The 122,020-nt window shown below is 55.2% G+C and overlaps 10 protein-coding genes across 13 annotated transcripts; 5 read left to right on the top strand and 5 right to left on the bottom strand.

Annotated features, from left to right (window-relative positions):
• The first annotated feature begins 523 nt into the window (after positions 1-523).
• On the top strand, positions 524-5,289 carry FAM219B (family with sequence similarity 219 member B). Its single transcript, XM_059824079.1, has 6 exons — positions 524-613; positions 2,933-3,035; positions 3,313-3,403; positions 3,821-3,898; positions 4,180-4,228; positions 4,784-5,289. The coding sequence occupies exons 1-6, from the start codon at positions 524-526 to the stop codon at positions 4,940-4,942; spliced, it is 570 nt and encodes a 189-aa protein (XP_059680062.1). The 3' UTR covers positions 4,943-5,289.
• A 1,089-nt stretch (positions 5,290-6,378) lies between these two features.
• MPI (mannose phosphate isomerase) lies at positions 6,379-9,949 on the bottom strand. Of its 2 annotated transcripts, XM_059824055.1 has the most exons (8): positions 9,934-9,949; positions 9,347-9,474; positions 8,834-9,034; positions 8,609-8,750; positions 8,260-8,442; positions 7,964-8,137; positions 7,609-7,817; positions 6,379-7,165 (listed from the first exon to the last, which is right to left on the bottom strand). In XM_059824055.1, the coding sequence occupies exons 1-8, from the start codon at positions 9,947-9,949 to the stop codon at positions 6,947-6,949; spliced, it is 1,272 nt and encodes a 423-aa protein (XP_059680038.1). In that variant the 3' UTR covers positions 6,379-6,946. The 2 variants fall into 2 exon arrangements, with proteins under 2 accessions (XP_059680038.1, XP_059680039.1); XM_059824056.1 differs by lacking the exons at positions 8,260-8,442; positions 9,934-9,949 and having other exon boundaries at positions 9,347-9,424.
• A 663-nt stretch (positions 9,950-10,612) lies between these two features.
• Positions 10,613-23,271, top strand: SCAMP2 (secretory carrier membrane protein 2). The gene is made up of 9 exons (XM_059823654.1): positions 10,613-10,677; positions 15,988-16,068; positions 16,742-16,831; positions 17,828-17,945; positions 18,694-18,822; positions 19,356-19,515; positions 20,021-20,122; positions 21,877-21,994; positions 23,063-23,271. Exons 1-9 carry the CDS (start codon positions 10,621-10,623, stop codon positions 23,207-23,209), a joined length of 1,002 nt encoding a protein of 333 aa, XP_059679637.1. The 5' UTR covers positions 10,613-10,620; the 3' UTR covers positions 23,210-23,271.
• A 1,480-nt stretch (positions 23,272-24,751) lies between these two features.
• ULK3 (unc-51 like kinase 3) lies at positions 24,752-29,195 on the top strand. Its single transcript, XM_059823907.1, has 16 exons — positions 24,752-24,853; positions 25,108-25,248; positions 25,458-25,578; positions 25,690-25,794; positions 25,882-26,025; positions 26,110-26,192; positions 26,291-26,446; positions 26,523-26,628; positions 26,762-26,802; positions 26,929-27,031; positions 27,150-27,214; positions 27,338-27,416; positions 27,503-27,543; positions 27,615-27,662; positions 27,762-27,816; positions 28,086-29,195. Exons 1-16 carry the CDS (start codon positions 24,752-24,754, stop codon positions 28,100-28,102), a joined length of 1,407 nt encoding a protein of 468 aa, XP_059679890.1. The 3' UTR covers positions 28,103-29,195.
• A 4,341-nt stretch (positions 29,196-33,536) lies between these two features.
• Positions 33,537-35,774, bottom strand: CPLX3 (complexin 3). Its single transcript, XM_059824160.1, has 3 exons — positions 35,614-35,774; positions 35,166-35,253; positions 33,537-33,761 (listed from the first exon to the last, which is right to left on the bottom strand). Exons 1-3 carry the CDS (start codon positions 35,772-35,774, stop codon positions 33,537-33,539), a joined length of 474 nt encoding a protein of 157 aa, XP_059680143.1.
• An 8,191-nt stretch (positions 35,775-43,965) lies between these two features.
• CSK (C-terminal Src kinase) lies at positions 43,966-54,712 on the bottom strand. Of its 2 annotated transcripts, XM_059823871.1 has the most exons (14): positions 54,663-54,712; positions 48,768-48,846; positions 48,277-48,390; positions 47,557-47,669; positions 46,633-46,852; positions 46,061-46,154; positions 45,915-45,980; positions 45,675-45,774; positions 45,436-45,526; positions 45,102-45,175; positions 44,891-44,990; positions 44,795-44,848; positions 44,495-44,581; positions 43,966-44,370 (listed from the first exon to the last, which is right to left on the bottom strand). In XM_059823871.1, the coding sequence occupies exons 2-14, from the start codon at positions 48,780-48,782 to the stop codon at positions 44,188-44,190; spliced, it is 1,311 nt and encodes a 436-aa protein (XP_059679854.1). In that variant the 5' UTR covers positions 48,783-48,846; positions 54,663-54,712; the 3' UTR covers positions 43,966-44,187. The 2 variants fall into 2 exon arrangements, with proteins under 2 accessions (XP_059679854.1, XP_059679853.1); XM_059823870.1 differs by having other exon boundaries at positions 44,795-44,990.
• Positions 54,713-64,346: 9,634 nt separating this feature from the next.
• On the bottom strand, positions 64,347-67,663 carry LOC104263214 (cytochrome P450 1A5-like). Its single transcript, XM_009819830.2, has 6 exons — positions 66,806-67,663; positions 66,231-66,357; positions 65,579-65,668; positions 65,367-65,490; positions 64,881-64,967; positions 64,347-64,653 (listed from the first exon to the last, which is right to left on the bottom strand). The coding sequence occupies exons 1-6, from the start codon at positions 67,661-67,663 to the stop codon at positions 64,347-64,349; spliced, it is 1,593 nt and encodes a 530-aa protein (XP_009818132.2).
• A 5,983-nt stretch (positions 67,664-73,646) lies between these two features.
• Positions 73,647-77,533, top strand: LOC104261339 (cytochrome P450 1A4-like). Its single transcript, XM_009817323.2, has 6 exons — positions 73,647-74,504; positions 74,734-74,860; positions 75,127-75,216; positions 75,305-75,428; positions 75,916-76,002; positions 77,227-77,533. The coding sequence occupies exons 1-6, from the start codon at positions 73,647-73,649 to the stop codon at positions 77,531-77,533; spliced, it is 1,593 nt and encodes a 530-aa protein (XP_009815625.2).
• A 6,541-nt stretch (positions 77,534-84,074) lies between these two features.
• On the top strand, positions 84,075-107,769 carry EDC3 (enhancer of mRNA decapping 3). Its single transcript, XM_009813216.2, has 6 exons — positions 84,075-84,277; positions 85,744-86,057; positions 94,837-95,172; positions 103,962-104,115; positions 105,735-105,952; positions 107,056-107,769. The coding sequence occupies exons 1-6, from the start codon at positions 84,114-84,116 to the stop codon at positions 107,388-107,390; spliced, it is 1,521 nt and encodes a 506-aa protein (XP_009811518.1). The 5' UTR covers positions 84,075-84,113; the 3' UTR covers positions 107,391-107,769.
• Positions 107,770-111,082: 3,313 nt separating this feature from the next.
• On the bottom strand, positions 111,083-121,340 carry CLK3 (CDC like kinase 3). Of its 2 annotated transcripts, XM_059823647.1 has the most exons (13): positions 121,309-121,340; positions 120,552-120,700; positions 117,896-118,103; positions 115,587-115,680; positions 115,246-115,312; positions 114,341-114,457; positions 113,673-113,839; positions 113,405-113,499; positions 112,906-113,035; positions 112,376-112,458; positions 111,961-112,040; positions 111,787-111,877; positions 111,083-111,461 (listed from the first exon to the last, which is right to left on the bottom strand). In XM_059823647.1, exons 2-13 carry the CDS (start codon positions 120,698-120,700, stop codon positions 111,276-111,278), a joined length of 1,467 nt encoding a protein of 488 aa, XP_059679630.1. In that variant the 5' UTR covers positions 121,309-121,340; the 3' UTR covers positions 111,083-111,275. The 2 variants fall into 2 exon arrangements, with proteins under 2 accessions (XP_059679630.1, XP_059679629.1); XM_059823646.1 differs by lacking the exon at positions 121,309-121,340 and having other exon boundaries at positions 115,246-115,680; positions 120,552-120,580.
• Between the last annotated feature and the right edge of the window lie 680 nt (positions 121,341-122,020).

The following is a 122,020-nucleotide window of genomic DNA, read 5'->3' as shown; positions in this document are numbered from 1 at the left end:
CCTCGGAGGAGTAATTTCCCTCTGATGAGGCCGGGGCCTAACGAAGCCTCTGAGGGGGGTGGGAGGCTCCTGTTTGCCTTGGGGCTGGGAATCTCTTCTGGGACTTCTGGAGCCGGTTTTACACCTCGGCTCCAGCGTGGGCAGGGGTTTCAGCAAAAAAAAAAAGGGGGGGAAGCAAAACTCCTGTATTTTAGTAGGTTTTTTCCCTCAGAAAATTGGAATTTTTCAGGAAAAACCATGAATTCGGCCAGGGAAGATGTCCCGCTGTCCCGCTGTCCCGCTGTCCCGCTGTCCCGCTGTCCCGCTGTCCCGCTGTCCCGCTGTCCCGCTGTCCCGCTGTCCCGCTGTCCCGCTGTCCCGCTGTCCCGCTGTCCCGCTGTCCCGCTGTCCCGCTGTCCCGCTGTCCCGCTCCGCATGCGCGGCGGAGGGGCGCGCCACCTCCCCGCCTCCCATTGGCTGGGCGCCCCCGCCGCGCGCTGCCATTGGCGGGCGGCGCGGAAGGGGGGCGGAGCGGCGGGAGGCCATGGCGACGGGCGGCGGCGGAGCCGGGGCTGGGCCCGGGCCCGGGCCCCTTCCCGCTGCCAGCGGACCCGGCGGGCGGCGGGGACCGGGGGTACGTGAGGGGCTGGGGGGAGCGCGTGGGGGGTGTAGGGCTGGGGTATGGGCACGGGGGGCAGTATGGGGTAGATGCATGGGGCGGTAGAGGGTATGTGCCTGAGGGGCGGTGTAGGGTTGGGGTATGTGTATGGGGCAGTGTAGGGTATACGCACGGGGGGTGGTATGGGGCAGTATGGGGTATGTGCACGGGGGTGGTATAGGGCTGGGGTACATGCATAGGGGGTATAGGGCTGGGGTATGTGCACAGGGGCAGTATGGGGCACGTGCATCATGGGTATAGGGCTGGGGTACGTGCATAGGGGCAGTATGGGGTATGTGCATCATGGGTATAGGGCTGGGGTACATGCATAGGGCTGGGGTACATGCACAGGGGCAGTATGGGGCACGTGCATCATGGGTATAGGGCTGGGGTACATGCACAGGGGCAGTATGGGGCATGTGCATCATGGGTATAGGGCTGGGGTACGTGCATAGGGGCAGTATGGGGTATGTGCATCATGGGTATAGGGCTGGGGTACGTGCATAGGGGCAGTATGGGGTATGTGCGTCATGGGTATAGGGCTGGGGTACATGCATAGGGGGTATAGGGCTGGGGTACATGCATGGGGCAGTATGGGGTATGTGTGTGGGGGTGGTATAGGGCTGGGGTACGTGCATAGGGGCAGTATGGGGTATGTGCATCATGGGTATAGGGCTGGGGTACATGCACAGGGGCAGTATGGGGTATGTGCATCATGGGTATAGGGCTGGGGTACATGCATAGGGGGTGTAGGGCTGGGGTACATGCACAGGGGCAGTATGGGGCATGTGCGTCATGGGTATAGGGCTGGGGTATGTGTGTGGGGGTGGTATAGGGCTGGGGTACGTGCATAGGGGCAGTATGGGGTATGTGCATCATGGGTATAGGGCTGGGGTACATGCATAGGGGCAGTATGGGGCATGAGCATCATGGGTATAGGGCTGGGGTACATGCATAGGGGGTATAGGGCTGGGGTACATGCATAGGGGCAGTATGGGGTATGTGCATCATGGGTATAGGGCTGGGGTACATGCATAGGGGCAGTATGGGGTATGTGCATCATGGGTATAGGGCTGGGGTACATGCATAGGGGGTATAGGGCTGGGGTACATGCATAGGGGCAGTATGGGGTATGTGCATCATGGGTATAGGGCTGGGGTACATGCATAGGGGCAGTATGGGGTATGTGCATCATGGGTATAGGGCTGGGGTACGTGCATAGGGGCAGTATGGGGTATGTGCATCATGGGTATAGGGCTGGGGTATGTGCATGGGGCAGCATATGGCTGGGGCATATGCACAGAGGAGCAATATAAGGGTAGCACGTGTGCATTTGGCTGGGGGGGGTATATGTTTGGAGGCACAGTGTAGGGTAGAGGCAGCGTAGAAGCCAAGCATGTGCCGGGGGGCTGTATAGGGAGGGGTATAGCACATACAGAGGGATACGGGGGCGCGGGCAGAAGTTTGCCGCCTGCCCGGTTAATCCCGCGGGCTCGGGAGGCCCCAGCTCCCTGCGCGGGGAGTTATTCCCGCGGGGAAGGCTCTGCCCTGCTAATATCGGCTTGAGACACTGAGGCTAATCCTGGCTGTGCTGCTCCATCACCACCTCGGGTCGTCTGCTTCGTTTCGTCGTTAACCGATTCCTCTAATTCCCCATCCCTCCTGCACCGACTCTCGGCTCATTTTTTGACCGTTCCTCTATTTTATTAGTTATTATATTTGTAGAACTTTTTTTCTGCCTGTTGTCATTTAGCAGTGCCGCTCTCCTTGACGATAAATACCTTACGGACGGGGGAGGCTTCTCCTTAAAGCCCTGACTCTCAGATGTGATTATATGACACTGCTTTCATTTTAATGATGTGGTTTTATTATTGCACGGGGAGAAGCTTGAAAGGCTCAAAACCTGCAGAGAAATCAAAATAAAGTATCCTTATATTTTATTTGATGAACCTGCTAGTTAAATCTCCTCCATCACGTCATCTCCCGAGTATTATTGGAGTTAGGCTCGTAAAGAAACTCCCGGTCACCACGTGCGCTTTTAATTTAGCATCACCATTCCCAAATAATCCCTTCGTCTGCGAATAGATCTGCTTATTCCTTTTCCTCTCCCTCCTCCAGCCGCAGCACAGGGCTGGGGAGGAGGAGCTGTTCCCTCCCAGCTCGCCCCAGCCGACGTGGTGGCAGATTTCCCCGCTGACCTTGAGTTCCCAAGAATGACCAGATGCTCTCTGAGATGACTCCGGTTTACTTCATCCCCATAGACAGGTGCTACTAAATTTGCTTCTTTTCTTTCAGCTGATTCGGGCCGAAAGCAAGAGGCTGACCAAGCCAACGGATGCGGTGGAGAAAAGGGGACCATACATCATGAGCAAGCCTCCCTCCATTCACACCAAGCTCCGTAAGTGATGCTCGGTGTTGTCCCAGGGACTTTGCCGGGATTCGGGGAGACATCTGCGCCTCTCGCCGAGGGCAGGAGTGTCCAAAAGCCTTTTTATTCTTTGGTGGGATAAAACCATTAAAAAACCCCCATAAAACCCCATAGGTGCTGCCTATGGAAAGCACTGCAATGCCCCCCGTGCTCTCCCTAGGACCCACCTGCAATGACCCCCCAAAAATAAATGACCCTTGGGGAGCGCTTGGCTATTTTTAGCTCTGCCCCTGTGCTTGGCTTTCAGAGAGGCAGCGCGAGCTGGCGAAGGCAGCACTGCGAAGGCAGGGGCTGCTGGGGGGACCCGCGCCGCTCCAGCCGAAGCCGGCGGCTAAAAGGTTTGATCCCGTTTTTCTTTTCCCCTGCTGTATTTGTCACATTCCTTGGGGAGACTGGGAAAACTCGGAGGATTTAAAAAATGAGTTTGGGACTTTAGTCTGCTGGCTCTTTTGTGGCCAGCAAGCATCCGATAGAATAAAAGATAGCACTTTTCCTGTAAAGTTAGGAGTTGCTCTAGCAGGGGCCACGCTCCTTCTTCTCTTTGTTTTGGGGATGGTTTGGTGTTAAGGATTTAATCGGGTAGCCTAGAGCTTAGGTGGAGTTTATTCTTAGCTGGTGGTGGCCCTGGACAATACCTGGGTGGGAAGGGACATTCAGGACCGGGATTCCTGCCATGGCTCCTCGGTCCGTCAGCTCTGTGGCTGCCATTTCCACACCAAAATGTCTTATGGGCTCGTTCCTCTGCTTTCCGGCAGGTCGGTGAAGTTTAACAAGGGCTACATGGCGCTCAGCCAGACGGCAGATGAAAACCTGGTCTCCCTCGATTCGGACAGGTGGGGACTGGGTGAATATCCCAGGATTTTGGAGGGGGGGGGGGTGTTGCAGGCTCAGAGCTGGCTTTTTTTTGGGATTGATTTTCCTTGTCACTTGTAGAGCATCCCCAATTGCACTGGACACTTCTCAGCAGCAAAACATTCCCGTTGTCCCAAATTTAACAAATCCCTTGCTGTTACGCTGCCGGCTCCCTCTTTCCCCCCACCCAGATTCTCTTGTCTGTATCCCAAGCAAAGACGCTGCTTCCCAGCTGGCTCTGACTGTTTCCTTCTTCCCTTAGTGACGGGGAGCTGGGATCCAGATGTTCCTCGGGCTACTCCTCTGCCGAGGCAAGTCCAGGGGTTTGACCCTGACGGCGCGGTCCCTGCGGGTTCCCTTGTCCCCATTACACCTCGGGGTCTGTATAGGGGCTGAAATGAAGCATCACCCTATGGGTTGTGTACGTGTGTGTCCATCCCGCAGAGCTCTGCTTTGCAAACCGCTGCCTCTGCTGCCCGATGCGTTTAAGCCATGCATAAATCTCCCTTTTGCAAGCCCCAGCTGGCTGTCACTGCTTCACCCTTTGCACCTAAAGCATCGTCTACCCCCAGACCCTGCAGCGGGGCAGCTGAAGAGCTCCATCATACAAGGGTGTCGCAGCCTGTGGGGTGTTTTGGGGTGCACAGGGTGTGTGTCGGGGTGCTGTAGCCCAGGAAAAGCTCTTTGGTCTGTTGCTTTCATCTTCTCCGCTCTGGTTGTGCTGCTTCTCCCCAGGCAAAGGCACTGGAGGAAGGACGCGATGCCCTTCTTGCTCGCAGCCCTACCCTTCGCAAGCCCTGGGACCTAATTTTTAACTAAACTGGGATTAATTTTAACCAGCTCTGCCTCCTTCGTTCTTCCCCCAGCAGGTGAACCAGGACCTGAGCCGGCAGCTGCTGCAGGACGGGTACCACCTCGACGAGGTCCCCGATGATGAAGATCTGGATCTCATACCCCCGAAACCCGTTGCCTCCTCTTCTTGCCCCTGTTGTTTCGGAGAAAATCTCTCCTGCGTGATCCAGTAGACGCCGCTCGGCCAGGGCTGTGCAAGAACAGGTCAAAAGCCAGCACTTTCTTTGTCCTGCGGGGATGGCTGTTGGTGGCCGTGTCCCGCGCTGGGACGGTGACACAAGGTCTGAACGACACTGCGATGCTGCTCGTGGTGAGCAGCAGCAGCCAACTGACCCCAAAGGACTTTTCCTTACACTCAGCAATATCAGGGAGAGGTGGCACGGTGATGTTTAGGTGGCCTGGATGGGACCTGTCGCCTGGCTGGGGTGGGGAGGGCGGAGAGGCAGAGCCCGGGCACCTCCATGGGGGTATAAACGGAAGGAATTGGGAGGTGCAGCAGCACATGCTCTTCGGTTTGTCTGACCTCCTCTTTTCCTCCTTTAATTGGCCACGTCGAGGATTGGGGCCTGGCCCCAGCCCTCCCTAATGAAGAGGTGGGGTCGAACTGCTGGGGTGTGGGACCTGGCTGGGAAGCCCTGAGACCCCTTTTCTATTTATTTTCGCTTTAGTCACCCCTCTGCCCTGACAGGCTGAGGCCAAGCCAGCAAGGTTTGGGGTCGGCTGGCAGAGAGCTGCTTCGTTTACCTATCTCGTGCTGCTTGCAATTAATTGCTGCTGGGTTTCTTCCTCCCAAAGCCTGGGCTGGCCTGAACCAAAGATTGCTGCTCCAGCGGAGAAGATAAGACGGGGAGAAACCCACCGGAGCGGATTTGGGCAGGCTGCTGAGCTTTAAGCATCTGCATTTGTTATATCCACCAGCAGCTACCGCTCGGGCTGGGACCTCCCCGCTTTCCGCCTCTCGAGGGACCTGTTAAGCTCTGGGTTAGGAGCTAACGGCTTGTTCCCGTTCTCCCCAAAGCTGCTTTGATGCAGGCGAGGGGCAGCGCAGACCCCCCGTGCCGGCTCTGCACAGGTCCCTCTGGGTGTGGATTTGGGGTGGCTGGGGAGTCTACCTGCTGTGAACCTTAAAAGCTGCCTTAAATCATGGTCCTGCTCTACTACATAGAAGACAATCGGCTTCTTATAGAGTAACCTCATTTAAATATTTCATGTCTAGAGAACTCAACTGGGTTTTTTTTTTTGTATTTTCCTTGTTGAAGGGAGCTCTCAATAAACTGGATCTCATTACTCGGAGCGTATATTGGTGCTGGGGGGGGCCTGAGCCCCAATCCCCCCAGCAGCCCCGCTTGGGAGGGCTCCTTCCCTGACCCTGGCGCATTTTCGGAGCGATCCTGTTTCCCTTGTCACATTTTACCCCAGTGTCCTGTTTCCCTGTGGAGCTGCCGTGTCGGCCGGGCTGATGCTGCCGCAGGGCGATGCGGGGAAGGTCGCAGCCGGCGCTGGGGGAATGCCGGAGCTGCCGCCAGCCTCCTTGTCCGGTCCCCGAGCCCTGCAAACACCACGGCTTCTCCCCGTCCTCCTCCTGCTCCCTACATCACGCTGGCCTGCACCAAGGACAAAGTCACCACTTTATTCACAGCACCGGAGGCTCTCCAGCTCCATCACCCTGCCAAGCAGCCCCCTTTTACAGCCGGGGAAGGGGTGACATGGCTCAGAGGACTGCCTGCCATCGGCCGGGCTCGGGAAGAGCCCACCCGGCACCCAGGAGCAGCAGAAAGCCTCAGCATCACATTCGCAGGAGGGAGCAGCAGCTCCTAGAAGCCGGGCAGAGATGCTCGAGACCCAGGGTGCAGACCTCGGGCCTCCCTGCTGCTTCTCAATGAGAAGGAAGGGGGAAAAAAAAAATAATAAAAGGAGTCACCGTATGGCACTGGCAGCACCCAGAGGGGATGATGCTACGGGGACGTGGCTCGTGAGCTGCGAGGGGAGATGCTCTTCCTCTGCCCGCGCCACGTCCAAGGAGTCGATTCGTGGAATTGCTCTCTACACATTGGGTGCGGGCTGTTTTGGGGCTTTAATAGATGGAGGGGAAACTTCCAAGCCAGATGACTTTGCCCAGGCCAGTTTCTATCTACTCAAATGTGGAGTGATGGGGGGGGAAGCATCTCGGGTCACACTCAGAGGAGGCAGCAGGCTCGGAAGAGCAGCATCCCATCCGGCGAGGAGAGGTGGAGGGAGATGCTCTCGTTGGCGGAGATGAAGAGCACGGAGCCGCGACGCAGAGTCATTTCGGAGGCTGCGGCTGTGGAGGTGCCCACGGCCGTCCCTTGGATCACCAGCAAGATGCTGGCAGAGTCCACGGCGGAGACGAGGTACAGCTTGATGGAGGGGGGGATCTGCAATGGAAGGGGTCACCGCGGCTCAGCTTTTCTTCTCTTCGGGGAGCTGGAAGGGGGTCATCCCCGTTCCCAGCCTGCAGCCACCTTTGCTGTACCCAGGCCACCCTGCGCCAAGGGACCTTGGCTTAGCTGGGGACACCTGAGCTGTACCCCTGAGACCTCCTCCTGGTCCTCCCTCTGCCCAGAGCTGCTGGAGAAGGTGAGCGAGCTCTAGGCAGGGGGAACAGGGGAGGAAGAGGAGCCTGCAGTGCTGCCGGGGGGTGACACCAGCATCCCCAAACATCCCTCCATCCTCCCTGGGGCAGTAGCCACAAGGGCGAGCAAACCCATGCTGAGAAAAACCCAGCCAACAAGTAGATGTCCTACCAAGAGCACAGCCAAGACGGGGGAAAGCTGGTGTGTATCCCCCGCGTGCCCAAAGCGGAGCCGTCACCGCTCACCTCTATCCTCATGATGGCAAAGTCTGGCACAGGCGGGTCGTAGAGGTAGACGCTGGGGTCGAGCTGGCTCTGCGCGGCCGGGAAGATCTTGGAGCTGCTGGGCGCCGGCGTGTAGTTCAGCATCTCGCACAAGGTGAGGACGTCGATGAATTTGGGGGTGAGCCCAGCACGCACCGTGTTATCCGAGCACGCCATGCACTCCACGCAGTCTGCGGGGACGAGGCGGCGCTGTCAGCCCACCCCAGCCCTCCAACGCGTCCCGGGTGGGGGTCCGACCTTGTGCAGGAGACTGTGGCCACCCTGGGGGACAGTCCCTGCGGGGTCCTGGGTTAGGAAAGCCCACCGCGATGCTCACCTCCATGCAGGTAGGCGTGGGGTTCGTTGGCTCCCAGGAACATGGCCTCCCCCGGCTCCAGCCTCACCAGGTTGAGGAAATAAATGGTGAAGCAGCCGATGTCACCCGGGTACTGGGAGTGCAGCTGCAGCAGCAGGTCCCCATTGCTCCCCGACGTGTCCTTCCCTTCCGCCGCTGCGGGGGAAGAGACCAGGCACAACGCTGAGGAGGGAGCTGGGGGGGTGCCCCGTCCCCTCCTCTAAACACAGTCCCCCCAAAACCGTTCCGGGGGGCCGTGGCAGGCAGAGAGGACCCACCTTCCTGGGAGATCCTCTTCACCAGCATGTTCAGCTGGTCGACGAAGAACTTCTTCTCGCTCTTCATCAGGCGGGTGAAGCAGACGCGGAGGGCGGCCGAGACGCCGCGGGGGTCGTCGCTCCCGCTGCGCTCCAGCTGCTCCGCCGCCACCTCCCCGATCAGCGCCCGCAGCTCGGGGACGGCTGCCAGGGTGGTCAACCCAAGTCATCCCCGGTGGCTGCCACCATGGGGGAGCCCAGCACCCCCATCCCAAGGCATCGCAGCCACCGTCCCCACCCCGAACCCACCACAGGGAGGGAAGGTGGCACGGGGTCCGACCTCGCGACCACCCTCCCTCGCCTTCCTTACTCTGGAGGAAGGAGACGATCTCCTCCACCGGCCGAAAGCCGCACAAGCCCTCGAACGGGGTGAGAGCGATGGCCATTTCGGGCTTGTGGTTGTCGTCAGGGTAGTGCTCAGGGAACTGAGCGTGCAGCTTCGCCGCCAGCTCCTGGAGAGGGGGGCAGAGGAGCTGGGTGAGCTCCCCGGGGCCGCGGGGTCCGGCCGGGGCTGCCCCCCCGGGGCTCTCCCTACCTTGTTGGGGTGCGCCTGGATGGAGAGGGCGGTGTTGACCGACAGCACTTTGAAGAGGAAGGGCAGGCGACCCTGGAAGGCGTCCTTCACCTTTGCCCCCAGGCAGGCAGGGTTGTCGGCGATCCACTGGCCCAGGGTTTTTTGGGGGATGCGGTTATCCCGGATGACAGCATCGCCCCGGGGGTGCGCACCCATCCAGAGCTGCGGGAGACAGACAGACAGACAGACGGACCCCTGAGCTGAGCAGCCAAGGGGATGACTTGGGCTTTTCTCGAGGCTGTTTGGCCCCGGAGGCGATCGATGCGGCCAAGGCAGCTCCCTCGGGGGCTGAGTCACGCCGGGCTTCTCCTCTCCTCCCCGGGGCAGCCCCGCAGGGCTATAGGTGACCGGGGACGGGCACGGGAGCCGCAGCCCTCCCAGAGCCAACCGGATGGCAAAAGCCGGGGCTGGTTGGGATGGACGCATGGTTGGGATGGACACACGGCCAGGCTGGATAGACGGACGGACACTCACCTCTGCGTAGGGCTGGTCGGGCTGGATCTGGACCAGGGGGTCGCTGCTGGCCAACAGCTTGGCCACCTCGCTCTCCAGCCCCACCTTACCCCAGGAGTAGCTCTGCACGGCGCAGGAGAGGGGGAACACTGTGGGAGAGAAGCCGGACATTATGGGGGGGGCAAAAAGAACCCTCTGCCCCCCCAAACCCTCCCAGGCACCCCACTGGTGGGGCCGTGAGCTGGGCAGCCCCAAGCCCTGCGGTGTGGGGCGAGAGGGGCCCAGGGCAGGGACCGAGGGCTTTGGGAGGGAGGGTGCATTTTGGGGGGAGAGGCAATTTTAAGCCATCACAGAGGGGGCTCGGGGGTCCCTGTCCCCGGGGCTGCGGGCAGCGGTCCCGGTGCCTCCGCCCCACCGCCCTGGGGGTCCCCGGGGGGGGGGGGTCTCCACCCCCGGGGGGGGTGACCTGCCCACCCAAGGGTCCCTATCCCCACGGGGGTGCCCGCCGCGCTGGGGACAGCCTGCGGGCCCCGGGGTCCCACATCCCCCGGGGGTGCCCCCCGCCCCGGGGGGCTCCCGCCCCCCGCCGCCCTCCGGGCCGCGCTCACCGCGGATCTCCGCCATGGCTCGGCCGGCACGGCGGGGCAGGGCAGGGCAGGGCAGGCCGGGAGCCGTAGTCCCGCGGCGGCGGCTCCGGCGGCGGCACCGCCTCCCCGGGCCGGGCTGGGCGGGGCAGGGCCCTACGCGCACCCTATAGCGGCCATAGGGGAGCGCGGTATGGGGCTGCGCGGCCGGCGGCGCCCGGCCCCCGCACCGGCACTGCCCGCCCGCACGAGCCTCTGCGAGGTCTAGGGGCCGCTATAGGGGATCCGCTATAGGGGATCCGCTATAGGGGATCCGCTATAGGGGATCCGCTATAGGGGCTGCTATAGGGGCCGCTATAGGGGATGTGCTATAGGGGACGCGCTATAGGGGACAGGCTACGGGCCCTATAGGAACACCCCCTGCAGGGCCTGCCCCCCCCCGCCCCATAGGTCCCTCTATAGGCGCCGCCCCGCCTATAGGGTTAACACCCCCCCCCCCCCCCGCGCTATAGGCGGTGGCCGCCGTTGTGACGTCACGCGTCCCCGCCCCGCGGGAGCCGCCCGTCCTGGCGGGGCCATAGCGCCTGCGCGTTGGACGGGTCAGGTCACGTGGCTGGCGGCGCAGGCGCCCCGGCTGCCCCGGAAGTGCCTGGCGCGGCGGCGGCGGCGGCGGCGGCGGGAGCACGGAGCGGAGCAGCGGGGACCGCGCCCATGTCGGGCTTCGACACCAACCCGTTCGCCGACCCGGTGGACATCAACCCCTTCCAGGTGAGCACCGGGCCCGGGTGGCCCCTTCCTCCCCCTGCCCGTCCCTCCCCTGCCCGCCGCCGGGACGTGGCACTGACTGAAGCGTCGCTGGCCAATGGCGGCGCCGCTTCTCCCCGCCGCGGCCAATCAGGGCCCGGGGGCGGGAGCAGGGGGGGCGTGCTGGGCGCGGGGCCGGGACCCCCCGCCGGGCCGTGCTGCGGGGCCGGGACCCCCGGGACCCCCCGGGGCCGTTCTGCCCCCCGCCTCCTTATCCCCCTGCGGCTCCTCCTCTGTCCGTGGCTGGGGGGCCCCGCCAGCCCCGGAGGTCCCCGTTCCCCCTCCCCAGCCCCCCGGGGGTGACGGTGCGGCCCAGGCCGGGTCCGCCCCGGCTCTGCCCGCTGGCGCTGGGAGCCCGTCCCGCCGTCGCTTGCTCGAAACCCACGTTCCTCCCTTCCTCCTTTCGAGGAGGGGTCTCGCCTCGTCCTGTGCTTCCAGCCCCAGTCGCCCCCCACCCCTGCGGGCTTTGGGGAGGGGGTTCAGCGCCAGCGGCCCGCCCCTGCCTCGGAGGGTGCTGAGACAGTCGCGGATGCCTAAATTGTAGAGGCTCTAGAAATAATCCAGCGTAAGACCTCTCTTGGCTGCGCGACACAGCTGCCTAACCGACTGCCGAGTCTCTTTGGGGTCTGTTTTTAATGTGCTGTGGCGTCAGCTCTTAAAACTGAGCCTAAAAGGCCGAACGCAGCCTTTGGCTGTGGTTTTCAAGGGCCAAAGCCTTTGAGGTTCTTCGAGACTTGGTCTGCTTTCACTGGGTTTCTCCTCTACGGGATTAACCTACGTGCTCTGAAACGTGGGGTTATTCACGCAGGGAAGTGGCCAGGAGCGGCCTCTCGGACCTGTCTCATGTGGCGGCGGTGTGAAAACGAGCGTCTGGGCTTTGACTTTCATCAGCGAGCGGCTGCGGATGCTGCCTTACCTTTGCTGTTCGGCTGGGATGTAATCTGCAGGAAGGGGTGATTTCCTGACCTCCGGTTTCATGGCCAAGGCAAAACGAAACTGTTTGTTGATGGATCTGAGTGTTTTGAGGAACCAAAGTGAAATCGGAAGGGAAAAAATCCTTTCTCTTTCTCACCTTCATTTTTAACGTGGTCCTGTGTGTCTCAGGAAGGGGTTGGATGACTGTGTTCCTGTAATATTCCTTCAGGCAGTGAATATAGGGTGGCTTACACATACAGTCACTGTTCTTGTAGGGATTTATTGCTTTGGCACCGAGGAAGTAAATATTCTGTTGCTTTACGCACGTTATAGCTGTCCCGGTATCTGACTGAACAGGGCTGTGCTCGCACTTTACTCACTGTTTAAACAAAAAAGATTGGATGGAATTTACAACAGGTAGCTCTGATGTCAGGCTCATTTTTTAATGAGGACAAACGTTCATCGCACCGTGGATGCTTCTACTGTTGTTTGACAGCTCTTTGCAGCTACAGCTGGTCTTTGTGGCAGGTTTTATATCCTCCTTTCGGGAGCGTGAGGTTTTGTGTTCACCTTTGTCCCTTTTTTTTAAAGAAAAATTTCCCCAGTCATCAGCAGCTGGACGCGAGGAATCTCCGACTGCTGCTGCCCGGAGCCTCGAAGTCCTGTCTCTCCGATTTGAAAATGGCATCTCACGACATAGGACAGTGCTGCCCCTGTCTAGTAAATCTGATGAAATGAGCCCATTCCCTGCCGGGGTTTGGATCCACGTGCTGGCTCGGTGCTGTGCAGGGCTGGGGGGGCGGTTTGCCTGCTCGGCAGGCGCTGACATCCCCTTCCACACGCTCCGGAGATCTTGCTGAAAGACTAGAAGCGTCTTCACCCTCCCAGCCTTGTCGTGCTGCTGAGTATCTCTTGGGCAGAGCACAAGGGTTGTCTTTCCTCGTTGCGGGTCCCAGTACAGCGCTTCGTACTCTGCGAATCCTGACGTAACTGGGGATCTTTGCCTTTTAAGGAGACTTTGTTCACAATGTTCAATAAGCTTAGTATAAAATAAGCTGGTTTGGTGCCATTAAACATATCTCTGGCTTGTCTTTCTGTGACTTATTCTAACTGGTTAACAAGAGATGATTAACTGCCTTTGTTTACTCAGTAACCTGCTATAAGTGGCAGCTACCTCCAAAACTTTGATGCAAGCTTCAGACAGGGCTGGAAACTTCCATCCTCTTTAGAGATATCGATAATAAAATCCACTGAGAGAAATCTCAATGCATCTCCCAGGCAGTGGCCGTGCTCTGAGGCCCCACGCTGGTGGCTGACTCTAGAACTGGTGATGTTTGGGGCAGTTACTGTGATGTTTAGACAACCATGTTAAGTTCCAGGCGAATCTCATCCGAGTTCTCTTGCCTTGATCTCATCTAGAGAGGTATCGCGTTTTGTTTTGTTTCTCTAACCTGTGGGAACAGAAAGAAATGGAAGAATATAACTTCTTGCACAAACCTGCTGTATCAAAATCTTCTGGCAGCTGGCACAGTGCGACAGCAACTTCATATTTGCATTAAACGTTGCGTTTGAAAACAGTTTTAATCTTCATGTCAGTGCAGTTTGGTCCAAACACGAAATTATCCCGCACTGGGAAATTTGAAGTCGTGAAAAATGACATCGTGTCTCCCTACCGCTTGAGGAATCGATGGTAGGAAGGGCAACAAAAGGGGATCTGCTCGCTGGCATTTTGCAGATCGATCTAATAATTGACTTGCGAGCACAAAGTTTGTGGCTGGACGTACTTATTAAATGAAACGGAATAGCTGGAGAAGTAAGAGAGCTTTCAGGTGCTCAGGTTCTTCCTTAGCTCTGAAGCAGGAAATAAGTTGAGAAGAATTGTTAGAGTTTAACTGGGGATCCTAACAACTAAACCCTCCGAAAGGAAAGGCACGTGGGGCCTTTGGAGCAGAGAGGAAGGTGCCGTTATTTCCTCGGAGGAGGGACAGCCGGGTGACATGGCTTCAAGCAGTTCAGTGGCTGAATTAAGTCCCTGTTTCACGGCGTAAGGAGTCAGGCTTGTGCTTGTTTCAAGAGGGTCAACTGTCTTTTAGCCTGTAGCTTGCAGAAAATAACTGTAAAGTGTGAAGTTTGTGGGCAGCTTCTCATTCACCTCCTCTGCGTTTCTTGTGCGTACTCACCCTTCGCGCTGTGTAGTCCAGGCTTGCGGAAGCTGGTGCCTTTATATCACCCTCTGTTTCACAGCTGCTGTTTTCCTTCCTGCCCTACCCAGGGCACAGAGACGCATGTCCAAACGCACTTCAGCTTTGCTGCAAATTCCCTGCTCTTTCTGTATCTATTTTAGACAACGCTTGCACAATAGCAAGCAAGTTAAGCTGAGCTGCCTTGCCTTGGTCATACTGCCTAATTAAGTAATTTTTTTTTTTTTAAGCTACGCAATAAGATGAGAGGTCGTCTCCCTTTGAAATCAAACTGTTCTGCAGCTGGAAGCAGGGAAACAGTGGTGCAGCTCTCCGTGCCCTGCTCAGGCCGTTGGCAGCCTGCCCTTTCGATAGCAGCGCTGCACTGCTGAGCCTCCACTTAATTCAGGGGCTTTCTTTTTGAATGGAAGTGAGCGACGGGAAGAAAGAAATGTGTGTTTCACTGCAGTATTCTAGTGTTTCTCCTTATTTCAGAGTGCTTTCCTCCCAGCCTGACCATTCAAGCCCTTGAAGTTGTTATGCAGCCTTTGCTTTCCTCTTCCTTTAAGGGAGTTTCTCTTCCTTGTGCAGTCGTCTTCTGCTGGACTTTAGTCAGGCTGGGACCTCGCCTGGTCTGGATTAAAGGGTATCGTGCCAGCACGCAGTAGCTATTGTGCATTAAGTGACTTGTAAACTTGCGTTGACGGCCCATGTGTCCGCAAAACTGGTTAAGCTAAAGCCTCCAGAGGAGTAAGTAGTGAAATAAAACCTGTGCCTTGAGTCTTTGCAGCCCTTATTTCCAGCACGGCGGTTCTGCTGGTGCTCCCCATTTTTTACAGTCCTGCCTGGTCGGGGAGTTGTACGTCATCAAGCAGCATCTGAAACCTCCTTGTCTGAGATCCCTCAGCCTGAGGTGATTCATAAACTAGAGCAACCTGTTGCGTAGGGAGTGCCTGCTATCGAGGAGATGTGTGAAGTTACTCATTAACTGTTCTGTACGCATCTTGCTCGGCAGAAGGCTGCGCTAAAACCCCGGGGAATGGCTCCAGTGCGTTGCAGACAAGCCAAATGACTTTTCTGCAGCACACGGACTTGGTCAGCCTCTGCACGCCTCGATTGCTCACTCTTACCTTGTTGCAGCCTCAATTGCTTCTCATCCCATTAACCACAAAATTAAAATGACTGTTCTTGAGACATGTGTTGCTGGGGGAGGGAGAGAGGAATAAAAAGCCACTTTTAAATTATTTTTACCCACGCCCAGCTATCAGGTTGCCAGGCTGTTCTCGCAGCAGGATTTCTGAGTTCAAAAAGCACCTTGTTTCTCCAATAACTGGGGAGAGAAACACTCCAGAGATCCAAGTCTGGCTATTAAAGAGGGATCTTTTATGGAAAGAGGTGTGTATAAAAGAAGAAATAAAAATAGCTAAGTGTGTTGCAGGTGAGGGAGGAAAGGCGTTTTTGGCAGAGGTGCCGAGAGCCTTTTTTTAAACAGTCAGACTGTTTGATGGAGAGAAGTACGAGATGCCGTGAATACGAGTGAATGCAGCTGTTATGCCGGCAGAATTAAAACCTCCAAAAGTAATCGCTGTCACACCTCCAGCTCCACTTCCCTGAGTGTTTTGCCTTTTCAGGGCAATCGTTGGCATTTTAGCTTGCTGGTCCAAATGGGCCCGGGTGGCAGCTGACACCCATCAGCCAGGACCAGTTGTACCTGGAAACTCATTTTGTGAGGCTCTGCTGTGCTTTGTGGAGCTTCGCTCACTTTGTGGTGCGGGTGAGGTTTGGGAGGTGGTCCTAGGTGTCCAGCAACTCTGACCGTGGGTGAATGAACGTGTGTCCCGCTTCAGGTCTCTGGAAATAAGGAATAACTCGCTGTAGGTAAGCGGTAGTAATCTGCACAAAGCGCTCCTGTGCCAAAAGCTTGTTGTAGTTCTTCAAGTACACCTCTTGGCTGAACAGGAGATTACTTCTGCCCGCAAATCTTGCCTTGCTGATAGTCATCTCCTTGGTTATTTAAATCCATGGCCAGCCGTGGCCATCTGCCTGTGGTGGGGATGCGTTTCACCCCATCCTGTTCGCAGTTAACAAGTGGATGGATCGCAGGCAGCGTGGATAACGTATAAGCTAATGATGACCTGTGTCCAATGCTGATTTGTCTTTGCTTTCTCTCTCCTTTCAGGATCCCTCGGTGACACAGCTCACAAATGCTAGCCAAAGTGGCTTGGATGAATTCAACCCCTTTTCTGAGAGCTCCCAGCTGGTACGTGCCGTGTGTCTTTGCGCTAGGTATCTTGGTGGTGGTTTTAGCAGTGTAGAAGGTCCCTTGGTAGGTGCAGTTTAAAAGAAAGAGAGTGAGGCATTCGCAGCCGATTTCCCCATGGACAGTAGTTCATTGCGTGCGTGGCAAGCTGCGAGCAACTGCTCCTGCGCTGGAGCACTAATAAACTCCCAGCTGGAGCTCTCCATTCGCATGGAACAGCTTCTCTCAAACTCGCTGCTGGCTCACAGTAAAGCTATATGAAGTGTGAAGGGGAAGATGTTTTGTGGCAGGACGCATCAATGTTTATTTGGTCTCTGGGTTGAGAGCTGCGCTGCTGTGGCGATATCATTGATGGGTTGCTGCAAGAGCTTCCTTCTTATTTCCTGGCTGCTGTCATGTGTGAGATGGGAAAAGGAGAACAGGAAAGCAGGGTAAAGCAATGTTTGCAGTTCAAACAACTGATCAAAATCCCTTTTTGTTTCTCCTTTGCCTAATACCTGTAATCCTCAGGTGCCGCCCTCCCAGTGCAGTAAGGAGCTAACGAACTTTTGAAAATGCAGAATTGTTTCCTGCTAGCGCTTTCTGGTTTGGTAGTGCTAAAACATGAGCTATCCTTTGCTAAAAGAAGCCATATGTAATGTTTTTGCCTTGTTGCTTGTGATTTTATCTGCAGACGAATGCAGCACGGACGACACCAGCCACACAGCCCTCTGGCCACTCGCAGCCTGCTGTTCTGCAGACATCTGTGGAGCCCACTCCCCAGGTATGGCAACCCCTCGCTGCCGCCTACCCAAGAGCTGGGCTGGAGAGTGTGAAGGAGCTCCCGTGGGCCTCTGGAGGCACGTGGGTACAGGAGGGGAAGGGGATTCCCTGGGGTTTGGTGCAGGAAGCTGCAGATGATCTTTTAAACTTGGATTTGTACCTGCCTTGTGAAGCAGATCTCTGTAGGGAATACATACACGCAATTCTTTTTATGCCTTTTCCGTGTCCTTCTGGTGGCAGAGCTCACTTTGCCTTGTATCCTGTTTGCTCTGGCTTCCCTCTGCAAACACTGAAATGTATCCTGCTAATGCTTTTAGCTTAGTTCTGGTGACTGGTCAGACACGCTCGGTTCCAGGGGTGTAAATGCAGTCTAGCTGTACGCTGCAGACGCTGCTTAGACCGGCTAGCAAGTACCTGACTGCCAGGACCACCAAAGAGCAGAGAAGCCGAGGCTGCTAGGAGAAGGGATCAGTTCTCAGAACAGCAAACAGGTAGAAGAGATGCTTAAGAGGTGTGGTAGACAGCTGTCTTGCCTTTCCTTTGAACCTCCTCTCCTAGCTGGGAAGGGAATTGTCCTGGGAAACTCGGGACTCCTGCTTGCTGCTCTGTTGCAAGGCACTTGGAGCAATGAGGCAAACTGGGAGGTAGAACAAGCTGCAAGAAAAGCATAGCTTTGCTGAAAGGGAAGGGCATAGAGGATGGGCAACAGTCTGGAGAGCCTTTTGAGGGCTCTTCCAGCCCCATCTTCCCATGGGATAAGAGAGGGAACATCTGGGTGGAGTTCTGCGTTGATCTTGATTTTAGTCCTCCAGCAGGTAAGGCAGAAAGCCTCAAGATGTTTCAGATCAGCCACGGGTATTCAGCTTTCAAACGGTCCTCAACCTTTGCTATTGAACTGCCTTTGCTTCCGTTCCAGTTTGGCATCTGGTGTGTTTGGTGGTGGTATTGCCGCTGCCTCGGTTAGGGAAGGGCTTACCTTTTTCTCCCCCTTCTTTAGGCTGTGGCTGCGGCAGCACAGGCTGGGCTGCTTCAGCAGCAGGCAGAATTAGAGAGGAAGGCAGCTGAGTTGGAGAAGAAGGAAAGGGAATTGCAGAGTAACGCAGCCAGCATTAATCGTGAGTAGTGCTTTCTGCCCTGCTCGCCATGAGCGTGATGCCCAGGGAAGCCTGGGTTGCTTGGTTTGTCAGGATTTGATGAAGGCCCAGCCTGTCTGAGTGTACGAACTTTTTCACAAGCCACATGTCTTTCCTCTAGTCCTTCACAGCTGTGGCGCAACCCTCTTGGAACTGTAGCTGTCATCCCGTAACTTACAAGGTGGGAAACGAGCTCAGAGATGAGATGCTGGAGACCAGCTCTGGTGGGTCTCTGCCCTCGAGCGTGCTCTCAGCATCTGCAGTTGACCACCTTAAGTCCTTCAAACGCCAGTTTCATATCTGTGTCTGAGCTGTTGTGTGATGCTTCCACGTTAAGGCTTTTCACCAAGAGCAATAAAGCTTTTTTTTTCCCAGTCTCGAGGCTCTCTTCACCACAGCAAACCAATATTTTCCTCTAATCTTAGTTTTAAATGGCTGAATCTGGACTTGTAGTGCTGAGAGGCAATGGTTGTGATGGCCCTTTGGCCGTTGCAGAGGAATTCCGCCTCCCACGGGGGAAAGCCCTTCAAACTGAGCTGGTTTGCCTCTCTGCCGCCAGCAGAGTTCATGCATCCCTGCTGTGCTGTCCGCTCTAACCTACCAAGATCTGGCCTCTTCCAAGTTCTTAATGTCAACGTGAATGAATGGCTACTTGCACATTACGGTGCGCGAATGAATCTTTCAACGAGAAAAAAGCAAGTGAAGAACTGCTCCTTTCTCCTTTCCACAGCGAGGCAAAACAACTGGCCACCCCTTCCCAAGAAGTGTCCGATCAAGCCGTGTTTTTATCAGGATTTTTCTGCAGACATCCCAGCTGACTACCAGCGGATATGCAAGATGCTGTATTACTTGTGGATGTGTAAGTAATAGCTTGAACCGCAATAAAAAAATCTTTCTAAGAAAATTCTATATCAAATGCTGAGCTTTGACCTGCAGTAAATTCTGTGAGTGGTGTCTGCAAAGGTAAAATAATGTCTCCTTTCCTTTTTTATGAAGGCAAAAGTAAAGTACTCCAAGTTTATGCTTTGGGAATAGCTCATTTGTGACAGTATTTTGATTGTTGTTTAATGGAGACTTTAACAACTCTCCTGAGGCTCTGTAAGGCAGTGGATAGCGCGCTCAGAGATCAAGTGCAAAACAGTCTCGACCGTATTTGTCAAGTTTGGTTCTCTGAAAAGATTTAAGCTTTGGTTGTAAGCAGCAGGATCAGATGAAGTTCTTAAGTTAAGCTCTGTTTTCCTTTCAAGGGAGGGAAGGCAATTAGATGGCCCAAAGGCTCCTTAATTTCTGCAGAGCTCCATGTGTTCGGCGAGAGATTAGGGATGCTTGGAGAGACTCCTGAGTTTTCCAAGAACCTACTGATGTTTTTTCTCTCTCTCCCATCCCAAACAGTGCATTCGATTACCCTGCTCCTAAACCTGCTTGCTTGCCTGGCATGGTTCACAGTCCAGACGGACAGAGGAGTAGACTTTGGTCTCTCGATCCTGTGGTTTATTTTATTCACCCCTTGTGCCTTTCTCTGTTGGTACCGACCAATTTACAAGGCTTTCAGGCAAGTGCTGTTTTCTTCTGTGATGGGCATGTATCTTTTAGTGGGAGGAGCTTTGGTTTTATCTGTTCCGATTGTATATTGCCCGCAGGATTTTTCCAGCTCTTGGCATCGTTAAATAGATCAAACCCACTTGTCCCTAAACACATTAGAAGTATCTAATAGAATTTGATTACCGTGGTCTTTTTTTGTCTTGAAATCCAAGCCTAGCCAATCATAGGGTCCTACCTTTTATTAATTTCTGAGAAACTATTCGGTGCGTTAATGTGTTGAGCTCACTGCGCACGTTAAGGAAGCTGCCTTCACCCCATCTTGCACTGGGCAGAGCGGTGGTTTTGCGCTACTCAGTGGACATATTGCTGCATAGGTTCCTCCTGAAATCACCTCCCCTTAGCAGCTTTCCCCTGGAGAAAGGAGTTCACTGAAATTGTTTCCCTCCCCTTAGTGGAGGGAGTCTGTGCAGGGCTCACGTCCCTGGGTTTCACTCCTGCTGCCATCTCTCCTGCAGGTCTGACAGCTCCTTCAGCTTCTTCATCTTCTTTTTCGTCTTCTTCTGCCAAATAGCAATCTACATCATCCAGGCTGTCGGCATTCCTGGCTGGGGAGACAGGTAAGCTTGGCTTCACGGGCTGCCGTGTCGCAGCCCTGCATGGATGCTTTTTCTCACCAGGGCTGTGACTGTCAGATGCTTTGGGGTCTGTTTCTGACAGCTGTCTGTTCTTTCTCCCGTGGTTTTCATCTCCCACCCGATACACAGCTTGGGCAGGTCCCAGCTGGGCTGCCTCTCTCCTCCGCTCTTCCCGTCCTAGTCCCGGCAAAGGCACGTACTTTTTCTGCTTCTGCTGCAGGCCAGCGCTGAAAGGAGTACGTGAAGTCTTCCACGCCTCCTCTGCTGCCTTCCCCCTCGCTTATTTTATATATACTACTTATTCCTTCTTGATGCTGAGCCTCTAGTGTTGACTGCATCTACTTTGTGTTAAAATGGAGCCTTCCCTGATAGAGGCTGTAGCGTGGGGGTGAGGGATCTCTGAACCCGGAGTCTGGGTACGGCTCAACTTGATACTGCTGCTAGCAGCCTGATTCTGCCCCCAAACTCCTTCTTGAATTTCTCTCGAGTGTGTTGTCGGTGGGCTGTGCTTCAAAAAATAAGCAGAGAGGGTTTTACCCTCACCCTTTCTTGGTGGCATTGTACAGAAGGGTAAGTTGGGGCTTCTGGAGTGGGTCCAGCAGGATCAGCAGTTGTCCCCTGCAGTGAAAGCACTGGCTTTCTTTCCTCCTTGCTGCGCTGGCCGCAGATCAGATTCCCGAGTTGCTGTGAATAGTGAAAAGGTTAACAGCTAGTGGTTTTCTCCTGAGAGGGAGCCTTCAGGTGATGAGTGCAGTGAAACTGCTGTCTATTTTTGCCCGCTGCCTGCGGAACGGCTCATGGGCAAAGCCGTCCTCGTGCTCTCTCCCCTGCTAGCTGGTGCTGCCTTAGTCACAGGGAGGGGGCAGTCTGTTTTTAGTCTGACTTTGGAGAGCGTGCGTTGAGCTTTCTGCTATGTTTCCTCAAGCTAGACAGTGCGTTTATTTTTGGCTGTAGTGCATGGTGTGCCTTTCTGCTTCCTTGTAACGAGCAAGAAGTTGTGCAGCACGTCAAATGGGACGGTTTGGCTCACTTGATTCCCTCTCTCCTGGTGGCACGTGGCTTGCTTGGTTTAGCAGTTGGAACGATTCCTTTCTCCAGCACCCAGGAGGGTGTTTTGAGTGAGGCATCTTGGTGTTTTTGCCCACAGCCAAGCACCGGTAACTCCCAGCATCCTTCCTGCCCCTTCCCTTCAACAACTGCCAGTTTCCTTCTTTCTGTAGCTCTTTACTTCATCCTTTCCTTCCTTTCCCTCCCCCTCCCAACACTCTCATCCCTGGCCCCTCAGAGCTGTCACGGTGGCATGTAGGTCTAGGCTCCAGATCTGCCAGCTGATCTCTTCCAATTTAGATGTACCAACCTATCTTTATGCTACTTGGCTGAATTTTGAGAAGGTGCTCGTGGAAGTGGCTCGATCTATGACGGCGCCGAGGGTATTGATTGCTGCTTAAGGGGGGTGGTCCAGGGGCCAGGGCTGTAACGCGGGTGGGGTGAGCACAATTCTCTTGTGTAGAGGTGGACTGCTTTTAAAAATTATAATGGACATTCTGGCCCCCAAACGAGTGTCTGGATGAGCTCTGGGTCCCTATCTCCACAGCTGTTACATTTGGGTTTGCTCTTCCCTGTGACCTTCCACCAAAGGCTCTTGTGCAAGTGTCAATGCCTCTCCTCCCTCTGCTACATCTCATCCTGTGACTCGAATGCTCGCTGAGCTCACCCCGCTCTCCTCTGTCTTGCAGCGGATGGATTGCAGCGCTGTCTGAGCTGCACGGAAACCTGGCCGTGGCTGTTATCATGATGGTGGTGGCAGGATTCTTCACACTCTGCGCAGTTCTCTCGCTCTTCCTCTTGAAGCAGGTGAGTGGCTCGGAGGCAAGGCAAGGTCTCGGCTGAATCGCAGATCCACAGGTCAGGCTGCTCCCAGGGTATCCCGGGGTTGCCACCTCCTCTCATCTGTCTGGGGATTAGCTTGCTTTTGAAGATGTAATCGAGGCAGTGTCAGGTCAAGAGCTTTAAATGAACGTATTCTTGCTTGTGCTTTCTGCATCGATGCCAAATTGCTTGAACGCTAAGGGGACTTGCAGGTGGGAAAGTAGCCTTTGGGGAGGGAACAAGAGGCACAGATGCTTCAGTAAGGCGTGCCGTTAACCATGCACCTTAGAATAAAGGAGGGTGTAGCAGGGCTTCCTGCGCTGGCTGATGTCCAGAGGAGGTGGCCAGCGAGGTCCCAAATGTCACCCTCATCAAGCAGAGACATCCAATTTCTTGCACCTCCCTTTAGCTTGAGTCTGTGCAGAGTTGGCTGAGCAGAGAAGGCTGTTGCTTTGTTCGGATATCTGGGGCTTTACAATCACTGCTACCACAGCGTTGTGGGACTTTTCAAAGCCTGGTGGGATCCAAACGAGTGCCTTCCCACTGGCTCCCAAATTCAAGCCCCCCCTTCCTCCTTCTGATTGACCACACGAGGGTTGCATTTCTGCAATTAACAGCAGAAATGTAGCTTTGGGGAAGGCAAGGACAGGCTGACTGTCCTGTTTCTATAGCTTCCTCCTCCCTTTCTCCTAAATTGTATCTTGAAGGAAATACCTGATGCTTGTAGTTGCAGGCACCTTCAGGTCCTGCCCTGCAAGTGTCTGTAAACGCAAGGGTTAAGTGTCCGTACCATCACGGTGCGGGGAGAGGAGTTTTTGGTCTGATACCCACCACGTTGCTGAGAGTACTGCATTTTACAGCAAATGAGGGTCTCCTGAAATCTGCAGCATCACGTCCTGGCTGAAATGGAGCCAATGTCTGCGGCACATCCTCTTTAGCTGCCAAGAGAGCGAGTTCGTGATGGGGCAGAGGAAAGGCCAGCCAGCAGGCAAGGTGTGTGCGGCCAGCCCACAACCGTGTGCTAATTCTTTTTCCTCTCCTCCTGTTTCCCAGGTGCATTCCCTGTATCGGCGCACGGGAGCCAGTTTCCAAAGGGCCCAGGAGGAGTTTTCCCAAGGCATCCTCACCAACAGGAGCTTCCAGAACGCAGCCGCTGGGGCGGCCTCCTCAGCTGCACAGAGTGCTTTCCGGGGAAACTAGCCCTTCCCGCGGCTGCCTCCCCCTCGCTTCCTCTGCCATCGTCACCCCAACCTCTTTTTTTTTTTTTTTTTTTTTGTTCTAAAGATGCACTTTTCGGGGTACCATGTTAGCTCTGTGATGCCGACTCCAGATGAGAAGAGGTCTGGGGTTTTTTTTTTTAGCTTCAGCTGGCCTACGTTTATGACGATTAGTTTTCCCTGTCTTGTTTTAGGGTGCGGGGAGATAGGGGAGACATTCTCTGAAGCAAATATATTTCTCTATCCAGGACATACTGAGTGTTTGTCTCGCTTCCTCCCCTCGCCCTGTTCATAGAGGGAAGGTGAGGGGAAGCAAGTTTTTGATTTTACTCTTTCTCTTCTATTGGCCTTTGCTATGAAGAATTTGGTTATCTGCTGTTTGGGGGAGTTTTGTAACTTGCATGTAGTTCATGTCGTTAATTTTAAGAGCAGAAACTGTACTTTTGGTTCATTACACTTACACGATGCTGCATTTCGACCCCTTAACTGCCTGGCTCCCTAAGAGTCGGGGTAACGTGGCACGAAGGAAAACCTGGGAGCAGGGGGCGGTTAGAGAGGAGGGGAAACGTCTTTCTCCTTTTCCCCCCGTGGCAGATCCCCCCTCCGCGAGGATCCTGCAGACAACAGCCCTGGGGGCTCCTGTGCCCTTTTGCCAGCACCCACGGCCCTCGACGGAGAAGGGGTCAGCAGCGGCTGTGTCTTTGCTGTGGCCTTAAACCAGGGGAGGGAGGGGAAAAGGGGTTTTTGTTTGACTCGCCAGCTCCGGTGTTCGGGAGCAGCCAGCTGGAACGCCACGCGGTGCCTGCGATGCCCTTCTCCAGCTCACCTCGAGAGCCTGCCAGCCGAGAGCATGAATGAATTTTTCTCCGGGGACAACTCCTCCCTGCCTTCATCTTCCCACGTATTAATTTTTTCAGCTGGGAAAGAACTGGTTTGATGTGTGTTTAGCTTCGAAAGCCGTGTCCTGAGGTGGGACACCCCTTTGGAGGTGGATGAGGTGCCGGCGTTGACGTGCGGGTTGTGGCAAGGTGCCATGGGGGGGCTGTTTGCTCCCCCCGCCCCGCCCTCCAGCCCTGTGTGGGTATCGATGCTGGAGTGGGGGGGTTACTTGGTGACTTCTGTGCTGTCCCTTGCTGTGTCCCCCCTGCCCAGGAGTGGGGCTGCATTTTGTGCCCCTATTTTGCTGGCAGAGCCTGTGCTGGGGGCTGGGGGGGTTGTGCCTGGTGCCCTCCCACCCTCCTCATCCACAAATCGGCGTTTTTACACCCCCTTCTTCCTGTATTATTTTTTTTTTCCCCGTCTGATCTTTTAATGTAAAAAAAAAAATTAAAAAATTAATAATAAAACGTGTATGTGCTCAAAACACCACCACCCCCCCGCCTGCGGGGGGCGTGGCCAAGGCCCGGCTGGGGGGCGTGGTCGGGGGCGTGGTCAGGGCCGGCTTGGGGGCGTGGCCGGAGGCGTGGCCAGGGCCGGGGGGTGCCGGGAAGGCGGAAGTGGGGCCGGGGCCGGGGCCGGGTCGGGCATGGCCGGGACCGGCTGGGCCCCGCCGCGCCTGGACGAGTTCATCCTCACCGAGCGGCTCGGCGCCGGCACCTACGCCACCGTCTACAAGGCCTACAGGAAGGTAGGGCCGGGGACGCCCTTTAACACCCCCCCAAATCCGGCCCCCTCCTCCCGTGGGCCCTCCATTGTCACAGCCCTCCATATGGGCCACCATCCCTATAGCCCCTATATGGGACCTGCTGCCCCCGGCCTGTCCCCTGGTACCCCATTGCCGGGGGCTCCTTCCCCCCCCGGGACCCCTCTGGTAGGCTGGGGAGGGACCCCCGGGGTGGCTCTTTGGGCGGGGGGGGCTCCCCGGTTGTGTCCCCTTGGCAGAGGGACACGCGCGAGGTGGTGGCCGTCAAGTGCGTGAACAAGAGGAGCCTCAACCGGGCGTCGGTGGAGAACCTGCTGACGGAGATCCAGATCCTGAAGACCATCCGCCATCCGCACATCGTGGAGCTCAAGGACTTCCAGGTGGGGCTGGGGGCTTCCCGGGGCGGGGGGACACGCTGAGCCAGCATCCCTCCAGCTCAGGTCCTGGGGTCCATCCTGGCTCCCCAAGGGCGTATCCGTGGGGCTCGGTGCCAGCGACCGGGCAAACCGGTCCAGGCGGACCCTGCGTGGGTGGGACGTGCGGCGGGACCGGCCGGGGCGGCGTGACGGGGGTCCGCTTTGCCTCGCAGTGGGACAGCGACCACATCTACCTGATCATGGAGTTCTGCGCCGGGGGGGATCTCTCTCGCTTCATCCGGATGCGCAGGATCCTCCCGGAGAAGGTGGCCCGCATCTTCCTGCAGCAGCTCGGTAAGGGCACCTAGCGCCTGTGTCAGCTCCGTCGGGCACCATCCCTGGGGATTTTGGGGTGGTGGGACTACAGCGGCATCCCGCCTGCCACGTGCCCATCTGTCCGCCCAGCCTGCGCCCTGAAGTTCCTCCACGACCGCAACATCTCCCACCTGGACCTCAAGCCGCAGAACATCCTCCTGAGCGCCCCGCAGAACCCCCAGCTGAAGCTGGCAGGTCAGGGCAGGTCCCCAGGGAGGGGCCGGGGGTTGGCAATTCCTTCTCCCCCTCTCCCACGAGCTCTCCTCGCCCCTTCTCCTGCAGACTTCGGATTTGCGCAGCACATGTCGCCGTGGGACGAGAAGCACGTTCTGCGGGGCTCCCCGCTCTACATGGCCCCCGAGATGGTGTGCCGCCAGCAGTACGACGCCCGGGTGGACCTGTGGTCAGTGGGCGTCATCCTTTACGGTGGGCTTTTGCTTTTATCCCCCCGCTCGGGGCTGGTTTCCCCCTCTCCGTCTCACCCCCCCGCTCCCTTTCTCCCCCCCGCAGAAGCGCTTTTTGGGAGGCCACCCTTCGCCTCCCGCTCCTTCGCCGAGCTGGAGGAGAAGATCCGCAGCGACCGGGCTGTCGAGGTAACACGGGATGGGACGGAGCTGGGTGGGATCTCGCAGCCCATCCCCGTGCCAGGGCTGCGGTGGGGCCGGTGGCCTCAGCTCCCCTCCCTCCCCAGCTGCCCAGCCGGCCCCTGCTCTCCCCGGAGTGCCGGGATCTCTTAGGACAGCTCTTGGAGAGGGACCCTTTGAAACGCATCTCCTTCGAGCGCTTCTTCGCCCACCCTTTCGTGGATATGGAGCACGTCCCTGGGCCCGAGAGCCTCTGCAAGGCGGTGAGTGGGGTGCTGGGGTGCTGGTCCCCGGGGACGTGGTGGGGCCAAGCCCTGAGCCCCCCCTCGTCTCCCCCAGACCGACCTGGTGGTGGAGGCGGTGAAGAAGGATCAGGAGGGGGACGCCTCCGCCGCCCTCTCCCTTTACTGCAAAGCCCTGGAGTATTTTGTGCCAGCTCTGCACTGTGAGTCCACCCTGGGGGGCTGCGTGGGTCCCGGGTTGTGCTGGGTGCCTTTGGGGGGGGGCAGCACCCCGGGGGAGGCCACTTTGCAACCCACACACCCCAGTATTCGATCGCTTCCCCCCCCCTCCCGCAGATGAAAGCGATGCTCGCCGGAAAGAAGCCATCCGGGCCAAGGTGAGCTAAAAATCTCTTGGGGAGGTGAAGGACAGCATCCCCCCCGGCTTAGCTCGGCACGATGCCCCCCCATCCTCTGTCCCCCGTGGCAGGGGTCCCCTCACCCCCCCACCCCGCTGTGGGCAGGTGGGGCAGTACATCTCCCGAGCGGAGGAGCTGAAGGCGTTGGTCACCTCCAGCAGCAAGAGCCTCCTGCAGCAAGGGAACCCGGCCAGAGAGATCCTTAAAGGTAGCGGGTTTTGGGGACCCCCTCCGGTGTGAGCGGGGTGGAAAGGGGGGACCCAGCGGGGTTTTGGGCTGAAGGATGCCTCCCCAGGGTGCTCCCCCATTTTGCTGTCCCCTTGCAGAGATGGCCAAGGACAAGCCTCAGCTCTGCGCTGCGCTGGAAATGGCTTCTGCCGCCATCGCTAAGGTGAGCCGTGGATTTGGGGGTCCCCTCTCCCCTCGAGTGGAAGGGGAAAGAGCAAACCCGGCTGGGGAGGGAGCCGGCAGATCCCCACCCCGGCTGCAGCCCGGCCCCCGGCGTCTTTTTCAGGAGGAAGAAGGCAAAGATGACGGTGACACCCTGGAGCTCTACCAGCAGAGCCTGGGGGAACTGCTGCTGCTCCTGGCCGGTGAGTTGTGGCTCCGGCGGGTGCTGCGGGGCAGGGGACGGATCCTGCACTCGCAGCTGATGGGCGCATCCCTCTTCCCTCCACAGCGGAGCCTGCGGGGAGGCGACGGGAGCTCCTCCATGAGGAGGTGAGTGCCAGCCGTGGGACAGCGGCGTGTCCCCGTTGGCATGGCTTTGAAGGGACTTTCCTCTCTGCCAGATCCAGACCCTGATGGCCCGAGCTGAGTACCTGAAAGATCAGATGAAGGTACAGCTGCTTGGGGGGGCTCCGGAGCGTGCTTGGGGGGGCTCCAGAGCATGCCTGGGGGGCATTTACAGGCTGGAGAACACTCCTCTCCCCTGGCAGATGCGAGAGGCACAGTCCATGGGCAAGGAGGCGCTGGCAGAGCCCGTCCGGAGCGGTGAGTCCCCATCTCCGTCCCCTCTCATCCCTCCGGAGGGGACTTGGTGAAAGGGGCCTGGGGAAGCGTACCCCCTCGTGGCTGCGGTCCTGCAGCGGGGAATATCCCTACGGCTGCTGCAGCCATGGGGATATTCCTGCCCGTGGGCAATCCCGACCCCGCACCCCCTCCTCTCCCCCCAGCACGGGGTCATCTGTGCCCGGGAGCCCATCCGGGCTGGGTGACAATATGTGCAGCCGAGTGACAGCCCTCTGTCCCCCCCGGCACAGCCTGTACCTTGCAGTGATGCCCAGGAGCCAGCCGGTGTGATGCTGCTCACCGCCCCGGCACTGCCCTGCAAAGAGATGCCGTTGGCGGGGTGGAGGAAAGACAAAGCTTTCGTCCCGACCGCATCGCGGTGACCACCTTGGGGGCTCACCCTTGGGCTTCCACCCCCGGAGGGTCCCACGGGTGGGTCCACAGGGCCATCTGCCCCTCTCCCCGGGCGCCGGCGTCAGCTCATTTCCCGGCAGGCGGAGTCCCCTCCCAGCCCTGCCTCGACCGTCTGCTGCCGCAGCCTCCCCTGGCCACGGCGGGCGGGTTATTCCACTCTAATTCCCTCCGCTGCCTGCGACGGGTTGGGTATTTTTATCCTGGCACCGGCCTCTGGCGGAATATCCCCCCTGCCAGTCGCGTACGTCTCTTGCCTTTTCGGCTGGATGTTTCTTCCACCTCCCGAATTCTTTTGGGGGAGCCCCGAGCGTCTGCGCAGCCCGGACCCACAAAACCCCGCCGGTAGCTGCAGGCTGTTGGTGACGGCAGCAGGCAGGGGGTCGGGAACGCCGCCTGCGCCTGCCCTCCGCTGTGCCTTTCTCACCCAGCAACTACCTCTCTGCGCCCACCGCCGCTCGCCCAGCCGCAAGCACCCGGTTGCACTGTCCCAGCCCAGCCGTACCTCCCTCTCGCTGCTGGAGCATCGGGGTCGAGGCTTTTGCTTCCTAAACCTGCCTGCACTGGAGTCTGGCGGGTACTGACTGCGTTCGTCATTTGTGTCATGAGGTGTTACCGGTGCTCAGCAGGGACTAATTGATGGCACGTGCTCCTCCGCGGGTATAGTCGTCGAATAAAACAGATGAGCAGAAATCAATCACCTTCAGGGAGAGAGTCGCGCGGCTGCAAACAGCGATACCTCCCCGAAGGCAGAGCCTGGGCCTCCTGCCTGCTCTGCTCCTCAGGGCTCTGACAACCCAAACATCCAAATTCTATTCCCAGCCCCGCAGAAGTCACTCACCGGGGTGGTGACGTCCGCCTGTCCTGCAAAGCGAGGGACTTTTCTCAAAATCTACTGTATTTCAAGGGAATGTAATTTATTGTCTTTAATAAACACTTATTTTGTGTTCTCCCATGAGTAACCCGGTCTGGGGTTTAAGACCCAAAAGAGGGGTCTCCAGCCAAGCCCAGGACCCAGAGGGAGCCGGCGGGAAGGGCTGGGGACCCCTCGTCTCTGTCCCCCTGCCCAGAACCGGAGCCGGGGTGGGGGTCCCCTCCTCTCCTCCAGCCAGCGCTGGCTGGGACTGCCCTACCTCCCCCTCCTCCCTGGGGCCACCGGGCAGCCAAAGCAAGGTTTGACCTTGTTTTCGCTTCAGTTATTTTCTTCTTGGTGTTTTTTTTTTTTTTTTTTTTGCAGTGCGCGTGTAAAACATCCAGCGGAACAGCATGAAAGATTACGTAAAATCACGTTTGCTCCGACAGATTTCTACGGCGGGTGAGAAACCGCTGGGCTGAGCAGGGAGGGGTGCAGGCAAGGCGGAGAGGCTGCAGCAAATGATGGGGTGATTTTTGGGGGGGACCCTGGGGCTGGGCTGAGTTGTGACCCCCCCCTCCAGCATAGCTCCTCCTGAGACTGCCCTATAACGTGGTTTCTTTAGTCCTTTGCCGGCTGCTCCGAGCCGCTGCTGGAGAGCTTCCCGGGCAGATGCGGCAAGGCATTTTTATGTCTTTTTTTATTATTATTATTATTCTGAGCAGCGATTATATCCCGAGGCTTTAAAGAGCTTTCAAACCCCCCATCCTCCCCCAGCCCGTGGCTAGCGCGGAGCCGCCGGGGATGGCTGAACCGGCTGGCTGCGGCAGCCGGTGCGGATAATCGCATCTGCCTTCACGCTCTGCCGAAGCCGCGGCCGAATTCCGGAGCCTTTTTCGAAGCGGGGAGAAGCTCCAGCCGCTTCCCCGGGGGGTGATGGAGCTCGGGGTGCCCCGGTTTTGGTGTCGGGGTGGATACGAGTCTTTTCTGCGTCGGGGCTCGCGAGGGGCTGCCCAAATGTCGCCGAAGGGAAGGAGGCACGAAGCGAGCAGTCCCCAGCGTGGGGCCGGCTCCGGCGGTGGCCTTTGTCACTCGGCGTGGCTTCAGCATCGCGGCAAAGCCTGTGACACCCTCCTTGCGCCGTCCAGCCCTTGCAAATGGCTTTTCCCACCCGGAGCCTCCCGCAGGGCGGCTCTTGGTTCCCAATTGTCACCTGGAGAGGGACACAGGGGTGGCAGGTGGGTTTATCGCCCTCCTGGTACCAGCCGGTGGGTTAGCGGGTGATGTGGGTTCAAACCCTTTTAAAGGAAAGAGAGGGTTGGGGGGAGCTGGGTCAGTGGGGGGAGCTGATCCCGCGCTCTCCTCCGTGCTCTTTAATCCGGATGAATCCCACTATCTGGCCCAGCAGCGTGGCGATGCCGCCGTGGGACGGATGGGGCCGTCCCTTCCCGCTCGCAGGGAGATTTAATTGCCTGCGAAAAGAAAAACGAAGCGTTCAGCGGGGATCCCCCGGCCCTCGACGGCGGTTCATTTGTTTCGGCGCTGTAACGATTGTTCATTTCATGCTTGGGCCGTTGGGGAAACCGCTCGCATCTTCCCGCGCTCACCAGCAGAAAGGAGGCCTGATCCTGCGGCCGGATGATGAGGATGATGAGGATGATGATGCACCATGTCTGGTGCGGGAGGGTAGGAGCTCTGCCCACCCGTGGGGCGTCTATTTATAAGCTCCGCCACTGGCGGAGATCCTCCAGCACCCGGTAAGGGCTCGCTCGGACAAATCCACCCCAAACCTGGCCCCATAGGTTAGGGAATTGCGTAGGGTTTTATAGTATAGAAGGGAAAAAATAGATTTGCTGCTTGAAGCCGCACTAATTCTTTAAGTTTTTTATTAGCCCGCGTGCGTCGATGCCCAGAGCGGTCGTACGGCAAGAGCGCGGGGGCTGGCGAGGGCGTGCAGGCAGCCGGAGCGCCCGGCTGCGGGGATGCTCGGCGAGCCAGCGGCGGGGAACGCTGGCAAACGGGATGCGCCTCGCGATGGGCAGGGGACAGGCAGGAGGAGGGCTGCTCCCCCCATCCCAAACTCTCCTCCCCGGTACGGGTACCGGGCCAGCGATGGGAGCAGGGCTGCGGGCTCGGAGCATCCTCGGAGCTCACGACGCTTTGCCGGGAACGTTTCGCTGAGGCTTAACACGTTGCGGAGCCAAGCGGGAGAGCGCGTGCTGCTTGCTTTTCACATGCCTGGGGGTCATGGTGCCTCCTAAAATAAACCCGCGGAGCTTCACGCGGCCTTTGCGTGGTGGCACGTGGGCTGGGAGCGAGCGTGGAGCCGAGCCGAAGGTCGGCGGCTGCGGGAGCGGGGAAGGGGGGAAAAATAAAAGCCGGGGGGGAGCGGGTCCAGGCTGTGTCCTGGTGGGGTTACAGCGGGTACGGGTGGGGATGAACCACAGGGCTGCATCCCCCAGCCCCGTCTCCCTCCCTCTGCTCCGGTGGGGAGCCCGCTCACCGGCGGGATGTTTCAGTGATCAAGCCTTGCCGTCAGCCGAGGATTCCAAAGCCGAGGCAGGCTGGAGGGCTCGGCTTGCTCAGCGCCTGCTCCCTGCTATCCCTTTCCTGGTGGGGGATTAGAGGAGCTTGGGCTGAGCCTCGTCAGGTACGATCGCCTTTCAGAGCTAAAGCTGCTCTGCCAATCTTCCCTCTCCTTTCTCACCGTGCCGGGCTGGGTTCGGGCTTTGCCGGAGGCAGACGTCCCCGGAGCTGCTGGTGGGTCCCTGGGGAGCAGCCTGGTCCCTGGGGCTGCTTGCTGCAATAATAATAATGATGATACTACTACTAATGATGATGATAATAGTAATAGCAGGTTCCCAGTATACTCCCCCTGCGTTTTCCTGGATGACTCAACCCCCCTGCAAAAGCAAATCGCAGTTAATCCGCTCCCTTGGGATTTGGAGCAGTAAATTCCCAGCCTGTGCCAAGTTTTTCCAGGAAGCCTCGTTGCAGGAGCACACCACCCGCCGGGATGCCGGCAGGCCGGAGCTGCTCCGGCTTGAGGTCACACCTGCACGTAGGACGGTCTTGTCCCCGCAGAGAAGCGTCCTTGCTGGGAGCAGCGCCACGGCCGTCCCGCAGCGCCCACGAGACTCTGGCAGGGAGCTGGTGTGAGTGATTGGAAGGCTTTGTACTAAAATAGCCAAAAATCTCCGAAATCGGGGTGGTTGGTTTGCTTTTAAACCCGCTGCTGACAGAGAGCCGCTCGTCCCATCCCTTCGGGGTGAAATATGGCAAACCACCCGACCGCAACCAGGCGTGAGGCTTTCTTCTGGACGACGCTGCAAGAGATTTCTCCCTCGCATTCCCATCCCCTGCCCCGTAAAGGGGATGCGCTTGGGCTCTCTACACCCCTCGTACTTTGGGGCACCCCAACACTTTTATCAGGAAAGCACCGCTCGAGGAGAGAAAGAAATGTATAGACATCTCCTGGTATTTATTCCACCGGTTATAAGAGTACCATGGCACGGGGACAGCATAGGAGGTGGAGAGACACTCAACCGAGCACAGCGCACAACTACAGCACGACAGAGGAGGAGGAGATTTTCCCTTATCTCTGTGTTCTTCTCCTGGAAGAAACAAGGACACGAGCGGATCCCGCCCTGGGAGAGGGAGGGTGTGCCGCCACCGCTCCGGGGAAGGGACGGTGTGGGTTCAGATGAGCACCGGGGAGGGATTTTATTCCTCTCTGGCATTAATTCAGGCTTCAGCCCTCTGGTCCTCAATATCCCCCTTCCCGCTGGGCTAAATGGGATCGTGTAGCAGGTCCTTCCCGGCTGGCTCCTTTGAGAGGGGCCCTCAAGGGCAAAGTGGTTGGTATTTCTTGCTCGGACGGGATGTTATTTCCCGTGCGATGGGTATGGGATGCGGGGAAGGGGTGTGGGAGGGGGACACGTTTCACATTGTGCCTCGTCCTTGCAAAACAAATTGGAGCCTCCCCGTCATTTCTAGGAGGCTCGGTGGAAATGTGCAGGCAGAGACGCGGCGGATGACCACCGCTTTGCTGGAAAACCTTTGCCTTCCCGTGCTGACGGGGTTCAATAACACTCCAAGGTCACTCGGGGCTTTGCTTCCCTGCAACCCCCCGGCTCTCGCTAAAGACACCCACTGCCACGGGCACAGGAGGAGGCGTTGGGGTACGGCGGGGGGACATGCTGGCTCTTCGCTCTAACCTCAGACCGGAGAACGAAACAAAAACCACACATCAGGGACATCTGGGTCAGGGACTCGAGGCGTCACACGGCTCGGAAGGAGGACCCGGCTCACACAAGGCAGGGGTGACAATATCGGGGGGGGTCCCCGCTGCAGGCAACCGCCACCGCCAGACCCTTCGCTGCGTCCCCTCCCTTCTCCCCCACCGTCACGTTGACGGGGAGGGGGGGGCTCGGCCGGGTCACATCACGGCGCACTTCTCAGCCGATTGCTTCAGGTCCTCTAGCGTGGCCGAAGCTTTGTCTTTCAAGGAATCAAGGTCCAGGTTCTGGATGTTGCTGAGCTGGCCGATAACCGAATTCTTCTCTTCCTCCTCCTCGTTGTCCTGCTCGATCATCTTGGCCAGCTCTTTGGGCAGCTCCACGTCACCTCCCACCAGTTGGATCTGGTTGTCATCCGTTTCGTTCTGAAACCGGCCGGGAGAAAGTCAGGCGTGGGATGCTGCAGGTGGGAAGGGGGGGGGCACACACGGGACGATTCTGGAGGCATTAAAGGCACGTGCGAGGTTCGCAGCGGCGTCTGCACGGCCTTTGGGCTGTCTTCCCACGTTAAGGTCGGTGGGGGTCCCTGGGGCTCCCAGCCACCCTCATGCTGTGGGTCGGACGCGGCCCCAGCGGGGACACGGCCGAGCAGAGTCCCGGCACGCACCCACGGCCACAACAGGGAGCTGAGACGATAACCCGAGCGTGCCAGCATCCGTCTAAACGGGCTTTCAACTGGCGTTGGAGTGGCTGGGGAGGTTTAGGCGCCCAATTAAGCTACGCGTATGCTTAACGACTGAGCCCACCGGCGACGGGGGTCAGCTCTGCGCCGGAGAGCCGCAGGGAGACTTTGCAAGAGGCAGCCCGGCTGCCAAGCGGGATCAGTAATGAGCAGAAGAAACTTGTTGGAAGATTAGAAGGGACGTCTCCAGCAGGAGAAAACAGCAAAAGGATCGGGGCGGGGGGGGCCGGATCCGAACAAATCCCCGTCTCCCCTGGAGAAAAAAAAAAAAGGCTCCAGCTCTCCTTTCGCTGCTTTTTCTCGCTTTCGGCAGGGGGAAAATAAATTCTCCAGCTGTTTATTTCCTGGCAATAAAAGGGGTGTGAGAAGCAGCGGGGTGTGCGTCCAGGTTGGCTGAACAACATCAAACGATCTGAACAATATCGCTTGGCTTTAGCTGACCTTTCTCAACTAAAATTAGCCGGGCTCCAATTTAGAGTATTCACCGCTGAGAGACTCTCGCTGAATAAAGGGTGGGTTTGGGGGGAGAAGAGCTTGTGGCAATTCCAAGAATGGCTGAATTATCCCTTGATTAAATTGTTTCTAGTGAATCATTCATCGGGCAGAAATTCCAAAATAGGAGTTTAGCTAGGAAATCTTTGCCAAATTCAATCCGGGGAGAGGAGCTGGCTAATCCAGCCGGGAAGGTGTAACTCCAGCTCTGCTCCCAGCCACGGGGCCGGGAGTCCGGGGTGAAGGCGGCTTTCCCTTGTCCAGCTGGATTTAGGGGGCAAAAGAGAGGAAGGGGGGGGATCAAACAAGGCAGAGGGTGCGTGTCGGGGGTCCCACTGTTTGTGGCTGCTGGCTTGCGGTGCTCGGGGCCGGCGGGAAGGGGCCAGGATTTGGGTGGAAGGATGGTTTTTAGGGGAACTGGTTTGTCCTGTGGGCTTTGTAACTTAAAACCCCCAGCCAGCCCAGGGGTCCCGCTGCCCCTTCCCCTCCCTGCGGAGCCGGGGTGCTGTCTGTCCCCCCGTGGCCCCATCCGCCGAGTCGCCCATGAGGGCTGCGACGGGGCTCGGCTCCCTGCGTGCCCCCGCCACCGCCGTACCTTGGGGAGCCTGTACTTGTCTCGGAAGTGGGACCTGAACGTGGCCCTCTCCGCCTTGCGCTGGGCAAACTGGGCATCTCTCTCCATCCTGCGAAGCACACGGGGCAGTTACCGGCAGCTGGTGCCCCCAGCCCCTGGGGTTGAGCGGCCCTATCCCGCCCCCCAACCCGGCTACCCCCCATCTCCTCTTCAAAGTCCCCATTCCCCACAATTTCCTCCCCCCCCAGCACAGCCTGAAAGGAGAAAACAATCCCATCTCCCGGGCGAGGAAGCGGATTAAAGGATTAGGGGGGGTTCATTAAACTCCCTCATGGCCGTGCCGCCCCCAGCGCTGTCTCCCCCCAGCCCTCCCGTGCACGGGACGGGGGGCTGCGGAGGGAGCGCCCCGTCCCCCGCCGGGACCCCGGGGGTCCAACCCGCCCCGGTACCCGGTGCCGATCGCACTCACTTTTCCTCCACCAGCTGCCGTTGATATTCCTCGTACTCCTCACGGGTCATGCCCTGCGCCTCGGCCGGAGACTTCTCGCCCTCGCTCTTCTCCTCGCCGCCCAGGCCGCCCGTCAGGTTCTTCAGCTGCCCCCCCACCATGCTCTTCACCATGAACGCCATGGTGGCGGTCCCAGGGGGATGGGGAGCTGGGGTGCTGGGGAGCCTGGGTGCCGGGGAGCTGGGGTGCTGGGGAGCTGGGGAGCCTGGGTGCCAGGGAGCCTGGGTGCCGGGGAGCTGGGGTGCTGGGGAGCTGGGGAGCTTGGGTGCTGGGGAGATGGGGTGTTGGGGAGCCGGGGAGCCTGGGTGCTGGGGAGCTTGGGTGCTGGGGAGCTGGGGAGCCTGGGTGTGGGGGAGCCTGGGTGCTGGGGAGATGGGGTGCTGGGGAGCTGGGGTGCTGGGGAGCTGGGGAGCCTGGGTGCTGGGGAGATGGGGTGCTGGGGAGCTGGGTCGCTGGGGAGCCGGGGAGCCTGGGTGCTGGGGAGCTGGGGTGCTGGGGAGCTGGGGAGCCTGGGTGCGGGGGAGCCTGGGTGCTGGGGAGATGGGGTGCTGGGGAGCCGGGGAGCCTGGGTGCTGGGGAGCCTGGGTGCCTGGGAGCTGGGGTGCCGGGGAGCCGGGGAGCTGGGGTGCGGAGTTACCACAGAGCCGGGGTGCTGGGAGAACTGGGATTAATGGGGAGACGGGGTTCTGGGGTGCTGGGCGGTGGGGAAGATGGGGATGCTGAGTTACGGGGGAGCCCGGGGAGCCGAGGTACAGTCGGTGCTGGGGTGCCGGGAGTAGGGAGTTACCGGGCAGCTGGGGTGCTGCAGGTACGAGTTCCCGGAGCAGCGGGTTATGGAGGAGCTGGGATCAGCGGAGCCGAGTTCCCGGGATGCCGGAGTACCGAGTTCCCGAGGAGCCGGGATGCTGCGGAGCTTGAGTTCCCGGGGCGCCGGAGTACCGAGTTCCCGGGATGCCGGAGCACCGAGTTCCCGGGATGCCGGAGCACCGAGTTCCCGGGATACCGGAGCACCGAGTTCCCGGGATGCCGGGGTGGAGCCGAGCCGCCTTCCCGGGATACCGGCGCAGCGGGGATGCTGTGCGGCCGAGCTCCCGGGGACCCGGGGATCAACGGGGCCGCGCCGCCGCGCCGCCCATGGCGGGGCCGGAGAGCGGAGCCGGAGCGGCGCGGAGCGACCGGTGCTGCAGCACCGGGGCACGGACAGCTCCGGTGTGCGCGCGGCGGGCGGCAGCAACGCCTCCCCCCCCCCCGCCCCGCCCGGTCCCCGCCCGGTCCCCGCCGCCCCCCGGCGGAGAGGCGGAGCCACCGCCTCCCCCCCCCGCTCCGGGGGCACGGAGGCTCCCACCGCCCCCCCCCCCCCCCCAGCCCCGGGGGGAGACCTCCCCGGGGAAGGAGCCCCCGGACCCCCCAGCCCCGCACTACCGGCCCCGGGGCAGCGGGGATGGGGGGGTGCCGTGAGCCCTGCCTGGCCCCCCCCTCCCCTCCGCCTCTTCGGGGACAGCGAGCGCTGGGGCCCGGCTGGTTTGTCCCCCCCGAGGGGCTGCGGTGGAGCAAATCCCCAGAAAAGTCCTTTTTCCCCCCTTTTTTTCCCCCATCCTTTGGGTCTGGCTGGCGGAAAAACCGGGGTTCAGCCCTCCGTAAGAGCCCCGCGTACCCCACAGGACTTGCAACTGTTGTTTGCTGGGAGATCTAAGGGCTGGCGTGCCCAAAATCTTCTTCTTCTCCTTCCTAGTGCTATTAACGATATTAATTAATACCAACGCTGCCATCAGTCCCCACCAGCATCGCCTCGCTGATGTACCGGAGCCAGCCCAGGGACCCCCGCGTTCATCGGTCGCCTAAACCGGGAGGCCGAGGCCAAGAGCAGGCATTGATTTCGTTGTGTCATTCCCTCGGCCCCTCCGGCTCTCTCATCCTACTTTCGCTCCCACTCCTGCTATTTCCCTCGACTGCAGCCGCCTCGCGGGCCTCGGGGAGCGAGCGCTTAACGGCATCAGCCACGCACCTCCCTTCCAGATGGCCAGCCCGGCTTTAACCTACGTTTCTCCCTTTTTTCTTCCCCGCTCGTGAAAAACGAGCGCGGCTCCGAACCCCAATCCCGGCTTGCGGGAAATGATTTCATTTCCGAAATTTAAAGACAATCTCCGCAGATTAAAATGATGGAACAGCTGCGAAGCGATAAAGGGAAAGAGGGAGGGGGGGATTGGCCCCGTCTCCTCCCTTCCCCCCTTGCCCAAGGTAGCACCAGGCAAAAAGTTGTCTTAAAAGGAAAATTTAAAAAAAAAAGATCGTGTGTTTTGCTTGGATAATAATCCGGGTGGCAGTTGGGCGCTGTCAGCTGCTGCTACAGAGCTTTTGGAAGTGACAAAGGGGATTTGCCCCGGTGAAGGCTCTGCGGGGCTACGGTTAAATCCCGCCGGAGCGGAGCCCCCCGAATGATGCCGACGCTTTCCCCTGCCTTCGCCTGAGCGTGCAAATTCCCTTTCCGCACAGCCACGAGGCTGAGGGAGGCCCATCCGAGGCACCCTTCGGCACAACCCCAGCGTCACCCGCAGCACCTCCCCTCCGCCCGGCTGCCCCTGCGGCAGCGTGAGCTGACTGCTCCTGGCTCCTACGGGCTCTTTGAAGCGATGACTTCCCTTTTCGCTGGGATCCGCAGCCCCTCTAAGCGTTTTCCCATGGACAGCCCACGGAGAATGAATTTTAACCCAGAGCGAGCTTTCACAGCCTGCTCAGAAATAGGCTGAGCGCCCCGGGCACTCCGCAGACCTCCCGTCGCCAACCGTGTGTTCAAGTTTGGGCTGTCAGTCGGAGAAGGAGCGGATGAAAAGAGGAGCAGAGAAGGAGGGAAAGCATCCCTGCTTGTGTCCCAGAGCCACTTTGCCCTTGGATGCCAGGGAGGTTTGAGCCTTGGGTGGCTTCAGAGCAGACTTCTGCTGCGGCTGGTCCTAGGAGCTTTGCTCAGTCCGGATTTCTATCTAAGCATCCACTAACAGTAAGAGACTTGAAGTCAGGACCGATTTTTTCCAGCTGGCTTAGATGGGTCAGCTACCACGTAGCCTCCCTGTCTGAGAAACGGAGAGAAAACAGCCTCTTGACGAGCAGAACCGCTCAGCCAAAGCGGCTCGGTGAAAATCGGCAGGCGATTACCGGCAGCGGCTGGGACTCAGTCGCTCGCGGCAGGGATGCCGCCTCACCAGGAGATGGATGTGCCCCATGGAGGGTGACCATGAGGTTGACATTTGCAGCCCAGGGGTGGTCGGGGAACTGGTTTTATAGGGCTGGAGCAAAAGGCAAGGTCTTGTGGCTGCCGGCAGCTCTCCCGTCCCTTCGGGTCTTTGGCCCCCGCTCTTTCCGGAGAGGCCAGCCCGGAGGCGGAAGGGAGAGGGCAATCAGAGGGTGCGGCGGGCTGGTGATGGGGCCCGCGGCGATGCTTCGAGGTGGTTGTTTTCCCATTTGCTTTGCTTTGGGCAGCTGAACTGTTCCTTAGCCCTGAAATATATTCAAGTAAGAATGACTCATCCTTCCTCCCAGGACTCTAACCTGCAGTAATGAGATGTAAATCCTTGCATGACCTATTATATTAGCTTATGCTATATCACACATCTCCGTGGATTAGACGGGAGGGAGATGAAACGTCCCCCGGTAGCAGCCAGCCTCAGACAAGCCGGTGGAAGTTAAGCGGATCCTCTCTCAGCATCGACACCTTGATTTGAATAGGACGCAAAGCGTTCCCTTCCCTTTGCCGTGGCGGGAGGGATCGTTTCAGCTTTTCTTTCCAGGTAACGGGAGAACGGGCTCCAAAGCCACACCTGGAAGCTCTCCCCTGCACCAGGGTTTCATAGGATGCTCCAGAGATCCCTGAAGGGGACCAGGAACGGCCGTGGTTTCCTGGAGCAGTTGGTTCTTGGAGTTATCCCGTAGATTGAGCAGGGGCGGGGAAGGGGCTGTGCCCTTGAGTGGCGATGCAAGAGCGATGAGGCTGTCAGAGGGCAGCGAGCCGCTCCTCGTCAGTCTGAAATCCGGGGGGACACGGAGGTTTCAACCTTTGAAGCCCCCGTGTAGGTGAGTTAATCCTGGAAAGACGCGCGTGTGCGTGTGCGCGCGCCGGAGACGCGACGGGAGGAAACGAGAAGGCGTTTCTAAATGAAGCAGGCAGCCTCTCTGCGGGGAGAAGTCACGCTTCCACCCGGCGGGTGATTGTCACTTCTTGTGCTGGGGACAGGCACTGCCAACACAGGGACCTCCGCGCTCAGCCCTGACCCCGGGGCTGCGCAGCAGCAGACATCACCTTTGCTCTTCCCACTTGTGGACGGGGATGCTCCAACGGGATGAGGACAGGGATACCCGGCTGTGCCCAGGGCAGCCGCCTGCTCTGGGCACGGGGATGAGGCACGGTGACTTTCGTCACAGAATCATTAAGGTTGGAAAAGACCTGTAAGGTCATCACGTCCAACCTTGTCCCTGCGCTCTTGAGCAAAACAGCGCTTCCAAGGGCAGCGAGTTCTCTGCTGCCCAGCGCTCGCCGGGGTAAAAGCGCCACCGTGACATTAACACAGGGACTGAAGGACGTTTATGGTACCGGCGTTGTAAATTATCAGATAAAATGACTTCCTTTCACATTACTTGAATGTCGTTAAATAAAGCTAAAAGCCTCTGGAGTTCGTCTTGGCCGAGGAAGACGAAACGCGAGGCGGCAGCCAGCTTGGTGCGGGAATGAAATCAAAGCTGCCTTTTCGTGACCTAGGAGGGCCATGTCAACGTAAAGCCTTCCTACTCCTGTAGAACCCAGCCTTTAACTTCCAAAAACCTGTCGGCATCGCCTAAGGAGGGAGAAATCCCACGGGGGGGAGTTATTACTGTTCTCATTTGATATTAAGCCTTAATTAGACTCCGAGAGAGCTATACATCACGTAGGCTGTATGTCACATGTCGCGTCACGTAATGAATTTTTATTTGTTTTAAAACCTTGTCTTTAATTGCATCCCGAGCTCTCGCGCCTTCGCGTGCCCGCAGAGCATCCCTCAGCGGGGACCTCGCCGCCTCCGCTCGTGGCTGTGCCGTCCATCTCCCTCCAACCTCTGTTACGGGTATGCACACGCGTATATACACGCACACGTATGTGCGCTCCAAATTATTCTGTTCAGATCCCGACAAGCTGAAGATTATCGGAGCCCTCGCTGCCTGGGGAGGTTTAATGCCAGCCCATGGGAAGGATCGGGCTCTCCCCGTCTGTTTCCCTTCCTTGCCCCGGCGGAGCATCCCCTGGGAAACCCCGAGGGGTATCTGGGAAGGGAAACCGGGAGCGGGGATGCTGCTGAGCTGTCCCCCCACTTTCCTCGGAACCTGCCTCATCTCATCACGGTGTCTGACTGAGCGCGGGGCTGCCCAGACTCAGAATTCCCGAGCGGATGATTTTGGGGCGGTTTGGGATGGGTGGGATGGGAATGGTCCTGCCGGAGCTGGGGATGGGTGGGGGACATAGACCCCCTGCACCGAGGGATGGAGGGGTTTGGGGACGCCGTGGGTGCGTTCTCAGAAGAGGAGGGTAAGCAGGCAGGGGAGCGGGTGGCACAGAGCGGGGTGGTTGTAACCCCTGCCAGCACCGGGGCTGGGAGGAGAGATGCTGCTGGGGGAGCGAGGAAGAAGAGGGAGGTGGTTGGGTGGGTGGGGGAGATCTCCCATGGCAGAGTCTGCACCCGAGCGGTGACACAAATAGACACGGACAGACACACAGAGCATGTAAACAGGCACATGGGGAGACCATGTGCTGCTTCGCTGCCGGCGGTGGAGAGCAAGCCCGGAGCAAAAAGGCGCACGCCAGCCGAAAACACACACACGGCCACACACACGCACAGTTTTCCCACGGGGGATCTTGCCAGCTTTGCCTTCGTTTCCTGGAGTGCTCGGAAGGAAAAGGCAGAGAAGCGGAGCTGGAGAGGTGAACGACACCAACCGGTGACGGGAATGGTTCTGCACATCACGCTAAAAATAGTCCCCGGGACAAAAGTCGATGGCGGAGGGGGAGGAGGAGGAGGCAGCGCACAGATGCCGGCGAGGTCTGCCAGGGGTTCGGAAACCCGCACGTCGAGGAGGGAGCAGAAGGAGCCTCGTCGGGCCGTAATTAGAGCTGGTAATTTGCTCCAAGCAGCAATGAGGGAACCAAGCGACGGGCAGATTGGGAGGGAGCCTGCCCGGGCACATTACTCCCCTTCCTCTTGGGATGGATGCTCTGGGACATGGGAAGCAGCATGGAATTGGGCTGGGAACAGCTGGGCACTCTGCTTTCCCTTGAGGCGAGGCTTGGTTTTGATTTGGTTGGAAGAGGAAGGCTCCCCGCATCTCTGGGGCGCGGGGGGTAAGGGGGAGAAGGCAGGCAGGGGCTGGGATATGGGGAAGGCGCTCGGAAAGAGGCAAAGCCGAGGGAAAGAACCCCGATGGAGAAGGGAGAGGACATTTGCAGGGAGCAGAGGGCAGCAGGGGAGGGACAGGCAGCACGGAGAGGGAGCCAGAGCCAGCGCTGGAAGAGATGCTCCGGCCGGGGTGAGCTCCGTGAGTCCGTTCCATGGGTGGAGGAGCCGGCAAGGCGACGGCTAGGGAAGGAAAAGCATGCTGATGGGTTCGCAGCTGATGGAAATGGCCCCCCAAATCCCTGGGGAGACATCACCTAGTGGGATACAGGCTGTTTGTGGCCGTGTACCTCCGGGCAGCGGCCCGGGACCCAGAGGCAGGAGGCAGGAGCAAACAGCTCTGTATGGGGGAAACTGAGGCACGGACAGTGGCGGCAGGAGGGGTTTGGCAGGGTTAAGTTCACCTCTTCGCAGTGAGGAATGGGTAGGGACCTTGCGTGGGGCGCAGGGAGCCGTTCCCCATGGGATTTCTTATGCCCATCCTCTCTCGGCATCCTTCAAACACATCCCGGAGGATGCTGAGGATGTCGGTACGGCACCAAACACCCCCAACGCATCCCCCCACCCATGGGACCGGGCACAGTCCCGGAGATGGGCAGCGTGGTGCCATTTCGAGGGAAACCAAAGGTCTGAATGAGTTTTGGATTAGGTTTTCCCCCCTTTTTTTGCACGCTGGCGGGGGTCCATCGGCCAGCGGTAACCCAGGGCGAGGGCACCAGAGGGGATGCGATGGGGGACCGGACCAAACCTCCTCCCCGCTCGCCGACATCTGCCGTCGCACGAAGAAGGTGCCGGGAATTTCTCGCCATTTCAAAAGCCACGTTACTTGCAGGCTTTGCCTGTAAATGACTTTAATCTTCATAAGCCCCAAAAAGTAAAGCTGCTTATACGGCTGGAGCCTGGCGGAGTACTAGGAGGAATGGGGGGGGCAGATGCGGACAAGAGGAGGGGGGGGTTAGTCCAGCAGAAACGAAACCCTACACTGCATCAAGCCCCATCACATCCCCAAGGTCCAGGGATCAGCCCCAAAATGCATCCCCAGATCTTCCCCAGCCTGGCCCAAGCAGCTCCAAGGGTGGAAGATAAAGCCTGGCTTAAAGGAGAGTGTTGCCGCTATTTGGCAGCTTCATCGCTGTCACAACCTCGCCAGTTCTCATGGGGAGGGGATGGAGCCAAGCGACGCCCAGGCTGCTCATCCCAACTATGTGGGGACCCTGGGCAGAGACGGGGGGACTGTCCCCACTTTGTACCCTGCCAGGGGATCCCAGGACCCCCAGGGCGCTGCGTCCCCCCCCCAGGGCTGCATCCCACGGGAGCAGAGCCGGAGACAGAGGGGAGTTGAGGCGCGATGTGCCGCGTCCGTATGGAATGGTTTTTTTTTTATTACAGTTTTAATCTCACAGTCGGTAGCATTACATGAGAATAAAGCACTGGACAGGACTGGAAAAAAAGGCCTCTGGAGACAGCATGCAAACATTGCAACGAGTTTAAAGCAAAACAACCCAAAAAAAAGCGTCTCGCGGGGACGCGGCCGCGCTCTCCCGACCGGGCGGCGAGTCCAGCGTCTCCCCTTTAACCATCACTTCTGTCGTTGGGGTTTCCTTTTCGTGTGTCCGTTTCATTGGCTTATTTATTTTATTATTATTCTTCTTTTATTAACCTTCTTCTCTTTCTTTTTTTTTCTTTTTTTTGTTTTTTTTTTTCTTCTTTTAATTACATTAAAAAATAAGATTCGTACTTTAGTAAAACGCCCAGCGCTCAGCTGGGTCCTGCTTGAAATAATAAAAAACAACCAAAAAAAAAAACCAACCAACAAAAAACCCCCCCAAAACTGAGAAAACAAAAAACCCCCACCCCAAAATCCACCCCACCCCCCCAAAAAAAAAAGCCTGGGAGACCCAAAAAAAACCCAAAACCTGACCAAAAAAAAAAAACAAACCAAAACTGATTTGGAAGTTTGGAAGCGACCGGGAGAACTGGGGGGTGTGTGGGGAGCACCCCCGGGGCTCCCTTCCAGCCGCTCCGGGTGCCGGGGCCGGACAGGGGGGGGCTGCCCACACCCCGGTGTCCCCCGTCCCGGTGTGGGTCCCCCCTCCGGTTACCGGGGTGGGTGAGCCCCCCACCCTCACAGGTAGAGCTCCTTCTCTTTGATATGCACTAGCTGTTCGCGGAGCTGGTGGAAGGACGGCCGGTGGCTGGGGTCCAGGGTCCAGCACTTCTTCATCACCTCGTAGACGACGGCGGGGCAACCGTCCGGAGCATCCATCTTATAGCCCTTCTCCACGCGGGGTACCACGTCCTTCAGGGGCTGCGGGTAGAGGGGATGGGTTTCAGGACGTGGGGGTGTGGGTTCCCCCCTCGAACGGGGGTTCAGCCCCACCCCCCCCCCCAAAAAAAAACCAGCCCTGAAGCAAAAGGTGGTCCTCACTTACGATTCTCGGGTAAGGCACTCGCCCGAAGGAGTAGATTTCCCAGAGGAGGATCCCGAAGCTCCACACGTCTGACTTGGTGGAGAATTTCTGGAAGGGGGGAGAGAGGCTCCGTGAGTGGATCAGGCAGGGATGGGGGGCAGCAGATCATCCCCACCCTCAGGGCAGCTGGTTCTTGGGGGTCAGACAGCAGGAACTGGGGCTCCATCTCCACGTAGGCAGCCCGGGATGTGCCCAAACCTGGGCTGTGTCCCCTTCCCCACAGCACGGAGAACCCCCCCTGCTCCCTGTCCGCTCCCCCACCTTTTCTCTAAGTGCTTCTGGCGCTGTCCACTTCACCGGCAGCTTCCCCGTGTCCTGCGTGGAGGAGGCTTCCTTGGTCAGCCCGAAATCGCTGACCTTGGCGATGTTGTCCTCCGAGACCAGGACGTTCCTCGCCGCCAGGTCCCGGTGGACAAAGTTGTTGGCTTCCAGGTACTCCATGGCTTCACAGACGTCTCTGGTTGGGGCGGGAGGAGAAGAGGGTTAGCGAGGTGGCCCCAAAAGGCCGGTGGGTGCAGGTCAGGGCGGTGGGCAAGGCCAACCCGTGGTGTCTTGCTGCCGTACTTACAAGGAGAACTTCAGCAGGCAGTCCGCACCGAGGACCGACCGCCCGCGCGACCGCAGGTAGTCTACTAGGCTGCCCTGGAGGGATGGAGAGGGACGGTGCCATCAGGCTCAGCATCCCACCCACTGTCCCCTCCCACGGGGGGGCAGGACCCGGGGGGTCCCTCGGAGCCAGCGATGTCACCCCCAAACACCGCGGTGGCCCCAGGGAGACGTCACCCAAGCTGAGATGACCCAGCTGGGGCTGCCGGGGTGAAGCCCCGGGACCCTGGGGGAATGCTGGGGTGGGGGCAAAGGGGACAGGGCGGGAGGGCAGGTGCCCAGGGTGGGAGTCTCACCTTGGCCATGTACTCGGTGACGATGTAAAGGCCGCTCTTCTCCTCCACGATCACCCCCAGGAGCTGCACCAGGTTGCTGTGTCGGAGCTGCCTGCGCGGCGCGGGAGGGCTCAGGGCAGGGTTTTGGGGAGAAGGGGTGCTCCCACGGTCCCCGCAGGGCACTGGGGACCACCCGCATCCACTCGTACGGAGGGAGGTGCCCCCTCCCTCGCGTTGCCCCCCACTCCGGTAACACTCACGTCATCACAGACGCCTCCGCCAGAAAGGCTTGCGCTGTGGCATCGTTTTTAATGCACTTCACGGCGACTTTGTTCCCCCGGTAATCCCCCAGCATCACGTCTGCGGGCCAGGAGAGACAGGCACGGGAGGAGCTGGGAAGCATCCCAGCCTCCCGGAGGCCCCCCCACCACCCCGGGGGGGCTGCAGAGGAGCCCCCCCTGCCCTTAGGGCCACTGCGGCGCTGGAGACACGGGGCTCACCTCCGAATTCCCCTTTGCCAATGATCTGTAGCAACTTGAGGTCCTTCATGTTGAGGGCCCAGCCGCCTGCGGGGAGGTAAAGGAAGAGTGAGGGGAGGTCTGGGGGGGGGGTCTCCAGGAGCCAGGGAAGGGCCACGGCCACTCACTGCGGGAGAACTCGTCCTGCGCTGCCACCGTCCCCTCCATCACCTTCGGTTTGATGAGGCGGGTGCAGAGCCCGTCCGCGTCCGTGGTGTAATGCTGGTGGTGGTGGTGGGAGACGCGGGTGAGCGGCAGACCCGCCGCGGGCGTGTGACGGGGTGGTGGTGTGGGTGACACCCTGGGGTGGGGGGGTCCCCGCCAAGGCGATGCCGGGCTCTGGGATCCCACCAGGTGGCAGCACGAGGCTGCAGATGGGACCGGTGGGGGCTTGGGGGGGGGGGTGGGTGTCCCTGTCCCTCCCCCTGGTCCCTCTGTCCCCTGCGCATCCTGCCTTGCCCATCCAGCCACCCCCTCCAGCCTGCCCCCGTCCCCCCACTTGCCCCAGGGGTCTGTCCCCAGCAGCCCCAACCCATGGGGTCGGCAGAGAAGGTCCCACCACCTCCCGGGCTCCAGACCTGCAGCCCTACAAGCTCTGACCCATACGTGTCTCCTCCCTCCCAACCTCAAACCTATGGTCCCCAGGCTGGCCGAGGGGGACAGGAGCGGTGGCAGCTCCCTTCGGCAGGTGAGACCTCACCTCCACCAGCTGCATGAGGTTTTCAAAGTAGACCTCCTCGTCGATGCTCAGCTTGCTGGAGGAGTAAATGATGCGGTAGTGCTCCACCTTCCCCTCGCAGCTGACGCACAAGGTGTAGTCCCCGGGGTAGTTGGTGCTTTCCCGCACCAAGAAAAGCCCCGTCTCGGGTGGGTACAGCAGCCGCTCCGCCTGCTCCCGCGTGATCTTCCCGTGAAACCACCTGTGACGGGGCACGTAGGGCAGGTCAAGGACCGGGGACACGCTGGCCGGACCCCTGTGGGGCTGGGTTTGGGGGTAACGGGGACGTGGAGCGGCCTTCATCCCCGCCTGCACGGGGCCAGCTTGCCCGTGCTCCTCCTTGCCGCCCCCATCCACCCCATGACACAGCTCCTTCCACGGCATCCTGCTCCCCTCCTCCTGGTCCCCAACCCGGGACTCAGCCCATCCGCACACCCTTGGGGGCTTCCTCCCCACGGCAGCCCCAGCTCCTCCAGACCGGGGGACACCGGTGGCTCTGGGATGCAGCAGGGACATCAAAACCATCCATCCATCCGCCTGCCTATCTCCTATCGCCCCCGTACAGACACCGTTGCAATCCCCCTTCTTTCTCCCAGCGACCTTTTTAACCACAACTTTGGGTAAAAGACCCATTTTGAGGCGCAATCCAACCGTCCATCATCTTCCTGGCTCTGCAGGCAGCTCCAAAGGTGCTCCGAGCTTTTCCCAGCAGCAGTGAGCGGGTCCCAGATCAACGCTGCCGGGAAAGCCCAAGCCCCTGCCCCTTCTGCCTTTCAACCTTGCTACGCCCTCCGAGGGATGGGACACGGGGTCAACCGGGTCTTTGGCCTGACACGGTGGGGATGCTCCAGACCAAGCCAGCTCCCCCCAAAATTCATCTCGGGAGAGTCCCCGGCGGATACTCACGGCATGAGGCTGAGCTTGATCCCAGCTTTTACTCCTTCCCGCTTCTGCACGTAGTTAGCGGGGATGATGCCCTCCCGGCCCACCTTGTTCTTCGCCTTGTACCAGTTGGGATCCTATGGGGACAGCAGAGACGTCACCACGAGCCTGAGGCCCCCGGAGATGGCAGCAGCCCACCAAAGGAGCCCACGGGGGTGTCAGCGCTGTCCCTCCGTTCCCAGGCTGCGTGTCCCCAAGCACCCCGGCACGCCCCGCGTGGCTGCGGGCAGGGTGGGGTGCGCAGGGGACAGTCACAAAGGTCGGGGTCGGTGCTGGGGCCAGCAAACCCCGATGCTGGTGGCCCTGCCGGGCTCACTGCCATCCACCTCCCGGGCCGCTGGGCATCCCGGAGCCCCTCTCTTTGTCTCCCCCGACGCCGAGCGCAGCATCGCTCCCCGATTGTGAGCCTCTCCCCTCCCTCCTCCACCTCCCGGGAGGCACTCGAGACACTTACATTTTGGAGAAATCTTAACTAACGAGGCCGTGAATTAATTAACCGAACGCGCGGCCCGATTCCTGCCCTGCTGCCTCTGCGGGACTTCCAGCGGGACAAGGGGATCCCACCGGCACGGCAAACGCCGTGTTGCAGGATACAGGGATGCTCCAGGCATCCTGTGGAAATCCCGGGATGGGGGGGCGGCAGCAGCAGCTGGGGGGGGGACCAGGGGGCGGCGATGGCCTTACCTTGGTGACAGCGACAATGGTAAGGACGTCTCCTTTGCTGAAGGGCAGGTCCTGCTCAGCGGTACCGTGGAAGTTGTACTTGGCGATACATTCCGTACCGGATGGCCAAACGGCCTGACCGGGGAGAGGGGGACAGCGTCAGAGCCCGCCTGAGCACGTCTCCCACCCCCGGCCCCCCCGACCCATGGGGACTCCCCCCGCCACGGGCACGCGGGGCTCCCGTTCCTCTGATGCAAACCCAAACGGGATCCACTTAAACCAGAAGCAGCTTTGGGCAGCCCTGGGAGCTCAGGGAAAGTTTTTCAGCTGGGATGATGATGGGGAAGGGGGGGGACACACCAAACTGCCGGTCCCCGGGGTGCTGGCTGTCTGCAGGGGCACGGGGACAAGTGTCCCCATGTCCCTCCTCAGCCCTGGGGCCACCTCCGAAGCAGATGGAGAGGCTGGAGAGCCCGCTCCATCCCGGCCTCTCCTCTCCGCCCGGCACTTACCTGCATCCCTGACATCTTCTCAGGAGGTTGCGGGGCGTGAATCTCACAGCGGGGACACGTCACTTGGTACCATGAGACCCTGCAGGGAGAAAGGACGACTGAGGACCAGGCACGGCGCGGAGGGCTCTATAAGGACGGCGCACAGGGAGCAGCCTCCCAGCAAAGGATGCTCCCAGGGCCATGCAAGCATCTCTTCTACCACCAAGAAGGGAACAGGTCCTGTCCGAGGCGCTGCTTCCAAAATGTCCCCAAACTGATGTAAAAGTGGGAGCTCTGGGTCTGCTCAGCCCCTCCCGCAGCCGGGGACCGGACCGGCGCGGAGCTGCTCACCCGGATTATAAGGTATTCGCGTGGACACAGCTTCTTAAGAGAGGAGGTTTTACGTGCTGCGTGGTCACCACAGCGTCTGCATCAACGATCCAAGGGAAAAAGTACGGCACAGAGGGAGGGAGATGCTCGGGAATGGGAAGGGAGCAGAGACGAACTCCAGGAGCGGCTGGAGCCCGTTCCCCAGCCCGGGATGGTTACTGCACGGCGGCGGCTGGCTGGGAACCAGCAGCGAGAAGCTTGAAACCCTCTGCCCGGCACGCGTACGACTGCCTCTGCCTTGCAAAATCCCCCCAGCCTCATCCTGCGAAGCCTCCGCTGCCCATCTCCAGGGGCTGCCAGCAAGGCGGTTCACCATCCCTGCAGCACCAAGGGGGAAACTGAGGCACGGGGCGGCGAGGGGATCCAGCCAGCGCGGAGCAGCTCCCCCGAGCCCCGTGCTCACGCCTTGGTGAGCGTCCCGGTCCCCTCCCTGGCAGCGCCGGCAGCCACTCAGTTGGAGCCCCACTCTCCCACGATGCCTGGTGACCCACAGATGGAAACATCCAGCCCTGGGAGCTTCCCAGGCCCGGGATCCAAAAGAAATAAAAGAAATCTACTCCCTGCAGGATAAAACCCATCGGCACTCCGGGACATGGGAGCTCCTGCCGGTTCCTAAATCCCAGGGAGATGCACGGAGCAGGGCTGCCGTGCTCCCCACCGGCAGTGCCCCGAGGCCCCAGGCTGGGTCGCATCCTGCCCCGGCGCGTGGGAGGGGAACAAACCCGGCTTTATTCTCCCCGCTTCGACCCCCGGGAAGAGATGAAGTCACCGGCCCCGGCATCAAACCCGGCTTTCTTGGGCTGGGGCACCGGGGTCGCGCCGGGCTGGGGGCACGGAGCGGGATGTGCGGGATGCAGGCAGGGCATCCCTGCCCGCGCGCCCCAAAATCACCCGGGGAATTATTAACTCATTGCGTTGATTCGGGGCCACCAGCGGCCACCACTCCCAAGCCTGCTGTCAGCAACTGTCAGCAGCTCAAAATATTTTGGGAAGGAGGAACTGAAACGAGGGGCAAGGCCGGCAGAGATAGGAGGAGGAAGAAGATAAGGGGCAGAACCGTGGGGAAGAAGAGAGCGGGTGCGAACGCTGCTCCATTTCCACGGCAGCCGTGCCCTGACCCCTGCGGAAAAGGCGTCACGCTGCCACCACCTCCCTCACCTTTCCCCCGAGCGGGGACACGCCACAAGTCGCTTTATTTTTGGCATCAGAGAGGAGAAATCGAGGCTCAGACACTCCCCCTAAGGACAGAGTTTGGGGACCCGAAGCTGAGCGCTGGGGTTTCCAGTGAAGCCCATCACCGCAGCGTCTGGGCCCCGTGCGTCGGGTCAGTTTTCTTCCCAGCCGTTCCTGGGGCTGTTGGTGAAGAAAAGCCCCTCGAGACGGCACCCAAACCCAACTCGATGGCATCCATGAGCCTGGGGATGCTGCCACGGAGGTGGCCGGGACCCAAGGGTGAGCAGCGCTGGGTGATACCGGACCCGGAGAGCACCAGCCAGGAAGGCAGCCCCCCAAAACGGCCCCGGCTCGAACTCTCTTCGTTTTCAAGCTGATTTTCGGTTACATCCTGAATTTACACCCAGTGCGGAGCAAAAATTTCAGCGCAGGGTCCGGATACCGCCAGTCCGAAACGCAGCCCAGGAAAAATAGGGAATAAACTACACATCAGTCCGTAGCGGGGTTCGGCTAAAGCCTGGAAGGAGCTGGTTTAAGAAGAGGTGCTCCTGCGGAATTTTCCATCGCCGGGGGTTTCGGCTCTGTTCTCCATCCGGCACCCCGTGGGGATGCTGAGCAGGAGCCGGCCCCGGGTGTTGCTCAAGGAGCCGCTCGTCTCCAAAACGCTGAGTCAGCGTTTCCCACTGGGCCAGGCACTCCAACGCCGCTATTTTAAAATAACCCAAGGAGAAAAAGCAGCAGGATGGAGGTTTCATCCGAGATGTGACTCCAGCCGGAAAATCCTGGCTGAGCTTTGCCCACCGGAGCCAGGTCGGGATGCTGGGAGGCATCACCTGGAAGGGATGCCCAAGGGTCCATCCCCAGAGCGCAGCCCTTCCGGAGGCTGGAAAAGCCATTTTCCACCCCACATGAGAGCCGGATCTTTCCAGTCCCGAAGGCCGGTTGTTTGGGCTTTCAGCTCACGAATGTCACCAGCATTTATGTTTTATAAATGCAGAGAGGATACAAAATTTATAGCCTGCCTTTGGGCTTTCGAGCCTTTATAAGGAGTATTTTTTTTTCTCTTTTAACGAGGAAACTGTCCCAGCAAACCCCACCAAGCGGAGCACGCTCCAGCCGGTCCCAGCATTTTTACCTTCCCGGACCACGGACATTCGTGGCATCAGACGGTGACATTGTTATAAATATAGCACAAGAAATTTGCTTATCAGTTTTACGGGGGAAGGCGGTTAACGGCACCGGGAACTGCCCTTCGCAGAGCCCCTGACGCCCCCTTCTATATTTCGGTGCAGACCTCCTTCCTCCCGAGGGTGACTTTTAAGCAGCAGCCTGATTATTTTGTTTTTTTTTTTTTCTTTAATCGTTACCTAATTTCTGCCTCAAAGCTGAGGCTTTCCACAGCGGAGGAAACCACACGCCCCCGAGAGCACCGAGCTCCGGGGCCGCTGCCAACCGGCCCCCCGAAGGCACCGCTGCCTGCGGTGGCCTCATGTGACAGCCGGCGGTTCCTGCCGAGCGCGTCACTCGCCGTCACCCAGGCTGGCCCCAACCTCGTGCCCGCGTTCGCTTCCGCCGTCCGGGCTCATCCCTGTGGGATGCCGGGTTGGGAAAAGGATGCGGCGATGCCGGCACGGATCCAGAGCCTACAGGCGGCATCCCCTGCCTTCCCCGCCGGAGAGCTCCGGGAAAACACCGGCATCGCCCCGTCTCTCCTAAAGCAGAGGTGCTTCCCCAAGGATGATGCGTAGCAGCAGAAGTCAGCTTGAAAAAAATAAATAATAATTAAAAAAAGTAGGCAGGGAGCAGCCCAACCAACTCGGTGGAGCCGAGCGCCGGGTTCGGCTCTTTCCAGCCCTGCCAGGCGAGGGTTTCGCTCCCTGTGGATACTCCCCATCCCCAAAGAGGGGCTCCAGAAAGCAGCCGGGCCGCACGGAGGAACCCACCAGCCTTTTCTCCGCCGAAAACCACCTCCGTTTCTTCCCCACCCTCCGCCTGTGCATCCTTCGAGCCGCTCCGCTCCGGCACCCCGGTGAGGAACCTCAGCCCCACGCTGCACCCCGAGAAGGGCCGGGGTATGTGCTGGTCCCCCACCAGCCCCACTCCTGGACTCCCCTCCGGGAAGGCCGGCTCGGCGGCCAAGAGCCGGGGAAGGCGGGCAGGGCTGGTACGGCAGGTACCTTTGCCGCCCTGATATTCCAAAGGGCAGCGGGGAAACGAGCCGAGGGAAACCTTTCCTCTCGTTAATCACCAGCATTTCCTCCTCCTGCCAAAATCGTGCTGTGCCAAACCCGCAGGCAGGCTGGGACCGGTGCCCGGCGGGGGAGAATTTGGGACCCCCGGACCGAAGAGCATCGCCACCGTGGGATGGGTTGGGGGAAAGATGCCGCGTTTGCATTTCAAATCCAATTAACCGGAGGGCAACGGGGAGCCGACCCTGCCCAGCGCCAGCTAAGGACGATTCTATTTTAAAGAAGAGTTTAGTCGTAGATGGTAGGAAAGCGTCATTCCCGTTGGAAATAGGTGTGTGGGTGCCATCCGCATCCAGCCCGCTCCGCTCATCCATCTCACCCTCACCGAAACATCTCCCAAGGCTCACCAACCCGACCTTCTTCCAACTTCAAACAAAAACAAAACCAACACACAACCCAAAAAACAGACAACATCCTCACTCTCTCCAAAAGATCTTATCGCCTGTTATTACAAGTAACACCTACGATTACTATAATCGAAAGAAAAACGTTCCTCCTTTATCTCATCAGCGAGCCGGCTGCGCTCGCAGGGAGGGTTTCGCTGCTGCTCCCCCGACCCAGCCTCGACTGGGTGCCCCGCCGGAGGAAAGCGGGGCGGGGGTGTCTTCCTTTTTCTCTTTTTTTTTTTCTTCTTTTCAAAAGAAAAAGAGAAGATGTTGCCGTTCAGACCGCAGAAGGTGCCTGGGGGATAGTCGGAGGCACGGGGAGGCCTGGAGAGATGCTCCCGGCCTCCCCATCGCGAGGGGCTTTTCCTGGTCCTCCTCTTTCCTACAAAAAACCTCATCAGGGTGATTTTTTTTTTCCCCGCCTCGTTACCCCACAAATGGCCCCAGCATCCCCTTCCTGGGTCTCGGAGGGTGTCGGGGCGTCCCCAGGGACGGGCACGTGGTGCGGAGAGGAGCGGCTGCCGGTGAAGCCGCCCCGGCGCGGGCTTGGGGCACGCCGGGATGCGGTTGAAAGGGTTTTTTGCAAACACCCAAACCCAAAAAGACGGGGTGGGGAGGGGGGGAGGCAGCGGTCGCAGGGCGAAGCGCACCCCAAAGTCTCCGGGTTCATGGGGATGGCACCCTGGGGGGGCTGATCCCGGTGCTGCTCCCCACCACGAGGCTTTGCTTCATCACCACCATCCCGCCGACGCCCAGCGAGGGCTGGGAGGACGTGGACCTCCCGGGGATGCTCCGGAAACCTCCTGCATCCCTCTGCCGCGCTTCCACGGATCTCTCCGGCCGCTCGCCGCCTTGCCAGGATCCGGTGGGAACAAACGCCATGGGAGCGTGGGGGGTGAGATCCCCTCTGTCCCGGGAGGAAGGCAGCCATCCTCCTCCTCCTCCCGCTCCCCGGTCCTCGCACCTTTGATTTTAATTTTAATTTTGTTTTTTTTTTTAGGGTTTTTTGTTGTTTTTTTTTCCGTGCGATGGCACAGCCCCTTTCGCTCTCGATAAACCTCCGAGCAACAGTCGCGGCTATAAATAACCCGTCACCGCCTTATTGACCGAAAAAATGAAATAAAGAAAAGAACGAACTAAAAAGCGCTACCAGCCCCTTTTGACGCCCGCACCCACCTCCCTCCTTCCGCCCCGACTGCTCCCAAAAACCCCACCGGCACTTCGGGGCTCGGCCTCACCGTACCCCGACGGCCCCGGGGCCTTTGTATGGGCCGGAGCGGGGGGAAGCGGTGGCAGCCCCGTTACCGGGTAGCGGGTTTGGGGGTGAGGCCACAGCCCCCCCCCCCCCGCCCTGCCCCAGGGGATGCTGCTGGGGTCCCTCTCCCCACCCGGCGGGAAGGATGCGGCCCCCCCCGGGTTGGGGCGGCGATGGGCTCCCCGGGGCGGCCCTCGACGGGGTCACCCCCCCCGCTCAGGCGGCACAGAGGCGGCCGTGTGTGTGTCCCCCCCCCCGCAGCCCCGGCCCGCCCCGCAGGCCCCATTGTCTGGGCTCCGCCGCCGCGCTGCCCGCCCCGCTCCCCCCGAACACCGGGGGGGATACCGGGGGGGGGGGGGGTGGGTGGGCGAGCACCCCCGCCATGTCCCCGTGTCCCCTCCCCGGGCAGCGCGGGGCGGGGGGGGGTCTCGGGCGCGGCGCGGGGCCGGGGAGCGGTACTCACCTCCCTCCGGGCAGGGGGCTCAGCCCGCCGCCGGCTGCTCCATGCGGCGCTGCCGGGGGCCTCCGGGCTCGGCTGGGCCGGCGGGGGGGCGCGGGGGGGGGGCGGAAGGGGCGGAGGAAGCCCGAGCCGCCGGAGCAGCCGCCGCCGCCGCCCGGCGGGGCCCGAGCCCCGGTGCGGCGGGAGAGGCGGCGCGGCGGGGTGCGGGGAGGGGGGGGGGGGGTGTGTAAGGGGGGGGGAGCGGCGCGTCCGCCGCCCACCTCGGGCCGGGCGAGGGGCGCGGGGTGCGCCCGGGGCGGCGGGGCCTGCTGGGAGGAAGCGGCGCCCGGAATCGGAGCGCCCCCAGCAGCGCGCCTGCGCCGGCTCGGCTCGGCTCGGCTCGGCTCGGCTCGGCTCGGCGGGGCACGGCGCGGCGCGGGGCCGCCACCTGCCGGGGGCCGCCGCGCCGCCACCCGCCCCGCGACCCGCGCCGGGACCCGCCCCGAGCCGTGCTGCCGGCCCGCAGCCCCCGGCCCGCGCTGTCCCCCGGGCCCCTGCGTGCGCCGGGGGTGGCTGCTCGGTGGGTGCTCGCCTGGGTGCCGAGCAGTACTCAAATAATGCTAAAACAATGCTAAAATGGTAAAAAAAACCCCAAACCCTTGCGAAATGATAGTAATCAACCGATAACAAAATGCGAAAATGGCAAAATTAGAATAGAATAGATGACGTAACAGAATGCAACAGAATGCAACATCATATCATACCATATCATAACATATCAACTCATAATACAATATATCATAATATAGCATATATCATGTCATAGATCGTATCATAATATAATATGATATATCATACCATAATATGTCAACTCATAATACAATATATCATAATATGTAATATAATATAATATAACATAATATAACATAATATAACATAACATAACATAATATAATATAATATAATATAATATAATATAATATAATATAATATAATATAATATATCATGTCATATATCGCATAATATAATAACATATCATAATATACCATAATATAATATATCAACTCATAATATAATATAATATAATATAATATAATATAATATAATATAATATATCATGTTATATATCGTATAATATCATATCATAATATAGTCTATCATACCATAATATAAAAACTCATAATACAATATATCATAATATATAATATAATATAATAAATATAATATCTCATAATACAATATATCATAATATATATCATATCATAATATAATATGTCATATATCATACCGTACCATACCGTACCATACTGTATCGTATCATATCATATCATATCATATCATATCATATCATATCATATCATGTCATATCATATCATATCATATCATATCTAGATGATCTTTAAGGTCCCTTCTAACCTGAACCGTTCTATGATTCTATGATTCTATAATATCAACAATAATGATGATGATGATGATGATGATGATGATGATGACGGTGATGACGGTGATGGGGGTGAGGGTGGGGGGGTCTGGCTGCAGCGAGGCAGGCGGAGAGCAGGGCTAGCCCCGGGCGGGACACCTCCCGGCCGTCTCCCACCCCGGCTGGCCGCAGCACCTCAGCATCTTCGGGGTGCGGGAGGGACAGCAGCACCCCGCCGCAGGCAGCTGCCCGGGCCCTGGGCTCTGCTGCCTGCCTGCAAACGCGGTTTTGGTGTCCGGCTCTGTTCCGGCAACTGAACAGGGTGGAAAGATGGATGGGAAAGAGGAAACGGCGTTTGGGCGCCCTGCCACGTTTCCCTATCTCCCGCCACGCTGGTCCCTATCTCCCGCCACGCTGGTCCCTTGGGATGGTTGGGTATCATCGGCTCAACCCCCAGCGCACCCGTACCCCGGGGAAGGGCTCAGGCTCATGGGTGCTGGGGCAGGGCAGCGCTGGCCCAGCAGCGGGGCCGGCGGGGACCGCAGGACCCCCCTGCTTTCCGCCCAGAGGCCTCGCTCGCCGTGGGCCGCCGGAACGCCGAAGCGCGATGGTGCCTCGCCGACACCGAGGTGGTTGTCACTTCCTGCCCGCGCGCTGCCGCGGCCATGTACGGCAAAGCAGGAAGCCCAGGCACTGGTCTCCCTCCGCTTTTTGGCTACCCCCTGGCTTCTCCCCATCCTTCGGCATCCCCCAGCCGAGGCACGGGTGACCAAAAACCAGCCGGGAGCGGGGACGCCGCCAGCAGCTCCGCTGGCCCCGGGAGGCTCTGAAGAACATCATTGCGTGGGAAGAGATTGGGGGCGACTTCCCTGCATTGAGCGCGATCCCCCCAAGGATGTTGGGGAGAGGGGGGGGCAGGAACCCTTCCCGCCCGCCTCCGCCCCGCTCCTGCTAGATAAGGGACTTCGAGGGCTCCGAAAACAAGCCTGAGCCCTGCATGGCTGCGAGGGGAGGATGCTCTCCCTGGGATGAGGGGACCAGGAAGACGGAGACGTCCGTGAAGGGGGCGAGGGGACCGCCGGGGGACAGGGAAGGATGCGATCCCAGTGGCCGAGGGAGCGGGTTGAAAAGCCCGGCTCGTTTTTAGGGAGCACATCCTTGCCCCTACAACAACGCGGGAAAGAGCCTGGGACCCACTGCTGGAGTCGGGCACCCCGGGGGTCTTCGCAGCCCCGAGCTTCCCCCGGGGCCTGGCGGGTTCGTTCAGCATCGGGGAGGTGGGGAACGGGCTCGTCCTCGCACGGCCCCCGAGCAGAGCGGTCCTGGGAGGAAACGAAACCGGCTGATGCTTCTGTTTGCACCAGAAACGCACCCGTAGGTGCAAGCCCAAACCCACCCATGCACGCATCAATGCACCCACCCGGGCTCGCACCCGTGCCAATGCACCCGCCTGCGCTCTCAAGCACAGGCGGGCGTGCAAGCGGGCGCAGCACCCAGTTGCATGCCCAGTGCGCCCAAACCCAGCATCGCTATCCTGGTCTCGGGGTCAAGACGTGGCCCACCAAGCTGCCTGCAGCTCAGGGTCAGGGTGCTGCCTGCTCCTGCCTGCCCTCTCCCTGCCAGATCTCAACCACCGGGACCGTGACACAGCCCCGCTGGCTATCCCCCCCACCCACGGCAGTGCAGACCCCCACCCGGGTGGGCTGCACCCAGGGGTGACACAGCCGCGGGGACCAGAGACTGAGGAGAAGGGGGGTGAGAGTCGGGTTTTTCCTTCTGGGTGTTCCCATCAGCGGGTGGGAATTGTGAGCGGGTTTTTTGTGTGACAGTAAATGGAAATCCAGGAAGACCCTTCCTCGAACCGCCGGATCCGGGAATCCCCCTTCCCCGGGGCCGGGGAGCCGCACGGGGCTGGTGGGTCTCAGCTCATGGATGAAAAGACCAGGCGTGAACCCGACCTGGTGAGGAATCGTGCCTGGTTCCAGGTTTTCCCAATCCATCAGACCTAGGGAGAGGGGAATACCCCAATGACTGCACGGCCACGAATGCTCAGAGCTGCCGTCGGGGTTTTTTTCTCCCCTCTGAAGGTCCACCCCTGAAAGCCCCGAGACCACCAGCATCCCCAGGGACGGCTGGACGGGTGACGCGGGTGATGGTGGCCGAGGGTGGGCCATGCAGGAGACCGGGAGGAGATTCCTCCTGGTGCAGCTCACTGCAATGTCCCGGCTGGGATTTTTTCCCAGGAAGGGTCTCGGCTTGTGGGTGAGCGATGCCCTGGCTGGAGGGCTGGGAAAGACGGATTTGGCCGGCTGGGATGAGACGTGGGCAGCCACCTCCTTGCCTTGCACAGGGAGAGGGGGCCCTTCAGCTGGTGGGAATCAGCAGGAAAAAGGAAAAGAAAAGGAACAAAAATTGCGACAGAGGAGGAGCTGAGAATAAAATCGCGACCGGACGATATTCCTTTGCCCGAGGGCGCAAAGCATGGGCGATCGCCCGCCCCCCGTCCACCTCCCTCTTCTCTGCATCCCTTGGGCTGGTTTAGTCCCTGTGGGGCAGCGGGTTTGGTGCCTCCGAGGGATTCAGGCAGCACAGGCTGGATGAGAAGTGGTGGGCAAGGGAAGGGGAGGGTTGCTGCCTTGGATGTAGTAGACAGCGGAGAATCCGCAGGCAGTGGCTGGGGACATCAGAAAGCTGGCGTGGGAGCTCCCAGCTCCTTCAACCCTGGAGAATTCACCTTCCAGCTGAAAAAAAACCCAAAGGGGACCAGGTTTGGCTGGTCCTGTGGCTCCCAGAGCTACGGGGCGTGATGATGGGGGATGTGGGATGCTCTGCAGGGGGGTCGGTACCCTATAGGTCCCTATAGGTCCCTATAGGTCCCCCTCCCCAAAGATGCCTCCCCCCAAAAACCCTGAGCAGGGGTAAAACCTCTCGCTCCTCTGTGCTCAACAGCGAAAGGCACTGGTGGAGCTGATGTGACAGATGCCACGGGAGGGCGTTCATGTCCCAAAGCCCAGCCAGAGGGGACAAAAATACTTCGGTGATTTAGGATCCTGTCCCCCCACCCCAGTGCTGGCAGTTGGCCCTGGCTCTCGGGGGGCTTCTCCCCCCCCGTGCCGGCCCCGAAAACCCTCTGTGGTGCGGAGGGCAGCCTCATTTCAAAGGCTCTCCTGGGGAGCCCTCGTTTCCAGGCTGGTTTTAATTAAAGCAGAAGGGGAGCTGGTTGGGGACGCTGGTTCGCAGCGGGTGGCTTTTCACCTCCAGCCTGGGATCAGGCTGGACCCCCCCTCTCTGCCCGTGTGCCCCCCGCCAGCGCCGGGGGGGTCAGCAGCAGCCCTGCTTTACCTACCCTGATGGGGTTCAGGGAGCTGATTTTTAGGGGTACGAGACCAGAGCGGTCAGCTGGGACCCCTTATTACTGGGTCAGTTTGGGGGGGGTATATGGGGGGAGATGAGAGCCCGTCCCCCTGTGTGACCCCCCCAGATCTACCCTTGCTCTGCGGCAGCCGGTGCTACCCTGCCACCCGCAGACCCAGCGCCAGCTTTGGGGACGTACAGGTGACTGCCAGCCCTGGATGCATCCCAACGGTCCGTCCCGCATCCTGCTGCTGAGGCTGGGTTGGGGGAGCACCCAAAATCCCACCCAAAATCGCCAGTCCTTGCGGGACCTGGCGGCCCCTGGCTCTGCAGGGACGTGTCTCCGGGGCTGCTCCCCATCACAAGCCCTGGAGTCCCCTGTCCCCCTCTTTTTCTTCCCCTCATGGAAAACTGTGCCCATGCCCGTGGCGGGTTTGAGCCGTTCCCTGGAGCCTGGAGCTTTTCTCCAGCAGCCCTTTGCGTGCAGGGAGCGGTTATCTCTGCGTCTCCGTTGTCCCCTTCTTAACCCGGGGACAAACTCCATCCTTACCCGCTTTCATGTTCTCTGATTAACAGGTACCTTGTACCTCTCATGACAATGGGCAATCGATCAGCCCAAACACCGTCTCCTTTCCAGAGGGAAGAGGGTGATGAAGGGTGAGATGGGGAGGAAGGGTTCATACTGATTTGGGAGCCCTCACAAAATAGGGGCAGAGCCACTTACCGGGTTTAACGTGTCCAGCCCCGTCGTCTCGAGCTCTCCTCCATCCACAGGTCCAGCCTGGGTCGAGCAGAGGACCCGCATCTTCTCCAACCCACCACAGAAGGAAACTTCACCAGAGGAAGCTCCCACCAGCTCCAGCACCCCAGAAGCTGCTCAGTGTTGGAGGCTGAGCAGAGATTTTCTCCCCCAAAAGGCAGAAACCAGCCGTTATCCCCCCTGCGAAGTGGCTGCTTCTGGGGTTCAAGGCATGGGAGAGCCCGGCTTTGTCCCGGGAGTGAAGCTGCCAGGAGAAAGATGGTGTTTGGGGGTTTCCTCCTCCATGGGAAGGAGCTCCCAAGGCCTGATGGTGCAGCGAGGCAAGCGGGTCGCTGGGGCAAAGCCCACCACGCTCAGAGGATCAGCTGCCGCCAGCACAGAAGGAGGTGTTCCCAAAACCACTGGCAGAAAGAGAGCACCCGTGGCTCAGAAATAGGGTTTACGGAGCGATTCAGAGCTTTATTTTAAGCTCTAGGGCATCAAGAGATGATATTTTTGATGTCAAGGAACTGTCACCGGTGTTGGGGACAAGCAGCAAAAGGAAGACACCCAAGAGTTAATCCCCGTGGGGAGATGATTCCTGATAACAGATCTCACGGGGAGAATAAACAAACAGCCAAAGGAAAGAAGTTAGAAATACAGGATGCGCTTTCAACAAGGAGGGTCATTAAGTGTTGGAGCAACTCCCCTCTTCCTTCCATCCGGGAGGAAGAGCCACAAGTAGTTCCTTTCGGGGCTGGGTACAGGCTTTTCCTGGCGAGGAGATGCCACCACCCTGAATGCCGGCACCAGGCAGGTGCCTCGGCTCGAGGGAGAAGGTGTGTGGCTGCCTGGACCTTTCCCTGCGGGAATGAGGGAGCGGGAAGCATCCCCTCCTTTGGAAGCTGCCGTGGTTGGTCTGCTGACTCATTTTAAAACCGACAATAAAAGCAGTCGGCCGTGGGGTGATAAAAGCTCCCCTGGCTTATCACCGCCCCGGTTCCAGTAACGAAATCATGGCACTTGCAAGCTGCCTGGGGAGTAATTGGAGGGCTTAATTGAGGAAGATCGTTAGGGGAAAGAGAAAGATAGGGGAGCTGGAGTCCCTTACCTACTGTGAGCAATTGGGGCTTGCATGAGAAGGATCGATGGATTTGTCTATCAGGAGGCAATGGGGAAGAGGAGGAGGTGGAGAGCTGAGATCCTGCACCCCCGAAGGGAGCAGGGTGCCCCCGTCCCTTCCTCGCAGGGGGTCCCTGGGTGGGGGGATTTGGGGGTGCAGCTCCAGGGCAAAGAGCAGTGCAGAACTGGGGTACCTTGTTTGGTGCTCGGGCCGCGCTCGCTGCTCTCCTCCCTGCGTGCTGGGGGCTGCCAAGACACCCGGCAGAGAAAACATCTGGTGAAGGAGCCCGCTCAGCTTTGGTGTTCCGACCGTATTGTCCAGGAGCAGGCAGGATGCCTGAGTTTGGGATCCGAGTGGCTGGGATTGACGGGCCAGTTTGGCTGCAGCATCCCCAGCAAGAAAAGTGGGACCTCACCTGGGGTCACCAGGCTGTTGAACGGGGCAGGATGTCCAAGGGGATGTGTGGGGCAGGGACATCACACCGAGGTCTCAGGGGGTCCTCCTGCCTCTGCAAGCTGCCCGGAAAGGTCTCTGCAGCTGCATGGGATGTCTCCTTGGGCATCAAAGGGAGGGAGAGATGGCAGATGAAGATGGGGCTTTATAAAGTGGGGCGTTTTGCCTCGGACACCGTGAAGAGAAGGGCTGCGTGGGGAAAGATACCTGGCCTGCCCATTTCTCTCCCCTCAAGCTTTTTCTCGCCCCCATCTCTATTGTGAACCTGGGGTGACTTTTTCTCCCAGACCTTTGGTCTCCAGGCTGTACCCGATGCAGACTGGCAGCAGCGTCCCCAGGAGAGGCAACCAGCCCTTGATAAATGCATCTCGAGGAGACCTTCCACCACCAAGGGGATGTTTCACCTCAGTAATGTTAATATTAATCTACTTATCTGCCCCGGGGCTATAAACCAGTCATCTCCAAAGGGAAAAAAAAAAAATTCCCACTGTTCTTTCTTTATATCTGCACTTGCTTATTGCGGGCCTTATCAGCAGACACAGACGGCCTTCGGGGCAGGAGAGTCACGCAATGGCTCCAGCAAACGGGGCCTCTGGTCCTACACCAGCATTGGCATGGCCTGTTCCCACTGCAGCTGGAGTCACCGGGCCAAGTCCATGAGAGCTTCTACACCCCACGGGGATGGCGTGACACGTTGCTGCCGAGCCCCTGGCTCTCCCGGTGCTCTTCTGAATCCCCGGCTTAGGTGCTGAGACACCCAGACCCACGTGCAGGATGATTCCACCTTCCCTGTGCAGTGGATTAATGCCGGCTTTGGGATGTCCCTTGTGGAAAGGTGGTTCATGACTCTACTGCCTTGACCTATGGCCCTTTTCGTAGGTAGCGGAGATGGTATTCGGCTGACGGACCTCACGGGTTGTCCTAAACCATCCTTCCACTTTTCCTCCAAGGCCTCTGACAGCCTGCAGCTCAAACCATCGTTTGGACCTCCCGGTCCTCACCCTTGCTTTTCCTGCAATGTTGGGATGATGACATTAAGCGGTGAAGGCAAAGCTGGTGTGAGACGGAGTGAAGCTGCTCGGGCTGGTTCGATGAATTCAGGTGGGTCTGAGGCTGTATCGTCTCAGTGTTTCATCACAAGTTGGTGACCAGGCAGGACCTGGACATCATACAGAGACAGAGTTACTCCTTTTCATTCAGGCTTGTTTAGCGGGTCTGAACACCTCCCTGCTCTATCTGGAATCTCCCTGAAGTCTTGGGCAATCGACTTCCCCATTTTCTTCCCCAACATGCTCTTTCGTTTCTGCCTCTTCTTGGAAGTTTTTGTGCAACGCGTGATGAGTGATTGGTATTCGGACCTGAAAGGAGCTCTCATTGGTCAGAGTCTGGGGCTATGGCTGAGCAGATGCCACCCTTGGGAACAGATTCAAGAGCAGTGCGTGTTGCACCGGATGGTTATACTTGTTCCTGTATCGTTGCTTGCCAGGTACTAGGTTGGCTAAGATGGCTTTGCGTGCAAGTTGAAGGAAAGGAGACATCTGGCTCTACAGGCGTGGGTTGACTGGCAGCCAACGTAAACTCTTGGGTTTGAGTTGGAGAAAGTCCTGTTCTCCTCCTCTGCCCCGTTGTGAAAACACCCTTGCTCCAGTCCAGAATACCAGCAGCTTGACTTTCTCAATATGGTGAATCTTTACGCTACAGTGAATGAGGCTTAAGTTGGCTGAAGTCCTCCAACACGCTGGTTCCTCCAGAGGGGCTTTGCTCCAGCCCAGTTCATTTGAAGGATCCCTCTCATTTTCCTGAAGAAAGTCATCTGAGCAGCAGGAGAACCCCTGGTGCAAGGTTGTCTGATAGATGCTCAAAGAGGCACTACAGTGCTTTGAGGTCCTCTATGAACAAAGATAAACCTCTCCTGAATGGGATCTTAGAGTGACATGACAAGTCAGCTAGGCAATTAAAAACACCGTGTAGAAACAAGGGACCAGGCTGTCCTTAGAGGACTTGGAGAAATATTAGCGTTTTTCCAAGATTTCCAAGGTTTTTCCCCTGCAGACACCTCTACAGTGAAGGTAAATTTCAACCAGTGAAAATTGGTCCCAATTAGGCCAGAAATAATGGTACTGGCTGGACCTCAATAAGATCATCATCCTCCTCTCCACCCAAGCTTTGGGCACCAGTTCAGCCAAGATCTTAGTCATCGATGGAGGCCGTGGGATTATGGCATGGGTTGGCTGTCCTTCAGCTATCAAAGAGCGATTCTGAAAGAATACGGCCCAATGGTATTCAGACGGTCTGGTTTTGGGTACATTCCCTTTCCCTCTAGCAAAAGACAGTTCACACACCCCATAAATGTGCTTTGTGGTACTAAGTAAGACTAGATGTGATGGAATAGCCAACATTTGATGGAATATCCAACCCTTGATGGAATATCCAACGCTAGAAATGCAGGAAAATGAAAAAGGTGAGAAATGCTACAAAGTGAACAAGATAAGACAGGAGTTTCAGTGGCTTCAGTTTATTATGTCATCCCCTAAAGTGGTACCAGACCCACCTTTGCCACAAGGACACCCAGGTCTTTGCCCCACCGGCGATGTCTGGGCAATGGATAAGCCCACTGCTCAGTTCATGCTCCTCATGGGGAAGCGCCGCTTGACCTGGAAGTGCTCGCATCTTTTGTGCTTCAGGGCCAGTCCATAGAGCGGCGTCATGTCCACCTTCTTGCCATCGCAGACGCTGAATTCCAGCTGCTGGAGCAAGGTGGACAGGAAGAGGAAGACCTGCCACCTGGCAATGGGTTCCCCAATGCACTTCCTTTTCCCCAGGCCGAAAAGCAGCACCTTCTCCCCCTCCGCTTTGTTCACTTCGGTCCCTTCAGCACTGAGGAAACGCTCCGGCTTGAAGGTCAGTGGATCCTTCCAAAGTTTCCTGGAAGGGAAAACATCAGATGCTGAGACGGTGTTTCCTGGCCATGGGTGTAGGGGGGACAATGGAAGGTGGGAGCTGTCGGTAAGAATATCCCTGAATTTAGTAGATACCTCACCTGCTCCCTTTTCTCTTAAAGCAGGTTGACCCCACTTCTGCCCAGGGAGATAACTGTGCAGGAGGGTCCTGTACGTCACTGCAGGAGGCCTTCTGCCTCAAAAGGTACTTACTCGTCATGATTCACTTGCCACTGATTGACAAACACGCAGCGGTCCTTTGGGATGTAGTAGCCATTCAGCACCGTGTCCCTGGTCGTGCTGGAGAGAGAAAAGCCTCTGAGAGCTGGGGAAGCAAAAAGGTTCTTCTGCATCCTCAGGGGGCTATTAGTTTGCTCCTGATGCTGCTGAAGTAAGGATGCAGCCCAAAGAGGTGGCTTTATGAGGGGCAGTTGCATTGTCCGTGAGCTGGATTAGGCAACCCCTACCCGAGCTGGGTGGAGTATCTTCAGTGAAGTCAGCAGAAGGCAAGAATTGCTCTGGGAGCTCCTACATTGCCCTGCGCAAGAGCTGTGAGCTCCCCGTGCCCATGATGAAGCCATCATTCTACAAGTCGATAATAATCTCCCTGCCTCTCACCACACCGCCGTCGATGCGGCTGTAACAAGATGCCTCAAGTCCACCTTATCCCTCCACCTCCTTTGCAACCTCAGCACTTGCCTGTGCGGGATGGTGAAGGGCAGGAAGGAGGAGTGCCTGAACGTCTCTAGGATAAAGGCTTCTGTGTAGGGCAGCGTGCCTCGGTCCGACAGCCTCGGTCTCCTCTCCCGGCCGATGGTCTGGTCTGCGGGAGGTCAAGAAGAGGGAGCAGGTTGGGGTCAGCCCTCGCCAGAGAGGTTTTGGCCCCAGAGGAAGCAGGTTCATGGACTCACCTAGTTCTTCCTGGATCCTCTTCTGGATGTCGGGGTACGTCACGAGATACATGAGGCTCCAGGACAGGCCAGTGGTCACGGTGTCAAAGCCTGGTCAAAGAGGAAGGCATGTAGATGAGGTCTGTCCAACACGCAGAGCACTGCCTTGGCTTGCTGCCTAACCGTCGCATGGAGCGGTCTTGGATGGCTAAGAAGGCAGAGGACATCCTGGGCACACAGTAAGACTTGTGTTTCTATCCTCTTGGAGAAAACTTTGCTAAAATATTCTGCTCTCATTCATCCTGATTCACCCTTGGGTTATGTCAGGTTTGTATAACTTATCCGGAATTGAGGGAGTTTCCACAGAGTAACTCAAAGATGAATCAGTCACTAGACATCTCCCTCAACCAGGAAAAGCCACCCTGGCTTGTGAAGCTTGACTGAGCTATAAGCCGTGCCCTTCGCTTTTCCCTGAAGCCTCTTTCCAGAGCTAATGTCCCGTGCTGGTCTCTAGGGGTGTCCCTGGAAGGTCCAGCAAGACCAGTGAGCAGGAGAACGAGTGCTTAGACCCAAACTGGCTGCCTGGTGTTGGACAAAGATGGGTCAGACAGAGCTATAACACGAGGAGCCTGAGACAACCTGCAGTAGCTGAGGGATCGGTGGGAAGAGATACCTGCTCCAAAGAGGTCATTCACAAGGTTGACGATCTTCTCCTTAGGGATCTGCGTGGCAGTATTTGCTTCCGCTTTTTTCTCCAGGCACTGCTCAATGAGGGAGTCAGTGATGTCTCGGATGTTGTTCTGAGAGGAAGAGAAGACAAGTCACGGCAGGAGAACCAGCAGAGGAATGGGTGTTACTGAGCAACAACCTGACGCTGGGGGAGCCCAGGGTCATACGAGCTCTGGAGAACTTCATCTTTTAGCCCCCATGGTCCCTACTGCTTTTGCAACCCACAAAAACAAGGAGATGGTTCTCCAGGGAACCTCTGGCACAGAGGAGATGTTTAGCCATCAAACTGGCCCTGTGACACAGGGCCATGGAGGAGAAGGAGGAGTGCAGGACTGGATTGCACATGGACACACTACAGGTTAGCGAGGCTACAGCTGGACTTGCTAAATGCAGCAATACCTGCAAGAACGTAGATGTCCATTGATGCTTGGCTGCAAGAAGAAAAACAACTCGCTAACAGGGAGGGGCAGGGAGCAGGGACGCATCTCTGGTGCAGGTGAGGGTCCTGCAAGCTCTTACCTTGTCATAGGTCTTGTAGTGCTCTTTGACAATCTTCTGCAGGAAATGGACGAATCGCTTGTTGAAATCTTTAAATAAACTCATGGTGCGGCTGGGAAGATACTGGAGCACGGGGATGAAGTCAGCGGGGTTGCCAGCAGCAGCCACCTCGCCAAATTCGTTGCTGAGGTTCATCAAGCTGAGCAGCTCTTGGTCGTTGTGGTCATAGCGCTTGCCAAAGCACATGGCACAGATGACGTTGGCCACGGAGACCACCAGGTACCGGGTCAGGTCAAAGCTCTTCTCCTCCTCCATCAGCTGCAGGAACTTGGTGACCAGGTAGTCGGCCTCCCTGGAGACGTGCTCCTCCAGGAGGCAGGTGGAAGAGGAGGTGGGGCTGGGGGCGACGGAGAAGGTCTTCAAGGCGTTCTGGGCCAGCTTTCTGCGGGCTTTCCACACCTCCCCTGCGTCGGGGCTGAAGGCCAGGCTCTGGCCATCCGCAACGTGGCGGAAGCTGTAGAGGTCAGGGCGCCCCATGAAGTCTTCTCCTTGCTTCACCAGGGCTTGCTTGATGGTGTCCAGCCCGCTCAGCACCAGGACGGGCCGCGTGCCGATCCTCACCTCCATCACGTCCCCGTACGTCTGACTCAGCCTGGTCAGGACCAGGTGCGGGTCCTTCCTCAGCTCCAGCGCGTTGCCGAGGATGGGGAAGCCTCTGGGTCCTGGGGGGCTCTTCAGCCCCGTGGGCACGTGCTGCCGGAGGGACTGGATGAGCAGGAAGACCAGGCAGAAGGTGGCAGCCGCGAGGAAGACCTCGGTGGCCGAGACAACGCCTTGGCTTCCCACCAGCCACATCGCAGCCTCCATCGCTGCCGGCATGTAGGAACCCTAAAGGAGTTAACCAGAAGTGTGGCGAAGAGCCAGGGTTAGCGAGAGGTTGAGTCCTGCAGATGCTCCTGACGCTGAGAAAGGGCACCAAACAGTTCAGGGTGGTGGAGCTGCCCCTGCAGCACTTTGGGGTTTTCAAGGGGCAATAGCTGGAGACCTATAGAGACTCCAAAAACACCCATCACTTAAGGGGGACCTCAGCCCCCCCGAGCCTGTAATGGCACACAGAAGACCCCAGCACCCACTGGTACAGCCATGGCTCCTGCCCAGGGGAGACGGTCTGTTTGCAACAAGGCACAGAAAACTGCAGCTCAAAAAAGCGCAGGGAGGCAGGGGGAGAGGAACAGCAACTCCTCAATGGAGCCAGCCCCATGTCCACCAAATCAGCGAGGATTTATAGCCAGGAGGCTGGATCTGCTGGGTGGCCGTGGGGGCACGGGGAGTGGGGATACCACGGGGCTGCCCTGCAGGAACACACGGCTCGTTGGGTGGGCAGGGGATGGAGGGGAGAGCCTGGTGCATGAATTTCTCCTTCAGACCCAAATATCACCTTCCCGGTCCTATACTCATGTTCAAAACCACACACACACACGCGTTGTCTCCTACCTGCAGGTCCTTGCGATAAAGAGGGCTGGTTTTACTGCTCGTGGCTCCCAGCGAAGATAGGCAGTGTCTGGCAGCTGCCTGCCCTGGGGAGCAGAAGGGATCCTCTCCTGCCGCCTGGACCTTCTTCTCCTGCCGCCTGGAAGGCCACGGCTTTATATGCGCTCGCCTCGTCGCACAGCCGGGTGCTTATCTCTGGGGGGTCACGGCACGAAAGCCCTGGGGAGTAGCTACCCATTAACAAACGGGGCAGAGCCTGGCTGGAGCCAACCCAAGAAGCCAGGGAAGGTATTTTCTCAGCTCCAACAAGTTCTGGGGGATGAATGGTGACTTCTTTACCTGCCCAGGGCACACGTCTGCCCTAGAGCCCAGGATGGGGATGCAGAAGGGGGTCCCTAGGACAGGGAGGCAGATGGGGGTCCCTAAGCCCTGGGGAGGATGGAGGACACGCTTTGGCACCGCTGCCCCGTGGGATGTGGGTGCCAGCATTTCCCCCAAAGACCTTTCCTGGGCTCGCACCAGACTGGTCCCAGCACACAGAGAGGACTGTCACCTCCATGGCCACTCTGGAGGTGCTGGGAGCTGCAGGCTCCGGCTGCTTTCATCAGCGAGGGGCTCTGTTTGCAGCAAGGCATCCGCGGCCACAGCCCTCTCCATCCCCGGGGAATCATCCGGCAGGTCCCCGTGGCCCGGGACTGGTGGTGGCAGGACCTTCTGGCCCAGCGACAGAGCTGGGCTCAGGTTAACGATTGCCCAGGTTCGCGTGAGAAGGCGGCTGGCTCGCTTCCCCCGGCTCCTCCGCGGCAAACAGGGAGTGAGGGAGAGGAGTGGCGGGGCAGAGGGGAGGAGGTGAGCCGGAGAGATAGGAGAGGTGAAAGGGGCAGCGCAGGGCAAGGCTGGGGCAGTTCATCCCTCCGAAAAAACAGCTTGCCACCCGGCAGGAGATGCGGGAGCGAGTGGGGCTGCTGCTCGAGCTGGGGCAAAATTCAGGGCTCTGGGAAGTGCAGCCGGGATGAGCTGGGAACTTTAATTAGCCGTAAGGAATGAGCCAGAGCTTTGGGGTTCGGCCCTGAGTTTCATTCAATCTTTGAAAACTACAGTGGGAATTTGGCCCAGGTAAAAGCTGAGCTAATATTTAATAAAGGCTTTCAACATCTGGTCTAATCAGGCTTATTAAGAGCAATGATGCCGTTCATTAACGCTTGGCAAGAGCAGTTACAAAACCCCGGCTGCTAATATTCATTCTGATAATTGCCAGGCACCTCACAGTCCTACCAGCCCCGGCTTCGCCAGGCGATGCCTCCCAGCGAGGAAGACGCTTGGGAACGCTTTTGGGGAGGCAGGCTGGGGTTGCACGGGAGCAGGGCAATGCGGGGCTTGCCTCGCAGGCTGGATCCGGCCATCGTCTCCCATCCCTGTGGATCCACCAGGCTCCACTGCATGGGGGTGGGCAGATTGACACCCCCCCCAGGCAGTATTTCGCACCTTGGTGCCCTGGCGCTGATGGAGAGCCCGCACCAGCCTCTCCTGATCCATCGTATCCCAAAGTGCTGGAGAAGCTGGGGAGGCTCCTGGGGCCACATCAGGAACCCCAGAGGGGTTCCCCAGGAGCCACCTGCCCCTCTTCCACCCCCCATCACCTTCCCTGTCCCCCCCCTCCAGCCTCTTCCGTGCTCGCTGCCAAGCCCTGCGAGGGCTGGGTGCCTCCTGATGAGAACAGCGTTAAGAGCTGCTGCCTTGCGTGCCAGGCAGCCTCACACCCCAAACACATCCTCACCCAGCACCCGGCTCCCACCCCGGCCACCACCCCTCGCTGAGCCCTCCGGCTCCCAGGATCTGGCCCGGGGAAGCGGGGGGACAGCCGGAGGGGCTGCTGCTGGTCCCCATCCCTTGGCAGGGCTCGCACACGCCCGCAAACACACACGGATGCACATCGCTTCCCTCCGTGGGTCACCGCGCCGGGGAGAATCCCGGCTGCGTGCCTGTGGGTTTGTTAGCGTACGGGGTCGTGCCGGCGCGCGTGTGCAAGGATGTAGGTGAGCAAGAGGACGACGGTGCCTGCAGGCGTGTGCACAGGTGGCAGAGCACACGTGTACGTGAACACATGCAAATCCATCCATGCAAGAGAATAAACGTGCTGTGCATTTGTAGGCGAGTGAGCTATTGATGCGTATATAAGAAAATACAGCGTGCTTGTGCGCGTTGGACCAGGCGCGCGGATCGGTGCGTGTGTACGTCGCGGGAGACTGGAGATGCGCGTCAGCTCTGCATGTGCAACGTGTACGTGTAGCCTGTATGTGCAGCAACACGCCTATATAGGTGCACATATGGATGGGGTGAACGCACGCACGCCAGCCTCACGCGCGACAGGAGGGACGCGGGTTCGCCGGGAGCTGCGGGCGTGGGTGCCTGCGCGTGTTTTACGAGGTGCCGCGGTGCGTGCGAGCGTGCGTGGAGACATCTCCGCCTGGGGTTTATGGACACGTCGACGTGTCCCGCGTGGTCCGTGTGTCCCGAGCAGACCCCTCCCGAGCCGTGGGGAAAGGCAGTGTGTGTGGGGGGCATTTGCACGGCGTGTCCCCTGGGGACGGACAGCCCTACCTGGGACAGTTGGAGCAACCGGGGCCACCGTTCAGTGTCCCCTGGACCCCAAAGGGGACATTCGCGGTGGCATGACTGAGACCCCCCCTTTGCACCGTGGGAAACCACCCTCTTCCCCCTTCCCAGTGGTGGGAGAGGGCTGGATACTGCCAAGGGGGACACGCATGGCGGGGGGGGGCTGCTGTCCCCTTGCAGGTGATGGCAGCATCCCGTAGCAGAGGGGACCAAGCCGATGGTGTACCCGGTGCTGGGGACCCCCCCGCACCCAGCCAGCCGGGGGGGGGTCTAATCCTGAGCTGCTCCGGCACCGCCTTGACCCTGGGCCAAGCTCCTGGACGTGGGGCCACCGCCCTGGTCCTTTAAAAGGCATTTCCCCCCCCACCCACCCATAGCGTGACTGCGAGTGACCGGGGCGGCCCTCCCGGGTCTGGCCGGAGCCCCTTCGCACGCGATGTCCCCAAGGCCACCTCTGGGACCCCCACCGACGGGGCGGGACCCCCCCCGGCCCCTCTCCCATCCCGCTGGGGACTGGCTGGGGACAGGGGTGCGGGTGGAGAGGGGGAGAACTGGGGTGCGGGCTGGTCCCCCTTGTCCTCCCTGAAGGACAGGTCCTGGCGTGTCACCCCACGGGGACAGAGGATGGGGGGGCTGGAGCTGCAAACTCTGCCTGAGACCCCCCCTTGGTCCGCTGGGCATCCCCCCCGACGTGCCCCCCATCTCCGGCTGCACCCCCTGCCCCATCCCCACGCCACCTCGCCCCCCCCGGGCCGCTCTGTCCCCGGGGGACGGGAGGTGACAGAGGGCACTGTCGCTTCTCACGCGAACCTGGACAATCTTTAACCGGGAGCGGGGCACCGAGGGCCGTGACCCCCGGGGCTGCTCTGCCGCCCCCTCCCTGTCGGGGACCCGACCCGAGGTGTGGGCCAGCAGAGCGGCCCCGCAGCGTGGGGGGGACACACACACGGACCCGGTGAACACCCCCCCCCCCCCCCCGCGGCTCTCCTCCCTCTGCTTTACCGGGGAGCACCGGCGGCGGGACGGGCAAACCCCCCCCGACGGCCGGCGGGACGCGGAGGGGGCAATCGCGGTGGGGAGGGGGAGGGTGGTCCACGCTCCTCCCTGCGTGTTCGCGGAGCCCCGTGGGGGGGTGAATCCCCCCTCCTGCCCGGCACCGCGCGCACCGGGGCTCTTTTCCCACGCTGCCGCTCGCCCCGCGGCACCGGGGACATCCCGGGGCTGCGGGCACCGGCGGGCGGGGGGCTGCGTGGGGCCGGGTGCCCGCAGCGAGGGCTGCGGGGGGTGTGTGTGTGTGTGTGTGTGGAGCAGCGGAGCCGGGGCGCTGCCTGGGGGGGCCCGGGGGGGAACGGGGGCTCGGGACCGGCGCCTTTAAGATCCTGCCGGTAGCGTGACTGGAGTGACCGGGGCGGCGCGGGTTGCCCAAACATCCCGCCCGCTTCGCACGCGATGCCCCCCCCCCCCCCCCCCCCCCACGGTCTGGAACCCACGAGCGGCACCGGCACCCCCCGACCGACCCGTCGGGACCCCCCCGCCCCTCTTCACCCGCCGCTTTGCAGCCTCCCCACGGGGGACACTCGGGGCTCCCACACCCCACGCGTGGGGGGGGGGGGTTCGCGGTCCCTCTCCTGTCACCGCGGGGAGGAGGGTGTGGGGGGGTCCGGGTGAGTTATTTAGGAGTTTGGACGCACGTCAGCTTTGATTAGGCTTCGGTCACGCGACGGGAGATTGCCGGGCCAATCAGAGCGAGCGGCGATGCATATAAAGCAGGAGCGAAGGGCGAGCGGGGTACCTGCCGGGAGGATCGGGCCCCCAGGCGCACCGCTCCGGAGGTGAGTACCCTCGGGGCTGCCCTCCTCCTGATGGAGAGGTGTGGGGGGACCCCCGAGGGATGGAAAGCCGGGGGGTGCCCTGCTGCAGGGTGTCCCCCCTCTCTGGCTCCCCAAATCTCCCGTAGCATCCTTCCCGGAGCTGTCGGAAGGGGGTCCTGGGGGAGCCGGGGGTGCTGGGGGTAATCCTTGCCCCACGGCCCCTCTCGCCCTGGGGTGGCCACAATCCACAGCTGTGGGCTGGGAGGGGGGTCCCAGCCAGGCTGCACCCACTGGGGTGTAGGTGTCCCAGCAGCCCCCCCAGACTCTTCACCCCATGGGACCTGGGTGTCCCATGGAGGGGCGCAGCACCTTGCCAAACCTGAGAGGAGGTGAGATTTCACACCCAGCCTCTTCCTACCGCTGGCTCGGGGTTTTCTGAGGGATTTCTGATGGAGCTGGGAGCCGGGTGCCCACAGCCTGCCAGCCCCACGCTACAGCCACGGCGAGCTTCCGTGGCCGTTGATCTTCAGGAGGGTTCGTGGCAATGCTGCATGCAGTCTGCTGGCGAGCAGTGGCCCAGCGCGAGCCACCAGATGACTCAAATGGGGCGGATTCAGCTCTCCTATAGTCAGGCACTCTGGAAAAGACTTTGCAGTATGAAAGAGAGGTCCAGTAGTTGAGAGAGCACGTTTCCTACCCTGGCATACAGTGAAAAAGCCATGGGAACTGTTCCTTTCACTCCTGCCTAGCAAAAAGAAACTGCTTTTTCTTAAAAGCAATTTCTCAAAGCGCAGAAAACCAATGCAGCTCTGGATCAGAAGTTAAGCCCAGCTTTCCTGCCTGCAGTCCGGTGTGGTTGCTACTAAAAGCATCTCAAACTACAGGTGCTGCAAGGACCTTCCCTCCTTCATAAAGTCTCTTTGGTTTATTACTAAGGTTTCCGCATGCCGGCAGCGATGGAGGCTGCGATGTGGCTGGTGGGAAGCCAAGGCGTTGTCTCGGCCACCGGGGTCTTCCTCGCGGCTGCCACCTTCTGCCTGGTCTTCCTGCTCATCCAGTCCCTCCGGCAGCACGTGCCCACGGGGCTGAAGAGCCCCCCAGGACCCAGAGGCTTCCCCATCCTCGGCAACGCGCTGGAGCTGAGGAAGGACCCGCACCTGGTCCTGACCAGGCTGAGTCAGACGTACGGGGACGTGATGGAGGTGAGGATCGGCACGCGGCCCGTCCTGGTGCTGAGCGGGCTGGACACCATCAAGCAAGCCCTGGTGAAGCAAGGAGAAGACTTCATGGGGCGCCCTGACCTCTACAGCTTCCGCCACGTTGCAGATGGCCAGAGCCTGGCCTTCAGCCCCGACGCAGGGGAGGTGTGGAAAGCCCGCAGAAAGCTGGCCCAGAACGCCCTGAAGACCTTCTCCGTCGCCCCCAGCCCCACCTCCTCTTCCACCTGCCTCCTGGAGGAGCACGTCTCCAGGGAGGCTGACTACCTGGTCACCAAGTTCCTGCAGCTGATGGAGGAGGAGAAGAGCTTTGACCTGACCCGGTACCTGGTGGTCTCCGTGGCCAACGTCATCTGTGCCATGTGCTTTGGCAAGCGCTATGACCACAACGACCAAGAGCTGCTCAGCTTGATGAACCTCAGCAACGAATTTGGCGAGGTGGCTGCTGCTGGCAACCCCGCTGACTTCATCCCCGTGCTCCAGTATCTTCCCAGCCGCACCATGCATCTCTTTAAGGACATCAACAGACGTTTCAACTTCTTCGTGAAAAAAATTGTCCAGGAGCATTACACCAGCTTTGATAAGGTAAGAGCTTGGATGCTCTTGGATGTGGGTGGGGATGCCTACAACTGGCTGCCTGCCTGGCAATGGGGGGTAGAGGACACTCCTTTGTCACCCCACCTCTGCCCAGGAAAGCTCCTTGGAGCTTTCAAACCTGCAGTTAATCCCCTCAGGAGGATTAATGGCTGGGGAAGGAGGTGTTTGCCCAGCCCTGGGTGTCCATGATGTCCCTGACCCACCGGCTCTTCCCCAGGAGCACATCCGGGACATCACAGACTCGCTGATCGAGCATTGCCAGGAGAAGAGCGTAGGGGAAGATGCCCACATGCCGCTCTCCAATGAGAAGATCATCAGCATCGTCAACGACCTCTTTGGGGCAGGTCAGAACACTTCTGAGGGTAAAGCCTGTCTGCTGGGAGGCTGGGTGGGGGAAGCGGGGCTGTTGGGGTGAGACCTTGGCCATGCTTGGGTGTTCGGAGCTGCTGCTGGGCTCATGGGTGCCCTTCTGAGTGGTGAGCAGAGCAGATGGCTCTTCAGTGACAGCTGATGGGGAACTGCTCCATGGCAAACGTCTGGAGCAACAGGGTCTGTAAATACCTGGTCGCCTGTCTTTTGGTAACTGAATGCCTTTTTCATGTTCATCCAGGCTTTGACACTGTGACAACTGCCTTATCCTGGAGCCTCATGTACGTCGCCTTGTACCCCGATATCCAGAAGAAGATCCAGGAAGAACTAGGTGAGTCCATGAACCTGCTTCCTCTGGGACCAAAACCTCTCTGGCGAAGGCTGACCCCAACCTACTCCCTCCTCTCGACCTCCCCCAGACCAGACCATCGGCCGGGAGAGGAGACCGAGGCTGTCGGACCAAGGCACGCTGCCCTACACAGAAGCCTTTATCCTGGAGACGTTCAGGCACTCCTCCTTCCTGCCCTTCACCATCCCGCACAGGTATGGGCTGGAGCAGCTAACACGTTATTTGGGGTGGTTTTTTGGAGTCGTTTTCTGGGAGGTGCCTTTTAGGCAGATAATTGCCTGGGAATTGATCCCTGCTATGGGGAAATATTCCGGTGCACAGCCTGAATTACTCATGTTAAAGCTCCCCAGTTTGCAGCCCTCCTGGGGTTGAATCCTTCACTCTGAGGGCGGTTTCACCCCAGACTCTTCGGTAGTGGAGGGATGGTGGGTCATGGCTAACACCCCTGGGTTTATATTTCCCCTTGCCTTGGGAGAAACCATATCACAACTCATCCAGCTTCCTGAAACTGGAATCTTTCCGCTTGAGGAAAAGCATTAACCAAGACTATTTAGTCTCCCAAATACAAATTGGGGTATTTCCTAGCCAGTCCTAAGATAGGGCATTGAAAATGAAACACCTCTAGGACACGAAGCTGCGGGTCTCCTCTTAACTTCTCCCCTCCACCCATATTTCTTTCAGTACGACAAAAGCGACGGTGTTGAACGGCTATTACATCCCCAAGGATACCTGCGTGTTTATCAACCAGTGGCAAGTGAATCACGATGAGTGAGTATACCAAATCCCCGTGCTTATCCAGGCTGCCATGGCTTTGCTTGGCATTAAGATCCTTTAGAGCAACGTCCCAAAAGCCGAATGGGTCGTGAGGGCAGGAAAAGACAGATTGGACCAAAAATTGTGTGGGTTTGACGCTGAGCCCGGTCTTGACTCTCCTGGGCGTGGAGCTGCTCTGGGTTGACTTGGTCACCGCTTCAGCAACTCCCCAACACCAGAGCTTACCCAATTTATGCGCAGTAGTGTGGCGATGTCCTCAACACCCCGCACTTGCCATGTACGTGCGAGGGTTGGCAGCTCGGGCTGCTGAATAATCAGGAATCGGTAGATCCTCCTGCCAAGCAGCCCTTGTGATCCGGGTTGATGGCTCTGGATGTGCTCGACAGGAACCGCCTGATTCCCTCTTTCAGGGAGAAAAATGTCCTGACGTGACTCTCATTAAATTCAATAGTCTCGTGTCGTTATTGCTGATCATCAGCTTTGGTGAATGAAAGGGGATCTGGAAACCAAAGCCCCATCTTACCCCTCCACTGCTCTCCAGCAGAGATCCTCCTGCGGGGAGTCAGTCGGCTAAGGTTGACACAGAAAGTGGTTCCCAGATCAGGTATTTTGGATCAGAAGCTCAAGACCTTTGTATCCAAATAGCCCAGCAGTGCAGAAATATTGCAATATTCCTTCTGCTACTGCGTATGCTGGTGAGCGTTGCAATGGGAACACTGTCGTTAGGGCCGGAGAGGATTCCCTATATCCAAGGAGAAATTCTCAGCTAAGGCACTGGAAAATCCCATGTGGCACCTCCCAGCAGCCAGGCTGGGAAGTTTTTCTGGGAGGATTCAAGGTGGGAAAACCCTCAGGTCTCCATTCTTCCTTCTTAAGAGGTGCTGACTGATTTCTCTGCACTGATTTTTTTTTATTTATTTCTTTTTCTCCTTTTGGCTGAAACTGCAGGACTTCTTCTAGCTATTGCATGCTGAATTAAAACCCATCCCCGGTATCTGCACAGCCAAACACAATCTGAGTTTGAAATAGAGATTTCAATAGACTGAACTGATGGGGTCTGACACGCAGTTGGCATTTTAGATCAGGGATAGAGGTTGCCGAAGTTTTGGGGCGGTGAAATGAGAAAGCATTGCGATGCTTCTCTCTGCGAGGAGGTTTTTTGACCCCATCGCAATGGGTGAAAACAGTTTCCTCAGTTGTGTCTCCTTTCTGCTCCAGGAAGCTTTGGAAGGACCCCTCAACCTTCAACCCCGAGCGGTTCCTCAATGCTGCGAGGACCAAAATAAGCAGGATGGAGAGCAACAAAGTGATGACTTTTGGTTTGGGGAAGAGGCGATGCATCGGGGAGTCCATCGGCCGGTGGGAGGTCTTCCTCTTCTTGGCCACCATGCTGCAGCAGCTGGAGTTCAGCCTCCATCCCGGGGAGGAGGTGGACATCACTCCTCAGTACGGATTGACAATGAAATACAAGAAATGCGAGCGCTTCCAGATTAAGAAGCGTTTCCCCACGAAGAGCTCTCCGTAAGCTGCGGGAGAAAGCATCGCTTTGCAGAAGAAAGCCAACCCTTGGAGTGGGACACTCAGCCTGCTTTTGCTAATGCTCTCTAGAAGCCGATACGGCCCCTCGCTGTGTTGCTTCACTGGAGGCTTGTTCATCTCTGGTGTGAACGGGAGCGGGGAGGGATAAAGCCGGCTTTGTCGGGCTCCTCGCAGCTCCCCTAGCCAGCTCCATCGCTCTTGCCTGCAGAAAAGCTCACCAGAGGTCCAGCCCGCTCATCCCTCTTGGGGAGGTCCACGGGGACCGGTGGGGAGGAGGGTGCTTTGGGCCGGGAGAAGCCGTGTGGGATGTCGGTAGGGGTGTTCTTGCCCTGCCTGATGCCGCAGGCGGAGCCGGAGCCGCCACGGGCAACTCCCTTCATCCACCAAATGGGAATAAACCTGCAGGTTCCTCCCCGAGAAACCCGGCCAGCCTTTTCCCACGGGGTGAGAGTCTTTCAAGCTGGTTTGGCAGAGCCGTTCGCAAAGCCTTCGGCTCCTCGTGCCGACGGGAACGGGCTCTCCCCGCTGCTCCAGCCGCCTGCTGAAGGGCTCTCGAGGCCAGACCTATTCTTGCCCGTTCTGGGCGCGCACTTGCACAGCTAAATTCCCTGACTATAAACTGATGAAACGAATCCTGAGCGTTTCTACCAATCCTTAGTGACAGCCTGCTAGAGAAAAATGTATATATATTGCCATAAGCAGTGCCGTTCACAAATTGAGATATTATTAGCTAACCTCCTAAGAAGCCTCCTGGAAAATATCAAAGGACTGAGGATAAGGGACAAGAAGCCGTAAGAGGCACAGCGGAACACTTCTGGCTTTCAGACTACGTGTTTGTTGCTTTTTGTAACTACTATTTTTTAACAAGCGATAGATTTTTACGTTCAGACTAGTAAAAGGAGCAAGGGTTTGAGAACTGCAGGAGATGCACTGCCTTATGTTGCAGTCGGCTTTAGCCAGCGCGAAGGTGAGTTCTCATGGCAAAGGGAGCAGCGATTCCTGCTTGTTCGTCTCCGTATGGAATGCATCCATACACCGGGATATAAACTGCACGGTATTTCTAACCCAATAAATACTTATATGGAAGTTTCTTAAGTTTCTTGCTGGTTTTATTCCACTGGGAAAATATTTTTTGGGGGAAAAAACCTACCCCACACCTGTTTTTCATCCTTAAGGATGTTGGGATCTGGATTTTTCCTATGGGGAGATGAGCTGGGTGTTCCTTTACTGTTGGGGCTGTGATACCAGTGGCATTCGAGGGAGGTTTTAGTCTTCACGGGTGCCGGCTCTGGTCCTCTCCCTGTGTATATAGAGAAGCTAAAGCCTCAGCTGAGATTTGTGGAGAGGTGACGCCAAGCTCTGGCTCAGTTCAGGATTTCACTAAAAATCAGGACTAGCCCTTCTGTCCCTGGAAAAAAAAAAAAAAGGATCAAAAGCTTGAAAACAGCCTTTCGCATCCCGCAGGGAGACGGTCCACGGAGGGATGCTTTGGGCCATCGCCTGCTCCCCATCTCAGGGCACGATTATTTCCCAGGCTTTGCATAACTTCCCTTAAAAAAGGCAATAAACATGGCATAGCCATGCAAATAATAAAGGACTTTGTGGAAAAGGGGGGTCTGTGCACACCTGAAGTGGCATCCCAGCAGGGACCAGCCCTCCGGGGTTTCCAGCTCGGCGGGGTAGGAAACCGTTCTTGCCCCACAGGCACATTTTCATGGGGCACAAATATTTCGCCAAGCCCTGAAATGGGGGTGTAACGTCAGGAATCTTGGCAAAATTCGGTCTTCTGCTGAAAAGTGTGCTCCTCCCCAAATCCCTGCCCCGGGATGCTCTGTGGCGTGAGCGACTCTGGCCCCACAGAGGGATAAAATCAAAATAAGTGCAGGCAGGTTAATATTTCACTCCATCCGTCACTGGGACATAAAGGACAGCTGAATAATTCAGTGGCTTTTTTAATGGTGCCACCAGTTGTGCCATGGAGTTATTTTTAATTTTTTCTTCCCCCCGCCACGACCTCGCTCACCTTCGCGTTATTGTCGCCGGCCGCTATCGTAATGGTTTTGTTTTTAATTAGCGTCCCCCGCACAGCCGTTTAGCTCGGGAAGGTCAGCGGGCGCACGGATCCAGCACCCACCCGCTCCTTCCTCCAAGTAAGGAGGAAAACAGCCGCCGGCTTCAGGGGGGAAAAAGCTGATTTTAATGGAGCCAAGGAGAAAGCAGGAGATGAGAGATGAATGTGTCCGTGCCTCTGCCGGTGAGTTGGAGGGAGGTGATGGAGGGGTGATGGAGGTGATGGAGGGGTAATGGAGGTGTGATGGAGGTGATGGAGGTGTGATGGAGGTGATGGAGTATGATGGAGGTGATGGAGGTGTGATGGAGGTCTGATGGAGGTTGATGGAGGTGATGGAGGCGACAGAGGTGAGATGACGGTGACAGAGGTGTGACAGAGGTGATGGAGGTGAGATGAAGGTGATGGAGCTGTGCTGGAGGCGAGATGGAGGTGATGGAGTGTGATGGAGGTGATGGAGGTGAGATGCAGGTGATGGAGGTGAGATGGAGGCGACAGAGGTGAGATGAAGGTGATGGAGGTGTGATGGAGGTGTGAGGAAGGTGATGGAGGTGTGACAGAGGTGATGGAGGTGTGATGGAGGTGATGGAGGTGAGATGAAGGTGATGGAGGTGTGATGGGGGTGATAGAGGTGTGGCGGAGGTGAGATGAAGGTGATGGAGATGTGATGGAGGTGATGAAGGTGTGAGGAAGGTGATGGAGGTGATAGAGGTGTGATGGAGGGGATGGAGGTGTGACAGAGGTGATGGAGGTATGATGGAGGGGTGATGGAGGTGTGATGGAGGTGATGGAGGTGAGATGGAGGTGAGATGAAGGTCATGGAGATGTGACGGAGGTGATGAAGGTGTGAGGAAGGTGATGGAGGTGTGATGGAGGTGTGACAGAGGTGATGGAGGTGATGGAGGTGTGATGGAGGTGATAGAGGTGTGACAGAGATGAGATGAAGGTGATGGAGATGTGACGGAAGTGATGAAGGTGTGAGGAAGGCGATGGTGGTGTGATGGAGGTGATGGTGGTGTGACAGAGGTGATGGAGGGGTGATGGAGGTGTGACGGAGGTGATGGAGGGGTGATGGCGGGGTGATGGAGGTGTGACGGAGGTGATGGAGGGGTGATGGAGGGGTGATGGAGGGGTGATGGAGGTGATGGAGGGGTGATGGAGGTGTGACGGAGGTGATGGAGGGGTGATGGAGGGGTGATGGAGGTGTGACGGAGGTGATGGAGGGGTGATGGAGGGGTGATGGAGGTGTGACGGAGGTGATGGAGGGGTGATGGAGGGGTGATGGAGGTGTGATGGAGGTGATGGAGGGGTGATAGAAGGGTGACAGAGGTGATGGAGGGGTGATGGAGGTGTGATGGAGGTGCTGGAGGTGAGACGAAGGTGATGGAGAGGTGATGGAGAGGTGACGGAGGTGATGGTGTGACAGATGTGATGGAGGTGTGACAGATGTGATGGAGGTGTGACAGAGGTGATGGAGGTGAGATGAAGGTGATGGAGATGTGACGGAGGTGATGAAGGTGTGAGGAAGGTGATGGAGGGGCGATGGAGGTCACAGAGGGGGTGCAGGTGTGACAGAGGTGATGGAGGGGTGATGGAGGTGATGGAGGTGGAGGCGATGAGGGTGGGATGGAGGTGACGGCTTCGTGATGGCGGACGCGTGACAGCGGCGACGGAGGGGTGGCAGGGGTCACAGAGGCGATGGCGGTGTGCTGGCGGCCATGGAGGTGAGGGAGGATGTGTGGCAGCGGTGACGGGAGTCGGAGGCGATGGCATTGCGGCGGACATGTAACAGCGGTCGTGCAAGTGATGGAGGAGGGACGGAGGGGACGGGTGTGCGATGGCGGAGGTGTGACAGAGGCCACAGAGGTGATGGAGGGGCACTGCGGTGGCATCACGGCAGGCCCGTACCGCGCATGCGCGCGGCGGTGCTCGGCGCTGCACATGGGGGGGGGGGTGAGCCGGGTTTCCCCCGCGCATGCGTAGAGCGCCGCCGGCATCGCCCGCCGCTCCGGAGCGCTGCGTTAGTGCGCATGCGCCAATCGTCAACTCCTCCGCGCCTCTCTATGGTCGCCCGCCGGTGGCTTGAGCGCCGCTGCCGGGCGGGGCAGGAAGTGACGGAAGCGCCGAGCGTCGCCGAGGCGGAGGGGCCGCGGGTGAGGCGGGGAGCGAGCGGCGGGTGCAGGTGAGGCGGGGCACCCCCCCCCCGTCCCCGTCCCCTTGCCCCGGGGGGCCGCGGGAGCGGGCCGGGGCCTCACCTGGCCCTCCTGTGAGGCGCGGCCGTGGCGCCAGGCCCTGCCCGGGGCCGTGGTGGGGAGGCCGGGGCCGGGGGAGCGGCTGGGGGGGGGGAAGGCCTGGGCTCCAGGCCTCAGCAGGCCGCTTCTTCCTGGGGTCCTCGCAGAGGCGGGCTGTGGGGGCCCTGTGTTTACCCGTGGGGGGCCTAGGTTATCCTGTGGGGATCGGGTTGGAGGCGGCCCACCCTGAGCCAGCTCGGGGAGACGAGCTCTGCTGGGAGCGTATATCCCATGCCAGCTTGTCTCTCAGGTACAGAGCGGGTAGGCTCGGTGGCTGCTTTCCTCGTAGATGAGTGAAACCACCACCGTGCTAACTCATCTTTCAGGTAGGGAGAACATGCATAGTGGCATCTTTCTTCTGAAGCAGCAGTGCCTGGCGTGCAAAGCTATGAGCTCATCACATGCTAAGTTGTCGCTTACAAGCTCTGTTTAATAAGTCCTGCATGCATGTTTGAGTAAGCTGGGTGACTTTTAAAGCTTGCAGGAATGTCAGGGATATTACTAATATACACTTGAAATAAGAGATGTGGGGGAATATAAGATATCTGCGAGTTGTATGACAAAAACCCGGAATCTAAGAATATTAGGCAGGAGGTTTGACTTTCCAGGTGTATGTAAACAAACGAGTGTGCTCATGTTTCTCACATGTGATGAAGTAAATCATTCACCACATGTGTAGTTCATTCCTCCTTCTAAATGATTTGCACACAAAGTAGTAGAATGAGATCCTTTGAGATGAGGAGTTTCCCTCGCTTTGGTTTGTGTTTGCACGCAAACGTAGATTTTTATGGGGTTTTTTCTTGGTTAAAGGAGGCTCTTATTTTTGAAAAGGATCCTTGTAAGATGCTGATCTGTGCTGAACTCTCTTCCTTGTTTTCAAAAAGAGATACAAAAAGCAGGAAAGGGAATGAAATTTTAGTTTTACTGCAAATACTCAGGGATGTGTTATCGGTGTTTTGAAAGTGCTTTTTATCAGCTGTCATCTTGGAATCCAGACATTGTTACCATGGGTTAATATAAATACACAGAAAGAGGAAAGAGAGGAGGCTGTTCCTGACAAATTTATGGCTTAGTGACCAAATTCAGCATTTGCTTCCCTTTGAAGCATCCCCGGTTTTCAGTTCCTTGAAAGTTGGGGGAAGCGACTTAGTTCTGGTAGCATGCATGCAGCCTAGTTATTTCCAGGCTTTTTTTCCTTGCATCTTTTTCCGAGAAGCTCAGGACAGGAAGGGCTTGACGAGAATTAAAATGACTCTCACAGAAATGTGGTTTATATAGCGACGTTAATCTTCCTGGGTTATCTCCTGTGCTTTCTGCCTTCTCCCTCTTACTGTTGATTACAGCGTGAAAGGCAAATACATACGGTAGTCATTTTCATTTGTGAGCTTGTCAGCTCTTTTGCGCTACCGTGATGCTAGTGAGCCTGTCATCTTCCTGTGTTCTTTGTCTGGAGGAAGAAATCTCAGATCAAAAGATGTGCTTAGCCGCTTCAAAGTGTGTTGATACAAGTTCAGTCAAGCATCAAAACTGAGGGAATTACGTGGGACTGAACATCGAACTGAACAAAGTGCAATTTTCCCCCTGTATTCTGGTAGAACTCGGTGCTGGAAAGGAGTGCAACATTCTTTTTTCATTTATCTAATTGTGGCAGTAATAATACTCCTGGCTCTGGAGAGCACAAAGACTTTTGTCCTGGACTCCAGTGTTGTTTCCCACCCCACTGTACCCGTATGTGTTTGTTCCCTTAAAGTTGTTGGTTTTAATTTGTATGTGCAGAGATCAATCTTCAAACCACTGGGGATTCACAAAAGCTGTTCTGCCCCACTGTTCATATGCCATAATTTTGAAAAGGGAAGTAAAGATAAATTCGCTGTTTGAAATTACAGGGAGAACGTCTGCAAACAGAACTAATTCCTAAATATTGCTGTTGGAAGCTGTTAGTCTTGAATTCAGTTAGAAAATTATTTGCTTGATGATGCCAACAGTGGTCTGCGTTACAAACAATCGTATAGGCAAAGCCATGTCCCGGGATTTATACGCTCGCTGTCTGTATGGATGTTATTTCCACCCCACAAAGAGAGAAGCTGACAAAGCCGGAGCCAGGGTTCCGGGCCGGGGGACGCTGTTGATGCTGATTCAGGTTGTCAGTTTCTGCATCTTGTTACAGCCAGGCCTGTGTGTCTTTACAGCAATTGTGTGCTGGAAATATGGCTACGGACTGGCTTGGGAGCATCGTGTCAATCAATTGTGGAGAGAGCTTGGGAGTCTACCAAGGACGAGTGTCTGCTGTGGATCAGGTCAGCCAGACCATTTCCCTGACGCGGCCCTTCCATAATGGGGTCAAGTGCCTCGTGCCAGAAGTCACCTTCAGGTTAGTGCCTGTCTGTTTTCCTCCTGCTTTTTACCAGGCCAGGTCTGTGGTGGTTCGGATGTTTGTTTCGTTTTTCCCCAGAAATGGGTTCTTTGCCTTAAATCTCCCTACTGCTACTGAGCATCTTTGAATGAGAAGTGCCTCTCATGTTTCTGTTAGTTTGTGTGCCGGAGGTTATTTTTTGGCTCTGCAATCCTAGTATTAGAAGTGGTGTAGCTCACACTTGGAGGTTATTTGTGGGTAAGGCTCTGTGTATGTGTGTGTATATATATATATATATTTATTGTCTGTATACATTCTGTTGTTCAGTTTTCAGGTAGTTGAGGGGGCTGACGTACTCTCTTAAAGCTTGGCCCTCAGCATGTGTACTATACATCATTAAAGTGTGACAGAAGAGAAAGCAGAGTGGTAGATCAATTAAAATTATTGCCCCAAAACAATTAAATGAAGTGCAGTTATTGAATCCAACTCCATCTCTCCCCTGTTTCTTGGCACGTCCTTTCCTCTGTGCAGACAGGAGAGAGTTTTGAACCAAAAAGCTGAATCGATGCAGCAGTACTGTAGCCCTCAGGAGTTCTTTGCCACCAGCTCCTGGTAACACTGTGCTTAAAAATAATGAGAGTCACTCGTCACTGGACACTTTCCTGTTACCTGGCATATTACAATAGTTAAGACTCTGAGTCACTGGTTTTTAAATAAGTCTCTGAAGTCAATACTCTTAATTTATTTTTGTTCTTGGATTTTGAAGAGAGGGAGTGGGGAAAGATGATGACCATGTTCTTCCAAGAGATGTGTGGAAGTCTATAGCAAGCTCTTGCTACTTCTGTATTTCAGTTGGACTAATACTTATTAAGCTTAAAATAGAAGACCCTAACTTCTGATTTATTTCTTGCAATCAGTGCAAATGGAGGTCTTTGTAACCACTTCTTTGTTTCGTTTTGGCTCATGCCCAGTGCTGTATTAGTTTTCTTTATCCTTTTGCTGAGGAAACAGGAAGCGCCATCCTTGTCTGAGCGTAATTGCACTAGTCTAAGGATAGCTTTCTGTAGAAGTGGATTAAAAATAATAGTAGCCTCAAGGCTGAGATTAGTTATGTTATCTATAAACTGTTAAATTAATGCAGGTTTCTGCAAAGGTCTGTGCCAGTTGCTTCCATTTTCTGCTTGGCTGATTCCTGTTTCAGCTGGGAACAGAACCTTTCAAACACAGTCCAGGTGCAGTATAGAAATACTCGAGTAGTTACTTTGAAGATCCATGCGTTTCAGTTTAATATTTTGAAGTCTGTGGAAATATTCTCTGTGTTTGTCTATTAAAATAATTTTTTTTTCTTGTCTCTATTAATAATGGCATGAGAAATAAACCACTGTACAAACACCCACTGCATGTTTTTCTTTAGGGGTTGTTTTTTGTAAAGGTACCTCGGATGCTAAATTCCTCAATATCTGGTTTTCTTTTCCTGTTTTTAGGGCAGGTGACATTACCGAGCTGAAAATTCTGGAGATCCCAGGGCCAGGGGACAGCAGGCAATGTGGAGACCTGCAGCAGACAGAAATGGGCATCCCTGGTGTTGGATGCCAAGTGGGTCCCAGTCAGAATGGCACTGGGAAAGTGTTAAAGAAACCCATCTCCAGCAGTGCCCCACAGAATATCCCAAGGAGAACAGACATGAAGAATCAGGATATTATCATCTCTCCACAGCAGCAGTGCTCCAAGAGCTACATGGATCGACATGTGGAAACGTTGACTCAGTCCAAAGGCTTCCGTCGTAGGCACAATTCCTGTGAGTATGTGTGTTATCCTGCAACTTTCCTTTTGCCTGCCTGAGTTACCGCTGCAGCATCTTCCCGTCTTCAGCAAGAACATTTCAAACTGTGCTGGAAACTTTTGTTTGTTTGCTTTTATACTTGTATTGCCACCTGAAGGTCTGGAGAAGAGGAAGATAAATGGTGAGGAGAAAAACTTTGCAAACTGTGCCTCAAAGTATTATAAGTATAGATCTTCCAAATGTCTGGCACTTATCTTTAAATCTTTCATGATTAGATGATGATGCAATCTCATCCATAATTTGGTATGTATGTTTAATCAGTTTCATTAAATCTTGCAGGACTGGGCTTATAAAGATGTATGTGTCCACTTCCATAAAATGCCCTTATACAGAGATAGAAAATGGTTTTATTGGGTAAGAATACTCAGGTGAAGCGGGTTGTTTGACATGGTCTGCCACTTCTGTATTGGTTTTTTGTTTGTTTTGGGTTTGGGGGTTTTGGGTTTGTTGTTTTCTTGTTTTTTAAGAAGACTACATTCTGTTTCTCTAGGCTTCTGGCCACCTCACAGAAATGTGTTCGGGGTATATTAGATGCAGGGTTGCTTCTCTGATGTCTTTGTTGCCATCATGCTGATGCAGACCGTGAATTCTAGCTCCTTTTCATCTGTGAGGAGCCTTTAAAACTATCACTAGAGTTCTTTGGAGGCAAATTTCGCTCTACTTTTCATTCCTTTTGGTTCCCAACGAAATACCTTCCCTTCCTAGACACAGACTGGAAAAGTTAATGCAGAGAAGTTAGTGCTGTTCAGCTGAATAACTGGAGAGTAGATTACGATGAGAACCTTAACTTCTGTGTGCGCTTTGTGCTTGCTGCTGAACACATGCGGAGGAACAGCAGAAGGAGCTGGTTCTAGCGGAGGCCAGATCCCTGTTTATCACAGCAGTTTATCAGCTGAAAATCAAGTAGGCGATTGTTACCCTGGCTTCTGCAGGGCTTTCCACGTGGGGGCCCAAGGCAGTGCTTGAGCACCTTGTTTGCGCAGCGCAGTCCTGTAGCCAACCTAGTTAACAGGTTGGGAAAGTTGTAGCAGAATTTATGATGTCGTTATTTGCCCATAAAGGTTGGTGTTACTTAGGTGCCTCGCAGCCGCGTGCTCACTGTTTCAGAAGTCAGCCTGTCCAGAGTAACATTCAGAATCCTGTGCGTAAGAAGGGGCTGTGTGGATGGTTTTATTTCTTAGGTTCAGGACCATTTTTGATGGGATGTTAGTTGTGTTGTGGGAATTCGGCAAGCTTCCCATGCCAAACCTGATTTGAAGTATTTTTTTTTTTCCCTCTTGAAGCCCATTAAAGGAAATAGGTCTTTCTGAACTTTAAAATGCTGCAGACTGTTCTATGAACATGGTAGCATAAAGAGGTATGATCACAAAAGCTCTTCTATTGCTTGTTCAGGACAGAAGCAGGGTGTTGTTACGTACTTCCAAAATGGATTGGCATGTAAGCTGCAAATTCACGTTCCTGTTGCTGAGAAATACCAACCTTTATTTTCAGGGTGTGTTACTTCATTTAGTTTTAGGACACGTAAGACAACATTTAAGAAGAAAAACACTCTCCATGCTCTGCCCCCGACCCAACATCCTGATACCATCTCTTACCCCTTTCTTCTGTCACTGCTGGTGTGAGCTTAGAGGTTGGGTTGAGAATAGTAGAGGTGGACACTACAGGAATTTGGGATATAACTGGGAAAAGATGTGTATGAACAGAGGGTGGAGAGGAGCAGCAAAGGCGCAGAAGGAAGCAGCTGCCTCTCCTTGCAGCCTCCAGCTACGTGGGCTGGCGTTTGGGAGAGGCACAGGAGATATTTGGGAGCTCTTAGGAAGATGCTGTGTTGCGCTGGCTGTGGTGGAACTGGAGGGACTGGGGCTGTAGGTGGCTGCAGAGACAAATGATGTGGTGGGCCAGGAGCTAGTGTATGAATAGAAAGAGAGTATTTTATCAGTTGCACCGCAATTGTGCCATACTTTTCTGTCGTATACATCTTCTTACCCACCCCTGTTTCAGTCTCCCAAAGAACAGCCCTGTTTGAGTATGCGTAGAGCAACATACTGGTGTTTTCTTCGCTGCAGCATTTCTGAGAGAAGTGTGGTTGACGCCTGTTTATGTAAAAAGCAAATAGTTCCTTAACAATTTCTTTGTTAAAGTGAATATTCAAATTTAATTAGGGAAGTGGAGATCTTCCCTGTCCCACCCTGTGTATTATTCTGCTTCACCAGCATCAAATGTTAGAAAATGCAGAGCTGAGTAACGCCAGTTACAGTGATTTCCTCATTCCTGCTAGCTTTCCTGTTTGAGAATTGCCCAATTGCCAGCCTCCATTTTTCCTCTAAAAGGAACTGGAAACAAATTGCAATATTATAAAGCTTTTCTAGTTAAAGCCTGTATAACCATAACCTGTTACGACATCACCCTACAAGTAATTACAAATGTTACTTGCTGTGTTGTTGAAAATACAAATTAACGGGCTCTAATGAGAATGATGTAAAGATACAATCGGTGCATCTCAAAGTCAAGCATCCGTTATTTTTATTTCTGTTCATAAAATCTTCAGCCAGCTCTCACGCTGTGCCAGAATTGGGTAAGTTCTTTTTTTTTCCCAAAGCCCCCTGGGCTATACTCCTTTCCAGATCTTCATCATGCAATTATTGAAACGTCAGTATATATCCAGCATATTTCCATGACTCTATTATTGAAGAATCAGTATCTCTCCAGCGTATTTCCATGACTTCATTTTTTCCCTTGCTTTTGTGTTTAGAAAAGAAACAAAACCAAGGGGGGCAAGGCCAGTTAAACAGGCAGATCAGAGACTGTATTTATGTGGAGAAGTTCCTGAACCTCTGGAAGTCTTCCTCCCCCACCAACAGCTGTGTTATTTTCTGGAAGGGTTGTAACTCTTTTCATATTCACTTCTTTATTTAAATGATTGCCAAACAGGCTTGATGGGAGGAGGAAGGACAGAGCGATGCGGAGGGAGAGGCGCACACTCCTCGGTGACCTAACCATCTTCAAGCCTCTCTGGTTTTGAGCGTTTTACTTCTACCCAGGCACAAACACTGCGTAGTGCTTGCTGTAGGAAGACAGCTGTGGTTCTTTTAAGGTTAACTTTTTTTTTAATTCCTTAACTCTTCCTAAATTCCAGTTAGTTGTTTGAGTATGTTACTTTGGTTGGTTTTAGGAAAACTTTCGAACTTCAATGTCAACTACCTAAATGTCTAAAGTAACTCCTGCTTTGCTTTATTCTGGCTGGCTGGAGCGTGTTGGAGGATTACCTCACGTAACGCTGTTTTGCCGGCATCTGGTAGGTCTGGGGTGAGCAGTCAGAGCTTCAAACCACTTCAGCCCACAAATAGCTTGCGTCAGTTTTGCAGAAGCACAACAGCAGGTCAGATTTTCTTTTACAGACTTCGTTTGAAACAAGTTGAGCAAGGTGCTAGAGGTAGATTATTGTTAGCTTGGATTCATTTTAGGATAAATGAGGTAGAAAAGTGAACTCTTAACCTCTAAAAGGTGCGTGTTTGGAGAGTAGGGCAAATGATGCATGACTCTCGGGAGGGGGACCGAAGAGGTCCTGGCTCTATGGAGACGGTGGGTAGAGGCGTCCAGAGAAGAATGGGCCAAGATGTCATCTGGAACTGAAGTCATATAAGGTTTAGTACAGCTGGAAGTTGACCTTTTGATGCCCTTTAGCGTGCTAAGTCAGGGACAAAGTTTCCCCTTCGGAGTACTTGTGTGACAGGAATCAATAAACAACAAATATCAGTGCAGGTTTCCCAACAATGGCTTCTGTGCCGTGCTGGCACCAGGCTCGTTCATGCCAGGGCTGGCGGCAAAATCTCCCGCAGGGATCTTGCAGGAAGGCGGCCAGCTCGCTAGAGATTTTATGTTTGCTTGTGTGCGATACATGGAAGGGTTTTTTTTCCCCAAGAAACAAAAAAAGCCTGGGAAGTATTGTTTATATTCTGAGGGAGGTGCTTTTCTGTGCGGCGTCAAGCTGCCAACTTGACTTGGAGCCATGTGCTGTTCTCCTTAATAAGCTTCACACATACGCACATGGGGCAGAGGCACTGGAAGTTGCGCTCTGAAGGGAGCTGGCCTAGAAGGTCTGGATTTCTGTAGCTGCTTGGCAGAGGGCTGGATCAGGCTGTGGAAGCAAGTGCAGCTGTGACTAGTGGCTTTCAGGCAATGGCTTGGTCTGATGTGTCACACTAGCGCCCTGGAAGGCAGTAGACACTTCTCCTGTTAACCTTATCTCAGATTCTTCTGCCTGAGCTTTCCCTTCCCTCCCCCTGCCCTCTTTCTAGGTGTTTCTCCTCTTTTCCCTGAACAGCGTCAGCTGCCGCCTTCTCGCCTGTCTAGATGGCGATGCTTGAAGAGGAACACCACCCAACTTCGCTCGGAGTTCATAGGAGGCCTCTGCCATGTTCTGCGCAACTTGTGTTGCAGGGTTGTAATGCAGTCTGTGAAAAGACAGCCCGTTGTGTGGGTCAGCGGTATTTCAGAGTTGGCATCCATCGGTATGGATTAGAGAGCTGCCCACCACAATGCCGGCACGTCTCATTTTGATGAGGTACGGTCTTGGCTCCCATTCACTGTGTCTGCAGGGGAGCCTGGGGAGCTTTCCAGCCATTGTTCTCGCAGCTTTTCTAGTGCAGCTTTTTATTCCGTCGGCATTCACACACTGCTCACATCAGCTGCTTCTGTCCCCTGGATCCGTTGCACAGCGGTGCATCTAGCCTGACATTTTGCTTTTCAAGTCAGCTGAGGGTAGCGCGGAGTTGTTTGCAGAAGAATCTGACTCCGAGTGTAAAAACTCTTGTTGGGTAACTGGAGCGAACCCAGTTGCTGTAACACTTGACATTGACATAAGAAGCAGGCTTGTTTTGCCGTTGTGTTCATTGTAGGCTCCAGCGTTTTCATCTGAACTCTCGGAGTCCCTTGACTATTGCTTGCACCTGGAGTTTGTGAACGTTTGGAGAGCTCAGCCTGTTGCGTTGGTCTGGGTTTTCATTTCTTGTGCGGCTGATAGCAGCAGCGCTGGGTGCGATTCTCTCGTCGGTAGTGGCAGTTGCCAGCTCCATACCAAGTTGTGTACAACTTTGGAGTGGTTTATATGTCAAATTTGGAAGTCATGTGTTAGTAAAAAGCTTTCTTCCTGTCAAAACTATGCATGTAAATGACTGGTCACAGCTTGTATACTGGAATTCTTGCCACAAAGCCTTGCCCTGTCTCTCTCCTAAATAATGTTTTGTCACCAGCAATTCTTGAGTTCTGCTATCTGTCCTTCAGTGGCTTCTTGTCAAAAGGTGTATGACAGTAGTCTATTCTCACCCAGTTGTTTATAAAAACTCCTTAATGTCTCTGGCAGCTTGAAAATCACTGTGTCTGAAAATGAACTACCTGCTGTAGTTCGTAGTAATTTCAGATTGTTATAAACAGAGACTTTATAAATAGAGTGTTGTCAAAGTGTGGTGACGCTGACCGCACAACTCTGTATGGCTAGTTTCAGTTGCACCAGTACCTGCGGAATTAATATTTCATGCTGGCTGTTGTACTGATACTGCTGTTTTGAAGAGGTAAGTGGCTTTGGGCTGCGGTCAGTGGATTTTCATGATGCAGTGAGGTTACAGTAAATCCAGTACGCAGTGTAGCCCTGTTGCTGCGAGAGACTTACGCTATTGGATGTCTAACGTTGTAGATACCCTCTCAGATATTTTAACATAGCAGTGCTGTAGGTATAATGATATAATGGTGTTGGAAAAGAAAGGGAAAAGCCAATATCTTTCATTACGCCAGGTGAGAAAGGTGGGGAAAGTTGATTCTTTCAGTCCCTTCGGTGCTTGCTAGGGATGCTTGGGCAAAACTTTTTAAACTGGTGTTAACTAGAGCACTCAAGCTCAGGTTTAAAGTTAAAAAAAAAAAAAAACCCAGAACAACAAATCACTCACGTTAGGAAAATGATCATTGTGGGGGGTTTTGATTTGATGAGTCCCCAAAGCCTTGAAATTCTGGGGTCTTATCTGCTGCTTTTCAAGGTGGGAAATACTGGGCTCTGACTTCTTGTGCGCTTTTTTGCTGTTGCTGGACTGGTGAATTATGGCGTAATGGGAGGCTGGAGCTGCAGCAGCTTTGAGAGGGAGTGCTTTAGGGTGTTCTGGTCTGTTTTGTTTAGTTCAAGTAGCAGAGAAGGTGCTGCTGAGCATTTCAAAGAGCTTCCTTGCTGTGGGGGCTGGGAAAGCTTTCAGATTAGTCACTTAAACAGTTCTCTAGAAAAAAGATAGTGACATGCTGTCTAAAATATGGGGAAAAATAAACCGGGGGGAAATCCTTGCTGAGACAATGCATTCCCAATTGAGAGTAAAACCAAGTGCATATCCTTAGCAAGTCATCTTTCAGCATGGCATGTTAGACGTGGTGTTAGATGAGTACTGCGTCCAGCTCTGGGCCCCCAACATAAGAAGGACATGGCCCTGTTGGAGCGAGTCCAGAGGAGGGCCATGACGATGATCAGGGGGCTGGAGCACCTCTCCTATGAGGACAGGATGAGAGAGTTGGGGTTGTTCAGCCTGGAGAAGAGAAGGTTCTGGGGAGACCTTACAGCAGCCTTCCAGTACCGGAAGGGGGGCTACAAGAAAGCTGGAGAGGGACTTTTTACAAGGGCATGTAAGGATATAGGACAATGGGTAATGGCTTTAAACTGAAAGAGGGTAGATTTAGATGAGATATAAGGAAGAAATTCTTCACCACGAGGGTGGTGAGGCACTGGAACAGGTTTCCCAGAGAAGCTGTGGATGCCCCATCCATAGAAGTGTTCAAGACCAGGTTGGACGGGGCTTTGAGCAACCTGGTCTAGCGGAAGGTGTCCCTGCCCATGGCAGGGGGGTTGGAACCAGATGATTTTTAAGGTCCCTTCCAACCTAAACCATTCTATGATTCTGTGAACTCACTATCACGATGTAAAACAAATTTGCCAGAGCTTACAAAGTCCTTGATAAGCTCTGAGAACTCCAGGCAAGCCTGCCTGTATCTTCCAGGAAAGCAGGCTTTGCTCTGGTCTGTTCTTACAGTGTTTTCTATAAAGGCTTCAGGTAATCATAAGGGTGTTCTGGAGTTAAAGGCTGCAATTTAAGTTGCGTGATTGAGCTACTGAATAACTTTGCTGTAGAGATGGGTTCTGTTTGTTAACTAGGCTGAAATCTACACATCGGTCTTGCAATGAATGAACGCTCCTGCAGAAACAGCTGACAGGAGGAGGGTCCTTCGCTTTCCAGGAGAAGTGCCGTTCCCGTCAACGGAGTGGAGGATTTCATGCTTTGGAAATGTGGGAAATTAGAGCTCAGATTTGTTAGGCAGCTTGCGGCTGCTCCACCAGTCTGACCCGAGGTTACGAATAAGCCTTTCCGGGCAGGGAGGAGGAGGGATTTGCCAAGACCAAGTGTCTGCACTTCTGAAGGTGACAAGTAACTTTACGGGAGGCTGTGGAGGTTATGCCTATTGCAAATCTTTTTGGGATGTTTTCTGAGTATCCTTAGATGACCTGAAATTCTTCCTGTCTTCTCTTGCCGATTGGCAATAATGTGTAAAGACAAAAAAAATGTTGCTTTTTCATTTATGGAGGAGATATATAAAAAGCACGCATCATCATGGTAATTTGGTGGTAATTTGTCTCTGTATTATCAAATGGATCCTGTCAATAAACTAATTTGTATCAATTACTCACAAAGCTGATTATCATAAACTATGAGAAATATTTTAGTAGAGCAAGCAGTTTTGGTGTGATAACTCTTACTCCATCTGTTGGACACTGTAGGCGATACCTGTCATTGCTGGAATTGGCCTGCAATATTTTCTAGCAATTGCAAATTGAACAATGGGTATAACAAACAGATTGATGTTGCCTGGACCTGAGTTTGTATGGGTGAGCTGAATAACAATGTAAGAAATAAGCAAGTAGAGGGCTGTGTTGACCACATGGTTTTGTATCAGTCCTTGATCTCCAGCCCTAAGTTGGGAATGAGGAGGCTATCATCGCTCTCACTCCAGAGAAATCAGGCTTTCACAATTACTTGTGGTTGGAAAGAAGTGTATTTAAACATGCAAGACGATGGATGAATAAGTAGAATAATGCAACAAAATAATGCAATAAGGAATAGGGAAAAGGACTTCATGTTGGTACAGAAATGTGTACTTATTGATAGCAAGTGCGAGGAAGAAGAAATGCTTTATATTCAGAGTTTCAAGTTCTCCCGTAAAGATCATTAGTAGGTGGCCAGCCTGTTATGGAAGAAAACACCTACATTAGTCTCTGAAATTTAGGGAAATTCCAGAGAAGGTCTTGGGCCACATGCCTGTGTGAACATGAGCTCAGTATAGGAGGAAAACTGTCCTACAGCACGGCTAGCTTATTATCTTATCACGAATGTGACACTATCTTGAATTAAATAAAATGTGGAGAAACACTTACTTTGCTACTGTGGTCAAGCTTGTTTATCTAACCTTGCCAGTGGAAAGTCCCTGAAAGTCTCTCTCCTGATGCTCTTGTTCTATTTTCTGTTAGCTTATCTTCGCATGAGTAATGCCAAAGTTAAGGCTTACAGCTTCTTTGGGAAGTGAGTATCCCTTGAGTCAGTGGACTGCAAGCATAAGCTCTCCTCTCACAAAATTTGCTGAGAAAGCGTATGAGCAAACGTGGCTTTTTCCATTTATGACACACTTTCAACTTGCTTTTATTTTTGTTTAGGGTCATCCAGTAGCCGTCATCCGAACCAAGTGACTCCAAAGAAGAGTGGATTGAAAAACGGGCAAATGAAGAGCAAAGACGATGAGTGCTTTGGGGATGACATTGACGAAATCCCAGACACGGATTTTGATTTTGAAGGGAACCTGGCCCTTTTTGACAAGGCAGCCGTATTTGAAGAGATTGAAACTTATGAGAGGAGGAGTGGCACTCGTTCCCGGGGCACCCCTAATGAGAAACCAGCTCGCTATCGGCACGACGAGAACATCTTGGAATCGGAGCCCATAGTCTACAGAAGGATTGTCGTACCCCAGAACGCTAACAAAGAATTCTGCACGGGTATGCCGCATCCCTTACTGATAAGGGTGCAAACTCTGCCGCTTTTCTGGGGCACGTGTGGTGGATTGTTTTCCCCAAGGGGTGTCTGTCAGCTTAGTGTGGTACAACCAAGGGCATTCTTTTACGTAAGATTGGATCTGTGCCTTGTATCTACATACCACCTTTATTTGCAATATTTTGAAGGTAAAAAGATACTCAGATAGGGCAACAAGGTAAGTGTTTTTCCAGTAGGGAACAAAACTGATGGTTGGATAGCGAGAATGGAAGCTGAATAGGAGCCATTTGAATCCTTGCTTTGATTTCAGTAGCGTGATGAATCTGCGTGGACTTGATTGCTGGCCCTTGAGAAGGAGCAGTGGTCTCAGGATTCCGGTACATGGTAGCGTGTCGTAATTTGTGCTTTCTTGGTAAAAGGCAGGAGGTTTCATGTGTTTCTGATGCTCCTTAGGTGGTAGTTATATATTTCTGCATGGTTTTGCAGAACTTTAAATGTCATTGATGTAAAAAGAAGCAGTTCTGGCTCTTCCCATCCGTAATTCCAAACGTTCATCGTCCAAAAGGCTTTTTACGTGAGGTCCCCCCTCCCACTTACTTACTGTCCGCTGCTGCTGTGTGAAAGATCGAGCCCCAGAAAGCTGGACAAACATATTCAGTGTGTGTAAAAAATGTCTCTCTCCTTTGCTTTACCTTAGTCTTAATTATAAAAGGAAAGAAAAACTTTTAGGCGGATGGTTGAGTTGAAGTATTTGTCGAGTGTATCATGAGAGGAAGCTAGCTCAGCGTGCTGGTGCCAGCTGCTGTGCAGATGTTCTCCCGCCGGTCTGATTTCTGGTCCTCGCTGCCGCTAAGTAGGCTCTTGGATGGAGGTGAAGGTAGCGGGGTGGATCAGCGAGCTGCCTGGCTGCAGGGAGGCAGCGCTCCTAAAATCAAAATGCAGAGGATGATTATTCAGCTCCTAATCCGTGGCTCTGGGGAATGGTAGAATTGGTTTCATTTCATGTTCAGCAGTATTTTTTTTTGTTGTTTTTTTGGCCGAGCACCAGGTAATGGTGTTTTCACCAGGAGCCGCTTATGTATGCGAATGGATTTTACTGTAAGGAATCTTTTTACTTCTATACGTACACATGCTATGAAGTTTAGCATACGTACTTTATGCTACAGTTAGGTGCAAATTCTCTGTAACTTTAGTCTAGTTGTGGTGGCCTGCCTTTGGTTTGCATGCTTGGTACCACTTGCAAAATGTAGGAGTGAAGGAACTTCGGCATTCCAGGAATGTTTCTTTTCCACATCAGAATAAAATCAAACTTCAGATCTTTTTGTAGAGCGAGACACTAAATAGCTAATATCCTGGTGGTCTGGCCACTGAGCAGAAGTGTGGTCGGGTCCTTGATCTGTCATTCTTCCTCTGCTCAGAAACTCCATCTGGGGTGTGAAACACTTCACAGAAGGAAGCTGTTTCGTTTGCAATGATTTGCTGCTTTTCCATTTAAAAAAAAGTCAATTTTTTAATGGTTCTGCTATGTGTCATCCATCTTCCTATTGATCTGCTCTGCTCTTAATGAGATCAAAACGTACTGGGTCGTATCAGAACTTGCCCAGCTCGGTATTGTGTTTCCAAGGATACTTAAGGAAAAGTGAAAGAACAGAGTAAACATGCAGTGAGGCTTTCCGCTGAGTGCTTTGTCTTTCACAATTTTAAGACTTCCTGAAGCAGAAGTGATAGTTCAGTATTAATAGCTTTTGATGAGGTTTTTTTCTTCTGCTTAATTTAACCTATTGCTTTTTAAATCCATGCAAGCTTTCAATATCTTTACAGCGAGAAGCTCCACCAATTGCCTGTGTGCTGTGTGAATAAGCACTCCTTCCTTTTTATGTGTGTGATTTACTATTTTTTTTTTTTAAATTTGCTACTTGTCAATTCATCTTCTAGCTGCCTTGTTTGAGAGGAGACAGAGCCTCTATGTGTGTCTAGTCTGAAACAAAAGCTAACCTACTGTTAGCTGCCAATTTGAGAAGTATGGCTAATATGGCATTCTAGCAGTACAGTTCCCGGGAGGAAAACTCTCACATGCAATAAGCAGCAAGCATCAGTAAGTAAATTCAGGGGATGAAAATGAAATGATGTTTTGCTAACCTCCGTCATCCTTTTCTATGGAAACTCTTGGCTCCCCGTTTGCAGCGTGCTGAAGGGAGCAGCCCGGTGAAAGGACTGCTGTTTTCTTGTTTTGTTCTTGGCAAGCCTGCACAGGGAGGGTGGCAAACGACTCCCCTCTGTAGTTGCAGGGTCTCGCTAGCCTCATTAGCTACCGTTGGGTGATTAGTCCCCCGTACGGAAGTCTGGATTTGTTTGGAAGAAAAGCTGTCGTGTCACACAACAGGCAGGGTATTGACAGCTACAGTTCCCTGTCGCCTGTGCTGAGCAGGGCACATTCACAGGCCTGTGAATGATAATAGTGTCCCAGTGCTGCCTCTCTCTAGATGTTTTTCCCACAGAGAGTGACTTCCTTTGTGTCCACTGAGGAAGTTTATTTTTGCTTAGGAAACGCTAATGGCTATCTAGCAAAAGCTCTTGTAAACAGCTGTAACTTGCCTACTGTATCTGGCATTCAGTCTAGCGCTTTTTGTAGCGAGTCAGCCCTCCGAGGGACAGAAAGATAGTCAGTGTGCTTGGAGTAATGACGGACTGTCACTTGAAAAAAAAATCCTGATTTCTTTTGTTTAGCAACTGGAGGGAGGATGTTAAGCTGTAGGCAGCCTGCCTCTCTCAGTGGCTCAAAGAGCAGCAGCTGCTGAAATTAAATGAGAGTGCCAATAGCCCCGAGAGCCATGATTTTGGATATATTTGTGGCAGGAATTCTCTTTCTGCTTCTGAATTCTCCCTACAGAGTTGTCCCTGGACTCCTAAGGGATGCCGTACTTGCAAAAAGCACTTCCTAGTTATAGGAGAAGTAAGTACTTCATAATATTTTTCCCTAGGCCAGTCTTGAAGATGATTGTCTTAAAAGAGCTCTGGCTGATAGAATGAGATTATTTTATCTGCTATAATAGCACAAACAAAGTGATGCTGGTGATTGACAGTGAGCTAATGTCCAGCTGTGGGAGAGGAAGAAGTCTGTGAATCCTTGCATGCTCTTTTATGCCGTGTTTACACGGAGCTAGGAAATAACCAGGATTGCGCAGCAGTAAAATCAGCAAACTGATGCCAGTTCTCGAAAAGACTAATGTGCAGCGCTTCCAGTCTGTGGTTTTTATTACTGACTGAAGTAAGTCGATCTGCGTAGGATGTAAGCGAGGCTTGATAAACACCTCAGTCCACCAGGATGCTTTTCTGAGAGCCAATTTTATGGAACCAGGCCGTCATGTAGGTATACTAGCGTGTGTTTTAGAAGTAAGCAGGGAATGAAGGTGAGGATCTGTTCCGAACAAAAATAAAAGCCTGAAGCCAATACAACTTACCAGGTCTTTGGTCATGACTGAGCTGAGTCCATCTCAGGGGTTCCACTTAAGAATCTCTCCCAAGTATGTAATTAGTCTTTACTCTTTTGGGCTGGCTGCTATTGATCTGTCTGTTTACCGTTACATGACCCTTGAAAGGGGAAGTACAACTATTTAACAGAAATCTGCCTCCCCGGAAAGGCTGATAAGGTGTGAGCTGTCGTCTTCTACTTCCAGAGCTGGCCAGCTAGAGAACTGAAATGTGTGTTGGCCTAGCTCGGTCTCTGTTCCTTCTGTTGGTATTGGCACTGAAACGATCTGTGTTTGAACAGCACGGTGTTTTGGGATCAGGTCTTTTAGCAGTAACTGCAAAGTCAACGTTCTGCAGATATGTTGGAACTCAGAGGAGTTTGCAGTAGGATTGGGTATCTTGGTTCATCATCACTGACTCTATATAAGGTCATCTCAAGCATACCAGGCTCTCCAAATCGTTCGTTTTTTGCAGTTCATCTCTCCTTTCCTCTTAACTTTTGTTTCTGCCAAGAAAGTATCTTTATGAGCACACTGAGGTGAGTAAAGAGGAGAGCTGTATGCCACGTAGGTAAGATATGTATTTCTTTCCCTGATGTACTAGTAAGGCTTTGTCCAAAGTAGGCTCTCTTCTCTTTAATGCTGTTAGTGTAGAAAATAGGCTGTTTCCATCCCAGTGTCTCTCCTGGAAAATAAGTGGGCTTTTTCAAACTCAGCTGCTACAGAAATGTGAGACAGCCGCTTGTCAAGTGACAGCAGGACTGTGCTCAAAAAATCGGTCTATTTACTTCTCTGTGCTTCCCCTGACCAGGCTTCAAACCTGTCCTTCAAAAAACTTTTCTTTCCCCACAGTAAGGAGATAGTGAAAGAAAATGCGTGCTTAGGAGCAAAGCAATGCAGCAGGCAGAGCTTTTGTGCCAGAGTCAGACTACAAAACTAAGGCTGAGTCTGTTGTGTGAGGATGATGCAGGCAGTATGGCTTTTTTTTTGTGTGCCATGTCCTTGACTGACTTTTCTACTCTCTAGCTTTTAGCTCTTCAGTCTATGAATGACTGCCTTACAGCGATTGTGTATATTGAATGTGTGAAGTGTTTCTGGGATCTTTGAGTTGAGTGCAAATTAAGTTCACTTTATCCAACTGCGGGAGAAAACAAAGTGGTCATGGGGCAAAGTCTTTTTGTCTCTCCGACAGTTTTTTGCTCAGCCAGAGTGGATTGTTAGCTAATGCTGGGAGAGGCTGACATTGGAACTTCAGCCAGAACTCCCGCAGAATTTGTCTTAATTAAAAATAATGATGATTTAAAAAAAAAAAAATCTAGCCCTTAAGGTTGTGGAGAAAATAATTCATGTTTGTGGGGCAAGTAACTGTGTTTTGCTGAGTCTGCAGGCAGGTGGCTCCAGCTTTACTACCAGCAAAAGACAGCAAGTAACGTCCCATCTGCCTAAACTGGACAAGAGTTACACCCACGTCACGTAACTGCATCTTAGACCATGAGCTGTGGGGCTCTGGAACCTGGGGTTATTTATTGCTAAAGAAAGAGTTAATGGCGTTACGTACAGCTTTCAGGAGATCCTAAGTCTAGTTCCATCTCATCCATTCCTGCAGCTTGTCTGTATTTATTTTGGCAGTTAGAGAGCTGCTGAAATAGTCAAGAAAAAAGATGGGGCTCACACAGGGAGCTGCTCTAGCAGCACCCCTCTCTTTTTTTCCTGCAAGCATGGGAGGCGTTTGGACTTCTGACAGCAGCATTGTTCTGGGATTGTTTGAAGAAAAAACTTGTATTTTGTTAACTTCTGGAGAGTTACCTCAGTCCTTCTGCTGGCATAGGGTTTTTTAATCCAACCAGTGTGCATGTAACATCGCATAGTGAAGCTCGACGAGATAACTTGTTCAAAGTCGTAGTGCCCAGCACAGAGTGTGTCTCGTAAACGGAGAATACGTGTTTAATCAGGCTTCGGCAATACTCTGCGTGTCACAGAACTGTTAAGTCTATATCTGCCTTTTTTTTTCCAGGCAGCTGTAAAATACATTTATTTAATACTAAAAGGCCTGAGCTAATTTATTTTATTACCTTCATTACCAAACAATAAAGATGCGCTGTCCAACCCAAACATAATTAAAGTTGGCAGGACTTCAGTTTTGTTGCAGCAGTGTTATTGTTTGTGGGTTTACACGTCGCCTCCTTGATTGCTTTCTGCCAGAGTTTATTTAACTCCCTTGGCCTGGTTTTGATAAGCCAGTCTGACTGGTTGGACCTTGCGTGAGTGCGAAGAAGGGAAGTTCTCTTGGCTTTTAAGCCTGCTTCTGAGAGGGAGCAATTAGGACAAAGCGTAGCACTGGCTTGCTAAATGCAAGTTCATCTTGTGCCTCTGCTGCTGCCCGGTCACCCCGTTGGCATTAACCCACTGGGCACTGAGTTGCATCTAGCTGATGGTAAATGCACATTTACTAAAGCTCGTGGTTTGGGGAAAGATGTAAATGGTTACAGAGAAGACGTCAGCAACAGTCATACTAATTTGGGTAGTTACAGAGTATAGATTGGCTGTTTCACCCTTCTAGTTTGGGGAGTTTGTGCAAAATTGAAGCAGAGAGTTTGCGGCCCCACAGTTCAGAAGGAGCAAAACTCCAGTTTGGCAGCCCGCTGTTTCAGGTTAGCAGAGGATGCGTCCCATCAAACTGTTTGGAGAGATTCTGACCTCGGGTCACTCATTCCAAGTCCTCCCTCAAGCTTGAAAAACAAGACCTGATGAAGTAGCAAAAATATGAATGGCAAAGCGGCAGAGCCGAGCCTTGCGTGACTCTGGAGGCTGAGAGGGTGTGTGAACACAGGGCAGGTGCGTGACTAGTGTGACGGGTTTAGGATTATTAGTGGCTCATGACTCCAAACGTTCAGCGGCTGCTATCAGGAGTCTGAAATGACTTTGATAATGTGCACGCTTGCATGTGTGCTGCATGTAATGAAAGACTATTAGCGGAGGGAGCTTAATTGGCGGTTAGCATGCAAGGTCAAGTGTTTGAACACGTTTGGGCCCTCTGTATCTGCAAAGCGCTAGCCGGTGAGTTCAGAAATGAAGGCTAGAAGGATTCAGCAGGATCTACTCCACACTGTTTTACTGTTACCTTGCAGGAATACCTCCGATTTGACTCTGAAAACCTCAAGATGTACAAAACCTGCCATTTCCTTCATAGCTTGACTTAGTGGTTTGTGACTGGGGCACCCTGAGGAAATACGGCAGTACAAATAATTCCTTGCAATTAAAATACATGCTGCTTTTCGCATTTGAATGTAGCACTTGCTTGTTGCAACTGGTTCTTGTTATGCTGTTTTCTCTGCAAAAGAACCCGAGCCCGCGAGTAACTGTTAGATTTCCTCTGCGAGCGGATGTGTACGTTGTGGCTGTTCCCCTTTGAGCTCGTATCGCTGCAGAGCATTTTCACTGAGCCATGTCATGTTCCCACGACTCTTTTCCATTAGCGCAGGCGGTCCGAGCCCTGCCGTGCTGCTCGGCGCTGGGCTGCGGCGAGCACCCAGGTGGCTGCCGTCACCCCGAGTTGAGCGGCTGATGGGAGTGCGAGGGGGAGTCGGGGCTGCTGACCGTTGAACACCGCAGAAGCAAAGTGTGCTGATGGAAGGACCGAGCTCACGCTTTGGCCTGACATTTGGCATCGTGCCTGAGCCGTAGCAGGAGCTGGTCTGAGTCCTGGACCTTTTTTGACCCATTGTGCCTGACTCCCATGCACCTCACCTGCCTGTCACGCAGAGTAGGAACTAACAGTGTATTTCCCAGTAAATTCACGGAGCCCTTGCTCAGCCGGACTCTGCTGGGGTTGCTTGTTTAGCTGGGAGCAGTGCTTATGAATGATGTGAACAAAAGGAGCTGAGAGCTGCTCTTGCTGGCAGCTGTGCTCCAGCTATGTGGCCGTTCCATGTAGGGGGGAATTAATCTGTGCTGTATCTTAGCTGGGAGACAGTTAAGGATATCCATGCCTTGCAGGAGGATGTTTCAAGGGAAGACTACCACGTGTTTCTGATTATGCATAGGTGCGAATCCTCAAACACCGGGCGAAGGGGCTTGGACATGAGAATTATTTTGGAGAAAAGTTAGAATAAAGAGGCAGATTTCTGTGGCTGAAGATATTCAGGGATATCTTGCTGGCTGCTGCAGCAGTTTTCTCACCTGTCGCTGATGTTTTTCACTTCTTTCTCCATACACCATGAGTAATTATTTTCAGTTTCCTTGTCCTCCACAATTTAACACCCTGTCAAAAAATTGCTGTGGCTCCCCTCAGAGCAAGCTGCCCTTTGGTGGCAAGGAATCCTCGGTATTTATTTTCAGGAGAGTTTACAGGTGTTACTGCAGGCTTTATTTCTGTGAAATCATTGCCTGCTTGGAGAAGGAAAGGATAAAGAGTCAGCCAGAACAGTTATTCAGGTTTGTGTTTCTCTTACCTGCAGATTGCAGGCAAGCTTGCTGTAGAAGAGAGTGGGGAGGATTGTATTGATGCCTACTGCAGGCGCTGTTCTCAGCGCTTAACAAAACCTCTCTTGTTTGTTTTCCCTTGATCCACATGCTGGAGCATTTCCTGGCTCGCAGACCAAGCTGTCAAAAACGTCTGAGAAGTATTTTTCTACAGACTTTATTCTTTCAGCCTCATCATACCCCTGCTGCCTCAGCGTGGCGTGATTCAGCTTTTGTGTCTGAAGCCAGCCCTTCTGGCACGCCACAGCTCAGGTGGTGGGACGTCTTGTTTTGCTGCGATATGTGGGTTAGGGGCTGGAAGTTTGGGGCTGGTCACTACCGATGTCAGGAAGCGTAACGCATCCAGGCTTTTTTGGTGGGGAATATCTGGTTCACAGCTTCTCTTCTGACTTTCACAGTGATTAGGAACGCTTACATGTGTTTGGGCATGGGTGTGGGTTAAAGCACTGGTGGCCTGGAGACCATTAAGAAAGAACTTAATATTCAATCTGTAAGCCAAAAAGGCCTTCTCAGTCCACGTGTAGCTAAAATTGCCAGCTGCCTGCTGAATTTTTTGTGGCAAAGCGTATTATTTCAAACCCAGCGGTTGTGTTTTAGCTGTCACTGCTTCACTCGAACAGAGTAATCTGACTCTGATGCACTAGTTTGGATTCATTTGACGGTCTCGGAAGGAACCTGGGTTACTGAGTTGAGCAGACCCTTGGTAACAGCTAATAAGCCTTTTCACTGTCATCATTTCTAAGTGCTGTCATATAAAACCTTACCGGTCTGCAGCATTCTGAAAAAAAATCTCTGATGATAACCGTTTCTATCTTCCTCCCTCCCCTCTCTTTGAACCCTAGACTCCGGGCTGGTCGTTCCAAGCGTGTCTTACGAGCTTCACAAAAAGCTGCTCTCGGTTGCTGAGAAGCACGGGCTGACTCTGGAGCGCAGGCTGGAGATGACAGGAGTGTGTGCGAGTCAGATGGCCCTGAGCCTCCTTGGGGGACCCAACAGGTAAAGCTGTTCCCTTTTGCTCCGCTGTGGGTTTTCCCCCCCCTCTAAGCAGAGCTCAGCTTATCTTGTTCTGCTAAGTGGGGTTGAGGTAAAAGAGGTGGAGAGGTTACCTTTGAGGTCAATGTAATGTGGATGCCTGCTGCCGCTTGCATTAGTCCCTGGGTGCTCCTGCAGCTGGAGGCAGCTGTTGCCTCTCTGCCTTCCTTGCTTCTAAAAGAAAAAACTCATCCTGATGCCATGCAGACCTGTGTGGTTGCTCATGCATCAGCCTGTTTCTAAATAATCACGAAAACAAGGATGAGGCTCAGGCTCTTGAAGTGGGAGGAAGCCTTACAGTAGGTTTCCATGCTCACACTGCTTTTTTCCTCTCTCGGCTCTCTAGGAAAGCGCTGGCTGAACATACCATCTTGGATGAATGACTTACTAAGGGCTGCTTTTTGGCTCCCGTGTCCCAAAAGCAGAAGTGTCTCTTGAGTCAAAGACAAAACAGACAAAGCTGAGATTTTTCTCTCCACTTACTGAGAATTTTGTCAGGGAATTCAGCTTTGCACAAGTGTAGCCCAAGGCAGATTAAACCACTGCAGAATTTCTGGCACGTTACTCCTTTTTGCAAATAAGTAAACCTTTCCTTTGTTGTTTTTACGTATTACAGTTTAATGGCATTAATAAAAGCAAAAGTCAACTCATGAAAGCAAAGTGCTGCTTAGCTTTTCACAATGCTAAATTAGCTTTCAGGCATCTACACCTAAACAGAGAACATCCTGCTCTTTTGGAGGGCCCACGTTGCTAGCAGGTTTGGAGTGCGCTTACTGCTCTTCCCATGAATATATGTGCTGACTCTTGAAGAGGTCTGCTCTGTGCCTGCACTTGCCGTAGTTGTGGATGTGGGCAGACAATTGCACGTGTATTTTTATGTTGTTGATAGATGCTCCAAATTATTTGCTCTTGAAATGGAAGGCAAGCCCTAACAGCCTCCACCTGTTCATGCAGTAGTACTTACCTGCAGCCCAGGACCTGATCATTTGGTTGAAAGCAGTAAGTGATGACATACCAGCCAGCACTGACCCTATCAGCTGAAAATCCTACTCTAAGCCACCCTTGATGGCTTGCAGACCGTTTAAATAAATCAGCTTTATTTTGCAGTTGACGAGGCTTAGGGAGTAGAAATTAGTTTTTCTTCTTTTTTTTTTTTAACTGTGGCTCTGCTGCTGGACTAAATCACCCCATATTTTTAAGATTGTATAGTTAGCATTCCTCTAAAATCAGAGGGACAGAGAGGAAGAGGCTCCTAAAAGTGAAAATGCACTGGATTCAGGTTTGCTACGTGAGCAGTGAACATACCCCCTCCTTTGAAAGTACGGGTTGGCTTCGTGACGAGCCAGGATAGACTGGGACCTTGCGCTCTCTGCTGCGGCTGCGAGGAAGTCTTGAAGGGAACCTGCAAGCAGAGCAGCTCTCTAGTGTCAGCGCTACAAAAGGATGTGGGTTCCTTCTCGGAGGCAACGGAAGATTTGCAAAACACCTGTAAATTTGCCTTTTACGGATTTTTTTTCTTTCTCTTACAGGAAGAAGGTAAGGGATTCTTGAGTTTATTAAGTCCCCTTTTGTCTGCGTTTTAGGCTGAACCCGAAGAACGTGCATCAGCGGCCCACGGTAGCCCTGCTGTGCGGCCCCCACGTGAAGGGGGCCCAGGGGATCAGCTGTGGACGGCACCTCTCCAACCATGACGTCCACGTCATCCTTTTCCTACCCAACTTTGTCAAGATGCTGGAATCCATCACCAACGAGCTGAACCTTTTCAGCAAGACGCAAGGCCAGCAAGTCTCCAGCGTCAAAGGTGAGTGAGTGAGGAGCCAGTCTTTTCTCCGCCATCCTCGCGCCTCGCAGAGACCTGTGCTGCTCAGCTCCCCAGTGCCTGCCCGGTCTGGTGGCACCATCTAGTGGCACTGTCACCGGTCGGAGGCTGGCGGGACAGCAAAGACTCGAGAGGCTCAACAGCGGAGCAGTTGTGCTGGTACAGATGTTTCCTGTATGAACAAATACGGAAGAGCTGCTGTATGGATCTGAGTCAGACCAGCCGCGCTCTGAGGATAAGGGCCTGCCTTGTTCAGCGGATCGAAACTGCAAGTAAACGAGCACCCAACTGCTGCTTCAAACCAGACAGCTTTGCTGAACTAGTCCCAGCGGCTGTCAAAATTCAGATCTCTTAGCGTGCCCTAGAATAAACCGATGCTCCATCTTCTGTGAGAGAGCTGGCTTCTGTTTGTTATTTCACCAGCGGTATTTTCAAACTTGTTTCATTTAAACTTACCGGGAGAAACGAACCCGGGAATTAGGGCACTGTGCAATGTTTTGTGTTGTGCCAGAGAGCACAGAGCTGAGCTACTTGCCTGTTACAAAAGATTATAAAAGATTTTGCACTGAGGGCTTTGTGGTCCGTCAGGTAAGGGGAATGCAGCAGGTGTGGTACGGAGCAGGTGAGTGCAGTGAGACCCAAGCACACAAGCTGCCTTGCCATAGCAGAGGTAGTCAGCGTGTTTCAGAAAAATAGACCTTTTTATCGAATTGCAGAATGTAAAATGATCCTTTTATAATGGAGAGAGAGCACCACTGCTTCCCTGGGCTGCCTGGACTGGTGAGCCAGCTCAGCGGCGGCATCTGGGGCTGCTCAAGTGCTGACCGCTTGATGAGATTTTGTACCTGGGAGTCTGTGAACGTTCTCCACAGTGCTAAAGAGCTTTTAAATTATCAGTGTTGGTGTCTTTTGCAGAAGGACAGCAATAACAACAGGTAAGGCCAGACTGTCTGCTGTGAAACTGTGGGTGCTGGAGGGGAAAAAAATGAAATGTCTGCTGGCAGTGCAGGGCGGGACGGCACTGAGCCTCAGTTCGTGGTTTCAGGCTGGACCTCAGCACTAAGCGGTGTTTGTGTTTCTTTCAGATCTCCCGGATACCCCTGTTGACCTAGTGATCAACTGCCTGGATTGTCATGAAAATGCCTTTTTGAGAGATCAGCCTTGGTACAAAGCGGTTGTGGACTGGGCCAACCAGAACCGGGCACCCGTCCTCAGCATAGACCCTCCAATAAACGAAATGGAACAGGGCATCGACGCCAAGTGGTCGCTGGCCTTGGGCCTGCCCCTGCCCCTGGGCGAGAGGGCAGGGCGCGTGTACCTCTGTGACATTGGCATTCCCCAGAAGGTCTTTCAAGAAGTGGGAATAAACTACCACTCGCCCTTTGGCTGCAAATTCGTCATCCCCCTGCACTCCACTTAGAGCCCATCTGGCTGCACGGCTCTGAAGGGAGAGAAGAGAGAAGGAGGAGATCTGTCAAATAAGCTATCCAGTGGATCCTGACTAGTAAACTCGTGACGCCTTAAGGATGTGAAGTTCTGGAGAGTTTTCCTTCCAGAAAAAACATTGTGTATTTAAAAAAAAAAAAAAGAATAATCGTAAAATGAAACAAAAAAAGAGGGAAGCGAATGTTCCTGCAAAGCTATTTTCATTCTCTTGTGCCATTGTGTGAAGGAACACGCAGGAAGATGGTGTCTGTCCCCGGCGAAGGCGGCGGCTGCTGCTGCCCAGGCCCGGCCGGGGGGCTGTTTAACGAGGGGGTGTACGTGGAGGTGGTACAAGTTGACGGGTGGTTTGGAGATTTGAGATGTGTTTCTGTCCTTCTGGGTGGATGGACCCAGCAAGGGTGCCCCGGTAGGAACAGCACCCCTTGATTGTGTAGAAATACCTTCTGTTGCAGTCGTACCGGGAGGGAGGATTTGGTTTCGTTCCGTTGTTCTTTTTGATTTCCCCCTTCCCTGTTTTATGTTCCTGAAGGCAGTTATAGCTCGCTCTCCCTCCTGGACCCTCCAGCCCCTTGAGGAGAGCGTTCCCTCTTCGGAAAGTTTGTGTCAAGAGCCAGAAGCTCTCAGGTTGCCCACGCTGCGGGAAGACCGATGTCCTCAGCTAGGCCTTACTTGCTTATATACTTGGCTTTTTGTTTGTTTGCTTAGTGGGCGAAGCCCAGGTTTATGGGACCGAGGTGTGTTTTGGAAAAAAAACTTTTCCAGGATATTTGTTTGGGGTTTTTTTTGTCTTGTCTTCTTTCTGGCACAGTGAGTGGCTGAATCAGGGAAAGGCTAGCGAAGCAGGGCAGCATCACTCCAAGTTTGTTGCCTGGTGTATGGTGCGGGTGATGTTTGGGTGAGTTCCCCCGGTGCTTCCAAGTATCCCTCCTACTCTCAATGTGGTTTGGGAAGTAGGTCACGGATCCGTTCCTTCCCTTTGGGCTGGAAGCCTGCGTATGGGGTGGGCCTGTGCGCTGGGAGCCAGCTTGAGGAAGGGCTTAGGTCCTCAGCTCACGCGGTTCTGTTTGCCTGCAGGAGACGGCATGGTGAGAGCTGCTGCCCCCCTGGGGGGGTACGGCAGGAGGTTCTTGTCTGAATTACCGTAGGGGATCTGCCCCCGGTTGCTCTAACTGCTCTTGTGCTGCCAGGAAGCGTCGGCTTATCTTTTCCTGCGTTCATTTTGTTGGGCCAGCGGAGCCTTTGGTGCAGTGCCTAGAGCAGGGACAAGCTGAGAATCCATCACGCTGGCTCTGCCGGCGCTCTCTGAAGGCTTTGCACCCGGTAGCTGACCCAGGGAAGGGCTGAGCCTGGAGTGAGGCAGAAGGCACTGTCAGGGCGAGCTCTTCCTTCGGAGGAACCGGGCAGGGGCCCTGTTCTGGCAGAGAGGTGCTCGGCTCCCTGCTTGCCCACGATGCCGTGAGCGTGGGCAGTGCTTGAAGCTCTGCCGCTCTTCTGGTACCTTACCCGTCCCCAGAGCTCCTGCAGGTGCCTAAACCTTGCACAGGCCCTGTTCTGGCAGCTGGGAGAGCTTCAGAGCTTCCAACGGAGCCTTTTCTCCAGGGGAGCGGGATCCCTTCTGAGGCTGAAGCACGGGGACCTGTGGAAATGGTCACCTGCTGCGGTAGCTGCTCTGTCACTGTGCTCTGCTGAGCAGGTAGAGCCCCACTCAGAGCACCAGTGGGTCAATAGGTTTGCTGAGTGGTGAGGATTTACGGAGCAGGCACTTAGCTTTCATCTGCTTAGAACAACGGCCAAGTGTATCAAAGGAAGAGGGAAGAGACTTCCCTGGTTGAAAAGAAGCAATTGAGTAATTAATATTGCCTGGAATATTGCCTGGAAGTATGGAGGGACAGGGCAAGACCCAGCCCCTAAGGACAGGAGGCTGGCGAGCGCTGGGCTCACCCCTGCAGCTGCCTGAGGTCTCTTCCCCTGCCAAACCGCCTGCACCTCGCCGGATCTACTTCAGCAGGACGAGGGGCTCTGCCCCTCGCGGTGTCTGGACCCCTGGTTCCCCTGAGCTTCTTTCCCCGCTGAGGGCTGGACGACTGAACCCCGTCCGCCGGCTTATGCCGAGTGGCCCTTAGCGCTCGATGACTTGTCAGTGCTGCGACGGGGTGTAGCTCTGCCCTCGAGCGGTTCCTTTCCCGGAGAAAGGGCAGAGCCAAAGCACCTACTCCTCAGGTGAGCCATGTTTCAGCTAGAACTGCAGTGGCATTTAACAAGCTGCGGTTCTGACTCGGCTGCGCTGGGAAGGGATAGCAATGCGATTGGTTGTTTAAAATACAAATGCGAGGCTTCCTTCCGCCTTTCTTGTTTCTTTGGCTGTTTCAGCTTCATCTTAATCTTTAGCCAGGCAGAGGGGCAGCGGCTGCGTTGAAAAGGTGGACGACCGTCCCTTGGCTGTTGCTGTAGTACAGTGTTAGCTTTAGTCCCCTTATTTTCACTTCCCTTGCTCGAGACACTCGCTGAGAGAACTTGCTGTTTCAATTTCTGCTTTCCTTGAACCAGGCCGTGGGCTCTTCTTGCCCTTTCTGGGTTTGGCTATTAAACTGTAGATTGTACGCACTGAGCAGTTAACAGTGTAAAAATATTCAAGAGATATTCATCACAGGGTCCTTTTCTGCCTCTACGCTGCTGTGCCACTGGCTGAAGTTGGGTCAGGAACCAGGTCAGGATGTTTTGGCAGAGACGGCAGCTGGGATCAGGCCCGTAGAGCTCCAGGAAGCACCAAGGCCCTGTGCAGCAATAGGGTTCCCCAGGTTTAAGCAAAAAAAAAAAAAAAAAATAGTAATAATAATAAAGCGAGCAGCGTTGCACAACAGGAGGGTACAAACCCTCGCATAAGGAAAGGGCAGAGCGTTCGGGGCACAGCAGGCAGCTTGGGGCTGTGTTTAGCACAGTTAAACTTCAGGGTGTGCTCACTTTCTGGAGAGGAGAGTAGATTGGGGTATTTGGCTCTACTTTCCCTCAGATACAAAGGCTTACTTGAGGTACCGGCCTCACCCACATGAAAAGCATCTTCTGTGCAGGTGTGAGCTCTTCTGGAGCACTCAGGTGACCCAGAAAGGGCTCTGGGTCCCTTCTTCTCCCCCTTCCCCTGCGTTGCCAGAGTTAATTCAAAGAACGGAACACTTTTTTTTTTTTTTAATCTGTGTTTGAGAGGGTTTTTACCCCCAACCTTAACCACCATCATAGGAACTGCCCGCGAGTGTTGCTCTGGTCACTAACATGTGAAGATCAGTGCACTATGTTGCTGCTTGATTATTCCATTTGTGACCTAATGTTTGTAACAACTAATTCCTGCCGCTACTGGGGGATGGCCTGAAATAAAGTGCAACTATTCACGTGTGCTATTCGTGTGCAGCTATTTATTTGTCCGCTGTCATTCTAGAGCCTGACTGCGCAGCCGGAACAAGCCTTCCTGCTGCTCGGTGCTGTTCAGAGGGTCAAGGGCAGAGACGAGGGAGAGCTCAGTCCGCTCTCCCTCACTTTTTTGCCCTCCAGTGAAGCACAGATTCCTGCTGCTTGGTTTCCAGTTAATTTTTTCGACACCTCCATCTTCCTTTGCAGAAAAGGCAAAGCTGGGAGCAAGAGAACCCTACACCTGCCTACAAGGGAAGTATCAAACAATAAGAAACACTTTATTTTAACTTTACAACATATAAATAGACAAATCTGTGCTTTCCAATGTAGCTTTTCTTCCCCTCCCCTCACCAGGGTCCTTATCGCAGTGCCCCAGCCCCTCCGAACTTGGAGAGAAGAGAGCAAGCGGGGCCGAACTGCAGAGGCTAGACCGATCCCGTATGTACAGATCTAGCTGTCATCTGCTCAGGTCCCGGCTGGCGCCTCGGCCGCACAACATCCTTTCCTCTGCGGAGAGGCCAGCAAAGAAGGGATGCAGGAGGGCTTCCGAGAACGTGATCCGCCGGGAAGGGTCGAATTCTAACATCCTCCTCATCAAGTCAAAGAGCTGCGCGTGCTCCAGCGAGTCGTGCAGCATGTATGTCTGAAAGAGAAGGGCGGGGGGGACAGAGAGAAGGGTGTAGCACGCTGGAAGGGCAGGGACTGGGCCCTAGGCCCTAGTTTTGGGATATTCAGCGAGGTAACGGCCGCCTCCGATCCTGCAGTACAGCGTCCCTCCACATCCCTGGTACCTGGCCTGCTTCAGCCAGTCCAATAAACTTCTCTTACTGGCTTTTTACCAGTAAAGCCAGTCATGAAGGGAAACTCCCATCCCTAAGCCTCGCACTGCTGCTCCGGGGAAGGGAACCGTACAGCGATTCGGCCTCGCAACGCCACCAGTCCTCTACCAGCTGCAAAGCAGCACCTACCCGCAGGGGCTTGCAGTTCTCTTGGACGTATCTCCCATCGGACGTGTTCTCATCCCATACCAGGTTCCCGTTGTGGAAGTATTTTTGCTTCCTGCAAAGGAAAGGTGGTGTTCAGTAAGAGACCAGGTGTGAGGACAGAGAATGGGTATCCCGAGTTTGGGAAGAGGTTCTTACCGAGTTTTGTGGATCATGTGAGATGGAATTGGCCCGAGGATTTTTTCCATCATGACAAGATGCTCACGATTCTCATGGGTCTGCAAAGGAAAAGAGCAATGGTGGGTTACTCGGAGATCTGACAACAAAAGGGTTGTCCCCCATACAAGTACAGGGGGAGAAGAGACCAGCCTCTGTCAGGAATGACACAGCTCCTGTCCATCTCCGCTTCCTCTCCCGATTTTTCTATTCTACACAGGCACAGTGAAGAAACCAAAAGCGAGCCAAACCTTGTCCTTCTAGCAAGACACGAGTCCTCAAACTGTGAGTTTTCCTGGGCTTATTTTCAAACTTCTGATTTTAGTGCCTGATCCGCGTTCCCCTTCCCTTCACATTAAAGATTCTTAGGGTACAACGCCTCTTGCAAGAATCATACCTGGAAGAGCGTGAAGCCGCGGTAATACTCAAACAGAATGCAGCCGGTACTCCAGACATCGCATGGCTGTGCCCAGCCCAGCTCTGCAAAGAAACTCAAGTCAACTTCACGCTCCCAACAAGTCCCACCAGATTCCTATTAGTTCCTTGTTGAAACTGCAGGGATTGCACGAAGACAGACCCAGTAGTTATCTGTGCGCTTTCTGGTGCTGCATGCTGGCAAGCGGACTGTCAAGCCCCCCCTAAATGCTTCTGTTCCAGCTTACGCTGACTCCATGTTCCCCTGGAGCCAATTTGAGGACCTCCCGAGTCTCACAGGCACTCCATGTCAAGGGCCTGCACTGTCCATGAATACCTTCCATACAATCTTGGAACCTTGGGACCACTGAGGTGGTGTTGCAGCAACGCATGGAACAGGTTGTCCCCAAGAACCGGACTGCTCTCAAGCTGGTTTTCATCATCCTACAGTATCCCTGGGCCAACTGTTCTCCTCCGCCTATCTGGGACTCCCAAAACCCCAGCAGTACTCACCCAGAATCACTTCTGGTGGACGGTAGTGCCGGGTAGCCACGATAGTGGTGTGGTGCTCGTGATCAAAGGTGGCGCTTCCAAAGTCTGCCACACGGATGCTGGTGTTCCGAATGGATTTCTCCTCGCAGCTCTGCAAGCAAACAAGAAGTCCTCAGTGCTTCCAACAGCCGGTTCGGGATTAAGCTAGGCGGTGAGAGGAGCCCTCTGACCCTGGAACCGCCACGTCTGCGCTACTGATCAGAAGGATTGTAACTATGAAGCTCTTGAGCTCTTTACATCTCAGATCAGTGTTAGGGAAAGCTCCACTTCAGGGACTGGAGCCACTGAAGCAGTCTTGAGGCTTTTAGAAGACACAGGAGAAAGAAGAGGCCCGACTTCCAGTTTGTTCCTGCTAAACAGACTTTTAAGGCATGTACGGAACAGGGAAGATCCAACTTCTGCAGGGAGGGAAAGGCAGGCTGTTCCTGGTCTATTCACTTCTCTTTTGGACATAACCCACCTTTTTCTCGTTGTACAGAGTGTCAAAATCTGAGTTGACAAACAAGATGTTTTCTGGCTTCAGGTCAGTGTGAGTCAGCTGGTTGTCGTGTAAAACTGCACAGGTGGAGAAGAGGAGAGAGAAAAAATACACATCTAAGAACCACACGCTGAAGCAGCTGTACAACTCTGCCCAGCCAAGCGGCACGTTCAGCCAAGCCAGCTCCTTCCCAACGCGTTCCGGTAAGACATCGTCGCCTAGCGAGGCTGGCCCCGGGTGACTTACTTACATCTCAAGGCATGGCAGAGCTGGTAGGCCATGTGCCGGATCTGAGGGAGAGGGTATGGCTGGAAGTTATTCTCCTTCAGGAACTCGAAAGTGTTCTTGCCCAGAAGCTCAAAGGCAATGCACATGTGACCGTGGAAGTTGAACCAGTCTGACATGAGGACACACAAGCTGTGCAGAGAGAAAGACATGAGGATTACCCATGGTTCAGGGACTCGCCAGAACAGTCATTCTCCCTGTTTCTGGCTACTTCAGAAGCAGCTGGTGAGCAAAAGCTGTGAGCCAGCTGACTCAGAAGCACAGTAATCCCTCTATGAACACCAGAGGGACTCTCCCCCGCCCCACTTTGTTCAACCACCTTTAGATAAGAGATCTCCAATTCAAGTGGGACAAGGCAGCACGTGCTTCTTAGAAAAGCTTTGGTTAATTTTTCCTCACTATGACCTGGCATGTCAGTTGTTAAAGAGTTTTAAGTAACCAAGTGTTCAGCAGAACTAGAGACAGACTCTCTTCTTCCAAAATGCAGAGGACTGAGACAGGGTTTTGCCCGCACAGGAGGCAAGTAGCAGGTATTCCAGTCCTCAGCCCCGTGTTTCTTTGGGTATCGCCCAAGCAGACCGCTTGTCTGTAAGGACATGGTACTGACTACCCTAGAGTCTTGTAAAAACTTACAATTTGTTCTCCTTGTCCTTCTCTTTGATTTTTTTCAGGACATTAATTTCCAGCCTGGCTGCTTCTCGGTACTTTCCAACGTTTTTTATGATTTTCAGTGCCACCTGAGATTTGCCTCTGTAAGGGAAGAGACAAAAGGATGGAGTCAGAGAAAAAGCCTACCTACACACGTCCTCGGTCCACAGAGAGAGGGTACATCCCAGTTACTCCAGTCACGTTTTCATGTGTTAAAAGGCTTAGTCAAAGCTCTCAAGGTCTGCCAAAGATTTATGCTGCTTGACCAGTAGTTAATTTGAAGCGAAAGGCTACTGCTGGGTTAACACTCCAAAGAGAGCTGCAGACAGCTCTGTGAGCGCACCGTTTCCTGACACAGCAGTCCCTAAGGTCACTGCCACTCCAGGAGCCACCTCCCCTCTCCAACCGTGCCAGAGAGATTTCTGAGGAGGCAGGAGCTCCTATACTAAGCTGACCCCACGGCTCGGAGCCAGACAAAAGGTCAGGAAGAGACAGGGGTCAAGTGTAATCACAGGAAAGGTTAAAAAAAAAATAAATAGAGGAAGCACCCCAGCAGATTAAGAGGTCGCTTTCCCCAGCTGCCTGGCCCATCCCTCAGCCAGAGTTCACTGCAGTAGAACAGCCTGTGCCAAAGCCCTCAGCCACTGAACAAACTCCCCTGCTTCCCTTAAGACTCTGCGAAGTCAGGGTGGGGGGCTGAGGTATGAACCCGGCCCCTTTCCACTAGCTGTAAGAAATAACTTCTACTGTAGCGACAAGCGGAAGGTGACAACAGTTTGGTGCAGTGGGGTCCCAGGCAAAACCGGCAGCGTTAATCCTGCCACGCTTAGGAGCATCTGGGCTTGACGCACAAGGGACAGACAAGTTATCTGGAAGGGAAAGATGCTCACCTGGCGTGGTCCACGCACTCCACCACTTTGCCAAAAGTGCCTTCGCCAAGGCTGCCGACAATTTCATCTAGGAGAGAAAACAGGAGTGGATGTGAACTTCCGAGGCTTGGCGAGAGCTGAGGTCCTGCAATTTCACAGCAATAAAATGTCAAAGCAAAAAAACGTCTCTCGCTGCTACACTCTTTAAAACTCAAGTGTCTATTGTCTGCCTCAGGCAATTTACTGCTCAGTCCATTTATAAGCAATAAAACACTAGAGACCCCTCCAGTACAATACGAGAGATCTCGTCTAACACGGGGATAGAAAGTAGAGAGGTAAAGTTTTACGAAAGGTGGCTGTACATCGCTCTTGAAGCCAATCGCCGATCCTGCACACCAGGTGGCCTTCCTTGTCATCTTCCACGCTCCTGCTGCGCTTACTGCTCTGTTGGCTTCTCTGTACGCACCGCCCCCCGAAACGGCATACGACCAAGCGCGCACAGCGGGCAGTTCCGAGTGGCAGGATTGTGTTGTCATTCAAAGGTGGAGATGACGGTGCGGCGGTGGTTGGATTTTCCAGATCCCAGCATTTCATAAGGCACACAGCATATATAACGATAGGGATATTGCAAGGGACACGTCAAGACACAAAACTAACTTCAAAACAGAAAAGTAATCAACAGCTACAGGTATGTAAAGAAAAACTCGCTCATTAGCTACGGCCTCTGGTGCCGCCGCCTCTTAGGCAGGAAAATGCCCCCCTCTTCTCTGAAGGGAAGCAGCAGCTGGGAAGCTCCAGTGTTAAGGTGGCTTGGCTCGGCACCACCGTTCCCCACAGAGGAGCAGCTTCCTCGGCAGCACCCCAGGATGCTGCCAGAGGCACAAGAAGAAGGAGGGCTTTGCCAGAAGAACGTCATTTTCTCCGCTGGCAAACGTGACGAAGGGTATACAGGCTGTCAGTTTGGACAAGCTGTCCAGTAGAAGCCAGAGTAGCAGTTCTCCCTCTGCGCAGCCTGCTCTTTCGTACCTCGGTTAATAGACTGCCAGCTCCCCAGAGCCGCTGCCCTGCCCCGGCTACCAACCAGCCCTTCCCTTCGTGACAGAACCAACTACCACACTGATCCTACATCCATACGCCCATCAGGCTGCAAACAGACCTGGTGTTGCACATCGGCCTTAGGATGCAATTTTAAACCTGGGAGAACTTTAGGAACAGGACAGTTAAATTAATTCCCCAGGGAGCGTTTCACTCCACTTCAGGCATCCGCTAAAGGTAGGAGGTCACCTTCACCCCTGCTACTGCTAGCTTCTACTGGAAAACCAGCCGAACGTTCCTGAACGGACCCAGGGTCCACGAAGCAAGCTGTCCTAATTCCTGATCTTTTGCTATTCAGCCGTAAAAATAGTTACAATCTCTACAGCCAAAGAAATTAATACAAAGCTCTACTTTTCCATGCCCGAGCTTCTGTCAGGCTTCTCTTCTGTGCCCCTCACCCCCCCACCAGCTAGTCCAAAATAACGAGCTACAATCAAACCCCAAAAGGTCAGCTGAAACGGAGGAGAAAGTAGAGAGGACAGTTGAGACAGCTGTGAGACTTCAAAGGATTTCAATCACGCCAGCCCAAACCTGCACACCCTTATCATCGCTCGCACGCACACACGCAAACCGCACTGGAGCGTTTTCATCCTAACCCTGGCTCTTTCTAAAACTAAAATTAAAAAGTCAGCTGGAAAGAATTAAAAGGAGGAAAGCAACAGACCGTCAGAAGTTCCCAGCCGTGCAGATACCCGCTATAACTGCAGGGATCGGGACTCGGTCATTTAGTTGTAGTTACATTTAAAAGCAACAAACTTGTGAAAGGTGGAAACGTTCCTTACGGGAGAGAAGCAGTGAAGCAGAGACATTTGGTCTGATACCTCACACCACTTCCAGGGTATTCCCGGTCCCGGAACCAGCCTCCCCACCCAGCTCCAAATATTCCCCGTTAATCCTTGAAAGGAATACTACGTTTCAGGGTGGAAAACGGGGAAAGTTTTCAAAGAAGCTGAAATCCAAGGACGCTTGTGTGGAAATAGGCAGAGAGGACACATGCATATCCTCAGAAGGTGGAAGCCTTTCTCTAAGTACAGTGGGATGGGGGTTAACAGCCACAGGGCTAACAACTCAGGGAGAACCAGGCTGCTGGATCCCATCTGGTACGGGATCCTGGCACAAAGTCAAACCGAGATGCCTTCACGGGAGCGCTCCATACCGCTGCTGCGTACCAACCCCCCCCCAAGCAGCAGCAGCGTGCAGAAGCGAAGCCCTGGCCACGTATGGACCTGAATAACGACCGATCCCCAGCAGCCAGCCTGGTCTGCGGCCAAGGCTTGTCCTTGTTAGCCTATCATGTGTGTGCCATTTGAAGCCTTCCCCGATCCCCTCCCTGGCTGTAAAGAACACAGCTTAGTTTCCTCATGTATTGAGGCTACAGGGGCTGGACCAGTAAAAACCAATAGCTACAAACGCCTCCCGCTTAACAAGACACAGATTTTGGACTATGCATTCCACGTAATGAAAACAAACACAAAAACGGGGATTAGAGGTACTCACCCAGAGTGTTCAGAGCTGAAAGGAGGTAAGAACAGTTAAAACCCTAAACAATCCTGAACTCATTCTGGATGCTACTCACCGAGGAGGCACTGCTACAAGACCTGGTCCTGCGTTTCCGGCAGTGATGCTGATGCTTCTTCGGACGGTGCTGCTCTCGGCCTCTGGATCGCCGCCAGTTTCGCGAGCGGGTCGAGTAATAGTCCTCTCCAAAAGACGGGCTTCGGTCTTCAAATCTGTAGGCGTCACTGTCCCGTCTGTATCTCCTGTGATAAGGCATCCTGTCATGGCTGTAGCACAAACAAGAACGTGTTTATAAGCCTGGAAAAGCACAAAAGGCGGAGTCCTGCTGAAACTGCGTGCTCTTGCTCCCACTCCCTGGTGGCAGGGAAACAACAGCAAGCTTCCTAGCTTCAAACCACCCCTCCGCTGTGGCTCAAACGCTGACCGCTTCTCAGATAAGGAGAAAGTTTGCATGAGAAAATGCTGTGGCACTCCCACGTTTCAAGGAGCCGGGGGAAAATCACCCACTTTGAGCTCGATCCGAGCCACCTACCTCATCTGAGCCACCTCCGCCACCACACGCAAGTGTTTTTCTAACATCACTTCTCCTCCCCCAGGAAGGACTCTCATTAGTTCTTAAACAAACGAGATCTGAAGGCAGCACTGGTGCCCTAGTCACCACCCCAGCAGGGACTGGAGTCCCCTAAACACCAAGCCTTCAGTGTACACACACACACACACACACACCAGCTCAACGGATCGTTAGCAAGAGCCAGAAGGAAAATTTGGTCTCCGCAGTATAGTCAAGCTCGTGCACCTCTAGCGAAACCGAGGGCTGCAAGTACGTAAGGGAGACTTTCGGCCAAGCTCATCTCTGCCTTGGGAAGGGCCAGAAGACATCAGACAAAGCTCCCCTGTGTAGGCATTTATCAGCTGGAGTTGCACACGCAGTTTTAGGTACCCTGTGTGCCCGTTAACCATGAAAGCGGCCCTCCCTGCCCCACGCTCCATTAGAGAGTACCTGCAAGCTGTGAGTGCCTCAAGCTAGAGCTGCGATTCTGCAGCTCCTGCCTTTTGCTCTGCGGGTCCGTGTGCTTCCCTGGCAGCACTGTTACGGTACCTCTTTTAAACTGGACAACAAAAAGGGTATCACTTAGCAGTGACCTGCTCGTACCCCCAAAAGCACGACTATCTTCTCTGCCTCAGCCGTTACAGTTGGTCTAATAAACCAGCTTCCGCTCCAAGCCTTGCTTCAGACGTCATCGAGTGAGAAGCCACGTTTTAGGTAGAAGATGTTGCAACTCAGAAATAAGAACAGCGTGTTGGTTTTCCAGTGATAAACAGCAGTATTCTAGGCACGCGCCTAGCCAGGCTGACGCTGTCGTACGTACCTAGCTGACAGCAAGGGCAACGGCTTCTCCAACCAAGACCTCGCTGCAGCTGCTTCAGTCCGGAAACAGGAACTTCTCTTGTTTGCGCCTCTCTGCTTTGGCAACAATTAGCTCTCTCGCTGACAGCTTCACAGGATGCACGCATGCCCGTGGTGGTTCATCTCATCTTGGACGAAGACTAAAAGCAGCGGCTCTAGGTCTCATCTTGGATGAAGACTAAAAGCAGCGGCTCTAGATCACCGCTGAACTATCCGAAACACCAAAAAAAACCCCCAACGGCTCCATTCCAACACCAATACTCAACTCCAAACACACCTTTGTGAAACTTCCCTGCGTACTTTTAAGATACAGAGGATTCAGAAATAACCTAAACCACAGGGAACCTGCGAGAGGCTCACAGTCTGAGACTAAAGGGGCAAGAAGGTTTTCACCTAGCAAAAGCCTGTTTTCATCCAAATCTGTCCTACACAACCCATCGGATGGAAGAATGGAAAAGACCGTCATATGCATCAGCTGTATTTCACAATCCGCTCCTTTCAAGTAAACAAAAACCAGGCTCGGAAGAGAAATTAATCTGTAGAACATTTCAGGAATTTAAAGATGAACTCAGCTCCCTTCTGGCTGCACCTGCCCTGTTCAACCAGTGGAACCACACCAGCTCCGGTACCACCGAGCGGCGAGGGCCGCCAGCCTGTTTCGGTCGCGCGCCGTGACGTGCCAGCACACGGCTCCCCATCAAGCGCTCCCGCCTCTCTTCCAGAACCCTCGCCGCAGCTCCCGTTATCAGAGGCCTTATCCACCCCGCTTCCAGTACCTAATTGTCCCTGTGGAAACGCTGAACAAAGAGAGGATCAAAGGTAAAATCCAGAGCCGAAGCAGGAAAGATCAGCTAGCGATGCTCAGATCCTTTCTGACAGCGTAGGTGAGGGAAAAGTATTGTTACTTTAAATCTGATTCGTAATAATTTCAGAAGGAAGCGGGTTGTCGGGGGAGAAAGACTTTAATGCCTCCATGGCATTAGAACTGGGAAACGATTCCAGAGCAGGCTGTTCTCCCTCATTAATATTAAAAGACATCGCTTTGGGAAGAACTTTTGGCTAGACACAGAGGCAGAAACATAGAAGGGAAGGCGCACACAATTAAGCCCTTTACTTTCATCCCTGGGATTTACGGGTTTAAAGCCGATCCGCAGTCAGGAAATGAAAGCTGCCACCACCCAGCGCGAGCTCTGAAACACGATCAGAATCGAGGACGAGCGTCTATTAGATAACTGTCCCCGCTCGCTCCCTGCTGCCAGAGCGGCTGCTGGCAGGCCTGCCTCCCCCTGCCCAAACCTGCTCTTACCTTCTCGATCGCGATCTCCTGGAGAGATCCCTCCGGGGTGGGTATCGCAGCCTCCCCTCGTAGTCTCTGCTACGAGACCTCTTCCTCTTCCACCTGTGACCCAGGTAGCTCTCCTGCTCCGGCGACCGGTATCTCTTACAGTGATGCATCTGAGGAGGAGACCAAAGGTTGGTTTCCCACTCTTAAAACCCTCACCCCTTGGCGCTTCGCCCGCTCCCTGAAGGCGGCCGGGCCCTTCCTACCCCACCCGACCCCCTGAGCCGAAGGGTGCGGGCAGGGAGCACCCCGAAGGGCGCAGGGAAGCGCGGCAACGGCCACGGGGCAAACCGCCGCCGACCGTGAGGACGAGACCTCCGCCGGCCCCAGCAGCGGTGAAGATTTTAAGCGGGAGGCCTCCCCCTGGGAAGCGGTGGCTTTGTAAGAACCTTACCGGTTATTTCCCCGCCGCCCCCTACAACAACCCGGGTACCAACCGGTTCCACCGCGCCGGCCCGCGGAAGCCGTTTGGCAGGGGGTGCCCGGGGCACCGGAACCGGAGAGCTCAGGGCCGAGGCACCGCCGCCCGGAGGCCGCCCGCAGCGGGACCCGATCTCCTCCGGGGACACAAGTACGACACCGGGGCGCTGCGGCTGGGCCTGGGCCCAGGCCCGGCCCCATCCCTCCCCGCCGCCCCGCCCCGTCGGAGGCCCCGTCGGCCGGTCCCCGCCGAGAGCCCCCAGCCCCGCTCCGCTCCCCCGGGCCGGCCCCGCTGGCTCACCGCCCCTCCGCGCCCCTCCGCGCCGCGCTCGGCGGCTGCGGCCCGGCCCGGCCCGGCCCCTCCGGCCCAGCAGCGCCGCCGCTCCCACTTCCGCTTCCGGCGCCACCCGCCCCGCCCCGCGCGGCTGCGCGGCTCCGCCCCGGAAGTGGCGCTTAACCCCTGCCGCGCCGGGCGGGGTCAGCCGTTATGGGCGGGCCTGCACGGGGGGGACGGGGAGCTGGGGCCTGCCTCGGCACGGCCTTCCTCCCCGTGGGCTGCCTCGCCATGGCCTTCCTCCCCGTGGCCATCCTCCCCATGGCCTTCCTCCCCATGGCCTTTGTCTCCGTGGCCATCCTCGCCATGGCCTTCCTCGTCACGGCCTTCCTCGCTGCGGCCATCCTCACCCCCAACATGGTCTTCGTCCCCGTGGTCTGCCTCACCACAGCCTTCTTCACTATGGCCTGCCTCACTGTGGCCATCCTTGCCCTCAACATGGCCTTCATCTCATCGCCGTGGCCATCCTCACCACAGCCTTTGTCGTTGTGGCCTTCCTCATCATGGTCTACCTCACTGCAGCCACCCTCACCATCAACATGGCCTTCCTCCCTGTGGTCTGCCTCGCTGTGGGCTTCCTCACCATGACCTTCCTCATCTCGGCTATCCTTAGCATGACCTTCCTCATCATGGCCATCCTCACCATGACCTTCCTTACCATGACCTTCCTCACCATGAC

Source organism: Gavia stellata, chromosome 13 (genome assembly GCF_030936135.1).
Source record: "Gavia stellata isolate bGavSte3 chromosome 13, bGavSte3.hap2, whole genome shotgun sequence".
NCBI lineage: Eukaryota > Metazoa > Chordata > Aves > Gaviiformes > Gaviidae > Gavia > Gavia stellata.
The sequence above is the reverse complement of the archived record's forward strand: the minus strand, read 5'-3'. Positions and strand labels throughout refer to the sequence as shown.

Bases quoted from the DNA above. Each gene is read 5' to 3' on its own strand.
- FAM219B (XM_059824079.1), top strand. From the start codon at position 524: ATGGCGACGGGCGGCGGCGGAGCCGGGGCTGGGCCCGGGCCCGGGCCC. The intron at 3,404-3,820 runs GTTTGATCCCGT...GCTTTCCGGCAG, and splicing joins CCGAAGCCGGCGGCTAAAAG to GTCGGTGAAGTTTAACAAGG. The intron at 4,229-4,783 runs GCAAGTCCAGGG...TTCTTCCCCCAG, and splicing joins CGGGCTACTCCTCTGCCGAG to CAGGTGAACCAGGACCTGAG.
- CSK (XM_059823870.1), bottom strand. The intron at 46,853-47,556 runs GTGAGTATCCGC...GCCCCGTCACAG, and splicing joins ATCAAGCTCAGCCTCATGCC to GTGGTTTCACGGGAAGATCA. The intron at 45,775-45,914 runs GTGAGCCCCGTG...CCTGGCCCGCAG, and splicing joins TGGCAAAGGGGAATTCGGAG to ACGTGATGCTGGGGGATTAC.
- CPLX3 (XM_059824160.1), bottom strand. From the start codon at position 35,774: ATGGCGTTCATGGTGAAGAGCATGGTGGGGGGGCAGCTGAAGAACCTG. The intron at 35,254-35,613 runs GTGAGTGCGATC...TGTGCTTCGCAG, and splicing joins CGGCAGCTGGTGGAGGAAAA to GATGGAGAGAGATGCCCAGT. The intron at 33,762-35,165 runs GTACGGCGGTGG...GGCCGGTTTCAG, and splicing joins ACAAGTACAGGCTCCCCAAG to AACGAAACGGATGACAACCA.
- LOC104261339 (XM_009817323.2), top strand. From the start codon at position 73,647: ATGCCGGCAGCGATGGAGGCTGCGATGTGGCTGGTGGGAAGCCAAGGC. The intron at 74,861-75,126 runs GTCAGAACACTT...ATGTTCATCCAG, and splicing joins CAACGACCTCTTTGGGGCAG to GCTTTGACACTGTGACAACT. The intron at 75,217-75,304 runs GTGAGTCCATGA...GACCTCCCCCAG, and splicing joins GAAGATCCAGGAAGAACTAG to ACCAGACCATCGGCCGGGAG.
- MPI (XM_059824055.1), bottom strand. The intron at 9,035-9,346 runs GTGAGTGTCCGT...TGTCTCCCGCAG, and splicing joins CCGACCAGCCCTACGCAGAG to CTCTGGATGGGTGCGCACCC. The intron at 8,443-8,608 runs GTAAGGAAGGCG...CCACCCTGGCAG, and splicing joins GATCGTCTCCTTCCTCCAGA to CCGTCCCCGAGCTGCGGGCG.
- EDC3 (XM_009813216.2), top strand. From the start codon at position 84,114: ATGGCTACGGACTGGCTTGGGAGCATCGTGTCAATCAATTGTGGAGAG. The intron at 95,173-103,961 runs GTATGCCGCATC...TTTGAACCCTAG, and splicing joins TAACAAAGAATTCTGCACGG to ACTCCGGGCTGGTCGTTCCA. The intron at 104,116-105,734 runs GTAAAGCTGTTC...TCTGCGTTTTAG, and splicing joins CTCCTTGGGGGACCCAACAG to GCTGAACCCGAAGAACGTGC.
- LOC104263214 (XM_009819830.2), bottom strand. From the start codon at position 67,663: ATGCCGGCAGCGATGGAGGCTGCGATGTGGCTGGTGGGAAGCCAAGGC. The intron at 64,968-65,366 runs GCAAGTGCTGAG...TTCTCTCTCCAG, and splicing joins CCCTTCACCATCCCGCACAG to CACGACCAGGGACACGGTGC. The intron at 64,654-64,880 runs GTAAGTACCTTT...TTTCCCTTCCAG, and splicing joins TGGCAAGTGAATCATGACGA to GAAACTTTGGAAGGATCCAC.
- ULK3 (XM_059823907.1), top strand. From the start codon at position 24,752: ATGGCCGGGACCGGCTGGGCCCCGCCGCGCCTGGACGAGTTCATCCTC. The intron at 24,854-25,107 runs GTAGGGCCGGGG...TCCCCTTGGCAG, and splicing joins TCTACAAGGCCTACAGGAAG to AGGGACACGCGCGAGGTGGT. The intron at 27,663-27,761 runs GTACAGCTGCTT...CTCCCCTGGCAG, and splicing joins ACCTGAAAGATCAGATGAAG to ATGCGAGAGGCACAGTCCAT.
- CLK3 (XM_059823646.1), bottom strand. From the start codon at position 118,101: ATGACAGGATGCCTTATCACAGGAGATACAGACGGGACAGTGACGCCT. The intron at 112,041-112,375 runs GTATGATTCTTG...TTTCCTTTGCAG, and splicing joins GCGGCTTCACGCTCTTCCAG to ACCCATGAGAATCGTGAGCA. The intron at 111,878-111,960 runs GTAAGAACCTCT...TTTCCTTTGCAG, and splicing joins CACATGATCCACAAAACTCG to GAAGCAAAAATACTTCCACA.
- SCAMP2 (XM_059823654.1), top strand. From the start codon at position 10,621: ATGTCGGGCTTCGACACCAACCCGTTCGCCGACCCGGTGGACATCAAC. The intron at 10,678-15,987 runs GTGAGCACCGGG...CTCTCCTTTCAG, and splicing joins TGGACATCAACCCCTTCCAG to GATCCCTCGGTGACACAGCT. The intron at 20,123-21,876 runs GTAAGCTTGGCT...TCTGTCTTGCAG, and splicing joins ATTCCTGGCTGGGGAGACAG to CGGATGGATTGCAGCGCTGT.